The sequence below is a fragment of the Dermacentor silvarum genome, unplaced genomic scaffold (genome assembly GCF_013339745.2).
Source record: "Dermacentor silvarum isolate Dsil-2018 unplaced genomic scaffold, BIME_Dsil_1.4 Seq10343, whole genome shotgun sequence".
NCBI classification, from domain to species: Eukaryota; Metazoa; Arthropoda; class Arachnida; order Ixodida; family Ixodidae; genus Dermacentor; species Dermacentor silvarum.
Genome location: NW_023605479.1, coordinates 1 through 129,217, shown reverse-complemented (window position 1 = coordinate 129,217; position 129,217 = coordinate 1). Strand labels below are relative to the sequence as shown.

Below are 129,217 nucleotides of genomic sequence, written 5' to 3'. Positions count from 1 at the left end.
GTGCGCTCGGTTTGTATGGTTCTGTTCGGTTCTTTCAGCTCCACGGCTCGTTTATGTTCGCATTTACGCTGTGCAGCTGTGTCTGCTTGTGGTGACAATATTTTGACACGTTGCCATGCCGTAAGAAGCCATGTCAAGTCGCATGAAACGACAGACGCACTGTCTTGCGCCGGGGTGCACAACACCTGGCTATGTTTCTGCTAGAAAAGCAGAAAAAGAAACATCCCTTTTCTCGGTGCCTGATGACGATGAGGCACTTAAAGCGTGGCAGCGGCCCGTGCATACAAGGCCTTAGACAGGACTTCGAAGATCTGCGAGCTGCACTTCGAACCCCAGTTGAATCATCTACAGGGTGTCCCAACTATCATGCAACAAGATTTAAAAATATCCTAATGGCCTGTAGCTGGACAGAACCAAGGCAATGTTGTTTGCCGTCGCTTGTAGATACTCCAATTTTTTTTTTGCATTCAGCTTATTTACATAATTAATCTTAATTAATCAACTTCTCAATTATTATAATTAGATGAAAAGTGTCAATGTGAAAATTGTACAGCAACTTAATAAACTACCGATACAACTTCCTTTTCCTCAATACGTGCTACATAAAAGTGTTTTTCCGAGCGTGAAAGAATCCAGCGAATACACGCAAAGTGCCTCGAGCGGCCAGTCGCGTGGCAATGTTGCGTGTATTCACGGGCTTCTTTCACGCTCGGAAAAACACTTTTATGTAGCACGTATTGAGGAAAAGAAAGTTGTATCGGTAGTTTATTAAGTTGCTCTACAATTTTCACATTGACACTTTTCATCTAATTATAATATTTGAGAAGTTGATTAATTAATTAAGACTAATTATGTTAAAACAATCTGAGTATCTATAAGCGACGGTAAACAACATTGCCTTGGTTCTGTACAGCTACGGGGCATTTGCATATTTTAAAATCTTGTTGCATCATAGTTGGGACACCCTGTATATTGGATCATATAATCAAGTGCTGGATGTCGTCCTTTTGAGCATTCTTCATGGTCCCAACCGTTCTAGTTCATCGCATTAGCGACTGCAATAAGTTTGTTTACGTAACTCTATGTGGTATGATCCCCCCCCCCCTAAAGCATCATGTAATTAACCAATTTGACGAGCAGGATGCAGTGCGTCGCAGTAGTATGACCTAAGGAGCTCTTCACTGCCAGCCTAGAAATCGGTGCAGCTTTTTTTTCTAGCCCTCACCACTAGCATAATATTCTTCGCATTAGCTGAAATCATTTTTTTTTTTTCACTTCCGACGATTCGGGAATGCACGGAGAACGCGTGCGACCGAGATTATCGAAAAATGTTTGTGCCGGCCGTGACGTGCCCGAATCTAATGCATCTTTAACACTTGACCACTCATCATAGGATAGCTGCTAATCATTTATTGTCTCCTTTACTAACAAGGTACGATATGCATTAGCTTAACACTAGTTATGTCAATATGCGACCGGTAATTGCGAAGAAAAAACGCCCGCTTCGAAAACCCGCGGCACCAACCGCCGTGCCTCCGCGCCCGGGGAGCGATCTGCTGTCGACTGCAGCGCCCCGTCCGTGTCATGATTGCTTGCAACACTCCGCCGCCGCGAAGGGGAGGTGTGAATACCGGCGGCGCAAGCGTGAACCCCTCAGAAGCACCGATGCGCGGCGGCGCTGTTGACGAGGTACAAGTGGCATGGGAAGTACAAGTGGCATGGGAAGGCCGAAAAGGAAATGAAATGGTGGGAATTCACCAAGGATTGAAGCAAGGATGCCCTCTGTCACCATGTTGTTCACGCTTTACGTCAAGGGCATAGAAAGACGACTGGAAAACAGCGAATTAGGTTTTGATTATCCTACATGCGTAATGGACAAATGGTGCAACAGAAGATCCCTGGACTGATGTACGCAGACGACATTGTGCTACTAGCGGACAATAAAAAAGATTTACAGATACTTGCGAATATCTGTGGGAACGCAGCGACAAATCTAGGCCTTAAGTTTAGCACAGAGAAATCAGGGATTATGATCTTTAATGAGCACACGAGTAACTTCGTGGTGTCAATTCAACAGCAAGTAATACCCATAGTGAAGCAATATAAGTACCTCGGCGTACATATAAACGAAGGAAAGAATTACTCAAGCAACCACCAAGATAATCTGAAAATAAAGGGGAAGCGGAATGCAGCATTAATGAAACACAGAGCACTGTGGGGCCACAATAAGTATGAGGTGGTGCGTGGAATCTGGAAAGGAGTAATGGTGCCAGCGCTAACATTCGCAAATGCCATTATATGCTTAAAATCGGATATATTGGCGGGTTTGGAAGTTAACCAAAGATCAGTAGGCCGGTTGGCTTTGGGAGCACACGGTAATACGACAAATGAGGCAGTGCATGGAGACATGGGTTGGGCCTCTTTTGAAGTCAGAGAAGCACAAAGCAAAATTAGTTTTGAAGAAAGGCTCAGGAACATGGATGAAAATAAATGGGCGGCTAAAGTGCACAAGTATCTCTACATGAAAGCGTGGACACAGAATGGAGGAGGAGAGGTCAAGGAAGTTGGCAACCAAGTACAGGATAATCGAAACTGTAAATAGACAACCAGGGGTCATCAGAAAGAAAGTGAGAGAAATAGAGACCGTGAATTGGATGCAAAGAATGGAAACGAAAAGGACAATGGAGATTTACAAGAATGAGAAGAAAGAAATTAGAAGGGAAAATCTGTACGATAACACAAAGGGCAGTGCCTTGCTATTTGAGGCTCGAGCCGGTTGCCTAAGGACGAAAACATATCGGAACAAATATTCGGAATTAGATGAGACATGTGTATGCTGCAGTAAAGATCCAGAGACCACTCAGCACATCCTAATGGAATGCGACGGGATCCACCCAGCGAGAACCGTAGGTAACGTGCAACTCCCAGAAGCGCTTGGGTTTAAAGTGGAAGGAAACATAAACAGATCAGCCGTAGAGATCAGCAAGAGACGATTAGAGTACTGGTGGAAAAAAAGTAGGGAAAAGATGGATGCGACCTGATCTCTTAAAATCATAGGCAGCGGTACAAGGTAAATTTTTGAAAAAAGAAAAATAATGATAGGTATACAAAAATGCAAGATAAAGAACATGTATAGTATACCTGATTAAATCAAGCAGGCTAGGTGACTATTTGTCGCCGCCCCGTTTCAAAGGGGATGCCAATAAATCATCATCATCATCATCATCGGGAAGGCACGCAACCGAAATGCGCGCATCGCCAGCCTCGGGTATCGCGCGTTGTCTGCGAGCGTCATGGAATATACGTCTTTATCCATGAAATCAACGTTTTATCAGCCCACATCACTAATCACTACTCCTGTGAGATTTTACGGGCCCAGTTCGCATTGCGTCGATAGATTCAAACGCGTTTTTTTTTTCTTTTTTTTTTTTTTTTTTCTCCTCCGGATCAGGATCATAGGGGCTGGGGGCTCTGGATAATTTCGACCACTTCGGTTTCTTTAACGCGCACTCACACCTTACGGCACACAGGTGCCTTGCATTTCGACTCCCTCAAAATGCGACCGTCGTAGTCGAGGTCAGCAGTAATCACCCTATGCGTGCGTACGTACGACGTGTAAACTGCAGTCGACTACCCGATTACTTCTCGACGTACAAACCACTTTGTGTCAGCGCTTGAAGACGTGTAGCATGTCCTTTCGACGCTCAAATAAGCAATTTACTATGATTTCAGACAGCAATAGATCTGGTCATAAAATAGTTTATTTAAGTGAGGAAAACAACTATGGGAAAATTTGATCTACAACACGCAATATTTCAGTGCTTTTAGTTTATTCTCAGTGCCCTGCTGAATGACACCTTAAGCAAAAAATGAATCTTGTTACGCAATAAAAACGTACAACTGATGCTGTCAGGGCAACAGAATACTCTAGGCAACCAATTTTTGGCACATCACCAATTGATCAACTGCATAAACTTTGCCACAGCTTTGGCATGCAAACGAGTGAGTTTGTTTTCAATAAGGGCATTAATTGACCAGCTTGTAGAATGGTTTGATAGACTGATAGATATAAAAGGCCCCCAAGGTCCCTTCTGTTTGTTCTTTAGATTCCACAACGGTTTCGTTGTGAAGCTGCCAGCCAAGTAGATGCACAGCTGGCAAGCCCTTCTCCAATGAAGAACACTACCATTTTGGTTAACACAACAGGCGCGGCATTTCGTTCAATGCAAACTCTGCAGTCCAGTAACGAGCAATGTTTTGTTTAAACTTTGCAGTGACCACAGTTCCAAAGGTCGCTTAAGCTCGATAATGAACAATTCTTCTGCGACTGGACTGGGCATTCCATCCCGCTGTATATTTACAGCCTCCACGTCTGCCGGTGGGCATGTATTCCCCCGTCTTGTCATAGACAAGCGCCGCTTCTCTTGTAAGATAATAATAATAATAATAATAATACTTTATTCGTACTCAGAGAGTCGAATATGTAGTCCAGGCATACAGGGTCATAGTAGGCGGAACTGCCTATACCGGAGTGGTTTGCGTGCCGAACCTGGGACCCGTGGAGCGTGTGAGACATCTCTTCTTTTTCTTTCTTTCGTCAGAGTCCTTCTAATGTAGTTGGCAAGTTCGGAAGTACTGTGGGCACGGCATCTTCTGAGAGGGCAGGAATGTGACAAGACTGCAGTTCCATTAATAAAGTCACGAACGATAGACCTAAGGAAACAGAAAAAAAAAAAAAAGAAGAAGAAAAGGCGGTGGTGATCAGATTGAGCTAGCGTGAAAGGCCTCGTGAATAATACTAGGATGGCAATTGGCAATGCCACGACGACGCTGTGCAACACGCTATGTATCGCGAGAAACACCACAAAACAGGCGACGAGACCAAAACTGACGGCGAAGGCACGGAGGCGAGGCGAGGCCGGCAGGCCGGCGCGGCTATGCTTCCCGCGCCGCGAGCGGTAGCGCCGTATTTCCCCTGGTGGCATCGGTGCGCAAGGGGTCACGCGCGCCTGCAGGAAAGCGCCGCCGGTATTCACACCTCCCCTTCTAGCCACCCTACCGCCGCCGTTGCTCTCACCTCCCCCTTCTAGCCACCGTATCCATGCTCTCCTACGCTTTCCTTGGTCCATGCGCTGCACCCTCCTCGCCGCTTTTCTCCTCACGGCTCTTCCCCCTCGCCACTTTTTTCATCGTCCGCTGCGCGCCGCTCTCACCTTTCGCGGTGTTCGTCCGCTAGAAACGCTCACCGCAGGCTGCGCTCTAAATGATTCATAAATACTTGTTCGGTCGGCAGTGCGAAATAGTGACTCATGATCAGCCGCTGACGCAGTTCGGCGAGCTTGGCCGGTTATCAGTACGTCAAATACAAGAAAGGTCAACTAGTAGGCTACGCAGATGGTTTACCAAGGCTGCCGTTGGAAACAAAGAGGGGGATCTTGAAATTACGGCGTGAAGATGAGAGAGCCGACCGAAGGCGATCGTTACAACCCTGCATTGATAATTTTCTGTTTCACAGCGTAAGTTGTTATGGGCTCATTCCAATAGCCGTTTCGGTTTGCGTCGTTATCACCGCCGGGGTCGCCGCCGCCGCCGCCGCCGCGTAACCGCTATCGCCCGAAATGCGAAAAAAAAGTATACCCGCTTTCCGCCGGGATCGAACCAAGGCCCGCTGCTTGGGAGGCGGATACTCTACCACTGAGTCACGCAAGCGCTTGCTTTCGGGTAGCAGAAAGGTACCCTAAAACGCTCCCAAGCACGCAGGGGCAGACGACTCGAGCCTCCACCAGTATAGTGGCGCCATCTAGTCAATGTCCCTGCGAACGCAGCGCGCCCGACATGTAAGTTGCAGTTGTAAGGCTTGATAGGGCTCAGCAGACTGCTGTGCAGAAAGCATTACAAGCCGCAGCTTGCAGTCGACGCCGGGCGGGCAGTTCAGATCTTTCGCGTCAAAACGAGGCGAGCAGACTGCCGCGAAGACCCTGTTGTGCGTAGTGTCCAAATTGGAGCTACTCTTGAGCGGCTCCACCAAGCTTACGCTGTGACTGTGCTGCGTGTGCCGCGCAGGCCTGTGACTTTTTTTTTTCATACAGGACTGCACCTCTATCTTTCACAGAATCAGCGCCCTGCGAATTTTCTCAGACGGAAAATTCGAACCAGACTGTCCACGCTGAAACCAGACAGGAGGAAGCTGTGGAAGAACTGAAGTGAAAAAAAAAAATAAGCTCACGGTAGAAGTGAGAAGAGGGCGACAGCCGCGAGTTTATTCAAGGCGAAGAGGTATATGTCCACACCGTTCGCAACGAAAGGGTGAACTGGTGGCCAAGGAATATTGTCAAGAAGGTGTCAAAAGTGACGTTCCTGGTACACGTAGGCGGGGTTCTTAGATTTTGTCAGGCAAATCACAAAAGATGTACAGTGGAATCGTCAAGGGTTCCCCTGGTCGAAAATACCACTGTCTGAGAACGCAGACACCTAAAGCAAGTTCGTACCAGAAATTTCACCGAGTGAGGTTACGGTAGATGCAGGCGCCGCCGCTCAGCCGTCGGTGCCATCAGGAGAGAGTAGAGTAAACGAACCGACTTCCCCAAAACAGCGAGTAGGACCAGTGCCGCTGCGGCAATCCACTAGGACCCGGTGAGTGCCCGAAAGGTATGGGTACCAATTATCGCTTGCTAGCTATATATACATTAAGAGAAAATAAGCTGAGGTCAGCCTTAATGTTCTGACCTGCTACTCGGTGTTGGGGGCAGGGGAATAGGTGCTTAAAGAAAGAATAGAGAAGACGTTGATTAGGAGGATGAAGATGGTGGTGAAACACTTGAACGGCCCAAGACTCTTCAAAGTCTCTTGTCCAGTCCGCAAACATTGCTCCTTTTCGTGGTGGGTGGTATCCGTATTTTCATGTATGGGTCGAGTTCGTGAAGGTGGCCAATGACGAGCGCTTGCTAGCGATCCAAAATGAGGGGAGGCAAATGGGTTGCATGTTCTTACCAGCAGGGGCGGGCCACACTCGTCTGCAATTAAGCGCCCCCACAACGGTATAAATAGCCTTTTTTTTTCATGGGGTTATGCCAGAACCACGATCTGTTGAGGCACGCCGTAGTGGGGGACTGCGGAATAATTTTGACCATGCACTGGGGTTCTTTAACTTGCACACAAATAACACAGGTGTTTCCGCATCCCATCGAAATGCGGCCGCCGTGGCCGGGGTTCGATCCCGCGACCTCGTACTTAGCATCCCAACGCACCGCCACTAAGCAACCACGGTGGGTATAATAGTGGGGGACGTATTATGTGAGTGTACCAACAACCCGTCGCCAATAAACCTGTTCCTGCCTGTCGTCTCCTCTTTAAGACTACTTTGCCATTACATTTCTTTTATTGCGATAGAAATTATATGGACACTTCAACCGGATTTCTGCCGTCGCCGTCGCCGGGTTCTATAGATAAAACTTGCCCGAGCGGAAGCGTGCGGGGACGCGCGCTATCACGGAGAGCGAACCGCACTCAACCTCCCACGCGCAAGCAAGGAAGCGGGAAGCCAGCGCCGGAGGGAGCGAAAGGGGGGGGGGGGGGGGCGCACTTCCACTGTGCCAACAATCGCGCGCGTCGCTCGCTCGCACCGCATCTGACGTCTCTTTATGCGCCGCGCATTCGCCGCCGCGCAGTTTCGCCGAAATGCGGTACCTTCGCCGCTACGGCGTATCGCTTGCTGCCGGTCACATGCAGTCATTCAGTGTGATCCATTTTTTTTGTGCGCGCTCACACCACGCTCTGTTCATTCAGTTAGTAATAGTCGGGCCACATTTTCCAACGCACGCTACACATGCAATGCTGCCCGGATCGGCAGTGCAGCGCCATACGCGCTGCCACATCAACACCACCGTTTAAGCAGTCTCTCTTCACTATCACGCCGCAGCACACCTGCTTACTTAATCAGCTCACGTTTACTACAATTATATTGCTACCAAGCCGCTCACCTTACTTCGTATGACATTGCTGTGTTGCTATCGCATTCATTGCTTCGCCCTTATTTTTTTCTCCTTTGTATCGTCAATTGATACACTCCAGACACCCTGCCGCAAGAGTAGAGTGAGCTTTCCTCCGCTGAGAGATTCCCGTACCCCTAAACGCTCCTATGATTTTCGCTCGTTTGCTAAATTTTAGGAGCGTTTTTAAGCAGACGCGGCTTGTCCGGGGAATGCACGAGCGAGAACGTCGCGGGCACTGCTTTTCTTTGCGGCGTTCTGCGCGGCTTAGATGCGCGACAAGTCGTCACGGAGCCACAGGCGATCACACATGGCACAGGAGAATCCAAATTCCCCGTCGAGGAACTTGCGCTTGAATTTCGCCGTCGCTCCCTTGAACGTGGTGACCTTGCTGAAAAATTATCTCCTGTTATCGCGTTTAACAGGATCATGCGTACCGCGTACGGCACACCGCGCTGGCATATCTTGATTTCGCGAGCCGAGAGGGGAAGGGGGACAGTTATCATCTTTGCCTCCTCCCTGATGCTGTGTTTGTGCTTTCAATTGCTGAGAACAGGGACCTTATCATGTGTCATGTGATTTTGATGCTTGTTTTGTACTTTTTCTTTTTTCGGCGGAAGTTTTTTGCTGGGCACACGAAAGAACCGTTGGTTGGTATATAGCTTCGCTATAAAACCAATTGCTTTTTCCTCCGTTCAGCGTGTCATCCCGCATCGACCATCAGTTTAAGGTAGGGGTTCCGTTATGACACACCGACACTCGCCTGAATTCGTTTATTCCTCTCACTTGCAACGAATGGAACCACCTCCCTGGCTCTATCGCCGCCATAATCAACGCTGAAACTTCAAGAATTGTGCCTACGATTTTTTATGCCCCACAGAGAGTGATGCCCTCGGGCCTTGAGAGTATAGAAGTGAATAAATGAATAAATAAATGACTGTCCACAGTAATGCGATTAGCATTCAAGTAATATAGTGTCACGTTAATTGAAATTCTGTAGCGGTGACTCTCTTACTACCGTTGATTCGGCTATACGCAATATACAGGGCCTCTCAGTGAACGCTTTCAAAAAATTTTTAATGTTGCCCGAGGCAGATAGCACAATTCTAGTTCATGAGCTGTTCGTACTCGAAGAGGCGGACAGTACTTGCACAAAAAAATTGAAATGCATAATCGACTAATTTACGAAAATTCACTAATTAGGCTTTAGTTATCTTATGGCCCATATTGCAATTTACAAATTCTAGCTGTGGAGTTCGCAAGGCGGATTCACTTGGAACGAATTCTCAGGAAGACACCAGTTTCGAGATATTCCCTAACTTTGCGGAGAAATGCATTGGCGTTCCAGTTACTTTCTTAACAAAACGTTATTTTATGCATTGAAACACAAAAGTAACTCGAGTAACTTTGTGCTTTCAGCACAAAGGTAGTGTGCTGCAGTGCCTTCAGCAAGGTAGCCGTGTGCATGGCTGCACATGGCTACCTTTCTAAAGGCACTACTATGTTTTACGACACGTTCATGAGCAAATAGTAGTTTCCTTTTCTTTCACAAGATGCTTGCAGTCAACCCTCGCCATGTGCGTGCGCATCGAGACACTGATTCAATTATTTTTTACGAAACTCGTGACATGGTTGATGCACCTTTCTTGAGATGATTGCACTGCAAGTTCTTTCATTTATCTCAGGGCAATGTGGTTCATAGAAAACACATAACGAATTCGGCACTGCTAATCAGTTCGTGAACAGTTATAGATGCTCTGCAGTCACGAATTATGATGGACTGCCAGAAAGGTTCAACGCACCCAGATAAAAAAAAAATTCCCTATAACCTTTAAAGAAAATCGCTACGCGCGCTCATGGGAATACGCATTCGCTGCTGCCGTGTGAAGGTCCATGATTTATCCATCGCAATTTATTTCCGTGATTATGCGGGGTCACTGGAGTGTGTACAACGCATCATCCTAACACTTCTACCTGCATTTAATGCAGTCTGTAGAGCTTTCACATTAAATTGCATTACTCTTACGCCCTTTCTGGCAGCCCATCATAATTCGTGACTGCAGAGCATCTATAACTGTTCACGAACTGATTAGCAGTGCCGAATTCGTTATGTGTTTTCTATGAACCACATTGCCCTGAGATAAATGAAAGAACTTGCAGTGCAATCATCTCAAGAAAGGTTCAACGCACCCAGATAAAAAAAAATTCCCTATAACCTTTAAAGAAAATCGCTACGCGCGCTCATGGGAATACGCATTCGCTGCTGCCGTGTGAAGGTCCATGATTATTGCTTCAAATATGTAAAAAAAATAATAAAGAAAGCAGGCGCTGCTGGAATTCGACAAGTTGAAACAACAACAACCAATCAAAAACATCACCGCAAAGGTCTGGCTCACCGTGTGGCTTTGATATTTGAAAGTCACGCTGACCGCCAAGAAATTTCCGACGCACTTTCAACCACGTCATAAAACCGACAGCAGCAGCTCTGACGATACAATTCGCTACACCTGTGGTATAAACCGGGTAAACTGCGCAGCAGGAATGAAAAAAAAAAAAAAAAAAAAAAAGGAAACAAGTAAGCTTCCGTACGCACGACTTCGTTTGGTCCGCTACCGTTCGTCGTTAATGGCGATAACATAAGACCGGCGAGCCCTAGTACTAAAGTGGCTAGTCCTTCTGTGATTCGACGGCAGACTCGTTTTAAGATTGAAAAAAAAAAAAATAACCTCAGTGCTATTCCATTCTGTGAAGGTGTATGCCCACCCGCCGCGGTGGCTCAGTCAGCTAAGGCGCTGCTGAGCACGAGATCGCGGGATCGAATCCCGGCCTCGGCGGCCGCATTTCTATGGCGATGACATGCAAAAACGCCCATGTGCTTGCGGTGTAGTGCACGTTAAAAAACCCCAGATGGTCAAAATTAATCCGGAGCCCTCGATGATCGTAAATGACACGTTATCTCGCCGTGATGATGACGTAGACTGCGCGTATAGTGTAAAAAAATGGTCATCTTGGAGTCCCTGCTAATTAGTAAGTAAAATATAGAATACTGCCATTAGAGGACGCATTTAGGCAATAAATGGCTGGAAACAGAACTGAATCTGCAAATTATTTTGTGCCCTCCAAACAAGCATATTCCTTACCATTCAGTTCAGTTGATAAATACCTGAGTGAGCGAGGGTGCAGCGTTAAGTTGCCAGAATCCCCCTCATATTTTTTGGTAGAATTGATTAGGCTATTTGACTCCCTTGTGCTATTTGACTCCCTTGTAAGCTTTGCCGGTTATACACTATGGGTGTCCATCACTACAAGAAAGAGACAAAGAAATAAAAAAGATAAGTCCAAGTTATTGACCAGAAAAGCGTCTGGTTGGCTACCTTATTTGGGGGAAAGGAATAGAAAGATGACAAAGAGAAGAAGGCGGTGATTATGTGCAGGTGCGTGAGAAAGCACCCCGCAGTTAAAGGCGCTCACGCAAGCCAATCATTTTAAAAAGCATGAAAGTGCATTCACTGCCTTTTGGGCCAATGACAGCTGGTGACGAGGTTCAAGCATCGTCTGCACGAACAGCGGACGACGGTCTCTTTGCCGTAATGCAATGGACATTGACTGTCTTTGTATATCGAATCGAGGACAGTAGAACGATAAGTGTTCGATGTTCTCTTCGGAGCTGTATACATCACATGTAGCACCACCAGCCATTTCAATTAACGCTGAAGTAAGATCTCGTCAAGATACTCAAAAAATAGAAAGAAAACTTACTCTTGTGCAAGTTGGTGCTTAGGCTTACTAAACTATTAGTGTCTCTCCTTTTTTTTCTGTTATACTTCCATGTTCTACTTTTCCGCCAGGAACAATATGTTTAGTAAGCTCTCACAATGACAACTCCTAATTCCACTACCGACGTAGAAGCAATCCCCAGTTGCCCAAGCGCCAGTGGTGCGTCACAGAAGAGGACCCTTGAGGAAAGCAAGGACGGCGAACCAGGCAAAAACCAGGTGTTTCAAAGCGATCCACCCTTGAAGACCACCAATGTCCGTCGACCAACATCGAAGCAGCCGCCGAATGTACCAACCGACAGGAAACCGCCGGCGTCATCACCGACGTAAGTGTTCTGACGTTCTTTTTCTTTATTGCGATAGCAATTATATGGACACTTCAACCGGATTTCTGCCGTCGGCGTCGTCGTCGCCGTCGCCGTCGCCGTGAGGTTCCCTATAGATAAAATCTTCCCCGCGTGCCGAATGCCCCAGCGGAAGCGTGCGGGGACGCGCGCTATCACGGAGAGCGAACGCACTCAATCTCCCACGCGCAAGCAAGGAAGCGGGAAGCCAGCGCCGGAGGGAGCAGGGGGGGGGGGGGGGGGGCGCACTTCCACTCTGCCAACAACCGCGCTCGTCGCTCGCTCGCACCGTCTCTTATCTCCACACGGCTCTGACCTTTATGCGCCGTGCATTCGCCGCTCAGTTTCCGTTGAAGCGATAGACCGCACGTACCTTCGCCGCTGCGGCGTACGCGCTTGCTGCCAGAGTTTTGACGGTCGTTGTCTGCAGTCATTCAGTGTGATCTATTCATGTTTGTTTGTGCGCGCTCACACCACGCTTGTTCATTCAGTTAGTAATAGTCGGGCCACATTTTCCAACGCACGCTACACATGCAATGCTGCCCGGATCGGCAGTGCAGCGCTACAGGTGTGTCCCTTCGCACGCGCTGCCCACGGAAAGCGCTTCTCATCAACACCACCGTTTCACACTCGCCTTGTCGTGGTCATCGAGTCTCTCTTCATGTCGGTCTACTTACGCCGCAGCACACCTGCTTACTTAATCAGCTCATGTTTACTACAATTCATATTGCTACCAAAGCCGCTCACCTTACTTCGTATGACATTGCTGTGTTGCTATCGCATTCATTGCTTCGCCCTTAGGGCGAAACTGTGACATTTTTTTTCTGGAAGGGGGATGCGGTGGTGGGGTTTGCTTGGGGACGGTGGGGTAGCCGGCGACTGCAACAAGACGCAAGTTGCGCGATGGAAATCCAGAGATATGGCATCCAACGACGGCAGCCCGGAGGATGGTTTTCGCTTCGCTGTACCAGTAAACGTGAGTGTGCAGCTAGCTGTGTGGAAATAGTGGAAATGTTTGCCGGTCCTTTTCTTCTTCATAACACAACGATTTTCACAGATATCGCGTTACGAGTTGGTAGTAATAATGTGAGGTGCCTTGGGTCTAAACGAAAACAGTACCAGCTAAGCAGGCTGTCTATGGAAACTGATCTTGACATTATCGCAGTGCAAGAAACTAAAGTCGAAAGTGAAGAAGAAACGAACCGTATGGTAGAGGCTTTATGGCCACGGTACTATGTACATCACATTCTGTATAGGTAGGCCTGGTGGGTGCACTTTTTTTGTTCGGAGTGCTCTGTGCGTAGTTATTGAAAGTGTTGTTTGTGATATTAACTACCGTCAAATAGTGTGCGACTTTTTAAATGAAGTGTTTTCGCCTCTAAAAAGGAATGTGAGCGCAAGGTGTTCTTTGAAGGCCTTGAAAGTCAGCTGAATTGTGACACCGAAATTTTATTGATAGGGGATTTCAACTGTTTGTGCTACGCTGGGGACCGAGTGTTATAAGCCCGAAAGCAATTTGGGAGATGTGGCCTATGTCATGGGAAATGGTGCGAGTCTTAGGTTTACGCATTTTCTAAGGAGCCAGCCATGCAAGGTTAGATCGGGTGTACGTGACAGCTGATTTGATTGAAATGTGTAGAAACTATGAGGTCACATCTGCGTCGTTCTGTGGTCACTGCTTAGTTATGTTTGCGTTGGGACCTGGAAAACCAAAATTTAATTGGGCGTTGCGGAAGTTCTAAACTACTAGATGATGAAGGTTTTGTTAAGAAAATTAAACGTACTACATTCAGAACCTTTTAGAGAAGGACTATCAAAGTATTGCAGAAGCATGGGAGGGGTTCAAGCAGGAAACGAAGTTAATGGCAATGGAAAGATCATGCACTTTACGCTGGCAGGAAGACAGAAAAGAAAGAGTTGCTATGTCAACTCACCTTCTACTGTTCTACTGAACTATGGAAGGGTCTTGCCCAGGTATCTTTGCGTAGGGATTAAAAGAAGTAAAAGCTCAGTTAAAACGTGTTGATGAAGAGAAATGTCGAGGTGCGGTTATACGTGCGCGCAAGAACATTGTGGTGCGGTGAAAATCTGACAGAAAGAGCGCTTTCGAACGAAAAGTGCTACGTTTCACGAAATCAGATAAGAGCCATCACATATCAAAACGAAATTGTGCGAGAGAACCAATACATTCAGCGGGCGTTTTATGAGCATTACAGCGAGTTGTTCGGCAGTGAACGAGAGCATGCGGGAGGATTCGATAGTCAGTTTTTGAGGCTTCTTCCAAAGTTGGATGGTGATGTAAGGTTGAACCTTGAGCAGCCAATTACTGTAGCAGAAATAAAACACGCCATAAATGAGTTAGCCGTAGGTAAATCGCCCGGCCCTGGCGGATTAAGCAACGCTTTTTATAAGGCTTTTAAAAAGAAAATGGCAATAATTTTACATAATTTCATTAACGAGGCATATAAGAAGCAAGTTCCACCACCTTCCTTTCGTGAGAGTCATGTGGTATTAATACCGAAGAGTCACGACCCTCAAACGCTACCTTCGGTTCGGGCATATGGCCCCATTATAGCCTTACAAATACGGACTACAAGATATACGCCAAAGTTCTTGAGAGGCGACTCCAGTCGGTCATACAGACTTTTGTAGGACTACACCAGACGTGTTGAATAAAAGGACGGTCTATTATGACTAACATTCATGTGGCACGGACGGTCTTTGAGTGTTGTGAGGCTTTTCGGAGGAGGCCACAATATTACAGTTGGATCAGGAACAGGCCTTCGATAGGGTGGTGCATAAAAGCTTTTTATTACGCTGCACTTAGCGTAATTTGTACATGAACGTGTGAATGTTCGATCTCTGTTGACAGGTGTTGCTATGCGAGTCTATGATCAAATAGTTTCTCATATTATAATTAATAAGGCATTATGAGAAATTATACAACTCAAATATTTTTTCAGACACGGATGTTGTTTGTCGCCTTTGCTTTTCGCATTATACTTGGAGTCTTTTCCTTTAAATGTATTTTCGTGTAGTGAAATCATAGGTTATAGGGTAGGCTCGAGTGAAATAAAAAAGTGAAATAAAAAAGTGAAAAAACACTGCTACGCAGATGACGTAGCAGCGTTTTGCAGCGATAAAGAGAGCGTCACTAAAGCGGTTGTCGTGGCAAAAGAAATGTCTGTAAAATGTCAGGGCGTGTTATTGTACTCCCTGCCATTTTTTGGGAACACATTTCCACTGAAATGGAAAGTGTACAGTGGAAGTCTACGCCTATGAGGTACCTCGGTGTACCGCTACAGCATTTTCGGGACACGAAATACTACTGGAAAGAGCAATGCAAAGAAGTGAAAAAAGAAAACAAGTTTGGTGGGAGTGACCTTTCCATGTTCACGCTACAGGCCCTCTGTACACCAAGAACGAGCATACAAAAACTGCACCGGGAATTTGCCGAGTTTATCTCGGGATCTGTGCGGAAGCGTGCGAGTCGTACCAATTTGTTCATATCAGTTAAACAAGGTGGACTTGGCATAGCACACTCGTTCTTAAAGCAAGTGGTTTCTATATTTCTGTCTTTGCGGGATCAAAAAAAATGTATTTCTATTATTAACTGTGCTTCAAGAATGTCTGAGTGACGTTTTACGAAATTATATCGTGTCAACACAACCAGTGGGAACAACTATTATCACGGGCTTTCTGCGTGACATTGTATGGGCTTACCAATTTTTGTGCAGGCGTTTTTTTTTAGAGTATTTGAGAATTGTTGAGCGCAAAAATCAACATTGGTACAGGCTAATGCTGCATGTGCCAATTTAGAAGACCAAATTTTGTGTAGAAAGTGGAGCAAATGTGTTAAAGAGGGTAAAGCGGATGCCCGTACTCTCCGTCGGCCAACTCCCTTTTCTTTCAGCTTCACAGTGAAACGCTACCGGTTAAACCGTGGCTCGAAGAGAAGTTTTTTTTTTTTTTTTTTGTAGCATGGTCAGTCAACTGTTTAAAATGCAGAAAACCAGAAACAATGGAGCCCATTCTTCTGGACTGCTCCGACACAATGTTCTTGTGAAATGGTGCGAGACTGAATGACAGGCATTTTGCAACGTACCTTCAAAAAGAAGTTAACGGTTACGCCGCACAGAATCCGCTTTCTCCCTACATCAAATGATGATGGAGTTCATGATATGTTCATGTTATTGGGTTGTCATAGTGTTTGCAAAACACGAATACGTCATGAGCATATTAAGATCCCATCTTCTAGGGATTTAATGAGAGCATGGTTCTAATGCGAAGGTGTGCGAGGCACGAAACGAAGAAAATGACTGAATTTTAGTATTCGGTGAAGCGGCATCTATCAAGTGCTTATACGTTGCGTCAGCCTAAGAGTGGCAGGCGCTTTTAAATTTTCTTACATTATGTTTTGTTGATATTTGTAAATGGCAATAACTGGCAATAAAGGGGGGAAAAAGAAGACTCGGTGGTGCAATGGTAGTGAGTCTGACTCCAGATCAGAAGGTTGCGTGTTCGAATCACTTCCGGGCCAAAAACTTAGTTTTCCTTCTGGTAACGCTTTAGCTCTTCATCTGGTTGTCACTCGGCTACAATATTGCGATAGGCTAAGGGCATCATCTGTACTGCATTGAGAATGCGCTCCGATTGTTCACTATCATATAACCATATGCCGACTCAAAGGGATTCTGTCGTACTCTTGATTTCATGCACACAAAAAACGCCTATGCACGCCAGCTCATTTCCTTATTCAGGCTGTCTAGCAATCAGTAAAACCGTGAATTGCTAGAGAACTTTTAAGCGTCTGAAAAGTGGAATTATAGGAGAGAAAAAAATTTCGCCATTGCACTGTTGTGAAGGTGGATTACCAGCGAACCAGTTGAGCTCACGACATAGAAGTGACACATAATTCAGATCAAAGGTATGAGCAAATTTTATTTCTCTTGACAGCGGTGACGGCGGTCATCCCGAAGAAAGACGCGCACACACACACGCACGTTAGACAAGTACCACCACCTCAACTGACGTTAGACAAGCACCACCACCACAAGCGACGTTAGACAACCACAGACTGCTGATGTAATACTTTTGTTTGGACAGTGTTTCCCATAATGTCGATTACGTTCGCAATGCGCACACTGCAACGGACAGAGCGCCCACGCGTCAAGGACAGATACATTGTGTGCGCACATATACGTCCCGAGCGCGCACACGTGTGCAAAAGCTTTGCAGCACACATTCTTATTCTTCTAGGCCCTCCGCCAAGCGCAAGTGCCTTATTGAACTCATTGAATTTGTCAAAGTAAACGGCGTCAGTCAATTCGTAAAGTAGGACTTCCACACCAGCTACAGGATAGTTTCGGATTGTAAATCTAATATGCGACAAAACATAATTCTGCTACGCGGAAACTCAGACAAAGCCTTTTTCCAGTTGCCGCTTTAGGGCTGTCCGAGTGGCCATGGCCGCTAGGCGGCGGTACAGACTTTGGACGAGCACGAGCAGACGAAGAATCCCGACCAACTAGAGACTAACAGCTCGTCGCTGTAAAATTTTAAAATGACTAGTTTTAGGGGGTATGACTAAGAATACTGCCACGGTTGCCCAGCTAATCTTTGAGGCTGTTTGCAGCGCTCTCAAGTCTGCGTAATAATAATTGCTTGACCATCATACAGAAAGAATTGATTCTGCATGGCATGACGCTGGCGCACGTTTGGGGAGTGCAAGCACTTGTTACCCAGTGGCATGCACGTCAACCATCGTGCAGGTAACATACTAGCAATGTCTTGTTTCTTGCCGAGTTTCGGTATTGAGTACGAACTTTCTGGCTAAATGCTTTTGGGTAAACTGAATGACAGGCACCAAGTATCATTTGTTTGTTGATTTAGAGCAGGAACACAGGACAAGGAGGAAGAAGTTCAGGACGCGATTCTCTTTTACACCGATAGCGTTAGGGGTCCCGTGTCGCAGAAATTTCGGTGTCGGCGCCGTAGCCGGCATTGTCGTCCCGTGAGCGAAAATTGCCGCGCATATTCTAAACAGCACTAAAGTTCTATGACTAAAGTTGCTCATACCTTGTCGTCTTACATTGTTTACAAAGTTATTCCTCGGAATATTGAGAATGACAGCCCAGAAACAAATGTCATCAAACAAAACACCGACAGCGCATGCCGGCATGCCTTTGATGTTTAATCTTCTGTGAATGAAATATTAAAAGTGTGAAACAACAGCAAAAGATCGTCCAACGCAATAGACCGCGTTTCTATCAACACCACCGTGAAACGGTGGTGTTGATGAGAAGCGCTTCCCGTGGGCAGCGCGTGCGAAGGGACACACCTGTAGCGCTGCACTGCCGATCCGGGCAGCATTGCATGTGTAGCGTGCGTTGGAAAATGTGGCCCGACTATTACTAACTGAATGAACAAGCGTGGTGTGAGCGCGCACAAACAAACATGAATAGATCACACTGAATGACTGCAGACAACGACCGTCAAAACGCTGGCAGCAAGCGGATACGCCGTAGCGGCGAAGGTACGTCGCCGCTACGGAAACTGAGCGGCGAATGCACGGCGCATAAAGGTCAGAGCCGTGTGGAGATAAGAGACGGTGCGAGCGAGCGACGCGAAGCTTGCCTGTGATCTCTCCTTACCCCTGAGTCTTGATCGCGCAGGGGTAAGGAGAGATCACAGGGAGAGGCCTTCGTCCTGCAGTGGGCATAAATATAGAATGATGATCATGAGGATTATGATGATGATGGTGACATACTAATATAAAGCTCTATAACCTCTAGAACTATTTTTTTCTGAATAAGGGCATGGTCTGAAGGCATTTTCAGAAATGCGCTGGGATGATTAGAATTATGGCAAATAATTTCTAATAAAATGAGCTATGTCCATACTATCCAAATTAGTTAGGTGAGCCCCCTTGCACACGTATATGCCTGCCGGTGACAGGATATGCCTGTCACCGGCAGGCATTGGCCTCTTCATTAGCGCTGATTACTTGGCAGCAGGACGCTGAGTGAAAGCACCTCATACTTGTCTCTTGGCGCTGCGAAGCGAGCAATCCATGCGCTCCTTGAAATTTTCAGAACACGGGCTTACATTTGCGGCTGTGATCCGGACATCTGGACGCGAATACGTCCATACGTAATCCACTCCAAATGCGTGTCCTCGATTCCAGGCAGCAGCAACCGCATTTTGAGCAAACATTTGTATGCCTACTCTCCCGGGGTTCGACGCGTCTGCTTGGTCGGTCTCCCAACACAGAGTGAAGTCCAGTGTACTATTTCACTATCTCCAGGACGAGCCCAGTCTAGTCGGCCCTAGAGACAGTGTTATAGCAAAGGTGGCCGATCTCGGACACAGTGAAATGCGATGTCACGTGGATGGGTCACGTGGTGGGGGTCTCCGTGCCTTGCCGTCATCACTGACAGGCACGTAATCGCTATGGTGCAAAGTGCCGTGCAAGATATATCATCAGTTTTATAGCATTTCATTAATCGCTTCCCGAAAGCTTCGCTTCTTACACATTGCAATATATGGATTGGATCAGCTGAATTCTTCTTTCTTTCTTTCTTTCTTTCTTTCTTTCTTTCTTTCTTTCTTTCTTTCTTTCTTTCTTTCTCTGTTTTCCGCAACACTTCCTTCAAAACTTTGTGCCCTCAATAAAGCTTCTGCTTCCACCCATATGGTTTAAACCGAGTTTTGTTTCTTATATGCAGCAATTCCCGTGTGAATCAACTTGCAGTGCTTGTCCGAATCAAATACGTTCTGCGTTTCGCCTGTCTTTGGACAGAGAAAACTGAATTCACCCCTAAGTCCAGCTTCATAAAAAATACTCTCACAACGCCACAATCTGTCCTGACATTCACATCACAAACAGGAAAATTTATTTTTTTAAACAACGCTGAGATGTAGGCTTAACTTCCACTTAACAAACTAAAGCTTGCTTTGGAGAGCCTCTACTAATGTCAACCAGAGGCTATAACCTTGCCTCAGGAATGTGATGACGTCGTCTAGAGCGATTCCTTGCACGAATATGCCACAGATATAAACTACAATAAAAAATTTTGCAGCAGCACTCATTTACGCAGCAAATGTCGCGATGTCCGTCATAGCACCTGGTCCATGAACCGCAAAATTCAGGTGGACAGAGCATGAGCTGTTCCCAGCTTTAGCTTTTTTTTTCGGCGAGCCAGGCATGCGATATTCTTGTGGAATGCAGCGAGACTTCCCTCAGGCGAAAACAGTATTGATCTGAATTAAATTATTCTGGCCAAATGAACTAAACTACTAGTGTGAACAGAAAGTAATATTATTATATACTCCTACTTAGATTTTTAAAGACGATAGTCTTTCTTGGGGAACTTAAACGCTGAAAATTTGGTCTGTCTGTCTGTCTGTCTGTCTGTTTGTCTGTCTGTCACCCGATTCAGCCACCCGGCCAAAGTTGGACCACTTGCTTACCGCCCACACTACTTAAACTGGTACGGCTGTTCATACTTGTGAACGTTATCGATCACAAAGTAAATATTACGCATATCTGAGGCGCAACATCACTACGTAAGTATTAGGAGGTGTGTTCCTTTAATAGAAAATACATAGATACGTAACTCTAAAGACCCTAGTTTCTTAAGCTGCGCTGAAAATGCCATGCTATGCGCGCCGACGAACGACGTTCCCCGACTGCGCGCCGACGAGCGCCCTCTGCCATGGAGGAAGGAAACCCTCTGCACAAGCTCATGTTTCCCGATGTATTGCCAGATGGCGTCCATGTCTCACGCAGCGCCTCCTCAATTTTATCAATGCCAGCCAGATGCGGCCGATTCAACATAAAGGAAGCGCTGTCTGAGGCAGGGCAAAACATAAATGGCCGCTTGATGAAATAATGCGGTAAAATGAAATCTGTTCAAACAAACCTCCATTGCATTTATCATGCCAGTACGGAAATGGTACGAGAACAGCATCACGGGTGGCCGCGGATCAGACCAGCACTCATGTAGTACGGCCGGCAGAAGACTATCGTCTTTCGACGACATTTGCAGCGAAGCACGCAGATACGCGGCAATTTTTTTCCAAGTATTTCTTTTATTCGTGCGACGTAGAGTGTCCCGAAATCTTATATTTACAGCTTAGTAGTTTTGTAAGGTAAATGGCCATTAAGCTTCTGCTAGCATCATTTAGATTTCATGCCGCAGAAAAATGATAAAATGTCCCGAGCTTTGAAAAATAGTCATTTCGTTAGATTGGCAGGTGATACTCCTGTCAACTCGCTCTGTAAACGTATGATTATGGGCGCGAATTCTCTCATCTTCCATCACTGCAGGAGCCCTAATTTATGAAACTTCGATAACTATTCTTTCTACGAAGATCGTCATCATCATCATCATCATCTTATATTTATTTCCACTGCAGGACGACGGCCTCTCCCTGCGATCTTCAATTACCCCATGTCTTGCGCTAGCTAATTCGAACTTGTGCCTGCGAATTTCCTAACTTCATCACTCCACCTAGTTTTCTGCCATCCTCGACTGCGCTTCCCTTCTTTTGGTATGCATTCTGTAACTCTAATGGTCCACCGGTTATCCATCGTACGCATTACATGGCCTGCCCAGCTCCACTTTTTCCTACGAAGATATCGAGTTAATACTTCCCTGTATCAGATTCCTGCTTCCTGCAATAACTATAATTAGACTTTCGCTCTTAGTTGCACCAAATTTATTTCAGATCAATACGGTCGTTCTCTAATAGAATCATTTGTGCATTTTCAATGAATTTGAGACAGAAGAACTTGAGCTTTTGAGGGACGTTTCAAACCTAACCACTCTTATTGAAGCATTTATAAAACGCGGAAATGTCGTCAAGCAACCGCTGAAGCGATCTGAATGAGATATGCCACATTCAAAACAGACAGTGGAGTGCTCGCGAGTATTGAGCACAAATTTGTTATTAAATTCCTATTCCACAAGATCCGATGCAAAGCAAGTTTTAGAAAAAAAGTTAGCATGAAACTTTCAACTCTAAACGCCAAGAAAACTTTTTCGTAACTGGGTGCATCTCAGTAATATATACTTGTTCCTGGGCTAGTCGGTTCATACTGTAATACGGGTCATAAGAACTATGGCCACGTAGCGCAAATCGAGATTTTTTTGTGCGCGCAGGTACAACTGAATATATACCAAAAGCCTTCAAACGCGCATTACAACTTCCGCACCATTCTTTCAATAAGATGTCGCTCCGAGGGAAAGAAGGCAACTGACGTGTCGCTGATACACGATGCACCAAGTTTCCTAATATGAAATGCTTCTAACAATTCACCTGCAGCTACATCCTTACTTCTGCCTATAATCCTAATCTGGTCTAGCCGTGGCTCACACTGACGTGCTTGGTAGTAGGCAGGCAAATGCCTGCCTACTACCAAGCACGTCAGTTTGTAAAGACAGCTCGTGTTTCCGCGTACGCTCAATTATGCAGCACCCTGTCTGGCAGGCGTAGCTCTTGTCGCAAGATGGTGGCATTCTGTACACTACTCCGGTAGCACATTTTACGTATGGCCTGGCGTGTTCGCTTCTTGCTACTATCAGATAGTATGCGTGGGGATAACTCAGCGAGCTTGTGAGGCGCGGAGAACAAGATGGGCACCTCATGTCTGTTTGCAACCTTCTTTAGGTTGTAGGATACCCGGTGCAAATACGGCACAACTTCATGCCTTGGCGTTCTGTGCGCTAGCTCTGCCCGTTTCGTTTGCTTTCGGCTCTTGAATTTCTGGAGGAGCGACTCGGCGAAAGACGTAATGAGCGCGCGGGGAAAACTAGAAGAAAACAGGCGATCCAATCGTCGTGTAAGGCTTGCCTGCACAGCGTGAGGGCACGACCTTGCGAGACCAGTCGCTAGGCAGTGAGTGACAGGCTCCAGTGGCGCACCGATGGGGGGCGTGTGTTGTAACCCCCCCCCCCCCCCCACCTGAGGCCGAGTTAACCCCCCCCCCCCCCCAGAACAACGTGTAGTTTCAGTGCTCTGTTCACATTGCCATTACAATTCATGAGGTGGCTTGAGATCGAATTTTCCTCATTAACAAAAACGCTCTGTCACTGTCTTGTATTTATTCATGCACTCTTAAATTACTTTGAGTAAAACGCTGAATAAACATCGTCATCATCCTTGGTGTCATAATATTATTATAATTATTAGGCATTTTATTTGGTGTTGGATTCCTCTGGCTAAATCAAGGAAATTACATAATGTCACGAAGAGCGGTATTTAATTGAGACAATTAAGAACAAGTGCTCAGTTCAAGCTTCTTCTTCTCTAGCACCTCGCTTGCACGCTCGAGGTCGTCCGTCTTCGTCGTCAGCTTGGTTGGGCACAGATAGCGTCGCGGCATTTTATACAATGTGCTTGCTTCCCACCACCACCAGATAAATGCAACCCCCCACCCCCTGGCAGAGATCCTGGGTGCGCTTCTGACAGGCTCTCTTGACTGTCTTGGAATGTGCTGACTCGTGTGACATCAATTTCTTCCTTGCCCATGGCGAGTATCCCCAGCAGGCGTGACCCTTCTGCAAAGTGATGTTGACGTCTAAACACTGCAGAGAGTTTCCAGACGGCAGCTGATGAGTAAACACCAATCCGTTCCCATGGCAGCAAAAGACCGCAATAACATCACCACCAATGGGCTGGTAAGTATGTAGAGATGGTTGCTTTAAAACAATTAAAAATAAACTTATCAAAAACGCCGCAAGACAGCCTCCCCCTCTAAAATGCTAGTGCAAGGCACGGTCAATAGTAGACAAGAACAACTTACAAAGCACAGGTTCAACGCAAGAACCAATACAAATGTCTTGTCTTTGTACATGAAATTCATCTTTAAAGATCATGACGGTGACATGTAGATAAAACTGAAGTGACGAAGACGATAAACAAGCGTCAGTGGTCACTTCTCTTCTTTCTGGTGTTTACGTGCCAAAACCAGTTCTGATTATGAGGAACGCCGTAGTGGTGGACTGCGGATTAATTTTGACCACCTGAGGTTCTTTAACGTGCACTACAACGCAAGCACACGGGAGTTTTTGCATATCGCCTCCATCGAAAGTCAGCGGTCACACCTGCTGCATTTTGGGAAGCAAAAGCACCGTTCTCGTCACTGCAGTTCCCGACACTGGCAAACAGTTTATCGTGAGGAATGGAATAAAATAAATCCTCGACATCAACCGAAAGCAAGTATCCAATCGAAAGGTCTTTCTGCAGAAATTTGGTGGCATCCATTCAGTTTTCCGTTGCAAATGAGTCACTAATGCAAAGCGAATTAAGGTGTGTCGTTAAAATAGGCTAATCACGTTCTTCCAAGCACCGCGTTCACTCACAACAACATCTCTTTCAGCTCTAAGAGTAAGCTAACAGGCTGTTTACGGAAAAAATATTGCATCTGTTTCGTGAGCTCTGTAAAATTGTTATTCAGGAAGTGGGCAAATGCTTTATATCCACATTGTTCCTATCTTCATTAGCTTTCAGGCGCAGTTTACACAATAACCACACTTGCATTTTCTGCAGCATTATAGACTTGCAGCTCCTCGAACAAGTTTCTTCATTGTGATTTTCTTAATTTTTCTGACGTAGCCTCTTATAAAAACGCCCAATATATCTCCTTTTTTTTTTGCTTAGATCTGCGTATTTTTGATTATATCTGCGATTTTGCGTATGACTTCGTGCACATAGCGTATAGCGTATGACTTCTTGCATGCCAATTAAAACTGGGACATCCTCCGGTATTTGTGATGGGGTAGCCTACGCCTGTGGCCGTGCTTTTCTTTTTCTGATTTGTGTGTATATACTATACACCTACACCACAATGGTATTGTATGTGGTAGCCGCAATACTTGGCGTAATACCTTGCAGAAACCCCTTGAGAAAGACCAGTTAACTTCCCCAGTTTGAACATGGTGCGTTCATTGAGTACCATGAAACGGCTAAAGCGTGTCAGCAAAGCTATATTCCTTTGTGCGAAGATACGTAAGCTTCACAATTAACAACTCTTTCAATGTCATGGCAGATAGCAAAGCACACGGCAAAAACACGCACACACCGACACTTCTTGTGCCAGGCTTATTTGTCACTTTCCTATCGCCAAAAAAAAAAAAAAAACTACCTCAGACACGACACACGTGCTCTTATCCCCCTGTGGGCCCATTCCCTCCCACGCAACCTCACAATGGTGGAGGAAGTTTTCCGAAAGAGTATATGGGCAGGGGTAGCCATCACCCTTGCTGTCTTTTGCAAGTGGAAGAGCTGCGTCAAAGACGATGCCACCTGCCCCAACTGTACGACCCTAGCACAAGACTCCTATGTGTATACCCCCTGTTAAGGACTAGCCCAGGCACACGACATATCCGGGTGTCTTGCTCAAATGGTCTGGTTTCCGCAGTCACCGGCATGCTGACTTCAGCAAGTGGAGTCAAGATGACTGTAATTACAGAGCCTTGCCGCCTTTCCTGAACGATGTATAGAGTTGCATTCGTATTTATAAGTTTTTTTTTTTCTTCCATACCGTAAGGCAGCCGCCCTCGAACTAAGGAAAAAAGAAAAACGTGGTACGTACTGTGTCGGCAATCCACCAAATTTTCAATAACAGGAACCGAGAGAAACCAACTGCATAGCGCATGGAGTGGCTGAGAGTATAGTCAAGGCGGGTTTTGCATCCAGAAACGCTCGCTCTATCCAGAAACGCTCGCAATACAATGTCTAGTGCACAAATCTTGCTGAAGAAAGAAAATTTCCCAATGTGTCCGGGCTGCCTCACTTGACTGCGCCGTCTCGTCTACGGTATGTGAGAGCGGGGCCGTTGAGGCAGCCTTCAGAAAACTTCTGTCTTCAGGAGCGCCGCGCGTTACAGTGCTGTTGGACAGCAATTCCGTTTTGTAATTGTTACAGCAAGGGTTCCTAACGCCTATTCAAAGAACTACGCAACTTTGGAGCTACTATAACGTTTCAATGGCCTACCTCTCAGGTAGGCGTAACGGGCAATAAGGCCACTGATAGCCTTGCTCGCGATGTCTTAGAACTTAGGTCAACAAAAAAAAAAAAAAAAAAAAGGCTTTTGTCGACCTTCGACGTTTTCTAAAACAAGCCGTTGCCAGTCATTTTCAGCCTTTATGGTCGCCACCTCACCAGTCCTGTATGACAAAGAAACTGCGTATGCCAGAAGCCTCCCTGTGTATCGCCTCCGCATAGGGTCAGGCGCGCTTTTGCATAGATTTAATAGAATTAATAGCTGGGTGAGATCATATGGTCTAGAATCATCCAGGCATTCCATATCAGGACGATGGAAGAAGGGTGCGTTAGCCACACTTCAATTATTCTTTCACACAAGGAATGCGATTATTTATGCTTCACGTGCAACACTAAACTGTGAATCATGGTGTTGCTTACTTTAGCCTGTATCTTTGAAGCCGTGATAGTGACGGAACACTCTGGCTGTACGGTGTATGTATTATTTAAATAAACTCGCTTTAAGTGTGCGCTCGTCTGCCCCTTACCTTGTGTCCCGTCTTATCGAGCTGTTTGTAACAAAGGCATTCGACATGGCCATAAATATTTGGGCACGCCACGTCATCGTTGTTTGTGACCTATAAGACTTGCTGTGGTGTTCAGTACTATACGTCGGAGTGTCCTGAACGCACTACAGTGAGCAAATCCTTGGTTGAAGGCACTTAAGCGCCAAGGCGCTAAAGGGGCATAGTGTGGACGATATGTTATTTCCACGAGGAGATTGAGCACGCCGGAAGTAGGTACTCCGGCTGTTCGTGACAGAAGCGTTTACTCAGTATTTTATCGTCCACCAGGTGGGAATATGCCACGTTTCTTCTGTTTCCTCGAGAACTTCTTTATGTGTGTTTCTAGGTATATGTATGACGTCATCTGGGGTGGCGAATTCACCATTGATATGTTAACTGACACTCGCTTGACTCGGAAATTTCGTATCTTGCTTCAGTCCCATGGACCAAGTGTTATCTCCGTGCCAACACGAGTAACCTATGTCGCGTCCACTTGCCTGGATCTGTTTCTGACTAATGTTTCTACGGCCATCATAAAGGCCGGCGTTTTTTCGTGCAGTCTGAGCGACCACATGCATGCCCATTTTTTTTTTTCTGTCTTAAACGATACACCAATAAAAAAGCACAGCGTATTTCCCCCAGCCAACTGATTACACCAAATCGCCTAGAATCTCTTCGTACTTATATCCCATTACTCAACTGCAGCGATGTATATGCCACACAGTGTGCCGAATCAGCGTACAAGGAATTTCTGTGGATTTTCAGCCCGTGTTACCAGGAAAACTTTCCTCTGCGAACGAAACGCAAGCGATCTTCGCATATTTGCAAACCGTGAATCACGGATCATCTGTTTCGCGAAATAATGTTCACGAACATGCTCTTCAATAAGTTCGTTAGGTCGCGTAATATAACTGATCTGCATATATTTAAACGCTTCCGTAATAAGCTAACAAATGAGCTTCGGAAAGCTAAAACCTCCTGTGAATATGAATACGTCATGTCTTGCCAAAATGACAGTCGCAAAACTTGGAAAGAACATAAATATTATGCTAAATCGAACGTCGTCCTCACATACAAGTATTGAGGTTTTTAAAGACGGCATTAGTATTCCGAACGAAGTGCTACCCGATGGTCTTAATAATTATCTGGCGTTGCCCCTCGTTGCGAGGCACGGAACAAATCAATGAGGACAATAAATACGGAAAGTGCGGCCAAACGATAATGTGAGGGACGTCCACAGGACGTATTCGACACATCCGTGCGATATCCATATCCGGGCAGTGGATGGCCATAGGGTGTCATTGTTGTCACTGGTAAATCGGCAAAACAAGAATGTTAGCTCTGAAAATGAAAGAAAAAAATGTTTTGAAGTTTTTTAACTGACGTATTCAGGAAGAAGCAAATCGGGGCATACGAATCAGTTGAATTTTCTACCCTGAACCTTTTATTGCGACAGCAATTATGCGAAACGCTCGAGGTGCGTTTGCGCCGTGCGCGTTTCCGCTATCGATGCATTCGTGCGGAGGGTCTCCACAGACGCGGAGTGCGTGTGGTTTCAAAAAATTAGGACGCTTAAGCTTCGCCGATAAGAGTGGAACGCGATGGCGTTATCGGGCCCCGTTTCCATCGCTTTTCTTTAGGAGTACGCTTCACTGCAACATACAATGTGGGAAAGCCAGCTTACAGACTAAGCTTACACCGATCCCCTTAAAGTCGGCTTCACATTTAAACACAAAGGCATTGCTGGAAAGACATTTTAACGTAACAACGTTAAGGGCCCCGTCTCGCAGAAAATCCGGCGTCGGTATCAGCGTCGGCGTGGGCGCGCCGGTGTCGTTGGCGGAAATAATCATCCCGAATCCTTCTCCCGCCCCCCGACCGCGCAGGCCCTCCACGTAGCGCAAGGCGTTAGTGTACAAAATTGAATTTCTCAAAGTAAAATCCGTCAGAAAAATCATATAGTACGACTTAAACACAACCTACAGGCGTGATAGCATCGGATTGTAAGTTGAATATACGAGAAAACATAATTCAGTTGCCGGGAAGTCTGATATAAGCAGCCAGGGACCTTTGAATGCTCTCGCGTTCCACTTTAAAGGCGAAGCTTAAGCGCCCTCCAATTTTTCCCAGGGGCAATATAAGCTGTCTTATATCAAAATATGAAGGCCCTGTGACCTTGTTTTTATTATTTTATTAATTGTTTGTTCTGCCCCTAGGCGTGCGCGTGTCCAAAACGCATTAGGCAGGCTAATTCCCAGTTTGACCTTGGCTGAGCTTGAAGGTCAGATTTACGGACCCAGGCGTTTTCTGTGTTTGTACCTGGAGTATAGTAGAGCTATCGCTCTAAAAGGACGAAGCGAAATGGACTCACCGTCCACACTTAGGTCAATCGCCTTGTGGCGAAGCGAGGGCAGCGTACGTTGTGGCTTCCGCCGCTGGTGTGAACATGTGCTGTGCGCACACATTGCCTAGCTGTCCGGAAGTATCTGCGTCGAACTGGGCAGCTCGGTTCGTCGGTGGCGGGAACCCTACATGTACAGCCGCCCAAATCTTTAACTAGCGTGAGTGAGCGGCGATTTTCTGTGCGCCAGCACCTTAAATTAGGAACAAACTTACAAATGACTATGCTATCTTCACGAGCTTTGTCAGCATTAGTTAACCTGGACCATTTCGCAAGTTCGTTCCATCGTAACGCACTGGACAGCAGGGGAAAAGATGCATTTACATAAGCTAGCTAAAGATTTGGCCGGTGATATATACGTAAAGTTCGCCCCTCGACGTTAACACGACGCTTCACCGCAATACACAAGATGCTTCACAGCACGGCACACCTTGCGTGCTGTTCTGCAAAACATGAAGGCGACAGACGCGAGTGTAGATACGCGGCACCTTGCTTATAGTGCGTGTTTTTTTCACTCCCCCATCCCCCTCCTACGTGTAGGGTAGCAAACTGGATAAAGTCTATTTAACCCTTTATTGACGGCACACACAAATACCACAGAAAAATATTATTTTCCATCTAAACGCGCAAATACATCGAGAAAAATTCACAGCCTCTCTTATGTTATCCCTAAGACGACTTGAAGGCAAAAGCCCAAGTTCTGGTGCATTAAAGAATTTGCTTAGTCTACGTTGCTTACTCATCCTCTTAATTTGCTTAGTCATCCCTCTTAATTAGCTTAGTGTGCTTCGCTTAGTCGTCCCTCTTAATTCCGAAGGTCGAGGGTTTGACTCCCACCAAAGGTCGTGGGTTCGAGTGCCTGAATTAACTCTACCTTAATTATTTGTGCCTTAATTACAAAGGCGAAGGGTTCGACTCTTAACAGTATCTTAATTCATTGTGTCTGAATTAACTTCGCCGTCATTAACACCAAAGGTCATAGGTTCGACTCCCACAAATGGTCGTGGTTTGACTCCCACCAAAGGTCGAGGGTTCGTAGCCTTTTTGTACCTTTTGTGTCGCCGACGCGTTTTCGCCCAAGGTCGGCTGACTAATGAGGCATAAGACTTTCGCCTTAATAAGCGTAATCAATGAAAAGGAGAAATATCTTGCAGCATGTTTTTCAACAATGAGAAACACGTACCAGACAGAAAACTGGAAGTGGGCTTCACCCCAAGCCACCAATGTCTTTCTTTGGAATTTGTAGACAGCTCTCGTCATATGTGAACCATAGGCGTATATTTTATTGGCTTTACATCACGTGAGTGACATCACTACAGCCGGAGATCTTGCATTGGTATGTCTCTGCGCCCACTTTCAAAAAATTTTAGTACGCTTACGCTTCGCCTTTAATTAAGAGTGGAACGCGATATCATTCAAAGATCCCCGACTGCTTCTCACGCTTCCAGGCAACTGCCGCTTATGTAACCATAATGTTTACCGGGAAACGCTGGCGGCGAACGCTATACACGAAGGCGAGCTTTCTGGTAGAAACGCAGCCCCTTGCGTTGTGCAATCGTATGTTACTGTTTCGCACGTTTATGTCTATGAAGATCTAACTTAAAATACGTGCGCTGTTGGTGCTTTGTTTCATGACATCTGTTTGTGGGTTGTTTTTTTTTTTAATTCCGAGCAATAACTTTGTAAAGAATGGAAGACGACAACGTATGAGCAACTTTATAGTGATAGAACTTTCGTGCCGTATACAATATACACGGCAATTTTAGCTCACGGGACGCCAATGCCGGCTAGGGCGCCGATGCAGTAATTTTTGCGACACGGGGCCCTTAACGCTGTCGCATTAAAAGAGAGTCGCGTGCCAAACTTCTTCCTCCTTGTCCCGTGTTACTGCTCTAAACCACCAAAAAATTATGCTTGCTGCCTGTCATTCAGTTTGGCCAAAAGCAATCAGGCAGAAAGTTCATATACTCAATACAGAGACTCAGCAAGAAACAAAACATTTCTAGTATGTTACCTGTAGGCAAATCATTAATAAAGGGTTAATCTCTCTGCCTTTCTTCCCTTCCCTCTTTCTCTTGCGTGCAAACATGCACGATGGTTGACTGGGCAACAAATACATGCACTCACCAAACGTGCACCTGTGTCACACAAAATCAATTCCTTCTGTATGACGGTCGAGGAATTATTCTTGTGCAGACTCGAGGGTGCTGCAAACAGCCTCAAATATTAACGGGGCAACTGACCTGCCCGAATTTGCAAGCTTGGCAGTTTAGCCACCCCTCAAATCAGTCATTTTAAAATTTTATAGCGAAACTGTCTGAACCGGCCGCTAGGTGGCGGTACTAATTTTGGATGAGCACGAGCCGACGAAAAATCCCCACCTACTAGAGACGAGGCAACCTAAAGTTTGCCCGCGCGGCACCAGCGCCGAAAGGTCCCCTAGCGGATGGATGGAAGTGTCGAAGGTCGTCGCTGGGCCAGCGCGCGCCCGTGTTCTCTACGGCGCGAGCGCTCGTTGTTTTCGCGACGGCGAGCGCGACCTCATTAACCAGGAAAGGTGGCACGCAATACTGCTGTGTTGTAGATTGCCATAACAGCCTCGAAAACAAGAAAGGTGGAAAGCCGCCCGTGAAGTTCTACAGAATTCTGGGGAGGTGGTACGAGAAGGGGACAGACGACAAGCATGGATAACTGCAGTGCGCCGAGTCAATTAAGTCACGTACTTTCGCATTCGCGTGAAATATCACGGCCATATTTAGCGCACGGCCGTTTGTTCTAGTCGTGTCGCGTAGTTGAATCGTACAGTGACATCCACCGTGTCAGCTTAGCGGTAAATGCATACGTGTACGCCACTAAGCTCGACGAAGCGAGCTCAATTCCCGGCCACGGCGGCCGCATTTCGATGGGGGCGAACTGAAAGAACACACTTGTTACCGTGTGCTTTGATTTTTGTGCAAGTTAAAGAACCCCCGGTGGTCAAAATTGTTCTTGAGACCCTGCATTACAGCGTGCGTCTCATAATCGATATCGTGGTTTTGGCACGTATAACCTCCGAATTTAATTGATTGGATTATTCGTTCACTCGCGATCGGCAAGGACGAACTCAAGAGAATTATCTCTTTTTCAAACGCTGCAACTTAAATTGCTAGTTGTGCAGGCAACAAAAGGGGCCGCGCGCTTTTTTTTTTTTTTTTTTTTTTTTTTGTGGTGGCAATTCTTATTTATGCAAGCAGCGGTCGTCGCGTGCGTCGGTAAGCGGCAGATCGGAAAGCAGCTGCCCGAGACGTGCGTGTTATGTTTGTTGCTTGGCCATACTTTCTAGGTTCACAATACCCAAGCATGCTTTAAAGTAATTGCCACCTTGCACATTCTTCCTGCTTCACTCTTCCTGCCAAGAATCTTCGTTTCGTGTAGTCGCCGGCCATCGGTGTGAGCTTACTTTAGCTGCGGCGGGGCATTCGCCCGACGAAAAACTAGATTTGCTGTGATGAGGCATGTACCGCTAATTCTTGCGCTCGTGCTGCTGGTCCCAAGGTAATCGCTGGTTACCGTGATGTTGGTTCACTTCGCGGAGCAGTTTGTAAGAGCGATTTCTCATTAGCAGTGAAAAGATACCTTTCTCACTAATGTAATGAGTTGTCATGACTCTAACATCTGCATTGAATAAGGCATGATATACATTAAATATTTATACAGCATGATATAAGGCATTATGCGCATATGTAGTACTTACATCGTTAATTAATTTTGTTGGCTTATTGGTGCCTAATGCATGTGTTCTTTCTGTGCTGACAGTGCTGATGCCACTCCCTGGGAGCCAAAATGAGAGCAGCCGTGCGTGCGCGCCCAGCTGCCAACGAAACCAACGGCAATCGTAATCGTCTCTGCACATCTCTGCAAGCATGCATGACCGCTTTGTGACTGCACCATAGAGAAATAAAAGTGACTAAATCACTGAACTCGATCAGTGTATACCTCTAAGTCGATGTCGTATACAATCTTGTTGGACAACTCCGACACGCACTTGGCTTTCACTGTCACAACACCGCCCACAATTTGTTCAACGCCATACACGTGTGGAAGCAGACGCTTCCCTTTCTTGTGGTTGCCGCCACGAAAAAAGCTATCGGCGTCGGCAACCTTCTTGAAATCGCATCGCAGTCTTTGTATCGCTGTTCAGCAAGCAGGCGATCTGCCGCCGTCGAAAACGGAGCTCCGTGTGCGCGAGCAGCGAAGGAAAGCGCGGGCGAAACAATGTAAACGAAGCGAAGACTACCACGGCGCGACCACGCTGCTTGACATTTCCACATTGGGGGCGCTGTCAGGAGGCGCAGTAGCGCCTTCTGGCGATAGATTTCTCGTCTAGAGGTCGGGATTTTTCGTCGGCTCATGCTCATCCAAAATCAGTACCGCCACCTAGCGGTCGCTCAGACAGACCTCAAACGGCAACTGGTAAAGTGCTTTGTCTATACGAGTTTGCACGCAACAGAATTGTTTTCTCGTATATTCGATTTACAATCTGAAGCTTTCCTGCAGCTTGCGTGTAAGTCATACTTCATGAATTGACTGATGCAGTTTACTTTTGACAAATTCGATTAGTTCAATAAGGCACTTGCGCTTGGCGGAGGGCCTAGAAGAGTAAGGATGTATGCCGCAATTCCGCGCTCGTGCGTGCATGACGTACGTGTGCACACAATGCATCTGTCCTTGATGTGTGGGCGCTCTGCCCGTCGCAGTGCGTGCGCTGCGAACGTAATCGACATTATGGCAAACTCTGTCCAAATAAAAGTATTACATCAGCAGTTTGTGGTTGTCCAACGTCGCTTGTGGTGGTAGTACTTGTCTAACGCGTGTGTGTGTGGGTGTCTTTTTTCGGGATGACCGCCGTCACCGCTCAAGAGAAATAAAATTTGCTCATGCCTTTGATCTAAACTCTGGGACACCTCTATGTCATGTGCTAAACTGCTTCGCTGGTAATCCACCTTCACAGCAGTACAATGGCGCAATTTTTTTTCTCCTATAATGCCACAACTTTTCAGATGCTTAAAAGTTCTCTAGCAATTCAGTTTTACCGATTGCTAGACAGCCTGAATAAGGAAATGAGCTGGCGCGCATAGGCGTCTTGTTTTTGTGCATGAAATCATGAGTACGACGGAATCCCTTTGAGTCGGGACAGAACAGGGTGAAAGAAAAATGCCAACCACAAAACATTCAACAAGGTTAACATTTCGGCACCCACACGGGAGCCCAATACAATATGTTAACACAAAGAAACGTTCACCTGACTAAATCTTTTGTAGTCAATGTGTGTGTGGCTGTTTTGTTTGCACAAATGCACTCTCGTAATGAAATTATATCTCTATCTTGCAGTAGTTTAATGTGGACAAGAATAACACTTTCTAGACAGCTTTGTAGTCGTAGCCGAAATATTTTAGCATCACATTTCGTTTCTAAATGCAAGTTTCGAGAAGTTAGTCCGGCAACATATTTAAAGCTCCGGATGTTCGACAAGCTCTTTCCATGTAAAAGTAATGAAAAGATCAATGCAAAGCTTTAAGTAGTCTCACATCTAAGCACAATACGATTCTAATGTGTCGGACTTCAATATAACAAACACGGATGCTATAACTAATTTTCAGGACGAAGCAAACACATAATTCACACATTTTTTACCAACCATATCAATGTTATGTTTATAACAAATATCAAATATGACAAAGTTATTTTCATGTCCGATGCGACTTTGCTATAACGAGGTCCAACTGAACAGCATCTTCAAGAGACAAAGAGAAGCGCACAATATGCACGAAACATTTATTGTTTTATACACTTAAAAACATTAAAAACACATCAGAAATGAACGCATTTCTCATGGAAAAAGCCACGAGCAATACCATCTTAAATAAGTGTACAGACCTCCTAAATGCTCACTTTGAACTGTAGTGATAGAATACGAAGCAAAACACAACGTCTAATGTGTCTCAACATAAAAAAATAGCCAAGTGACCATCACCAGTATATGCCTCGTTTCTAAGAATTCTAGTGCTTCACGAAGTAACACATTGGCAGAATAAAGTAAAATGGCATGGTATGGTCAACAATGTGGAAAATGCTGCACAGGGGAGGGAACATGGAGGGTGGTACAGTGTGCTAGAAAGCTTCAGAGGGCAAATGGGAACATGATACAGCCATGCAGTGAGCAGCCGTTAGCTAAAAAACATCACACAGCACAAACCCTCTCACAAGAACACCACTTCGCCGTTTTCTCATATACTCCGACAGGGCAGAGCTCTATACACAAGGCTTAAACCAAAGCAATTCCAAAGTCCCAGCGTCCTTTGAAGCACAACGTGCATTCTTTGTGGATCGGAGTTTGTTGGTAAGGGGAGGAGCAATGTAACACTTACCTAAAACAATGAGTTATGTTTTGCATTAGATGCTATATTTACATTGTGATAGTATAGGATGCATCTCGGTCAAAGTTTGTTGTCAGCACCGCAATAAAGAAATGTGAAATAGCAAAAAAAAAGTCACTTTCGCCTACGTTATGGTCTACGACAATAGCCAATTTCACCACATATTTCAGTTCAAAACTGTCTTCAGTCAACAGAAACAATTGAGAACAATCGTTTGAAACACAGAGCCAAGAAACACGGAGGATGTAAATTGCAGATGAAATGTCCACAGTTCAGTGAGAAACAATCAAATATAATGAAGCTGGCTATCAATTTTACACGCCAGCATTACAAAATGCACCACGATGAGTACTCCCACGGAGCGCCCCCCCCTTAAAGCCTTTCTAGTACACCCTACCTACAGATGAATGCTAACAAGGTTAGCAGCACAAAATGAAGAAAGGACAAAAAACACAGAAAGTGGAGTCGTCCTGCTCCATCTGGCAAGGGGCAATAGGTGGAATGTAACAGGACAAATGACAACACAAGGAAACAAGAGATAGACTGTGCAACACACCTAAAAACCTAAAAGCAAAGGCTTAAAAATGCTTAGCATGTGAGACAGAACAAAGAAAGTGGAGGCGTAAGTCAGACATAATTTAAAAGTCCTCTTCACTGCTGTCAGTGCCAAAGTTGTATTTGACCGGCGCCTTGGCACGGCCAGTTGTCATACGCGGTGCCATCGACCCTGCAGCTTCTTTGTCCGACATTTTGTCATCGTCATCCGAAGATGTGGCCTTCTTTGATTTTTTTGCTGGCTTCGCCTTCTTCCGCGCTCCATCGGAATCGGAGTCCGTAGCCTTCTTCTTCCGGCTTTTGGGAGCTGCTGGCTTCCGTGCAGGGGCTGCCTTCTTGGGCTTAAAATCATCATCGTCCAGGTCAGATGCGTCAGAAGCACTCTGGGCTGGTTTCTTCTTTGATGCTGCAGGTTTGCGAGCTACGGGAGCCTTCTTCGGCTTAAATTCCTCCTCGTCAACATCGGATGCATCAGAGTCGCTCTGTGCCGGTGGCTTCCTCTTTGCTGGCGCCTTCTTGGGAGCGGGTGCCGGTTTCGATGCAGCACGTGGTGGCTCACTGTCTGACCCACTGCCCGCATTTTTATGCGAGGCAGAAGCCTTTGATCCGCTTGCCGAACCACTTCCACCAAAGAGAGAGTCAAATGCCGTCTCAGAGTTGTCCTTTCCACCTTGGCTAAGCCTCTTTGTCAGGGGTTCTAGGTTGCTATCACTGTCACTGTCAAATGTGCCGCGGACACGGCCATTCTCCTGGCCATCCTCTGTTGTCGACGCTGCTGGTTCCGATGGTCGAGACTCCTCCACATCTTCAAGCACACCTTCATTGACTTTTGCTTCACCCATGTCATCGTCATCATCCTCCTCGTCGCTGTCTTCAATCTTGTACTTTGGCCGTGCCAGTGCCGCTCGCCGCGAAGTCTGCCGCTCGGGAGGTATCTTTGGCCTCTCCTCGTCATCGGAGCCGAAGCTCATTGCCGACTGTTCGTCAGACGTGTCCGATCCTGACCAGCTGTTGCGCCGCTTCTTTGGTGTCTTTTTCTTTTCGCCCGTGCCTTTAGATGCACGCTTGCGCGCTGGCTTTGGTGCAGCACCGTCACCATCATCTCCTCCCCCTCCTCCACTTTCACTCTTCCCTTCTTCAAGCGACTTCTTCGGTTTGCGGCCAGGCCCCGCGCCCTTCTCAGACTTCTTTTTGGCCTCCCAGTCTACTTTCGGCTCGACGCGCTCTCCAAACGGTGACGGCTGCGTCTCGGCCTCCATTTTCTTGGAGCCACCCTTGGGCCGGCCACCCTTGCCGGATGCCATCTTGAGACCTGCTGCTTTGGTTCCCGTGGAATTCTCGTCATCTCGCTCAACCTGCTCCACTTCTTCCAACTTGGCTGTGAATGCATTCAGGTCTTCGTCCCATAGGTTCTCAGGAGTCTTACGGCGAAGCGTCTCCACCTCTTCTCGCTTCTGGTCTCGCTTGGCCAGCAGGTCTTCCTTGCGTTCCCGTGTCAGGCTCCACATTGGCATGCCCAGGAGGTAGTTGTAGCTTGCACTACCACCGTCCTTGTCCTCTTCTTTCTCTTCCTCCTCGTCATCCTGCGAATCCTGCTTGTCCTCCTGTTGGGCTTGTTGCTTCTTCCACTCAACTATTGGATCTGGGTCGTAGCCACGCTCGCGCAACGTCTGGATCATCTCCTTGCGGCGCCTGTTCTCTATCTTGATCTGGTTGTCGATCTTCTCAAGGATGAAGCGGGCCTGGTTCTCCAGCTTCTTGGCCTCGGCTGACAAGAGGCCCATCATGTACGCCTTGCGCTTCTTGTACCTGCAGCCAATAAAAGACAGAGAATGCAGTGAGAACAGACACAACACCTAAATGCAGATGTACTCAGCCCTACAAAAACATTCAGAGCACAGCACGCGCTGGAAATGTGCCAATTCTTGCCATGTCACCAAATCAATCCCCCTTTCAATCAATTCACAAAACTAGACCACTTCATGAGTACTATCACCAAATTTTAAACTATTTAAATAGAAGTCCTAGACCTCGAAACTTCAGAAAGAATACTGAAAGCCTCACAGCACCCTAAATAATGTACAATAGCTTTTCTATGAACCAGTTTCAGTTAGAGCACCCTAAATAATGAATTATAACAGCTTTTCTATGAACCAGTTTTGGTTTCTTTTGCCAGGAGATGTGTCACAACCATGACATGAAAGGTGGTCACATGAAAGTGCAACATTGTGGTGTTTTGGCACTCGCTAATTGCAACAAGAAATATAGTCTTATACGAATATCAATCTTTTTTTGCTGTTTGAAGTGAAGTCGATGCAAATAGTAATTAGTGGCAAATAATTCGAAAGCGAATAGTTCGAATAGTTGTGAGATTTGCATAAAAATCTTGACATTAGAGTCAGGTTTTGACAAATCTAAGAAAAGTTTGCTCTTTGCTTGCAAAAAGGAAACAAGTTCATCACTGGAGCCAGTTCCCAGTAGATTCTCGTTAAGGCAAATCCAGTAAAGTCGAATTTTCAGATATGAGGAACTGTGTCAACGGTTGGTTTCCAATGGGAAGAGTGCAGAGAAAATCTGCTTAACACGAACCACTGATTTGGTTAAGCTGAACTTTTGCACAAGTGGCCATAAGAACCAGCGGAGTTCTCACATGATGCAGCGTATAACGCCCTGAATTCTTTTTTGTATTTTTTTTTCGAACAACATGAAGGAACTTTTTTCTTTTCAAAATTTGAACGAGGTGCGACCCCTACACGACACCGAGCCTTTTGGTTCAGTCCCATGTAAGGGCCACTACAAATTGCTCTAGATACTAGATGCTGCTACAAGATAGCTCTAGATACTTGATGCCGCTACCAGATGGCGAGAGCCATCTAGTAGCAGCACACAGAAGTATGCAGTGTTCAAAAATTCGCCAATGCCTGTGCGTGACATTAGGGCACCGAATGCAATTGCTTCTCCATTAGAAATTTCTTTTTGTTTCTCCAAATTTTCGGCTGCCAAGTTGGGGGCGCAGCCCTTACACAAGTCTATACAGTAGTCAAGACGGCATGGCTTCGCAAACTCAACAAATAATTGTTCTCAAACCAACATAACCTTTATGGATTTTTCCAGGGTCTTCGACAAGGTTTCTATAAAATAAACTTATTTAAGTTGGAACAGGTTTTGAAAGACCCAAGGCTGTTGTCATCCTATTTTAATATTTGTCATCAGCACAAAATCTTCAAACATGCCTCCAATGAATTAGTCGCGGACTTGGGCGTCCCTCAGGGCTCAGTGCTTGACTCTCTTTTATTTCTTATATTTACAAATATCATAGAGCCCACACCAGTAAAAACTATGTTGTATGTGGATGACTGCGCTTTTTATTCAAAAGTCAACAAACCCATTGACCAAGAGCAGTTAATTAAATCAAGCATTCCAAAAAGTTGTTTCGTGGTGTAACACCTGGCAAATGTCCAACATTTTGAAAAAAAAAAAAAAAAAAGGTCTTTATGTCCATTGCATAAAAAAAAAATCCACTCAAGTTCCTGTATCACTGCACTGTATACCTGCACTGTATCACTTTCAGAGGTCACGCAATACAAATATCTAGGTCCTTGGATAAATAATCATAAACTTACACAGTAACTGCAAATGCTAATCATAAACTATTTTTTCTTCTAAAAGCACTTAACTTTCTACTCCCCCGGGAAGACTTCTTGCCTATAAATCTGTAATTATTCCTATGGTAGACTATGCTTGTATAATATGGGACCTGTACACTAAAACAAACAGATAAATATGAACGAGTGCAAAAGAAGGCTGTTCACTTTAATTATAATAATTTCGCACCTGCCTCAATAACACAGTCATTAGAAGGATCCAAACTTGAACCCTCAGCGCAAAGAAATAAAGTAAATCCAGACTAAAATTCCTATACCAATTAATTAAGGGACACTATAAAACTGATGCCACAAAATTATCTCGTTTTCTTCCGAATGTGCCACAAGGCAATGACACGAGCCGATTATAACCCATTTTTGAAACGAAAGCAACTCTTTACAATATTCTTTTTTTTTTTCCCGCTAAATGTAAATGATTGCTTCTCCATTGACATGGTCTAACAAGCATTGAGGCCCTACAACCTACAATAGCATTATTATTTGTGTCGAATTTAATGTAATGAATGACTCTTTCCCTTATTGTAAGTGTGACACTGAAGCGTTTTTTGTTTGTACCTATTTACTTCCTTCCTACCTTATTTTACTCTTGCTATAATCTGTATTTGCATTGTAATGTGCTAGTAACCTATGTATGTATTTGCCACCCTGCTAAAGTTCTCAATAGGGAATTGCAGTACAAATAAATAAAAAAATAAAATCCGCTAACCTTAGCCAAAATCAAAAGTTAAAGAATATTTAAGCACTCCGTGAAACTTTTGAAAATGGCAGTTTCACATTTCAAGGGTTTCAAGGACCACTACAACCTCTTTTTCTGTCCGATCTGCCAGCTCATTGCCAGAGCCAAAACTTGGGCTGTGGAAACAAGTAGCAGACATGTGCGCATAAAAATGATTCATAGCCGATTCAGGTCTATTCATTTCGAGCTGACAAGCGCAGTGCATACAATGCGTGCTAATGATCGTGTCTGCTAAGTATTACATTGCTACGCGCTGCAAGAAGAGCTGAAATTTCAAACCAAATGCCGATTGCTCTTCTCCTCACGGGCACGTGCTCCCAGCCAGAGAGCGACGTATATATCGCAAGTGCACTACATCCATCGCCATGCTGTGACGTCACTATCAGCGAACCGTATTTTCGGGAATTATCCAAGGCAACATCAGTTATTTGTTTAATCTGTTGCTTCAATAGACAAATTAACGTTTAGAGAAATAGTATAACATCCAAATCGAATGTCTGCGTGTTTTTCGTTTCACTTCGTACCATAGCAGGAGAGATGTACTTCCGTTTCGTCTGCTTGTTCAGACGTCGTGCAGTCGCCATACACAGGCACGCAAACTACGTCATTTTCTACCGTGTTCCAGCCGTCGAACCGGAGCTCTTGCACGGAGGTCAGCTGGCAGCCATAGCCATCGCTGCGGCAACACTAGGCCTAGCTACTTCGACGTTTGCTACCAAGCTTCTTGCTGTTTGGTGCCATGTTTTTCATTAAAACAATTTGCCACTGTTAGTAATGGTGCCAACTCCGCCGTTGTAATCCTCGCCAATGGCGTCGAAGCTCGGAAAGCACGACTCGTTGCATAATGCCGGTTTCTGAAAGTCAGCTTCGCCTCAAAAATTGGAGGACGCTTAAGCTTCGCCTTTAAGAGTGGAACGCAATAGCGTTATCAGGCCCCGTTTGCATGGCATTTTTCCTTGAGTAGGCTTTACTGCAACACAGGATGTGGGAAAGCCAGCTTACAGAGACCAAGCTTACACGGATTCCCCTTAAAGTCAGCTTCACTTTTAAACAGAAATGCATTGCTGGGAAGATGTTTTTGAAGGGGCAATCTAAGTCGTCTTATATTAAAATGTGAAGGCCCTAGCACCTTTTTTATTATTTTATTAATTGTTTGCTATTGCCCCAACTCACGCACCTGTCCGAAACTCATTAGGCAGGCCAAATCCCAATTTGACCTGCTAAGGATGCGAGCACTATCTGGATAGCATTTTCGCAACTGCCAGAGCGCGCCGCTGTTGCTATGGTAGAAATGCTGGAAAAGGGGTTTTTATTTAGTTTCCTCGTACATTCAAATTACAATCAGACGCCACCACATCTGTAGGTTGTGGTTAAGTCATACTTTACCATTTTTCTAACAGATTTCACTGTGAGAAATTCCATTTTTGTTCACCAACACCTTGCACCACGCGGAGGGCCTGCGCGGTCGGGGTGGTTCGGGATGATTTTCGCCTTCACTGACAACTTGCGCCACTAAAAGGCCTGCGTGGTCGGGGTGGTTGAGCTAATTTTCTCCACCATGGACGCCAACATCCACGCCGACGCCGGATTTTCTGTGACGCGGGGCCCTTAACGATACAGCTTTGTTACGCGGTGAAGCATACGCGAAGTATCGCAGTGAAGCATAACAAGAGCAAGAAATAGTAATCGTCACAGGACACGGTATGTTTCCCTTAATTATACACACAATCATCCACCATCTCCTATCACAGTACGAGCACCGATATGCCTAATAAGTGTACTGGCAGGCCTATAGATCTATTTTGGACGTGCCTGTGGCGATTCAAGCCCTTGGGGGCAGTAATTTTTTTCGGACTGCCCAATTTTTCGGACGTTTTTGCGGCCGGCCCCTGCAGAATCCGAAAAATCAGATGACTGTATATCGAACTTTTTTGCGACCCCCTTCAGATTCAATATATCCGAGTTCGACTGTATACCTAAACATATTTAACTACAAAAGATGTTGAGTTTGTTGAAGATTTCAAGCTGGTCATTGTTTGTTAAAAGCTTACAGGGTTTGCTCTGTAGAGATGCTTTTAACAGGCATTCTCATCTATACAGTCGCACTTAGAATTATTCGTGCCACAAATGAACAAAATATATTCACGAAACATTGAAGTAACGGCAGCCACAAATTTGATTGCCGTTTTACGCTGGTTCTATAAATTGGTGTCGCTGCTGCATGGGTAGGTCTGTATTGTGACGGGTCTGAAAAATCTTGCTACCAAAAGCCAGTCAGCAGCTGTCCTCATATTATTTTGAAATAAGTGTTGCCCAAAACTCGACACAAATAAAAAAAAAAAGAAGATCTCAAAATTATTGTTGTGACTAAATGACAGCTGTAAACAAGCTCTAAAAATTGGGCACTTTTTGACAGAACCACAAAAGTTGGCAGGCACGCAAAGAGCCTGTTCCGCCAGACCTTCCTGTGCAGCCACCTCTGCAAGCGCTCCGCTCCCACTCACCCTTCAATACGTGTCTCGAAGAAGTCCTTGAGTATCTCCTCAGGTGTACGGAATGTGGTCAGAACACCCTTGGAGTCGAACAGCACCATAGACGAAGTGGTGAGCGAGGTTTGCAGCTTGAACACCTTGTGCAGACCCTCGTCACGTGCCTTGGACAGCTTCTCCTCGGTCATGGTGACAACGAAACGCACTGTGGTGTCCGTGTGGTACTCCTTGTAGTCGGTGATCATGGGCGGCACCTTCTCGCTGCCGTGCAGCATGGCCTCGAGCACCGACTCCTTGTACGCTTGCGTCCACGTGCGGACGGGCAGCTCAGTGATCTCAATTGTGGTCGAGCTCAGGATGGCCACCTCGCCACTGATCAGGAAACGTTGGGGCTCAACCTGCATGTGTGTGTGGCAGCACATGCATTAGCACAAGGCCGTGGACAGCTCATAGCCACAGACAAAACTGCACCTACAGTAACACTCGCAGCCTTCACAGCATGTCGGACGAACCAGTGCTGTTTATGCATGGCCTACTGAACCGCAACCACAGTTCCCTACAAAAATTACTAGAGGGAACTTAAGTCATTCAAGGTACCGTATTTACTCGATTGTAACGCGAGTTTTTTCCCAGATTTTTGCTACCTGAAGTCGATCCTCATGTTACAATCGAATACCAAAATTCAAGTCGTCTAAAAAGTGGAATGGTGCACCCAATTCTAATCAACAAGCGAAATGTGCGAGCGAAAGCATGAGAGGGACGCGCATTTTCACGGAGAGAGAACGTACGGCGGAGAGCAAACACGACGTCTCCATCGCGCGAAAGGCCGTGGGGGAATGGAGGGGAGGCAACGTTTAGCTGCGGCACCAAATGCGTATCGCGCGACCGAGCGCCAGGGGAACTGGCGACTCAATTTCCCACGCGAAAGGAGGAAAGCAGGAAGGCAGCACGGGAGAGAGGGGGTGCAGGTTCTACTCTGCGTACTTGTACTTTGCGTGGCTGCAGGGTGTCGAGCACACCGTATCTTGAAAGCAATCTCCACGCAGCTTTGACCTTTGTATGCGCTGTGCTTTCGCCGCTCAGCTTCTGTTGAAGTGATAGACCGCACGAACCTTCGCTCGCTGCTGTCGCCGCGCTTGCCAGCGTTTTGACAGTGGTTGTCTGTGGTCATCGAGTGTGTTCTATTCATGTTTGCTTGTGCACGCTGACACCATGCTTGTTAATTCAGTTAGTAAGCAAATGTCTCCTAGCTTATGCAGCTGATAAAACTACTATCCTTACTCCACATAGCTCTCTACTAATTTGCTATCGCAATTGATGCTTTGCCCTTCGGGCGAAACTGCAACTTTTTCATGCATCCGGCGGTCTTGCGTTACTTTAGTGGTTTTCGTTTTTTTTTTTTTTTGCTGGACGCAACAAAAGGTCACCCCCTTGCGTTACAATTGAGTAAATACGGTACTAACTATAACAATGCATCATAGGAACATCTGCCTCAATACACCTAAACTTATGTGTGCAATAATCTAGTTCTGCCCGAGTGTGTTCTTGTTCACCTCAACATTCTTCCTTGCTGAGTTGAATGTCATAGCTTGTGACGATGATAGCACTTTTTTTTTTTCATTAGAGCATAGTTCGAGTTGTTTTTTTTCACAAGCCTGATCGCAGTGTTTGTGTAAATTTGGGTGTTCTTAACTTTGTGTACTGGAAATATGCCCCTCCCATACCTGCCAAGTTCGAAGAAACTAAATCCAGGAGATCTTCCAACTGGGGGGGGGGGCAGTCGGTTACACCCCAGTCAGTTACACACTAAATAATCCAAATTCGGGAGTCCCCGGGTAATCCGGGAGACTTGGCAGGTATGCCCTCCTGTGCTCAGGCAAAATGGTCTGCAGTTCCTTGAAATAACGGGTCTCACCTGGTCCACAGATCCTCGGAAATTTTTGAACCAGGGCTTCATGGGCTTGGGTTCCTCGCCAGCGATCATCCTGCGCAAGTTGGCCACTATCTCACGTGGGTTGTAGTTGGGAATTTTGGTGCTCCAGCCGGTGCCGATACCCTCGGCGCCGTTCACCAGGACCATGGGTAGCACGGGGATGTAGTACTCTGGCTCTATGCGTTGGTTGTCGTCATACAGGTGCTCTAAAACGGGGTCGTCGGATGCCGGCATGATGAGGCGTGCCAGTGGCGACAGCATTGTGAAGATGTATCGAGGGCTGGCAGCGTCCTTGCCACCCTACAAGGCACACAGACAAGGAATCGTCACGCAAACTGCAAATCCAAATGCAGCTGTGTTGCCACTCTAAAAGAAATCCTGTCACTTGGTATATGCAGCATCTATGACTGCGGTAACCGTAACCAATACTCTCGAGCTGAAATATTTAGCTACAATTATCAGAGCAATGTCCCCCTCTTTGCACTTAAGCTAGCACTGTGTGAACTACATGACTTTCGTTTAGATTTTTCTCAAAGCAATTAAATTTGACCTTGTACTATGTTTCATACATAGGCGACGCCGCAGATGCTACGCAAGCCCGGCCACAGAAGTCTTCCCGTGGATTTCACAGTTTAGCTACTTTTTATGTGCAACACTTTCTGCAGAACAGCTAATTGACATACAACTGCAACTTGCAAACATGAAGGTTATGTCAAAGCATGTGTTATATGTGCCCCTCTGTGCTTTCTGTACATGACGTACCATGTTGTCTCAAGCAAGAGCAGATGTGGTGAATACTTTCAGATCTGCAACGCCTTCCACATAGTAATTGTCTTGTTTTGTAACAAAGGAGAATCAACCTAATGTTACATTAAATTACATGACGCATAGCTATAATCTTTCCTTCATATGTGACATACCTATTTTTTTTTTGTCACAAATACGAGCAACGAAAGGAATCTCTCTAGCCTACATAACGCCACCCACTATGCATGAAATGTAGTATAGTCATTTACATTAATAATTTGACTGCTGGGTACATTCATTCAAGTTGCAGAAAGGGAACTAATTTACCTGGAGGCGCGTGCCAAACTGGCCGATGGGCTGCAGCAGGTTGATGTTGTTGCTGCCCACGAAGTTCTGCGCCAGGTTGATGATGGTGGACATGAGGGACACCTCACCGTGATGGTAGGCAGAGTGCTCGGCCACCGAACCCGCCAACTGCGCCACCTTGATTTCCCGCTTGTCGTTGCGCTTGAAGCACGTGTAGAGGACCTTGCGCTGGCCCGGTTTGAGCCCGTCGACGAGCGACGGGATGGAACGCTCGTTGTCCATGTTGCTGAACAGGATAAGCTCCTTGTTGACGAAGTCCTCGTACGTGATGTTACGTGTGTCCTTGCCGTACAGGTAGACCTCGGGCAGGCCCAGTTCGCGCCGCTGCTTGCGTTCTTCCATGCCGTTGCGCAACCACTCTTTGCGTTGATCGATCATCTTTTTGCTGAAGGCTAGCTCAATGGCGCGATCGTCCTCGCCACCCTGGTACTTGAATTTTATTCGGTGCCGAGCCATGTCAATGAAGTACTCTTTCGCCTCCTTGGCCGTGCTGGTGCCAAGACCCTGTCATTTCGCATAGGAGAGAAAAAAAAAAAAAATGCTTTACAAGCAGAACATGAGACCTCTGACTATTCAACTTGAAGTTCTGCCACAACATGCAGTCATCATTTAGCGCTACGAAAAATTATGCCAGCCTGCGTGCTCCCGCATGACTTTCATGTCAGTCACTTCTCTGGACAGCACATAAGTTCCATTGCCTTTCTGTGACCTCACACATTAAAACACAAAATGCTTCATAAAACGCTTGAAGCTTCAAAATAGGATTCATAAGAGCCAGGTCAGCATAACATCTCTTGTGGTATTCGTTTGCAACAAGGACAACGGCACAGTGTGACCACACCGAGACAATGCATGTTTGTTTCGTTGTCACAGAGGCATTCCATATCCGATTGGTGTTTTCCTGTTCTGATTGACCACTGATGCATTCAGGAATGTATCAGCAAGCGTATTGAGTAGATTGCATCTAGCATGGTTTCCATGCCAGGATAACACATGACACAGCATTACGTTCCATCCTCTACTCAACAATCAGTTTTTTCGGCTGCTTGCCAGCAATGCTTGCAGATGAAAGGACTTGCAAAAATGATGACGTCTGAGTTGGGCAATGTGTTTTCTTTTCTTTTGCTTGCCGCAAAGCTTCAAGTATACGCATGTAATGCATGTGCACTTATCTAAACTGTGAAAGAAAATTAATAATATTTGTAACAGTGCAAATTTCATCAAACTGAAGTTTATTAAATCAAGGTTCAACGAACTTGCCAATCACAGGACTTCTGCAATAGCGAACAGCCAGGGCACGTTTACCTATACCCTCTTTTCCTCCAGCATTATGATGGAAATATGCTTTGATTATTACTGCTCCAGTGAGTCCTACTTAAAGCTTGACAAAGTGAACCGTGCCAAAGAAGCGCACCTTATAGTACTTGACTTTCCAGCGTTGCCAGTCATCGGTATTCGTCTTCCACTCCTCAAACTCGGGCAAGGAGTAGAATGAGAGCTCAGTCTTGCCCTTGGTGGCCTTAACGATGGGAGTAATGAACTCCTCGAGGAATGGCAGTTTCAGTAGGGACGGCCAGTTGTGATGGATAAAGTTGATCAGCAGGCCCTTGATGTGAGAGCCGTCCTGATCCTGATCAGTCATGATCATCAGGCGGCCGTAACGCAGGGTCTTCAGGTCCTCCACGGACTCGTACTTCTTCTTGTACTGCACACCAGACAAGAAAAAGGGGTAAGCGGGTCTGTGCTCTAGAACAGAAAGAATGTTGCTCAATACAGTAGACTTCCAGTAATTCAACACCGGTTAATCTGATTTTTTTTGTCTTCCGGAAACAGGGCCAAAAATTGCCTGCATGGTGCAATCGGATCTGAAAACAAAACAGTTTACCACATCATGCCAATGTACAGCGGCGAAGCAGACTTTAAAAACCATGTGGCGTAGCCAACTTCAGGCAACCGACCGCCATTGTGCAACACATACCTTTTTTTCATTAAGAAATTAGAAGCACATTAGATTTCTACTTTGGACACAGAAAGTGGGCCCGCGTTTGATTCAGGGGCGTGTTATGGTCTGGCAAGTACTGCATCTTGTTTAATTCAACCCACTGGATAATGCGAACCATTTTGCCAGTCCCGTCAAGGTCTAACGGAAGTTGACTGTATGGTAAGAGGTCATCAATTCAAATTTCGCAGAAGCGGAAGAAATGTAAGAGTTAACCAAATGTCGAATTATTGAATGTATCAAGAAAATGGCAAGCAAATACTTGCTATACCATCATGCCTTTGTTTAATGAAAATATCCACAGCTGTCTCCCTAATGCTAAGTCAGCCCAGAAGCTGCAACTCTAGTCTTGTGACAGATAAGTGCTCACTGCAACACGAGACACTCTTCTTCATCCAAGTAGGCGTGCTTTTCACTACCGTGGGCACATCCTCATTATTTTGTCGCCAGTGAGCAGGTCGGCAACTGAATTTATTGCGAAGTACCCGGCGGATCTCATCATTCCACTTTTCATTCTCAGCGGCTTTCGTTGCATTTGTGACATTGCAATTCAAAACAAGAACACTGCTCACTGCAACCGCTGCAGATGAATACGTGGTCGCTATCAACATGATCATTGATGGCGACCAAACAGTTCTGAGAACACGTGGCCAATGGATGATCATGCGCGGAAATGAACGCAAGATAAAAAGGCGGGAGCAATTTTTATGCTGTTCCTGTACGGTTCCTGCTGAAGACTACAGCGATGCAAACTCTGCGTTTCATTTCAGCTGAATGGTATTGCCTCTTTTGCATCACACTTTTGTGGTTCTCGATGCACTCCAAGGATCATCTCAACCGCTGTGCGGCAAGATATGTCTCAGTTAAGCCATTAAATAATGCGTGCGTTTGCTGTGACTAGTGGGCGAGTTGAAATTACCCGATTTTCCAAATCAACGGCGAATAAATAAACTGAATCAATGAGATTTCATGGTAAAAGATAATCCTAGCGTAAGTGACCAAATCAGGATCACGCAAGTGTACCTGCAGGCCCATTATCTTGATGACATTGTTGATCTCGGCATTCTCGAGGATCTGCTTGTGGGTGGCCTCACGGACGTTGAGGATCTTGCCCTTGAGCGGAAACACGCCGAACTTGTCCCGGCCGACCACTGCCAGTCCCGACACGGCCAAGCTTTTGGCCGAGTCTCCCTCAGTGAGGATGAGGGTGCAGTCGACCGAGTTGCGGGTGCCGGCGTCGTTGGCGTCCTCTAGTTTGGGGATTCCCTTGAGTTTGGAGTGCTTCTTGGCCGAGCACTTTTGTCCAAGCTGCTTCTGGGCCTTGAATTGGACCCAGGACATGACGGCCTCCACCACACCGCACTTGAGTACCTGTAAGCCACACATAGTGTCAAAAAAATTTCAAAAATTAAATTATGGGGTTTTACGTGCCAAAACCATCAGCTGATTATGAGTCACGCTGTAGTGGGGGACTCCGGATTAATTTGGACCATCTAGGGTTCTTTAACGTGTACCTAAATCTAAGTACACGGGTGTTTTCTCTACTGTAAAGACCACCAGGTGTACACAATGAGCAATGATGTCTTGTTTACGTCCTCCTCTCTTACTAAGAGCTAAATAATAACACCAGTAAGACCCTGGACTGAGGGCTTCGTAATTATTTTTATTTGATAAATAAAGTATCTTCTCTCTCTCCTTAAGACGTAGTACACCTTTCTGGAAACACACTTTCACAATGCACACATTTTGCTGTACATGCATCTAACAGAATGTGATGACTACTGCTATATAATTTATCTTATCTTTGTTTTGCCACAAGCAAGCACTTATCTGTTTATTTTACTTGCTTTATCTTTTACTTGGTTGCAGTTACATTAACGTCCAGATTTTTCAGACTCCCTAGGGGCCGCGAGAACATCCGGAAAATGGGGCAGTCCGAAAAAAATGAATGCATGCCTTTTACTGCTCTCAAGGGTTGAGTGCCACAGGCACGTCCGAAATGGCTCTGAAAGCTCGCCAGCCCACTTAAAGCGTATCAATGCTCATACTGTAACAGGAGATGGTGGGTGCACGCATCTATAATTAAGGAATACATGTTGTGTCCCGTGACGATTGCTCCTTCCCGCTCTTGGTACGCTTCACTGCATAACGCTGCTGCATTTAGACGAAACTGACTTTCGGGAACTGGCATTATGCAATGCACCGTTCTTTCCGAGCTTCCAAGACAATGGTGAGGATTACAAAGGCGGAGTCGGCGCCATTGCTATCAATGGCGAATTGTTTCAATGAAAAACACGGCACAGAAAAGCAAGAAGCTTGGTAGCAAACATCGAAGTAGCTAGGCCTAGCATTGCCGAGGAGGTAGCTACGGCGGCCAGCGGATCTGCATGCGAGGCTGCCGGTTTGAGGAGGCGAGATAATCAAAATGGCGATGGTGATGGCTACTATTAATGCCATTTCGGACTTGCGATCATGGCAAAAAGTCTGGAAAATCCAGCGGCGAAGGTTGTTTGCGTCAGAAATTTCACACGTTCTTACACATTGACTCTATGGGGGTACGTGGCGGTCCGCCAAAGGCGTCCAAATTATCAGGCATGTCCGGAAAATCGGTAGCTGACTGTATAAATGTACCCTTGACTGCAGGCTTAATATTTCATATTTTGTTCTTGTAAGCTTCAAATCTGTGCTTTGTCGGCTTTATTAGAAGTGATGCATTATAAGTTATGTGCTTTATTCTATTACTTTGTAGCTGGTACTGCACCAACTATTTTGTACCTGACTGCTCGCTGTGACACCAAAGTAGTGCTGCATGTACCTAAATAAATGAAAAATGAAAAATATATAGTGGCACCTAGATTTTTTTTATTATTATTATTATTAAGCATAGCGTTAAATGAAAGCACCTGGCAAGCCTTGCCATAACTGGTAGTTCTTCCCAGTGTCTACCCTCATGGTTGCCCAAAGGCAGCGAAAGTGACAAGGAATGAGCACGCAACAGAACGCTGCGTGCTCATTCCATGTAAATAAAGTTAAAGTAAAGGCCATGCTCTCGCTGTGCATGTTGCACCATTTTCACGTGCATCTCTTGTGCAATGAATTGCTGTTCATTCACCCTACTGAGCTGCCACGACTCCACCAAGGTGCAACAAAAGTGAGAGAAATGAGCACCATTCTCGTTGACTGCGGGGTGCTTTCATCCCATGACTCACCTGGTTGTTGAACTTGTCACTGAGCTCACATTTGGAGCCAAACTTCTTCATCTGGAGGGTCATGTTCTCCTTGGTCTGGGAGTCAAACGTGGGATTCTCGATCAGGCAGTTGACAAACACCCACAGGTGGTCCTTGATCTGCTTGTTCTGGATCTTGACACCCGCCTTGTTCTTCTTCTTGACACTCTCGAGGACCTGCACAGACAGACGAGGCACTCTGTCACCCCTGTGATGCACCAGCAACACAACTGTCACGCAGCTAAGTCCAAGAAAAGATTAAAGGGACACTAAAGAGAACATTAATTTGAGCTGTATTTAGTAAATTACCCTTCCACAATACTGAAAAGACCACTCTTACTGGACGAAATGGCTTGGCAAGCCATAAAAGGCGAGGACAAAAGCAAGGTGTAAACACCGCCTTGAAGTTCCGGCACCTGCTTGCCGTGAAGTCATAAATTTTGACAGTCTGCTCAAGCCTAGCTAAATTTTGATCGGCAAAGATGGACAGGGTATATTAAAAAAAAAGCTAGCAAGTTTCAAGAGATCTTACTAAGCCCCAAATGCCCCCCATTATACAAGAAAAAATGCTTTGACATCTGTAGCACCACACTGACGAGACAGTTTCAGAGCAAAATTTTAAAAAGCACACTTAGACATTCACTTTCTCTTCTAACAATCAACCTATTACCCCAAAGTATGTTGTGTAACTTAATGTTACATTGAATTACACGGGGCATGCCTATGCGACACACTAATTTTTGGTCGCATATGCAAGTGGCAAGTCTCGAGGCCATTCATAGCACAGCCTGCGATGTGGGAAAGGGAGTATGTGGTACTTGTACATCATGCAAGCCATACGGCCTTGATTCCATCTAAGCGATCCGAGTGGCAAAGGCTAACCTTCTTGACAATCTGATCGGCCACGTAGTCGACATGACTGCCACCTTTGGTTGTGGCAATGCTGTTGACAAAGCTCATCTGGCGGAACTCTCCAGCCTCGCTGAGCGTGACGGCCACCTCCCAGCGGTCGTTGGCGCTCTCGTAGACCACGGTCAGCGGGTTGCCCGCCTCGTCCTCCTTGTCCTTCACGAAGAGCTGCACGTAGTCCTTGAAGCCCTTCACGGGCAGCCGCTTGCCGTTGAGGTAGACCTGCACATGACCACGTCACACAGCTTATTCACTCGGGGTCACGGCTCCAGAGCAATGTGCCGAAAAACTTTACCAGAAAATTCTGTAATGTGTACAAGCATGACAAAACTGCACACTTGAAAACGAGGAAAGACCATGTAGAGCGCCCAAGAAAAATGGCATGATACACATAGAACCACGAGGCTCCGCACTTTTCAGACAATAACCCAGACGTCTCACGAGCCATGCCAAAATTGCAGTTGCTGTTAGTGAGAAGGGCTTAAAGGCAGCGATTTCAAGTCGATGTTTCAGGTTATAATGTATGCCGAGAGGCCCAGTTTTTTTTACCACATCGGCCACTCTACTCTCGATGAGAATGATAAAATGGGAATGGTTGGACAACCATGTCATGGCCCCTTTTAACTGACCAACTTAAGACAATTATTGTTAACCATTTGAAACCCTATATCAATATTCTGCCTCCTAGAGTCAGTAGAATTCAACTTTCTCACAACAAACTGCATTCAGATCAGTTCAGCGCTTGTGTAAGGAGATCGTTTCTGCATTTCACATGCAATTTAATAGGAAACTTGGGAGCTGGCCCGCGGTTGAGCTCCTCCTTAATCTGGGAAACTGCGGAGCTCATAAATGAGAAACTAACTGGCGATTGTATCTGGCATAGCACGACACTTGAGAGAAAGGAAACAATGCAACAGGTCACCAGAGGCTTAAAGAGCAAGGCGTAATAAATCGTTTAGAGGGATGCAAACACAGCATTGCTTTGGCTAAATTAAAAAAACAAATAATTAGACTGTCAAAAGGCCTTATCGAATGGCTGGAAATTATTGAGCAGAAGTTAGTTACTTTATAAGTTCGCTCAGTAAATGGTGCCTTTCCGAAGCAACGGCGGCTCCCCGACAGCAGAATCATTCGAAACAGTCACTACCTGCATCTGGATTTCTCCCTGAAGACTCCATAAAATGTTATCACTTATATTTGAACCAACACGAATATGAATCGAACCGCATAGGCTATTCGATTCACATTCGAATTTTCACACGACCATTCACTTGTGCTTACAAAGCAATAAAGAGAGAGTAACTACCTTGACCCCACGCGTGCAACCAGCCACATCATAAGCACGGCGGGAGAGAAGTGCAACTGTGTCAGCATCCAGTTTGTCCATCTTGAACTTGGCTAAATCTGGCTGGAAAGTGATCTTGGTGAAGTCTTCGCCCTTTGGCTCCGTCCGGATCTTGGGATCTGTGGTCTTTTTCATGTTGTCCTCCCATACCTGTACAGAAAGGGGGCACGTATTGCAGCAAGACCAGTTGCAAATGAGTAATACAAAATCAACCTGATTAGCTTTTTCAAAACATTTCAGATAATCATATACAGGGTGCCCAACTAAAAGTGGTCAAAATCAGGAAATCTACCACCTATACAAGGTAGAGAATACTAGAACATCAGCATTAACTGTCCACATCCTCTGACAAATCCAGCATGTGGCCCTGGGAACAAATGGTTTGAAATAAACCTTGATCTAGACCCAGTTTCAGCAAGTGAAACTTTCTTTTACATTGCTAGAAAGCAAAAATCAAGTGTTACTAATGGTGCTACGTTTGTGCAGTTACGCTCTTTTCATCCACAAAAAATAAGCAAAATTTTAGTCTTATGCAGCTTTCTTTTTCAAAGCCTGTAAAAAGGCACTAGCGAAAGAACTTTTGCACAGCCTACTACTTCGCACATGTTATTTCAATGACAACTATGCTAGTGTTTATCCTAATCAATTATAGCCGATTAGGATAAACAAGCAATAACAGATTTGGCTACCTTCATGTGGAGTCTGGCTTCAAGAGCACGACACTAAAAAGCAACACTAAATATGGTTAGACTGCTATGAATTCAAAAGTATACTATAATTCCCGAGATGGTTTCACTAAAACGCTGCCCCCCCCCCCCCCCCTATCCATGAGAATAGTATTTCTCAACTGACACAACATCAACCATACATTTGCAAAACACAGCTCATCAAACCAAACTGCTTTTAGAAACCGACACCATGGCTGCATCACCTTTACATGTATGGTATCAATGCCAGGAAGAACAAACTGATGAACGAGCAAGCTGTGTACTTAAGAGTCACGTCACAAAGTTTACAGGCCGGATTGTTTTCTTTTATATCCAAACCGATACAGGTCCTGATGCAGTCTTTGACTATGGGACTTCCTTATGCATAATACACAAATGTAATATTTCTGTATTTGTACCAATAAATTGTGATTCTAAAATGCTCCTGCATTTTATGAGTCAATGGTCACTAGCATGATCACTCGTTTTTGTGCATATACTTTTAACAACACAGCAACAGTGATGACTATGCATGCTAGAAACACCATGCATCACCACAAGGAGCAAGAAAACAAACATGCCACACACCATTACCTTACAATTAATTACACACCACCGTCTTACTGTTGACTGAATTACACACTTTGTGCTTCCAATAACCTCATCTCATTATGGGCCCCCGATGAGACGCATCATTCCAATTTGACTAGGCTAGAAAATGCCAAATGATAACACATATTTAATGTCAGTGACAATGCAGACGACAGCATCTCTCATTCAAGTACAATGGCAAGAGTGAAGCACTTCAGAAACAGCGTTTATCTCGTGGATGTTTTTGACATTTTGCAAAGCTGCAGGTACTTTAGAGATTACAAAGTACACAGCAACTTTCCACCTGTGGGGCTGCTGTCAAGTGCTGCTTACACAAAATTTTCATGGTCACATTATATAGCCTATAAACCACTAAACCGAAAAGTCAAAGCACATTCTCAAGTTAGCAAAGCAGCTCACGTGCCAAACGAGACGCACTTGGCCATGCACCGCTTTGGTTGTTTACTGTTTAAAACGATAACATTTCTCTGATGACACTTCCTGTTAAGTGTCCATTGCACCTGCAGTCCTTTCTTCGTTATTGGTTTTGTTGCTATACTGACACTCACTTGGCGTTCTAAAAAGCTTCGGTCCCACTTTCGGCTTGGCGGCCTAGTTTAATCTCGGCGCTATTGGCACGTCTTATACCTAGCCCTCACCTGCTTGAAGATCTTCTTCTCGCTTCGCGAGTATGTCTCCACAGTGAACTTGGTGCTGAATATGTTGCAAAGTTTGGCGCCGTAGCCGTTGCGGCCACCGGTGACTTTTTTCTCCTCGTCGTTGTAGTTGGACGAGGTGAGCAAGTGGCCGAAGATGAGCGTCGGCACAAACATCTTCTCCACCTTGTGCTCGACCACGGGGATGCCCTTGCCGTTGTTCCACACGGAGATGCGGTTCTGGTCGGCGTCGATCTCGATCTTGATACAGTCCATGGTCTTGTCCCGCTGCTTGTTGTCCGCGGCGTTCACCAGTATCTCGTCGAATATCTTGTACAGGCCGGGCACGAACGTGATGCTGCGGTTCTTCATGCCGCCGTTTTCTTCGCCGTCGTAGACCCACATGTTCTGCGTCACCGGCTCGACCGAGCCGATGTAAGTGTCCGGCCGGAGTAGAATGTGCTCCAGCTGACTCTTCTTTTGGTAGATGCGCTCCACCGAGAGCCTCCCCTTGGCTCCTTTGTTCGCGCCGCCGGCTTCGCCATTCTGCTGGATGTCTCCCGCCACCGGCAAACTGTCCAAGTCGTCGAGCCCGTCCGAGGACATGGCGCCGTTTCCCGCCGCCGTTGACGACGTACGAAGGTGCGCTGAAGACCGCGAGACAAGCGGCGCGAGCCTGGTCGGAATTACAGCGTTTACCGCGCTAGCTAGCCGCTGAATGATGAAGCCCGCGCAGAGAGGCCTAACGCAACAGACATTTTTCAAGCGACGGCAACGGCGGCACGGCGGTCGGTTGCGCGCCCGCCAACGAACAGGACCAACAGTTTTACCAAAGTTGTGAAAGCGGCGGCGCGGCGGCAGCCTCTGCGTCTCCGAAGCTCGGAGGCTATGCTCCGCGAGAGTTGCCTGCTCTGAGCAGACGCGGCAGTGAGATTTTGAAACGCTGACGCAAAGTCAACTAAAAATATGGTCTGTTCGTTTTTCAAAGAAATACGTGTTATATATGCTTGTTGCTAACTTTAAATAAAATTTGAGACAAAATAATTTAGCCGCTTTAAGCGCCTCTAGCAGAGAAATAGTAAATCATTACGGCCTCCGAGATTTGAAAACTGTATTAGACGGCGCAACGGCGCGTTTGTGCATGCACGTGCTTGCACAAACGTGATGATGTTTGTATGGGTGTTCTGTGATGATGTGACGCTGTGACCGCTACCCCACCGCTGCAAAGATGACAGACCCTACCTCTGCCAGCGACGTGCAGAACGTCTACCTGACGTCGAAAGACATTAAATACGACCCGCCATTACCGGCGCAAGCTGTGAATTACGTCCGCGATTTCATCAAGAAACATGCCGGCCCATATCCCGGCGAGCCGGCGGATCTTGCGCGTTACACGGCGGTGCTCGAGCCGGACGTAGCACGCAAGAAGCGCGGCAGCGACCAAAAGAGGAGGAGGGGCAAGTTGCTCACTTGCCGAGAGAAACGCAAGTTGGGCATCTTCAACGTGCACAAGGACAAACTGTCGTACGCGTCGTTCGTGCCCATCCATCTGATGTGGAGGGATTATTTCCGGGGTCTCGTACGCGACCAAGTGACCGAACACTCGCGGCTGCTCAAGGCCGAGTACACGGGCTGCTTCCTAACGGTCGCCGAGTCCCGCTGCCCGTCGTACGTGGGCGCCAGGGGCATCGTCGTCCAGGAAACCAAGAACGTGTTTCGTCTGATCACCGAGCAAAACGTGGTGCGTACGGTTCCCAAGGCGCACACTGCGTTTGCCTTCGAGCTCGACGGGAGGATCTACAAGATCTACGGCAGCCACTTCCGTGTTCATAGCTTCGAAAGAATGAAGGCGAAGTTCAAGACGCGCGGTGTTGTCGGCCTGTGATTACAGCAGAAATTAGATAAAGGCATATAGTTTTCTACTAAAATCACTAGAGGGAAATGTGGCGCTCCAATCGGTCGGCAGCTACCGTAGGAATGATGGTTAGTACTATAATACATGGATATGCTCCGATCCTAATGCTTGCCGCTTCATACGTCCTTGTGGTTTTATCTTATTACGCCTTGTTCGAGCTTGCTGGTCGAAATTTTGAATCAATACTGTTTATCTGAACGTATAAGACAAGTTGTACTTATAGCAATATTTTGCGAAAACTGATCACTTTGCAATCGTGCAACACCATCTGAAGCCAGCAGGACAAAGTGTAAGCAAATCCATGTACTAAACATCATTCCCTTGCTGGTTGAACCGCCATGTCTGACCAGAGTACCCTCTAACAATTTTCGTACGAAGCTATGCACGATGGGTCTCTGGGCATCGCAGGTATTTGCACGTATGACCATGGTAGTGTTACCACAGGACAGAACATTTGAGCAGTCACCAAATGGCGACGGAACATTCTTTATTTTATTGTAAAGAGCACACCCTTCGATCTCGACGAGTGGATCTACAAGATCTGCAGCAGCCACTTGCAAGTACACAGCTTTGAAAGAACAGCCAAGTTCAAGGTGTTGTGTTGCAGGCCTGCGATGGGTCCCTGGGCGTCGCAGTTGTTCACACATTTGATTGTGGTTCTGTTACCGCATGATTAGACAGCACGTTTGAGCAGTCACCATATGGCGACAGAATGTTCTTTATTGTATTGCAAGAAGCATAGACAATGGACAGTTAAAGCCACTTGAAACCAAATCGAGAAAAAATTGCCTTTGTCTCATTCACCCTCCTAAAAAAAAAAAAAAAAGCAAAATAATGTTTGCACAGTGGGCCATACACGTTAGGCAAAGCACCAATGGTAAAGGACAAATATTGGACAAAGCCTGGCCACAATTAAAAAAATGTTTAACGGTATGCAATAACATAGAACAGACGCATAAAAAAACCATCTCATTGTGTATTAGTTAACATGTGTATCCTTTAACTTGTTTCGTACAAGGCTCAAAAGCCACATGTGCCATAGTTGAAGCTTCTGACATGGTGTTACATGCAGTGCGCTTCCCTGTGTGACACTAGTTCTCCTTCACTTAGTATGCCAGAAACAAAGGCTTATGGCAAATGGCTGTGCTGCATTCATAATCAAATGAAAAATCAACCTGGAAGATTTTGCAGGAATTAACTGCACACACACACAAAGAGAGAAATGGCAATAATCTATGTCACTTTAGTGTCGGCGCCATGGTTCATGCATGAAATGCAAAAAAAAAAGTTTTATTTCTTTCAGATAATGATGCCTTATTTCTTACCCAGACAAGTGAAGATAGTATAGTAATATGCCAGTTGTAGCGAGCTTCAATTGTTGGTCATTAGCTCTGGCGACAACTACAGTGTGACTCATTCACCAGTAGTTGCCTCCATTGTTCCACAAAAAATATACCAATGCAAAAGCTCATTTGATCTGGCTTGAGCAGTGCTGGCAACGTTTCTTTTCACACACTCAAGTGCATGTCAGACAGCTTAGGCACACACTGCTTGGAAATCGTGGAGGTGCAGTGGTTCGCCCACAAATGAACAGTGTGCTCTGCCTAGAGCCCCTTGAGAACTTTTGTGCTGGGGGCCAGGGGTGAAATCAATCCGCAGCTCTTTTCATAGTCCGTTCCTAAGTTTGTCCATAGGTGTCCATGCCATGGCGGCAGAATTTCCAGCGGCAGCGGTGCCATTTTGGACACTGTCGAATTCCGCCATATCATCAAATTCTGTAATGGTGGCATTTTGGACCAATCAGAGCTGACAAGATGGCAAATTTGACAATGTCCAGTACAGTAGCCCAAATGTGGAACATCTGCTCCCATGGTTGTGAGCAGCACTGGCTAACACCCCCTGGGCCAATCTTTTCACATACACAAATACCCCCCCTTTTTCTTTCAAAGAAAAAAAAAAAAAAAAAAAAAGAGGGTGACCGTCATAGTAACTTAAGTGGTAAGGCACCACAGTCAGCATGTGTAAGATACAGGATCGGCTCCCACTTGTGGCAAATTGCCTTTCGTTTACTTTCATTTCCTTTCTTTTTTCTTAGTATTTTCACATTTTAATTAAGCATAGTTAAGTTTCCCTATGCTTTCTTTGGCCTCATAGTCTCTTTTAATCACATGGCTGTAACAAACAAATAAACACTTAGCCACTCAGATTCGTTTATCTTTCTCACTCATGTCATACTTTTGTGGCATCAGCCTTCAAAAGTTTCTCAAAAGGTTATGACAGCTGCATTTATTCCACAAGAGGCTGTGCTGTAGGAATATAGGCTTAAACAATTAAAGGCTAACCAAAGGGTTTCAAATGTGAGAACAAAGGCATGTCATATCACCAGCGTTAAGTGGATAAAATGCAAATTAGCTTTCATTCCAAATGTAGAATTGGCACAGCATTTTACAGATATTGTGTGGCAAGACGTGTTGCTGAACTGAAAGGTGCTAATAAATTACGTGTAATTACAGTTGAGCAAGCAATGCTGCGATAAAGTTGCAAGCCAAAGAAGTCAATGGACGACACTACACAACCTCATGGTGTGCAGAAAAAAGAAATGAAAACCTTGTAGCAAAATGTATGTGTGCAAGCTCAAGCCATTGTGTTTAGTAAGGTTGCTGACATAAGTGCTGGCATGAACATCAGTAACAAATAGAAATGGTCGACAAACAAGAAACAGTGATCATTTATCACTTGAGTTAGAAGTGTTCAGTGCTGTGGAACTTTTCCACAAGAAAATTTTCAGGAAAAGTAGCTTCCTTCCCCCGCAATTTTTTCAGAGAACAGAAAAGTTGGAAAGTAAACTTAACACTGATGAAAGAGCACTGTACAAAGACTGTGAATATGCTTTTGCAATGCAACACATTCAGCCACAAAAACAAGGGCTGCAGCAATCTGCTCAACGATTTTTCCACACATTTGGAGTATTTTGCATGGCTATCTGCAGGATTCAAGTTCATCCTGTAGGAAGCTTCAATACAAGAGCTTAGTAGTTCTTTACGCAAGGTGGAACTTTTACGTAGACATCCACTTTTGTAAATCCATCTTGAGAGGACCTACACAGCTTTCACTACTAAGAATGAACCATGATGACTACTGGAAGGAGCCTAGAGGATAGTTCCGACCGCTCTTCAATCATCAGTTGTCAAGCTGTCTGTTCGATCGTGAATGTGCATACTTTGCTTCATACTTACCAGGCAACACTGCAGAAGCTATTCAGGTAGTGCAGCCACAGAATTATGACTACATGTGTTTCACAGTGCAGTTGCTTTGATCTGCAAGGCATCTACGTAACTACTTTAACTAAAACTTGTAGACATAACATGACGTCAAATGATCTACTATTATTGGTGCTCCTTTGCGCTTCCAGTATGCGACATGTATATACTATGTGTTCATCACAAGCGCAAGCACTGCGCTGTGGCCACTCTCCACAGAAACCTTATCTGCGACGCCTTACATGTATAAATAAATGTCCTATTCACATCAAATCAGTTATGTTGAATTACGTTACATATACGCATAGTATATTTCTGTCATATGTGATGCACTATTCTTTGGTCGCGAATGCATGCAGTCAGAAAAATCTCTCTAGCCTTTGCAGTGTTGCCTGCTATGTACGAAATCAACTATGGTTGCTGACAAAGAGATATCTGCGTACATAAGTTTGCTCTTATTGTAGCAGAAGGTAAATGTAGAAAGATGAGGTTTTCTAGAGCTGATGCGTACAACTGACATCTGCTATTGTTCTTGGCACTAGAAGCAACTGTCAGGACATAGGTGCGGTTTACTTTCACCTTCGATGTAGATGATATTTCTACATTGCAGCTAACACCCATCAACTCGAACTTGCATATCTAAAAATATTGGCTATGACAAAATATTTTCCTGGGGCACAATAAGCTCTATAGATGCCACATATGCTTCAAAACCTCAAGTTTTTCTTGGCAGCCTCCGAATATCTCAAAATCGAGAAAGGTGGCTGCTGTGTTCAAAGGACAACAAAGCGTTGCGGCTCACAGCAATCCTTTAACACCATTGATTTATGTATTTTCTTCTTTCGCATGAGACGAACAAATGGAAACCAACAGATGAGCACATCTAAATGGCACAGATACCATCTTCTGAAGAAGCTGACCCCCTTCTTGCCAAGCTTTACTTTTATCAGCAATGATGGCAATAGGCGGCATGCTGCAAGGAGACTCAATGCCTGAATGCAGCAGTCCAGCAGCACTTTTTAGCAGTAAAAGAAAAAAAAAAGTTCCACAGCCAATTTTAGAACACTTACGGTGGCCAAAACCTTGTCAGTAAGCACTGATCAATGAAAGACCATAAAATACCCACTTGACAATTTATCAATCAAGCACACTAGTCATAATTTTTAATGTGAGCACAGGCATATGTATAAGATGCCTCATGAGCTGTGTCTAGCAGAGACGGGCTTCGTCTTGGCATGTGTCTTTTGCTTGTCGCAAAGCCCTGGCGTGCGCGTGATGCACAAGGAGTTTATTAGACAGAAACTCCAGCGCAGAATTACTTGCTTACGATCACAGTCATCAATAATGTTAAAATTAGGAACGATTTTATTTTTAATTTTGTTAGATCAGTGGTTCCATTGGCTGTACACTATTGTTCTCATGATATCCCCCACTGCTGTCATGATCACTAGCTGAATCTGGCAAATACATTAAAGAAATGAAATGAAACCACACAGAGAACTTTTGGCTCTGCACCAACATCAAGCGTTATCAAAAGTGCCGTATAATTACAGATTTCAGGAGTTGCTTAGACAGTCGAGTAAGGATGGTTTGCAATCGTGGCTTTTGTATAGCTGCTACAAGGTTTGCTGTACAACGCTGACCTAGGTGTTTTTGGAAGTCTCTCACAAGTTGCCTCAAGAACACATGTGGGCCAGTCTCTAAAACTGACAATTACACGGCCAACAACCTACCAACAGATGTCGGCGCAAACTTGCATGCAGAGTTCAGCGTCTACCTTATTTAGTAAAGAGGAAGAGAGAGAGTGAATTGACATCATTACTCTGTGAGCTGCACGGGAGACATTCTTTTCAAGACCACCATATGCACCTGCCACAAACACTCGCTCAATGCAAAAACGAAGATCAATCACGACGTACAGCTGCCAACAATTCATCACTGTTACGATGATATGTACAACTTTTCAAGAACAAACACATCCCAGCACACATGTGCTGTCCTCGCCACAAGTTCCAAGCTTGCTGCCGATACGTGCTCAGCCCAGCACCACAGGCCAAGTGCCCTGTCACTTGGACAGCACAAGCTTCTCCTTGAAGATCTTTTTCAGTGACTTTCGCTTCTCCTCGTCCCCCATCTCGTCGCGCTTCTTATCCGACTTGGACTTCTTATGCTTGTCCTTTTTCTTGTGCTTCTTCTCGGGCGTGGGCTCGGGTGTGACCATTTTTTCTTTGATCTCGCCTGGGAAAACAAAGTGCAATGTGGTTGTTTACCTTTCATGCCATGACTGTGACTAAAATTTTGCCTCACTCCTCATTATTAAGGGTTTGTTGCAATCCTAGAAAGTATGTTACATATTACTCTCTCCTGGTCAGCACATTAAAGAAGCTGCTTTTACTACATCACAACTGCCAGAGTGAGAGATGAATAATTCAAGTCAGCAATCATTAAAAGCAATACTGGGGCAAGACTATACATTGCCTTTAAGCGATTTTACGCTTAAAGGCGTAAGTTCCGTCATACGGAACACAAGTTCCGTATGACGCAGATGCAAAGGCTGTGGTTGGCAGCCCCACACTCACTCTGCTTCTGTGCCATCTGTTCCTGTATGCTCCAGTCCTCCTGCATCACCCTGCAACAAGAAGGTGCATTTGTTTACATGTCTCTGCACTAATTAATTCCTCAAATGACCAGTACAACAAACAATTAAGAACAAACCCCACTGAGATTAGCACCACTGAGATGCATTTTTCAAGCAGATGAACAGCTTGGGAGTCTTCATTTAGTTTCCTTAAAGCTCAGTGCAGTTCTGTTAAGAACTGCTGAAACGGTCAACAAGTTTCGGTCTACTCAATCAGCAGTGAACCAGCTACAGTTATGGGGTTGAAAGGGTCTCGGCACACAAAGAAAATGACACGCGTATGAATGCAACTGAATGGAACCAACACACAATGGAGTCAAGAAAAAGGAAATTAAGGATTTTTTAACTGTAATGTAGAAATAACAATGAAGACAAGAAATGAAAGTAGAATACAAGACAACTTGGCCAAAAGATAACTAGATAGCTTACAACCGAAGGGAAAGGTGTTTGTTCCACGTTCATTTCCTGTCCACTCTGGCAGATCACTATTTGCTGTTGCCAGACAACAATTAATGGAATGCCGCATTGCACACAGGGGAAGTTAATTGAGTTTAACTGACTTGGTTTCTTGTTAGTTACAACTATATGGAGAAAACAGACAATGTAGTCGGAGCAAGCACAGCAGAAATTAATTGTTATGCTTAATAATTGAGGAGCACATTTTTGCATGGGAGAAACTAGGCCAGCTGCGATAGAAGTTTCTGGAGAATGAACTCGGCAACTCCCAGCCGATACGCGTGAGCTGGACATGAAATGCAAGAAGGCATTCAACCTCCACAAAAGCTGGACACAGGCTCACACAGGCAATCCAGTGGAACAACTGAGGTATGAACATTGGCGTTACACCAATTTACCATGACAGGCGAGAAAGAGGTAAACGCAGCCAAAAAAAAAAAAAAATGCCCACCTCCGCCGATCCATTTCTTGGCTGTCAACAATCTCATTGCGTGCCTCGACAACCTCAAGCAGCCGCTGGAGCAGTTCCTCCTCCCGCTTGGTGTCATCGTCACATTTTTGATTCACTGCAATGTAAAGGAAGGAAGAATAAGTGATCACAATCCTCCCGCTGGCTTTCTAGCACGAAATTCATTCCCACGTTGCGCCACCCATGACCACCGCCTCCGACTATAATCGTCACTCTCGTGCCGCCGATTAACACCTGCATTCATGAAAGGCAAGTAGCCAAGCGCATTCGTTGGGAACAGCTCAACCAAAGTAATGCACTGTGTCTAGTTTTAAAGAGGCCTTCAGAGCAGGTCTCCACAAGCAAAGCACAACCACAACGGTAGGTTTGCCACTTTTACAATGAAAAAAAAATGAACACCTGTGGTAGATCACACACTTTATGATGCAGTCAATTTATACTTCGGCAAAACAGAAAATTGGGCGAGTTGGTGCAGGCTGACCATATTTAACTGTGGTGCAAAAAGGCAGAGCAAGACTCCTTCTTACTTGTGCTCAGTCTTCTTGTACTACAGTTCAACGTGGACAGCTCAACATGGTCGGTGCTACTAAGTAAACATAAAGAATGGTATGTGCCAAATTACAGTGCCATTAACTTTGTTGGGTCATCAATGCGACAAAGAAAACCAGTGCAATACTTACAGGGCTTGGTCATTATGCAGCGTATCTGGTACTCAAGCTCAACTTGTTCTTCTTCAAGTCTCTGGGAACGCTTTCTGCAAAAGTATAGAACATGAATCAAGAAAGCAAAACATTTTACAGTCAAGTGCAACACTAGCCACCTAAATATGTGTCTTCAATCCCGAAACATCAGGATTTGACCATGACTGAAACAGCATCCATTTCTTGAACGTGAACACTGCAGTTGCAGGCAGTCTACCACAAAACAAAAAGCTTCTAGAAAAACTCTTGAAATGACTGGAAAGGTGCACAGATATCTTAGTATATTATCAAACACTGAATAAACGTCTCTGGCAAGGGATTTTTTAAAACATCCTTAAAACATTCATGTTGAGGGCATATTTACATATTACTATTCTTGCCTGAGTTATCAGCATTTGCCCGTAATCCGGTTTCTTGTTAAGGCCTTTCAATCTATTGCTGTTGTCTACCTGCATTTCCGGTCACCTTTCATCAACGTGTCTGGTTTTCTTCCATTGGCATCACATTGTGACACTTTTTTGCCACCTTCACGTCAGCTAAATGAGCCTCACATTGCTCAGATGTGTCTGCATCCAAATGACGACATTTTGCAGCACGCATACCATCCAGAAGGCCTCACATTGCTCCAGGGTTGCATCAGTCCAGTGTTACCGCTCAGACTCCCGTCGCATACTTCTCTATGTAACATCACTCTGCTCTTTCTCCTTCCCCACTCTGTCCCCCTTACCTATCTCACCTCGTCAGCTGCTCCACCGAGGACATACCTCCAAACATTGCCAAAGGCCAGGTATTGGTCTGTATAATGCTATCACATTAACAAACTATGAGACTCTTCATTTTTGAGTGGGGACAATGGCTACAGGCAATAGCCAAAGGGGAGCCGGGTTTCTTACGGAAGATACCTTCACACAAGCACTTGAAAACGCATTTATGTAACTCACAATCTGGCAACACTATTAGGATGTGCAGAGACTGCTCATTCACTGACATTCCTTCTGACAATTGTTCAATGTTTATTATTCACCAAGAAAAATATCTTGCTGTACAGGCAAAGAAATCACCCTTTTCTCCTGTCATGCACAATATTCTAATGCTTGCAACACCGTGTTTTAGTCATCTGCAAAGCAAGCACAATGTGGCGTGTCTCACTGCTCACTGCATGTACGTCAAACTGCATAGACGCTCCTCCTGTTCCGTTACTTCAATGGAACTCCCACCCGAAAAATGCCTCACTGCACTACCAATGCCTAATTGCTACTGTCCTCCAAACATTATGGTGATAAGAACACTGACTCAGAATCAGCATAGGCTTGTGGCAAAGGCAATCTCACAGTTAATAAACTATCGCACAACATTCTAGCTGACGCAGGATGCCGTGCAAAACATTCTACATGGCATTTGATTCATACCATAATGTTTTCTACAAAAATTAGAAGAGAGAACTCTGGTGATAATGTCTATGGGAGCTCCAAGTTGGGCGGTCCAACTAGCACAGGAATAATAAGCAGTACGTGGATCTGCTTGAACTTCATCCTTCTAGCTTCAAATATTTGGCCTTGTGACTTCCCAAAATGATAATTTTCAACTAAAGATTATGTTATATGTTTAGCAATTCACAATGGTTATGCATGTGTGCACAAGCTTTCTGCCTTAATGCATTTAAAAAATATTTTAACGAAATTTAAAGAGGCAGCGTAATAAGTAATGCCACAAGCACAAGCTGTTGTTTGGTAATAATGCTAGAAAAAAAAAAAGTTGTCAAAACTTCAGAACTTACATGTACATGAGTTCTGCCTGCCGCCTGAACAGGTTGTTCTTTTCATTGACGAGCTCAAAAAGATGCATAATCATCTCCTCCTCTTCAACTGTTGGCTCGGTATCTGCATTAGGCAGAAAACAGAAGGATATTCCTTATGCTGTTGCGCCATAATACATCATGGAGCAGCGCACACAATAGTACGAGTGAAAAGATGTGTGAACTCTTGCACATCACTGCCACTGTGCTTTGCACAAGCAAGGTGTGTGCAAGGCTCCAGCGAGCAGCTATCCTAACCTATTCCCATCTCCGCACACAAAGTTCAACCGTCCCCACTGTTTATATGTTTACCAGCAAATTCACGACACCGTACCCTGTCTCCATCAATAAACAAATTGCAACCATTTTAGGTATGAATATGATCATTTACAAGGACCTTTGTGGAGCCTCCATTCATTTTACTTCAACAAGAGGCTGACTAGCTTTCCATAGCTCACCCCAAAATTTCTTCCGTGAAAAAATCGTGGAGCACATCTGTATGGTCCTCACGTGTTGCAGGTTCTCAAATCAACGCAGGCACTGCTGCAATTTCTGAAATCGATTGGCCTCAGTGCCAGATTGTAGACGTGATGGACCACCCGAACTGTAGACACTGTTAGTGTCTCCCTCCCTCTTTCCCTCTCCCTTATTTTTTCCTTCCTTCTGTGTAGGGTAGCAAATCAATCCCACATCTGGTTACCCTCCCTATGTTTCCTTTCTCTTTTTAAGCACAGCTTGATATAAAGCCCAGTATAGCTCACCATGATATAAATCTCTCCAGTATAGGGTTGAAGAAAACTTTCTAGCTATGGCCATAACTTGTAGCAATATAGTTTCAAGTGTTTTCCAGAAAAGATGCTACGCTATAAGGTTGCAGGGCATTTTCAATTTACCTTAACCTACTTTAGCTCAAATGTTTATTGGTACTGAGGTCCTACAGGACCATCTTAAACAGAAAGAGCACTGGGAGGAAATTTCTCTTTGCAGGACGAAAGTCCGCAAATCTTTCATCTGCAAAGGAAAAAAGTCGTGGATCACTTGTCAGCCCCAAATGTGCTCAGCGGCTTGTGTGTCAAGGTGAACCAGTGTGAAGACAAAAGGACCACCTGCAAAAACAAGCACGCCACGTAGTACACAGCACGCACAAAAAATTGTTGCATTGGGCATTTCGCTTTTGCATGGTTGTAGTTGCATGCGACAAACTGGCAAGTCTTTCAATAAGTGATTGTAGAAGCACGCCTGCAGAACAAAGCCTACCACAGCTGCAAGTGTGGCTATACACCATAGCACAAACAGTGCCGTATCGTGAACCACTTTACAAGCGGCAGGTAACTTGCAAATTTTACACGACACTTCCAATGATTGAAAGAGCACACATCCTAATTAGACAAAAAAAAAAAGTGTCTTTTTCGCATGGTGAGCAATGATCTTTGTCAGCTGGCAGGAAATAAAAATCTCACATGAACAATAAAATGTTAAATAAATTCTAGCTAGGCTAGTTAGCAACTCATCTTCGTAAAAGCTAGGAGCACAAAAACACACAACCACCCAAGAAAGGCTCCTCCACAGATAAGTACTCTGTGCACTTGTGTGTGGAGAGGCCTTTCTTGGGTGTCTGTGACTGTGTGTGTGCATATGAGTGTTTCTTTAGTAAAAACAAAACTACGACTGTTAGTAAATGATGCTGCGCCCTATAGGCTGCTTGGAAATATTTACTATTTATCTCTGATCACATACAAATGAGGGCAAAATAATGTGCACTTTAAAAAATACCTGCAAGTAACAATGTTCCAAGCTATGCCCGCACCAAAAGCCAGTGCTAGAAATGCCCTTTTTGAGTGAATGCAGAGAGAAAAACCTCAGAGAAAATGGAAGGCAGTGCAGTTACTGCCCTGCCATTTAGATCTGCAGCAGAGTGTTATTGCACAGAGCAAAATGAGGACTGGCAACTGCTGGTTCCAACACCAACGTGCTGAGAGATGTTAGTGGCACTGATCTCTGCAGGCAGCACAAGAGCCCCAACTTATATTGACATCTTTGCAATTCTTCTTCATCTGCCCATTCAAGAGATCGACAATGTGGGCTTTAACAGCACAGCTCACCTTCGATTTTTTCTCTTAAGCTAAGAAGCAAACACAGTGGCACTGTGCTGCTACAGGCCAGCTAATTATTCCATAAACGAAGACTGATTATTAACAGAAGCACTAACTTCCAACTAATGTTTACTTCATATGCATGAAATAGACACAGATCTGTGACAGTACTGACACATCATAGATGTATATGTAATGAAAAAGTAGAAAACAGAAACTAAATTTTGTATAAAAAATGCCCCCTTTCTTCTTTGAAGACAAATGGTGACACAGAGCATAAATTTCAGCCCACGTCGTGACACCGGATTTTCAATTGTTCTTATGTGTAATTTAGTCTTTGTTCTTTCTATTACCACAACAGTTCAACCGTAATATAAAGATCACAGATATATTCAATTAAGGGTTATAACGAAGTAAATCTGAAATGTTTCTGGCTGATATCAACAAGTAACAAACATATGCTTATAATGAATATCGGATATAGTGAACGTAGTTTTATGTCGGATGCAACTTCATTATAACGAGTTTCAACTGTAATTTTACATCTACTATATTGTAACCGAAGCCAGCACCGTCCACCCTTTCTTCACGTGGACTCTCCCGTGGTCTCCCCTCTACTGCAAGGACTCTCATGTAAGTACTCCCACCATGGTTTTGCATCTCCGGCAAGCCGCCTGGCCAACGCCGTGTAACCAAAGCCATGCCGACCGAGTGCCGGCTACCCCTTCTTCATGTGCACAAACACATTCTGGCATCTCCAGCAGGATGCCTGACAGGAGCCGTGCATTGCGCGCTCTCCTATTGCTCAGAAAGTAAAGTGGTTTTTCAGAGAGCAGTAGTGCGTTTGTTTTGCTCTCCCGAGTCTGCGAGGCACCTTAGCGCAGGCACTGCTCAGGATGAGCAAATGTGCTTATAAACTTTCTATGCGTTGCGTGTGCTTTATTGTGTTATAACCGTGGCCACTGTTGCCAGGCCGTCTCAAGTTTTTCCCCATTAACAGCCATCCTGGTTAAGTTATTTTATAATTTTTTTTAAAATATGGTGTCAGTACTGCGATGGACATACTTGTTATTATTTAGTTTGAAAACATATATACAACTGTGAGATAGATAGATAGTAGATGTGCGTATGTTTCACGAACGTGAAATAAACATCAGATGGGAAGTCAGCTATTCTGCGAATTGTTCTGTTCCTCTCATTTCTGGCAACATCTGAAAACTAAGCCAGCAATTTTAGTAAAACTCACCAGTTGCCAAGAACAGCTTGTTATCACCAGTGCCAGTGAGAGAAAGAAAAAGCGTGGAGAAGGTGGAGCCCGCAAACCTGAAGCAGCAGCAGCAGTGGTGGGAACATGTCCATCTCTCAGGTACTTGCCGTTGCGGTCTCGAATTTGCATCTCAATCTCACGACCTTGCCTCTCCAGTTCCTCCTGCTTGGCTGCAATTTCCTCCATTTCCGCTTGAATCTCCTTCAGCGGGATCCGCTTGATCTGTGACCAGACATGCCCAAGAAGAGGAGGAGGAGGAGGAGATTTTAATGAAGAGAAAGGGGGAGGGGTGGGCCTGGAGAGCCTGTCTCTATAACCTGCTACTCCTCACAAGGGTAAGGGGATATACAGGGAAAGAGAAAGGCACAGACGGCAGGTGACTATGCTAAAGTACACACAATGTCAAATAGCCAGCATTCTGGTACACAGAAATTCCGGAGGGTGGGGGGGGTGTGCCTACCCCTTGACTTCTCCTGTGTTCCACACCAAGCGTTCTCGTGCACACATATTTCGCGCAGTCTTCACACCCCACATGTTCTAAAGATGAGCATCTAAGCCCATCTCACATAGAAAGTTAAGCATGAATTTTATGGCGCGTTGGGCATGGCCAACCAGTATCTATGCACCCAAAATCTCCAACAAAAAGACGCGAGTCCAAATGGTCAACAGTGAGGTGCACGCAAAGCATGGCCGTTGTTGTAATACAATGACACGTCGAGCAGGTCATTTCACGTCAACTGTAACGGTGTGCTCGACCATCTTCAGCTTTATTTTTTTTAACCCGGTAATGCCCACACACAGTTTTGGATGAGAAAAAAAAATTGGAACAAGTGGAACAAGTTTTTCACAACTTTTGGCCATGGAGAGCGCAAAAATAACACTTAAATGTTATTTGAGATATATCTTAATTCATGTAGCAATTATTTAATTAGTAATTCATTTCTTCAGCTACCCATGGATGGAACTTTATTATGGCATATCAAAAGTGTAGCTATGGGCTTCCCATTCAGTTTACCATGCTTAAATGGTTTAACATGCTTTGAGGCACTAAATGCAGCAGATCATATGATACATTGGGAATTACAGGGTTAAATACAAGATAATTGGTATGACAGGAAAATCTTTTCCCCAAAATATTTTAAGCGAAGAAAAATATTCTTTGTACATTTGACGGCCATTAGAATTTTCTCAAATAGTGCCAAACCAGGAGGGACAAAAAATTTGTCAAATATTCAGCATTTTCTAGATTGTCACAAGACTTACATCAAAATACTTGGTAGCCATTGTTCTCTTATCAGCGAACAATTAAGGCACTATATTATTGTCCTGCTATCTGCAATTTTCTCTTAAGGACAACAAGATATGGAGCGTTTTCTGGAAGTCAGTAACAAAAAATGATCAGGTATGAAAGCGAAAGCCTGAAAATAATTTCATACAAATGTCCACATAACTTATCTGCTGCAATTTTATGTGTGTGCCTCAGTGTATGAAACACCCCCAAAAGCTATGTTGAAATTGAAAAAAAAAAAAACAGCATTAAGGCTATATGCTTAAGTGTCAATAGAACACTGAAACAGTCTGTGTAAAAACCCGGCAAATAGGGGACATCAGAGAGAAGGACATCAAATATTTGTAGAGAGTTTTGGACAGGTATTTTTTTTTCTTTGTACGTTAGATCGCATGCTCTGGCAGTGCCCCTCATTACAGGGTCCTCAATGCACAACCGAAGAGGAATGGAGCTCCATGTTCAGGAGCTCAGACCTTCCACATCAACTCAGGGCTGTCCAGAGGGCCCGCGACGCGGCAGTGAGGCTCCGCCTGTCCGTCCCGACGTGGGAGCAGCCCGCTGCTCTACCGCCTTGAGCAGTAGCACTCCTCAGGACCTAAATAAAAGTTCTCTGTCTGTCTGTTCTGACGAAGAAGAAAGTTGCAGTTTCGCCCGCGATAGCATAGCAAAGAATTGGACAACTACACGAAGTAAGGTTCATAGATTTACTGGCCATATAAATTGCAGCAAGCATTCGCTTACTAATTAAATTAAGAAGTATGGTGTTATGTGCACATAGGCAAACATGAACACATCTTACTCGATGAATGCACAAACACTCGCTTTCACAATGTTGGTGTGATGAAAAGAGCAAACAGTGGGGATCGCTTAGTAACATCTGCTGCGTTAAAACTATTTCTAAACAGTGGGGAGTGAACGCTTCCACTGCCTCTCGCTTCAACACGTCTCCCTAACTCGACCTCTAGTACTAGGCGCGCAGGAAGTCGGTACACATGTAGCCACCAACCCTCTCAACTCGACTCGCTCTATCTTTGCCCCCGCCGGAGATTACTTCCACGAGAGAGCGCGGTCATTGTACGCGCTCAGCGGTGGGGAAAGCCATGCGCAGCCAAGGCGGCGCAGCGGGGCGCCAGCGGTCAAACGCTGTACCTACTAGCAAAAGTAGTGTTGCGGCCGGGGCTACAAAAGAAGGAGGAGGAGATGCGCTCGCATATCCCCCCCCCCCCCCCCCTAGCGCGTTTAATCCCAGTACCGCACGCTTTTACACGCGGCCACCTTTCGCGTCGTGCTAGAAAAAAAAAAATCTGAAAAAAAGTTAGGCGTGCAGACACGGACACAAGAACAGGGTCCGTGTTTCCCTCTTCTCGTGTGCGCGTCTGCATGCCTAAAATTGTATTGCGATAGCAATTATATGAACACTCCAGGAGCATTTTTGCCGTGGCCGTTGTCGCGGGGTTCCTATAAAGTCCAAGGGCGATAAAATCGGCGCCGCGCTCCGTATGCTGCATGCGCGAGCGAAAGCGCTCGTGGGTGAGCCGCCGGCGACCCCGGCCCAATCTCGAAGCGGGAAGGAAGCGCGCCGTCTTCCAGTCTCGCGCAACGCTCCGGAGGAAAGGGCTGGGTAATCGCCTCGACCTTCTCTCTCTTCTTTCTTCTTTGCATCCCCAGCCCCCTTCCCCAAGGCGCTGAGTGGTGCTCTCGAAAGGGCTGCAGAAGATAGCGCTGCTTCCTCTTCACAACCACAATCTCTCAGGGAAGGGGGAGGGGCGCATCTACTTCGAGGGGGGGGGGGGGGCACGTTTTACGCTGCGCGCGTGCGCCCGGCCGCTGTATTTTGAAAGCCATCTGTGTGACAGTGGCAGAATCCGCCGTGAGCTGTGTCAACGCCTCCTATAAAGACTGTGTTTTCGCGGTTTAGTTCGCGTTGGTGCGAGCGGCGGCACGAAGGCAAATTCGCTTGCTGCTGCCGCCGCGCTTAGTCACTCCAGCGTTCTGACAGCGAAATAACTCCAAAATAACTTCTCCTTGGGCGAGTTGGTGTTTAGTGAACATGATACTTAGTAGCGCTGAACTCGAAATAAAAGACAACAGTGAAAGGCGAGAGGAAAGGAAAGACGAGCGAGTTTTCGCGGTAATCGAGTGATATGCGTTCATGTTTGCTTGTGCGCGCGTGACACCATGCTTGTTCATTTAGTTAGTATGCCTATGTTTACAAGTGTATACGTCCGATAAAACTACTATCGTTACTTCGTACAGCTGTCCACTAATTTGCTATCGCAATTGATGCTTCGCCTTTCGGGCAAAACTGCGACTTTTTTCTAACATGAATCCTTACCAACTGGGTCAACTTTAGGGCGTTCCAAGTTTCGCGTCACGACGTCACGACACATGTACTTACAGGAAATCGAAACTGGTTCGGAGAAAAGGTATTAGGTAAATTATTCAGGGCGCTCTGATGTTTTCCCGTATTTTTTTTTCCTAGAGTTTAGAGGTCCGGGACCTATATTTACCTCAAAAATGAAAAAGTCGAAAATGTCTTGCGAGTACTCCTATAACAGATGTATACCATGAATTAGGCGATCGCTGCCTCTCTGCCTGACGCCTATGATTGCGTCAGTGACGCATAACTTGGAAAATTGCGAAAACAGGTTGATTAAACAGCAGGGGCGTAGCCACGGGGGAAGGCATACTGAACACAGTGGCCACCCCCCCACCAAAAAAAAAAAAATTCTGGGAACCAGGTATAACCGGCATAAAACGACGTGCGACAACACCCGCCTATCCCTCCCCGATCAAGCGCGACCCCCCCTCTCGAAAAAAATTCCTGGCTACACCACTAAAAGGGCTTCTATGATAAGGTCATTAGTTTTAATAATCAACCGGGTCAGCTTTATTTTCTTTTTTTTTTTTTTTGTTTAAACCCTGCTAGACCTTTAGTGGGGTTTGTTCTCCAGGCATGTACAGACCATGAACTGTTTTTACTTCCTCCCGAAATTTGCAGGAGTTCGGGCACATAATGGCCCCGGCCTCTTAATTGTTTGGTTCTCCGTGGATGCTGTTCATGGTCACTGTCAAACTCTGCCACATTGTCGATTTCTCCATTTTTGCCAATTCTGATTGCTCATAGGGGTGCTCCGCGGCCTTTCTAAATGGTTCAAAATGTTTAAAGAAAAAGAAAATAAAAGAAGGGCGGAAATTGATAGTGTCCATAACAGCACCAAAGTATCGCTAGAGAACGCACTTCACCAACCTCTCTGCGAACGGGAACAGGCACAGACGGCGCAGGCCGCTTCTTTCGCTTCCAGTACGCGAACGTGCTCTTGGAGGGCGTGTCCTGTATCGACTTGTTCACTTGGTCCTTTTCTTGCTTGTCCTTAGCGCCATCCTTAGCGTTGTCCTTGGCGTTGACCACGTCACTCTTCATGATTGGAGGAGGCGGGGCAGCCTGCTTCTTCCTCGCTCTCGGGGAGGGCCTCCGAGGTGACGCCGTGCTCGAGAGGGACGCGTCGTCCCCTTCGGAGAACGGGTTCAAGGAATCGTCGTACGGGCTCAGGCTCGCCTTCGGCGCACTGTCGTCGTCTTCGTCCCCGAACGGGTTTAGGGACTCCGGGTACTCCTCCTCTTCCTCCACCTCCTCGTCGTCCTCACCGAACGGGTTGAGGTCTGTGGGATACGCCGATTCCGGGAGCTCCACGGTAGGCAGCTGCGGTGCTACTGCGCTCTCGTTTACCGCCACGTCTAGTAGTTTGTCGTTTCCGCTGGGTGTCTCTGTTGGCTCGGGCACGCTGTTTTCCTCGGACTTGTGACCGAGACTCTCTTCGCCGCTTGGAGCGAGACCTTCGTCGCAGGGCGCGCGCTTCGTTTCTAAACTCGGAGCGTCTTGAGGTAATTTTGATTCGTGCAACGTTTCTTCCGGGGACTCATCGTCGCAAGTCAGAGATGGCGGTGGTTGAGATGGGAGAGGTGGTGGAGTTTCCGACGGTGCGTCGGGTTGATCGTCCGATCCACAACTCGAACTCACGGAAGCTGACGGCAAGCTTACCACACCATGCTCCAATTTTAACGTTCTAGTTCGCGGGGCTGGTCTCGGAATCACGTCGACTGCCACGGGGACGTCGTACTTGATGACTGGCAAGTCCAACGTGGTAGTTTTGCGCGGCGAAGCACTCTGGCCTCGAGACAGGCGCGTCGACAAACTATCGGGAGGCGTGGAATCCGTGAGGCGTCTGTCCGGACTGGACCGCTCCTCGGCCGGAACGCTCCTCGGACCGCTCCTCGGACTGACCCAAGCGGCGGGCTTGTTCTCGTCGGCCTGCGAGAACCGCTTGATGTTCTCGCGCACCGTCGACGTTTTCGGTGGCTCGTCGCGACGCCTGAGAAACTCCGGCAGCTCCGGCTTCTGCATCGACTTCCACTTGGCCACGGGGCTCTCGGAGCCCTCGCCATTTCTGTCCAACGAATTGGCTGCCGCCGTCTTCGAGTCCGGCGACGCGTCGGCGGCGACCATGGCGTTCTGGAAGAGCTTGCGAGCCACGCGAACACTCTCGGTCAGCTCGAGCTTCTTTTCCGGTATCTCCGGCTTGGTCGCCACCGTTGCCGGCGACCCTTTCGAAGGGGACTTTGGTGGTGCCGTCTCGTCGCTCTGTGCAAGCGTGAATTCGGGCCCTTCATCCTGCAATGTTCAGAAGGGAGGTTTTAAGTTATCGCACTATGGTGTGGGTGTTGCCAGCAAAGCCACGCTGGTTGATATTTCAGCTCAAATTTCGCATATATAAGCGCATTTCGCAGTGAAGTTCTTTTTGATACCACGTATTCAGGCTTTACTTACCAGTTATTCTGTCCCCAATAAATGCAAAGCAGGTGTCGTCTGCATGTGGCGACGCCATGCATTCAAAACGTGTCGATTTCGCTACAACGGAACAGAGGCTCCATCTGTCGCGGCTAAGGTGAACATCGTGTTCTTGACATAGCAGTGACCGATGGTGCCACGGCCGGAACGGTTGCAGCAGAATAAAAAAAAAATGTGTGGCGGTGCCGCAGATGACACTCACTCCGGATTTATTTCGGACAAGACTGGTAAGCCAATGCTTAAAAACACTGTATTAAACTAAACTTCCTGCATAATAATACGTACACCCGGCCACAAATGTTTGCGGGCCACGGGATCTCAGAAAACGTTCAATTCCCGAGCAGCCCGCAGCAGCACATACAGTAAAACTGTATACGACAATGTAGTTAGCATATTCTAGTCTAGGCCCGAAATGCAAATACCAGGCTGCGTTGTGAGACTGCGGAGATATTCAGCTTTTTCTCAGGTATCATGGTCCGTAATATTTTGTGGCCGGGTGTACCTCCATGCGAAATTTGAGCACGAGCGAGCGGGCGGTTTAGCAGCAAGTGGCGTGTATGTACTCGGCGCTTCTACTTATACATGTAACGGTCAGTATACAGCCATGAACGCTTGTATATACCTTTGGACAGACAGTGCACTCGTACGTGCCGGGCGCGTTGTCGCACTCGTTGTAGGCGCCCGGGCTGAGCACGGCGTCGCAGCGACTGCAGCGGAAGCACGACCTGTGGTACAGCCGGCCGTCCACCATGAGTCGCTCCAGCAGGAACACCCGGTTGCGGCACGTATGGCACGAGTCGCCGGTGGTGACCTGCGAGCAACGCACGCTGTAGCACTGGACGTCCCTCATTCAGGTTTCTAATTGGCAGCCATTTTCGTGTGTTTGTAAACAAAAGGACCCGCGACTTTACTCTGAGAGCTGCGTCACGATCGGCAGCTAATTAAACAAAGTGCAGAGAGAGGCTGTCAACGCGGTCGCATACGAATCTGCGCAAAAAAAAAAAAAAAAAAAAAATCGATCAGCGAGGAGAAAACTGAGTAAGAAGTCGAATTTGAAGAGCGTCAGGGAAACACACATCAAGTGTGACAAAATGGAGGTCAGAAATAGCGCTTGTGCTCGCAAAAGTTGGCACACACTACGCATATTTTGCGGGGGCCACAATTCGTCCACGCTTTCAGCAACATGTGCTTGCATTTGTGCTTTCGCACAATTATCACACCGTGATAGCGTAAATTTCACCCATCTAAATATTCTAGCAGGAATTTAGCTTGAATTCCTATGGAAGACCTTAGTTACAATGTGCTGGAAAGAACACCGGTAAAACGACCGAGATAAAAAAGCTCACACACTGTTACAAGTCTACGAGCTTCGCCCGCTTTCATCCCACAAATTTAGTAATGAAGGGACACTTGCACATCGCGGCTACAAATGCAGTCGAAAGTTGTACGCTACGCCGGCTGAAAGCCTCTTTCTTGAAGCTCCGGCTAGCAACAAGAGTTGGAAATGGATATAATTCATTCATCTCTAGCGTCTGGCAGCTTTAAGTGGATCCAGCATTGTGACAGCCCCAAACGGGCACCGTTGCACATTTGCCTCCAGAAGTATACCCGCCCAGAACACTCAAAGCATGCACTGGGGATAACGCAAAGGCTGCAACCAAAAGCGAGCACTTTTCGACAGTTTGATCGTCGGTGAGACGCACAGCGAAGGCCGACTTTAGTCACCGACTCAATGCTGGGCGACTACAGTCTGTCCGTTAGGCACATTTTGTCGGAATCATGTTCCGAAGATCATTCGACCATTAGCAAGACGAACAGCATGACGTCATTGCAGAGGATAGAAAAGCGTCTTGCTACTCGTCCTGTCAAACACATCACTTAAAGACACGTTTTCTGGTAATACTCTAACGATATGCTTTGACCATACATTTTCGCCAGCTTCACCTTCATATTCCGCCCGTAAATTTCTTTAAAGCTACTTCTGGAACTGTTGTCTGCTTACATATCCCCCCCCCCTCCCCCCTTGATGCATGGTACTTGATTCACATGCTCTGCAATCTGGCCTACATAGGATCGCATAATTTAGTAATGTGCCGTACGAATATATCCACATCCATGTTCTGTTGATTCGCTTGTCTAACGCCTTTTTTCCCCCATGCCTACTGTTCATTTGATAACTGTATACCAGCAAGATGCTCAATTGCCGCGTAGCACTTTGGGGCCTTCTTCCTGCACGACTATCTCGAACTGATAAGAGCACTCTGCGACCGTGAACAACAAAAACGGAAACTAAATCGTGACAAACAGCGCGTGGGCTTCCGCGCAGAAGCCCCCGCGAACGTGACTGATGTAGGTCGCGACACGAGAAGGAAACGCGATCTTCCAGCCATGGCACCGCTCAGCACGCGCAGCACGCGTGTTTAACACCGACGAGCCGCTGTCGAGTGGGCAATTTCCGAAAAAAAAATTAACAAAAATTGCAACGGGAAGGCACGCTATAAACCAAAGTGATCCAGAATGCTTGCCATGGCGATTCGATAAAATGAAAAACAAGGGGGGGGATCGAATTCTGAGGGAGTGCGCTGAACAGTGCTGATTGGTGTGTCTTGAAGGGAATCAAACCGAGCGTGCGTACTCGCTTAAGGGCTCAGTGGCCAGTCATTAGGCAGAACATTGTAAAAAAATGTGGTTGCGAGTCAAATCTTAGAAATCATGAAAACTGCACGTTTTTACAGGACGCTACAGCGAAACTTTTACTACAGCGAAACTTTTTACATATAGCAAAGCGGTGGTACTTGTGTTGGCGTGCCATTCTACACTGAAGTCAAACACACATCTACACTGAAGTGAAACACGCTACTAATCTAATGCTGACAGCCTACCAATAACAATAGCCGGCGACGAATTGGAGCACTTATGGTCTCTGCGAAGATTCTCTTTCCTGTCTATTGCAGTTGATTATATATATATATATATATATATATATATATATATATATATATATATACGTGTGTGCGCGCGTGCGTGCGTGCGCGCGCGTTTTTACGCGCAAGAAGCAAGCTATGATCCTGGGCCACGCCGTAGTAGGAGACTCCGGATTAACTTTGACCACGTGGGTTCATTAACGCGCACCTATATCTAAGTACACGAGTGTTTCTGCATCTCGCCCTCATCGAAACGCGGCCGCCACGGCCACAATCAAACCCGCAACCTCAGCAGCGCAACGCCATAGCGACTATACCGCGGCGGTACAACGCAAATGCAAAACACGCAGGACTCGGAACGCCGACAACGAGGACAAGCGTTGCCTGCCGACTGATGTAGTGTATTTAGAACGGTTACGTGCAAGATCAAACAAGAAAAAAAAAAAGGTAAAAAAAAGCAAGTCGCATGATCCCCATCATACCGCACGCATGCTCGCGCTTTCCGAAAGAATCAACTCTTTGTCAGAAAGAGCGATGATTGATGGTTTTCTGACGCATGAGCTATCCTCTCGTGTTATGCGTGCAGCTTCAGTTGCACAGTCATCAGCGCGCTTGCCTGTCACAGACGTGTGCTCAGATTGAGAAAAAGCTCCATGCAATCAACTAGACCAATCCACGCTTTCTAAGTTGCACGATCCAGGTAACCCACGAGTGCAGGCCAACCGTAACGCGCCAAAGTGGGAAACTAACGCAATGAGCAGCTCTTACCAGCCACGGACTGCGTAACTTAGGTTAGCTCTGGGAAAATCGCAAATACTTGAGTACTTTTTTATCTTTTCTTTCAACTTTCAACTCAACACTGAGTGACAGGCGAGCACGTGGACTACAGAAACACCGTGAAAACAGTTTTCATTTTGAGCGATCACTGAGATTTGGTGCATGTCGGTGAGTATAGTGCATGGTTGGTTCAATTTTGACTCGTTGACCGGGATTTCAGGTCGGTGCCCTTAGGTCTTTCAATATGAGAGAGCTGACTCTGCTGGCAGTCAGTATCGCCAACATTCCCAGCAACATTGACCATACAAGCTAGATCATCGCCGCTATGTTGTTTTGACCCCTTCGAAGATTTGCAGTTGGATTGTGTATTTTTGCGTGGTTAATTTTGCCTAAGGCATTACCCGTCTTGGGATTGCTCTAGGCAAAATAAACCCTGCAAAAATACAAATTTCAACAGCGAATCATCGAAGGGGCCGAACATCGATATGTGGCATCACGTGTATATCAATAATCTAGGGCAATCGCAAAAGTGAGCTTGCGCTAGATGAAAGGGATCCTTCGATGAAAGAAGGATTCCCCAAATGGAATTACCTTAGATGAACGGGGCTTGCTGGGAGACCGAGTAGCTCTCACATTTGTCGAGTGTTTCCATGAAATGTTGCGTCGAGTAGGTTTGTGTCCGTTTTTATATGGCAACAACGCTTCTGAGAGTTCTCTAGGGTAACGTTTTGTTCACGCTTCTCAATGGGCTTTCTGTAGTCTATTCTGTTTATTTCGCTGTCACGCTTCCACTTGAGCTCAGGGGGCAGGCACCATGGCACGGGAAACACTCTCCCATGTGGCTTGGAACCCCTTGTGGTTGGAACCCCTTGGAACCCCTTGTGTCCCATGTGCTTTGGACTGCACACTGCAGCCCCAGGGCAGCCCCCTGCAGACCCATCTTCGCAGAAAGTGGAAGTCTCGCCGTTTGGCGAGAAATAATTTCGCGTAGCCGGTAGAACGCAAGAATCATCTCAATGGAATAAGTGCTGGTCGAACAGCTGGATCACGGCGACCCCGCCGTCGCTTGCGAAACATTTGCTGAGGCGCGTTTGTATTTTGTACGTGCCCAATAATTGCTCCCTTTCGTCTCGAGCAAGGAGGAGCTCGAACCATGGTGAAGCAAAGGAAAGCAACTGCGTTACCCTTCACTGACGAATTGCAATGCGCTGTCAATAAATTTACCATATCCATAATTTTACTCCAAGGAATTGTTGACTGTTGAAAAGAAGCAAAGATGCTGGGAAGATTCTTTCTGCCTTCTCTAGTTAAAGTACAGTCCATCATGTCGCATTTTTTTCTTTCATAATAAAAGAATGGAATCACCAGCCCTAACCACACGTACAAGTTAATTATATTGGCTGCAGTCATATATCGAGGAAGGAAAAACTACTTAGAAATACTTGGAAATAAATACTACTCACTGTGGCTCCATTTCACCTCAGATGAACTGAACTTACATGAACCCATTTCCGAAGGCGCTATACCATGTTTCATGGAATGGTCAACGTGCTGCGTTTCGTTAGCAATGGCGGAGGAATAGTTTTTTTTTTTTTTCCTTACTCGTAATACGTGGAGCTAATGATTAACTTGTGCGTGTGGTTCGAGCCATTAATCCGTCACTTTTTATTAAAAAGCGCCGCATAGGACTGACTACAACCAATGAATGACTTTCTTTCAATAGTCTACAACGCCTTGGAATACAATAATGTTTCTGACGCATTCATCGACAGTCCGCTATCAACCGCGAATGAAGGGGGACATGGAAAATGAAAGCGATGGATGACTGCCGGTGGGAGCTGAACCCACAACCTCCGCATGACGGATGCGGTTCCCTGCTAATTCATCTACGGCGGTGGCTATTGCTTGCTCCTATAAGTTCACGTACTATTCATCAACGCCAACAGCTGAAAGAACGTTCGAAATTCGCTGCCACCATCGCGAGTGCCAGTGGCTAACACTCGCATAGCTAGGTTTACTGCACAAACACACGAGTGGACAGACTCTGCAGCTCAACTGGTAGAGCATCGCACGCACTAAACACGACACCCTTAGGGAATGTATAAAGGTTTTTACTCTGTCCCACGGCTAACACCTTCAACCTTGAGTGGTGAGATCGTATCGGCGATGGGGAAAATCGAGTTTCGCTTTCTGGCGATATTTTGAGGCAAGTAAACATGGTACCTACGACAGAAACACTAAAATTGTATGCAATAAGCTTTAACAGCTATATATCAGTGAAAACTCTCGTGTCCTATTTCATTGCTCACCATAAGGTTGTCAGAACTTGTTCAGAACAGAACAAAGTTCAGGACTTGTTCAGTCCGAATTCGTTCATAACAAACTTTTACAATATGGCTTTTCTCATCGCAGGCGCAGTTTGAGCTCACTATCGTGTGCAATAAAAAGATTTTATCGCATTAAAGGCAAGGGTGTCAGAAACGAGAGACGCCAGTACCTTTAAGGATGTAAAAATGGCTTAGAGTGCATGCATCGTGCAGAGGTTGTGGGTTCGGCTTTCCATCGGCGACAACTTTTTTCCAATTAACGCTACATTTTAATGAAAAACGAATTCTCTTTTTATACTCTCGTTGGTTTCATACGGTTGTCTCCGTTTTGTTTCTCCTCATAGACGGACGGCATGCCTGCGTCATCTTTCCGCGGAGGAGGGGAGGATCCTTACTTTTCGCGGGTTCGCGCTGTCCTGGCCGACTGGAACTGGCATCAGTTGTCCCTGCCCTTTGCAGTTTGCTCTTGGGATTCCACGCGCTCACCAGTATTCTTGGACTGGTAGGACACAGGTCGTTCGTCCGTATCGTGCAGCTCGTATCATTTGCGTATCATCAATACGCGATTTGAACTTCTTTATTGCGTGTTTTTGTTATTTGCATTTAAGGCGCCAAAAAGTCTACCACGCATTTTCTTCGTGTGGTGTACTCACGACGAATTTGTATCTTGGGTGCTCTTTGTAAGCGCATCTTTAGCTGTTGTGTTCTCTGCAGCATCCATATGTGCCGGTTTTTCAATCTTCTTGAGGTTCGAGGATTTTAATTGTTTGCCTTCTGTGTGAGTTCACTAATTGCGTAGGCCGTATCTTGCTTCTTCCCTTTTTTATATTCAAGGTGCCATGCTTTGGTGTGGGCGAAAAGTGGCCAAGAATACGGCACTTGGAGCCACCCTTACGTTGAAATATCCAGGGACCTTTAAGAAGCCAAGAGCAGTGAGTCATGTTCTGACTGACACCTTTGCAGGTGTCATAGATGAAGTGTTCTCTTTGGCGCAAGCTGTACACCCAACAGCCTTCTTTGCAACTGACTGTCCTTTTCTATGTATCGCACAAGACAGACAGCCGTTTTGAGTTGAAGGATAGACGTCATCACGATTGAGACCTTGAGCTGCCGTAGCACTCGGGCCACGCATTTGGACCCCGAGAGCCAAGCCCAATCCCGCCGCCATTAGAGAAAAAAAAAATCACCAACCGCACGGTTGGGAGCCCTGGTGCCTTCTTCGCTTGTGATAGAACCACAAAGACGAGGTATTTCTCCCCGTCGCCACATCGTGATGCAGACGCTAAACTGACTAGCGTCAAGACGTGGAATGATGTACGCGGCTATGCCCGGGAGTGGAAAGCAAATGAACCATGAGCCCTGGAGACCGCAGACATCGAATTACCGGGCCACTGTCCTGTTGTGCAGGAAGTTACTTCCAGCCTTCGTGAAGGGATTGCCGCACCAGGCAATCCGATTTACTTTTTTTCCGCAATAACTCCTAGGTCCACAACTTTTTGAGAAGTTGGCCAGACAAAACTTTGCCTCACTGACACGACTACGTGATCGTCAAGATCTAGACGTTGGAAAATGCTCTCGCTCATTTTCTTGCTATAACGCAGTCTCAATCGAGAGAATTGTCGGTGAAAAGCAGTGTCGAAGGCCGCCGCTTGTGCTCTCTGGTCGCAAATTCCAACGTATTTTCGAACAAGGAATATATAATGCGTCTATCTGCCGGAATGTCCCTTGAAGCCCCTCACCGATATGTCGCTGGTTGCACCGTCACTTCGGCCTCTGAGCTACTAAAGATCGCGCTTCTCAGATCACGTCCACAAACAGTGCTGGACAGATTGCAACTTATAAATCCCGTACAGTCCGCGTTTCCAAACCTTTCACTTCAATTTCTGCTACCGGAACGTTAGAGTCGGACTCGTAACTCCAAAGGCCTTCGGTGCCAAGAATGCAGATTCACACGGACGACTGCAGTTACCTAAACTCGGTTCACCACAACGCGCATCGCAACTACGCTGTCCGCGTGCTTGATTTCAACGAATCTTTTTTTTTTTTTTTTTTTTTTTTGCGAAATTGGTTGGCGCTGTAGCAGTAAACATCACTGTACATATAAATATCCCTAGCAATTTTTGCGTACGCTTGTAAAAAGCTACGATATACTTCATAGCCACGTGTTTTGTATCTTTAAATTAACTGTTTACGCTCGTGGATTTGTGTACGCAAGTGTCATGCAGGGACTCAGGTTCAGCCTTGAGGCTTTCCGGCACGGGCATTGAATTTCCTACGGATACGGTTCGCGCGGTTGGTATAATGACGCAAGCGCACTAGCTGCGCTTGCTGTCGGGTTCTGCGAGCGAGAGCCGGCCCTGGAAGTGTGCACGAAGGGCAGAGAAGGCGCTGCACTGCAGAATGGAGACCTCGCGCTAGTGTTGTGGGATTTCATGAGCTCGGAAGGCCAACTGACGAAATAGACACGTCATGGAATTGGCACGCCACCCCCTTGACGTTTGTGCATGGCGAGGAACGTGAAGAGGGTGCACCGTCATCCACACCTAGCTGCACGCAGCTGAAAATATGACGTCGCAACAGGTGTTCTACATCGCGTCTTAAAGGCCAACGGCAAAGAAATTTCGCTTTGGGTAAAGTGCACGGTTATGATAATTATATACTAGTGAAGAAAACTTGGCAAAGCTGCAAGGCTGATAAAGGTCTAATGTTTTTGTTAGGAGCCTTTAGCACCTAAGCAGACCACGCGGGCACCCGGTTGTTCACAAACGCAAATCAGAACATGGCCCCAGAGCATTTTCCCGCGCCATAGGTGCCGCCCGATCTCGGAGGTTCCGGGTTCAACGTTCCGGGTTATGCGACATTTGCGGCGAGCGATATAACAGCGGCGCGTTTTCTTGCTAGAGCTTCCGTATCAAAGGCTTTTACTTTTGCGAGCTATTCGTGACACATTAACTCATATTTCAAACAAAATTTAGCAGGAATCGGAAACTATAGGCTTTCTTACCCAGTCCAAAATTTCGTTGTAACTGGCTTTCAGCACTAATGAACGCCTGCGGCGGACAGCACAAAAGAAGTTTAGGGCGATAATTTTTAAGTCATCGCTTAGTACTATTCCAACAAACGTGTCTTCTTAAAAACAAAGTGCACATATCAACTGGTCAGCATGTTGGCCACTCCAAAAGAGCTGGCAGACGCGACTTGAGTGCTAATATCCTTGACTCCTCACACGTGCAAGTGCCACAGCACATGCGTTGTGTACTTGCATGTGTGAGCCATGTCCTTCTAATATCCCCCATACACGGTAAAATAGCAATAGCCTCGACACGTCAGTTAACGGAGGCATATCTTATCAGCGGTATATCGTGAGCACTGGGCAGTGGTGCATGAGCACGGCTCTTATCTCTGCTGAGGTATAAGCATGTATTTTGTACAATGTGGGTTTCCCTGTTATCGTGTCTGATTTCGGTGTGTCATGCGTTGTGTGTATGCGCGGCGCTCCTTCCCCGTCATGTCCATTTGTTTTGTTCCAGCCTTGGTGCACGAAAATAAAGTATACGAACAAAGCCTACCAGCAACAAGCACTAACACAGACGGTAGGATGGCAGCGCCCATCTGCAAGAGACTCGCTTACCGCCATTTCCGGTGTTCTCCGTTTCCTTTGCAACCCCCTTGCACAACAACGGAACGAAGAAACACATAAGCGGGATCGATGAACAGCCGTTTTTTTTTTTATTATTGCCTTTGCACTGTACACAAAGAACACTTGAGCAACAAACAGTCTTGTTCGTGAAACGGCATGACAAGAAGGGCACACGACACGTGTGTACAAGGACGACATTGACTCGAAAGCTTTGGTATACCATTTGCGGAAGACGGCGCAGGTGGCGGGGCCCCTCGCGGAAAAAGAGCAGCCCTGTGCTCCGGGTGGGAGGAGGAAAAGGAGATCACGATGGTCGACGGGCTATAAAGCTAATGAGGGACCGGCGTCCAGGAGGCGTCATACCTTGGTCGGGGGCCCGATGCTCAGCGGCGGAGGTGGAGACGACGATGAGGACGCGGGCCTCTTGAGCGCTGACGCCGCCGTCGCCGCTCTCCGGCGGGAACCGATGCCTGCGCGGGAAAAGTGAACGAAACGAACCCTACTTACGCTTCGGCCGCCATATCGTTCATTTCCAGTCTCAAAAATGAATATATTACGCCGTGCGACGACAGCCTCTCGAGGCTCGTCAACCATTCACAAAATTGTCCCGGACTGCCCTAGAGACGGTGCGAGCCAACGTCCCATTGGCTGAAAGCTGCACCTCGGGCAGTCCGGGACGACGTCCCAGAACTGCCCGAAGCGCTGCTGCTCCTGGGAAGTCCGCGGGGATGACAATTCGAAGGGACTATTGACAGTGAATATTGACGTGTCTGTTGCATATAGACTCACTGCCTTCGAAGTACTGGTAGAACTGGGACACGTAGGTGGCCACGCTCAGCCGGTCCGGTTCGCGGTGGGCCAGCATGTCCTCGGCGTCCAGCAACGCCGGGATGCCCAGCTGGGACTCGGCGACGCTAAAGGCGAGCCGGTTGTTGGCCAGAACGTCGCCCTTGCGCAGCGCGTCGAACTCGATCAGGTCGGGCCGGAAGTGGTGGATGAGCGCGCAGAAGGCCAGCCCGTCGCGCCACGACGAGCTCATGTCCACCACGTTGACGTCGCGGTAGCCCTCGGTCACCCGCCGGCACCATAGCTCGAGCGCCTTCAGGCCGCGACGCTCGCCCATGCTGCAGGACGAGAAACACCACCACCACCACCGCTGTAGCTGGCAGCATTTCGGCAAGCAATGTATATTACAAAATGCAAGATAACCGAGCCTACCTGGTGACAATTTTCTGTGGCAGCACGGCCAATGCTACGGAGCCGAATCACGTAGCCTTGGCTGTGCTGCCACAGAAAGTTGTCGCCAGGACCCCTCCCTGTTGGCGCTGAGCCGTGCTCCCTCAAGGGTTGCAGAAGATAGCGTCAACCTTTCCCTTTCTACACGAACCACTTACTACTACTATAGAGGTTTTTCAATGCGACAGCATTTCTTTGGCTACCTCTGTCAAGGCAGTACATTCGTCGTCTCGCAACAATAAACGGAGTCAGAGGGAAAATGTGGACAGTATAAAGCTTGACGTCTCAATAACGCCGAGGTAAAGTCAACCAGACGCAGGGGGGGAAGGAGAAGATGGAAAAGAGGAGGGGGAGGAGCTTCCAGGGAGAAAGGAAACGCGCAGTGCGTTTGGCTGCAAAAACGCAAAGCGGACGCAACGTCACGCCCTGCTCAATAGGCTAGAGGCAGCGGAGCCATGCAGGGCAGCGTTCCACTATAGTGCCTATCCACCTTCGGTCGCTGACTATAGAGCGTTGCGCGCACAAACCTTACACCGTTCGTATACTGTACAGCTAACTGTACAACTGTGCGTATGCAGTGGTTGGAGAGGAATAATCTTCCATCCGAGGAACTATATTTTTATTTTACACGAAGCTGAGAGAGGGACGCTCAACAACTGGCAGATTAGGTGTTAGCTTTTTTTTGCGAAGTTCCCATCCTTAATTTGATGGACAGTTGCTTGGTCTCAAAGCGAACGCTAAGAGACGGGGTGCATACATAACAAGTCGGCTTATATATATCCGTCTGTACTATACAATTGTGCCGATGATAGGCATTGCGACATTTCGCAATGAAACAGCAAATGGTATCTCAGTATCCTCACTGCAACAGACATACGCCTTTAAGCCCGGAATCTCTTCATTAAAGCGCAGAGAGAAGAGAGAGAGAGAAAGCTCTTTTTTTGAAAAACCAGTGTGTTTAGCCAGCCTATTTTCGCCTACATGTGAATGGGATGAAGGAGAAGGCCCTAGAAAAAGGTGGGCAGAGAAAAATAGGAAAAAACAAAAACAATTAAATGCAGGTCTTGTGATCTTATCGGCAGTAGAATAAGTGTCCGATGCGATGAAGGTGGATAATCTAGGTTAAACTCGACGGTTAATTCAAAATAAAATAAGTCTTGATGAGACTGTTTTCTTTGCCTGCACGCCTCAACGGACTCTGGCGTGTCTGCTCTTTCGCTTTCTCGCCCAGCCAAGTGGGCCGATCACGGAGACCGTGTAATAAGTAAACTGGGCCGACCCCAGGAGATGGTGTAATGAAAACTGGGCCAATCTCGGAGACCGTGAAATCTACAGTAGCGTGCGGTCACACAGAGGAGGCACTGCGCGCGCGTCTCGTGCCTCTCTCTTCAAGCGGAATTAAAAGAAGCTGACGCAGTCTCTGAAAATCATTATCGATCGTTTCTAGATTATTTTTTTATCCCGTGCAAGCTACGCTCGCATTTGGCCGAACATTAGCAGACGCAAAAATTTCCTCGTTGAATTTCGCTCCAACGACTTGTGAAGCAGCGTGAAACCATGGAATTTCGCTGCTATCGCGTATTCGAACCGTTTTTGCCGAATTTCGATAGGTCGAGTCTGATTACTTATGACGTAACGTTCCTTTGTTTCTAAACGATCAACTCGCTGTCAAACCCAATCAAATTTCATTTACTCCCAATTTTTCCAAAACTGAAAATTTCCTGAAAACTCAGTTTCGCCTGACGATAGACAACCACGTACAGCCATGCAGTCAACATTGTCTTAGATTTGCTGTAACTCACACTACGCCGATGTAACACTAGCGTGGCATGTTATACGCCGTATATAGAAGCGCCGCCTAGATCATTCACATGTGTCAAAAGAGGAGTAGCCCTGCAACGGCCTATACAGTCTGAAGCCTATACCAACTCGACCTACCAACAAACGAGGACGCTTTTTTTTTTTTTTCTAAGGCATCAGACACATAAAGAACATCGCGATGCCTCCCCGTTCGACAGGTTTCGAGTGCGATGACTCGAATGGCATAGGAGCAGCAGCTGCTGCTGCACATGGTCCTCGGCCACGAAAACGGGTCTGGAGTGCTCCCGGAGTATATACTTGACAGGTGAAATAAAGGTGATTCGGGCTAGATAGAAAAAGAGAGCGCCCCCTCCAGAGGCGCAATAGCTTGTCCGCTACAGTCAGCGCGCAGAGATATATATATATATATATATATATATATATATATATCCCTACGGAGTCCAAACACTATTCCACACCCTAACAAAAAAAAAAAAAAGAAAAAAAAAGAAAAAGAAACTTGTTTACGTTTACTTCTGGCCATGCAGAGTACGTTCTTAAAGAAACGCTACTTGAGTAACAAATAAGAGTTCTAGCTTGTCCATAAACTTCTTGCCGTTTACGGATTGCCGCGGGTCACCGGAGCCGTCGAAGGCGGTATCGACGCGACAACCTGGGACGCTTTTTTCCAATAACAAAGGGTTTGAAAAATTTCATGTCACGTGAGTGTTCTCGTCGAAGGAAAATCGTAAAAGAGTCGCACGTTAAAAAAATATTTCGCTGCTAACACTTTACACCCGCAGTTAAGCAGAATGCGGCAGGCGCAGTATTAACTTGTGTGTCATCACCGATTAAGCTTTGCGTCATCACCGATTAACCTTCAAAGCCCCGTAATTAACAAGGCGCCAATAAACGTCGGTAAAGCGGGTGGTGCTTCACGGAAGAGTTTCCGCAATGTTTCAACGTTTTTATCCGTGACGACTCCAGCAGCATCGGCCAAGGAATACTTGGCAGGCAACGTTCGCGGGGAAGGCAGAAACGCCGAGCGCTTCGCTGACGGAAGCATCACAATCACATACACGATCAGAAATTACGCAAGAACTCTCATCGCGAGCTTTTTAGGGGAACGTCTCCTTCGAGCAGAAGACCGCCGCGCCAGCGCCAAATTACGGGGACGAAGAAGGAAGCGCTTGTCGCACGTCTAAACCATGGCCAGCAACCCTGGAAATTTGCGATTCGCGCATCGGGAGGTTCCCGCTGTAGAAATTTTAAATTTGCAGCTGTCCTGGGCTCACCCACCGGGTCCCTCTGAAGAAACGTTTCTGGCGGTCAATCAAATTTTAGCCTCGTGGCTGTAAGACACAACATTTCTGCCTGACATTTTGCCCGTGTATACACGGGAGACGCTTATAATCAACCGTTGAAAGTATCCACAGGTTAACTTGAGCGTAGGCGGTAGCCCGTTCATAGCGTTCGTCGCACAAGCTGTGAGAGGGGTTCGTACGAGTGCTTCGAAAGAGTTCCACAAGAACTGCACACAACTCTAACTTGGCTCATTATTTGGCTTCGTTGTGTATCCTTCTTGCCCTCTGCGTCTCCGACCGTCTTCGCGCTGTTTCTCTTTTTCCACAATAACCCACCTACAAATCAGACCAAGAGAACACAATCCTGTAATTTGGCTCGCAAGGTCACACAGATCTGCCGTCATTTCTCGCCCAGATGCACAAAACAGTCGATACTCGAATAAACGAATTCGGACCAGAAAGGGGTAAAACACGTTTGCGCACGGTAGCTCCCTTCGCTTAACAGTTGCTCTATAATTCGCGGCACAAAAGTTGACCCAAAATTTTTTCGCTCGCTGGCCACAAAAGCGTAGGCGTCCACGGCCCGCGCACATCCGTGCCTCGTCTGCCCCCAGATAGAGACATAATAGACGACGCTCGCCACGCTCACGTGATCACCCACGAATGGGAGTCCGAACACGGCACGGGCTCTCTCAAAGTGCAATTTCAGCTGTCACAGTCGTTGAAAAGGCGAGATGCCTTTTCATGGAAACTAACCCGATCTTTTCTTTTTTGTTTGTTTTTCCCCTCTAGTAAATACAAAACTGACTGTCTATACAGGATAGATCAAAATCGGTTAACTGCACAACTTTCCACCGAGCCATTACATATAAAGCAGGCTCTTTGCACGTTTCACATTAACATACTTTTCCAGGGCAACACGCAAACACTTGTAACACTTTTACTTCACGTTGTACTTCGTTTTACTGAAATCTGCTAACTCTGAAAACGGCCTCAAGCGACGACATTCTTTTTTTTTTCCTCGAAAATATTTTGGGAATAACGGCACTACACAACAAAGGCACGACTTATTAAAAGGAAAACCTGCGAACGCACGCAGCCTAGGCAGCCACAACGAAGACGCCCACCGCCGTCGCTGACTGACGTCGGGAAAAAACGGCTGCTCCCAGAAAAAGAGGTCCAGCGGCGGGTCGTTAGCCGCCAACCAGGTCCGCTGACACCAATGCTCTCTCTCTCTGTGCCACCAGTTGCCGTTAATCACGCGCGAAGATGACGGCAGCTTGCTCCGAAGAAGGCGTGGACATACGATGCCGCGCAGCTCGAAGAGAGGCGTCCAAACTAACACACGCTGCTTCCGCAAGGCCGCGATTAACGTTCCTCTTCCGTTTGCGCCGCGGAGTTTTAAAAGTTAAGGCCTTCGCACTTTGCCCAATGGAACGCTTCTTCGGGCGGAAGAACGATCATGCTAAACTCGTTATCAGATAGCAGCTACGCTAAATCGCGCTATCGTAAGAGCGGCAGTCAGTTTGCACGAGACGCGAGCGCACACGTCGCAGCAGCAGCAGCAGCAGCGCACGCCCAAAACATGGCCTCTTTGAAGGGGCGCAGACTTCATTCGCGCGAAACGTCAACAGAGAGCGCGCTGCGCGCATGCAGCGCCGCCATCGGCGAGCGACGAAACGAGGGTTCACGCAACACTACTCACCTGCTGCCCGCTAGACGACGACCGAGAGGAACCCGCACGGCGTCAGCGACGCGAGCCGAATGGGCCGTAGTAGTCACGGCAAAAGGAAAACCGGCGCGAAACCAGGTCACGGCGGCCGCAGCCGTGCACCCGCCGCCGCGTCACGTAGTGGGTGAAAACTGCTGCCGCCAGGTGGCGGCAGCGTGAGAACAGCTGACAGTGGCCTAACTGGAGACCGAAATGCAAAGCAAAATATAGAGAAGCGCCGTTCGACGAGCCGCGACGTAACCTAGCTATACGTGCGTTGTCGACAGCGAGTTGGTATGTACGTACGTGCTTGAAAAGATGTAAACGAGCACAAACTTTACTACTACGAGGACGAGGAAAAGACGTCGATTCTTGAACAGAAGTTCGCGCCGTTTGAGGCTTATCTCGTGCCCAGGCAATAATCGTCATCTATCTTATCTTGCGTGCCTTTTACTTTTCTTTAACGCTGCTTCCAGGTCCCGACCGACACGCGCGATATCAGCCGACTCCTGACAGTGAAATAGCGAGCGCAGCTTTCGAGAAAGGAAACGCAAACGAGGCAGATGGCGATTATTGTGTCTGGGGGGCAAGGTACACCCCAAAAGGTTCCCAAACTTACGAACAAGATGCAATCAGTCACTTGTTTATTAAGCATCTCGTAATTTCTCTAAGAAAAACTCAGGCGTCACTGGAATGGAGGAATGATGGCACGTAACACATCAACTTTGCTTGGAAAAACTGAAGCTCGATCAGTGAAAAATCGGTGGAGTCCGATATGTAAGCTTCAGTGATTGAATGTGGTTCATCTTCACATGTGCGTATGTCTAACAACCTGAGGGAACGTATAACAACATATTGGCATCAATAAACATCAGTTGTGAGCGATTGTCCTGTCAAACGAAGATGCGGAATGCATTACGCCCAAAGCGTGGCTTCTTTTATTATTATTATTATTATTATTATTATTATTATTATTATTATTATTCCGCCTGTAATTATAGGGCTCGTTTAGAAGCAAACATGCGCTTTTTGTAGAACTTTTTTGCGGATATCGAATGATTCTAAGCCGATATATAGATGCGTTCAGCCAAACGCAAACGCCCCTGGAGGATCTTTAGCAGACTAAAAACTGCCTGCCTGGATTAAACGAATCGCGAACTTGTGAAGATGACACGCTTTAATGAAGAACTTTCACAACATCACTAAAGAACAGCGCACAATGCAAGAAAAATATTGGCTGCTTATGAACAGGGTTAGCTTCATCCGCATTCATAACTGCAGTTGAGCGCCATCGAGCATGTTCCCTGCCCTCCAGCCACTGACAGAGCAGGTGTGTTGACGCGCGCAAATTTCCCTGACGGTCGACGCTGGCCGCCGCTGTCCGTCATAAATCACGATTCCTAACCTCTCACTGCAATTTTCTTTTTCGAGCAGAAAAATTACGCAAACCTTCGCTTGGGCCAGATATACCCAAACAAACCTACAATTTTCAGAAATACGTGGATCGGATTTTATGAGCGATAGTTATCGCGTACCACTGATACACGGATATACGATACGCCGTGCAGTTACGGGTATATATTTTGCGACCACACAGAAATGCATTTGAATTGTAGAAAACCTGCAACGATATCGGAGCCATTAAAAGTAACTTGGAACTTTTCCTTGAAAAAAAAAATGTATTTCTTGCAACTCCAGCTAGTACAATTTTTTTTTTAATTTGGTCATGTCATTCTTCATTGAAAAATTGATAGCCTCAATTGAGACCAGAATAGAGCGATCCTCTTTATGCAAATTTTTGCTTAGCGGAGTCTTTAGGAGCTTGACGCAAGAAACAAGAATGTGTTTTTTCTCTACCTCCGAATGTTCGTTGAGGTTGCTGTTGCAGCTAACTCTTGAAACACGGCAGGCCACAAACAATATAAACACATCTGGCACTTTCATATCTTAACATATTCATGACAATGATGATGCTAAGAAACAGTATAGCCTGAAAAACATTATATGCCACTTCTCAGAAATGTTCTAGAAATTATTTTTTTTCTAACATCCAAACTATTCAATAAATGGATGTCATACAGTTGCTTAACAAGTGTTTAAAGTAGACATAACCTTGAAAGAGTTTCCATGTAAAGTCACTAGGCAACATATAGCTGTGTTTAGCAACCAATTGTTCGGCTTGTTGCCGCGTTTAGTTTAACATACAGTACTTTGAGCTATAACAGAGCATACTGATACATTTCGGCCCTGGCGGTGTCAATTGACATTACAGAAGAAGTCCCGCACAATTCATGAAACAAAATAAATAGCAAAAGTTAAGCTTTCAACGTGAAGCCAGCATAGTCACGAGTGACGTGATGGGCACAAATTATGACAACAGTGAACACAGTTAATAACTTCTGCGTTAGGCTATGGAAAGCACTTAGTGGAACACGATTCCTCAAGTATCTGCCGACAAAGCATTATCGAGAAGCCATGCCTTCGAATGGCGCCAAAGCTTTCGGGAGGGCCGTATTTGGTGCAAGACGATCCCACAGTCAGCCGTCCGTGAACTTCGAGTAACGCTGCAAATATGGAACGTGCGAAACCGTTACCGTGCGCATGACGCAACAATTTATGGAAACAAAAACTGGATGAAGAAATCGTCCCCCACAGACTTACGGAGAGAAACCAGACGAACTTTTGCTTGTGAACATTTGGAAGTAATCCCACATTTGTGTTGCGCATCATCGCTGGAGATGAAAGCTGGTGACACAAATCAGACCCACAAACGAAGCGACAAAGCGTCATTTGCACACCGAGAGACCAATACAAAGAAACCAAAAATTTGATGCGGAACTTTTGGAAAGGCCAAGAAGTAATCCCACATTTGTATTAATGCATCGCTACCGGAGATGAAAGCTGGTGCTACCAATTAGACCCTCAAACGAAGCGACAAAGTGTCATTATTAGTACAATGACAAACCAACAAAGAAACTAGACGAAAATTTGCTACTGAACTTTTGGAAAGGATCCAAAGCGATCTAAAATTTGTGTTATGCATCACTGTCGGAGAGCGAGAGACGATAAGGAAAGGAGGGCACCTCCAGCTAGTACAAGTCTCTTTAAAAGGACATCATTCCTCATTGACTAATTGATAGCTTCACTTGAATGGAATAGAGCGTTCCCTTTGATGCAAACTATTGTTTTGCGTAATCTTTAGAAGCTTGACGCTACCTATAATTTCTTTTTCTACCTCCGAATGATATTTGCGACTGCTTTTGCTGTTAGTTCTTGGAACACGCCAGGAGATGAAAGTAAAGACCTTCAAACGAAGCTGCAAGTGCCGCTCGCTCACTGACAGACTAATACAAAGAAACACGACAAACATTTGCTGCTGAATTTTCGGAAAGGGTCAGAATTGATCGCACATTTGTGTTATGCATCACTGCCAGAGATAAAACTTGTGCTACCAGTAAGACGTTCTAACGAAGCTACAAGTGCCTCTCGCGCACTGATACCAACACAAAGACGCCAGACAAGCATCTGCTGCTGAACTTTTGGAAAGGGCCAGAATCATCCCACATTGGTGTTGTGCACCACTGCTGGAGATGAAAGCAGGTGCTACCAGTAAGATCCTCAAACGATGCTACACACAAAAAAAACACACATACATTTACTACTGAACTTTTTTGTAACGGACCAGAAGTGATATAAAATTTGTGTTACGCATCACTACCGGAGATGAAAGCTTGTGCTACAAGTAAGATCCTCCAAGAAAGATACAAGTGCTATTCGCCACACTGATAGACTAACCCAAAGAAACCAGACAAACATTTGCTGAACTTTTAGAATAGGGCCAGAGTTATCCAGCATTTATGTTATGAATCAGTGCTGGAGATAAAAGACCTTAAAACGAAGCTACAAACGTCATTCGCCAATTGACAGCCTAACAAGCCCACAAAAAATATTACTGCTGAACTTTTGGAAAGTGCCAGAAGTTGCCGGTGATGAAAGTTGGTGTTCCCGTGTGACCATCAAACAAAGTGACAAAGCGCCGAAGGCAAGGTCGCGGTTCTAAAAGACTGAAGTGACGACCGTCGGAAACGAAGAATGTTGATCGCATTACTTATGCTAGAAGCGCTTGGTGCGCCCATGTAGGACAAATAATCAACCAAAACTTCTACACTGATATGCTAAAACATTAGCACCACGCCATACGGCAGCGCCGTCCTAATTTGTTATCTGGGCAGTGGTTCTTGTTGTAACGACAACGCGAGACTCCACCCTACTGTATCACTCCAAGAATGCCAGGCCAAACACCACATTTCTGTTCTACCACATCCCCCATATTAAGCCGACCTGTCGTCATGTCCTTTTTTTCCTGGCGAAATTTATTTATTTACACATAATGCCAATCCATCATGGTATTACAGCAGGAAGGGCAAGTACACTTGTAGGATTTGTGAACAAAGCGAACATAAACACTGTATATACTCACAAGAATGTGAATGCAAAGTTTTGCAAAGCTATAGAACGACAGTATCAAGTACACCATGGTCGGTATAACGTAGAACTATTCCAAATTGGCCATTAGCCTCCGTGATAAGTCAAAACGGCGGCAGCTCTGCGCCTATGGGCGAGCGTGACGCCCATAGCACGCCCATATGGGCAGACCTGGAACCGTTTTGACCAATCACGGGGGGGGGGGGGGGGGGGGGGGGGGCTAATGGCCAATTTGGAATAAAAACAGACTGGAATAGTTTTACGTTACACTGGCCCATCACAGATTCAAGATATGGCTACAACATAAGGTTAGCATGTCAAAACCTTATGTCGAAAAATGTATTAAACCAATTAAAGGAAGACATATGGCAAACATGTGATAAACAAGATACACGAAAAGCAGCAATATGTAGCTGCTGAAAGGATCGAAGCTTTGCGAAGCTACGGCAGCGCAATACAAAATGACCTGAATAATGCGCCGAAGAGCATTCCCGATTAACCTTCTTCTGTTTGCTCTTGTGATCTCTAGAAACGGTGGCAGCCGTACGTAGATAACCGAGGGTACTACTTAGGCAAGACGTACAGTCATTTGTAAGTTGAATAAATCTTTTCTTACGATCCCAGTTCTGCAACTTTTATAACAAAGGTTGTTTTTTGCCACCGAGTTCGCGTGGACACACGTCACTGCTCTTCTGCACAAAACAACCCATAACTGCATGCTGCATCATATATGGTGCAGCAATTAATGCTTGTTTCATACAAACACACGAATGTATTTAAAGCGAAGCTTCCTTTGCGAACCCCCCTGGACTTTCCCGACCGTGGCTGCTGGCTGGGTGCTACAAGACAGCAATACAATCTCTACTACATTATACGTGTCCAGGCCGCTGACCTTGCTTTCTGCAGAATTATTCAGTGATAAAACAAATTAAACCTAAATACCCTAACTGCAACAAATATGCGTCATCAAGAGCACGATTTCCTTAACAATGCAAGCCTTCGTAACCTATTTATGCCTACTTTTCTAATCATTAGTCCTCAATCGCACGCCAACTACCTTTTTGAATGATCCCCGCGTGTTGATGGTGATTTCCCTGCCATTATGGCGCATACTTACAACGGGGGTTTGGCCGAGAAGTGGGCGGTACATTTAAAATAAATAAAAAAAGAAATGAACAAATACAACGCAATATTGAGTTGTCACATTGCGCATAGCACGTGTGCGCGAGAGAACATGCTCGCGCGCCAGTTTCCATTACACCAAATTAAGACGCAGAAATGAAATGGGTTAATTTAAAGCATTTCATTAACCGCTTCGCGAATTAGAGCTTCGCTTAACATACAATTCCAAGCTGTGCGTTGGAGCTGCATATTTTTTTTTTTTTTTCGTTGAAAATAACCCAGTATGCTGGCTGATATAGCCAGATAGCCGAGTGTGGCGCCACGTATTTCAATGTTTTTTTTTTTTTTGTTGTTTCTTTCTTTCCTGCTTGGGCTGTGTAAAAGTTCATGGAACTTACTAAGTTAAGTCTTTGGATTATTTAGATTACAATGATGTCCGTATTTACCGATAAACTACGGCATTTACCAATAATTAATGACCCGATTGCTGCCTGGTATTTAGTCGATATTGACCCTAGTATTTCCTGTGTGCTGATTTCAGCTCTAAAAAAATGAACTTTCGCGTGTACTGTGACGAGCTGCCGCCGTACATTTTTCAAGAGAAAGAAATTATTCGCAGAGTTACACTCACTATGTATTTATTGATAGACCCGACGTAGATGGCGAGTAAATATGTTATACTTTTTTTACGATTCTATTTAGGTTCGAAAAGGTTGTTTATGTGTATCATATGATACACCATGCAGTAAGTGCCTAAAACAGCGCGAATTTATTAAGGGAATGTTTAAATATTCATATGCGCTTATTTATTGCATTATGTGAGAGCGCGTTGCAATGTGGCCTAGAAAGCACTGCAATTTTTTTTTTTTTTTTTTTTTTCTGTGCGTCAACTCAGGGTAGCAGACTTCTGCGTCCGGTGGTCCCATTGCTCGGCTCGTGGCTTTGCGAGCAAATCTTGTTACAAAGGTTGCAAGGATTCAAGTCTTCCAGTGGACCAGCAGTCCCTCGTTAACGCTTTAGCCGTAGTCAAGAGTTCTGACTCCTAACCCGTGGTTGAGAAGCGACCACGGCGAAAGTTCAAACCAAAAGGGACAGTCGGCGTTGTCTTTCCGATTTGAAGGTTTACTGTCGCCACAGCCAAACTGCAGGGGGCAAAACCACTAATGGAAGAATACAGCAAAAATTACACTAAAGAGAAATAGTACAACAATCTACACTGATAAAGTATTCTTTAATAACTCTATTTTTGTTAATTTCGCCGTAATATGTTCATCATTAGGAGATAAAATGAAAGTCAAAGTTTCATGTTTTCAGTCTCGCGCAGAAATCCTAGGGCCGGTACGTCAGTGTTACGTCCCGGATTAGGTCATTTTTCAGCAAAAGTTGTTGAAGCTCGACTTGAAGTTCAGTTTTTGGGCTCTTCCGGAATACCACGCAGTCCCTATTTACCGACAATAACTTAACTAGGCACGAGCAGATGCCGTCAAAAATCTATGACGTCAAGGCGAGTTAGTGTGCGCATAGAAGGTGCGGGAACTCAGAGGCCGCGTCTCCACCATTCTCGTTTTTGTGTCTTTTCTTGCTTACAAGGGCTCCTGTCACGGTAGGAGTGGCTTATTTGGTATTGTAAAAGAGTAATTCACTAATACAGTTTAAATAAATTTACCTTTAATGCCCCTCTGCTCCACGCGGCTGCTTCACGCACTCTCGCTCTTATACCAATCGCAAGCGTTTCAGTCACAATGCATTCTCTCCAGTTATAACAAAATGCAAATGAGAGGTCCTCCCCGGAACGAGGTTTTACCACTGTTTTAGCTATAGCGCTTTCCATCATGCCAATACAGCGCTTGTGAAACTTGTGATTGCGACGAAATCCCAGTACTTACATATATACCCTATCTACTGGTCAAAACGCATTGTTGAGACAGTTCGTTCATTGTATTCATTTCATGAGAATTGGTTGAAACAGTTAGAGCATTCTGAGTAGTAGAGGATGCCGAAGAACCAAACAAATGACTGGTAAAAAAATTAGGCGTTCATTATATTTTTTTAATAACGGTACTTTACTAACCTACAGGAACTACAACATGCTAAAATTTATATGGTCATCAAAGCTGTAATAAAAAATAAATGTTAGTTTTTTTTTTTTTTCCAGCTGGATGATAAGTTCTATGGGCGGGTGAGGATTCGAAGTTTAGAATGCGAATCGAAAAATACACACTATTTGTATTTCTATTCGAAAAGAATGATTAATTATTCGGTATTTTAGAATATTCGAAACTAACCACATATTCCGTAACAACCGAATGGTAAAATCTCGTTACTGCTCTCCGTCAGCTAAATAATTTCTATCGCAAATCGTAAGTGAAACTACAAAAGTCTTCCAAACAATGCAGAAACAAAATGGATAATACAAGCTGTGCTTTCGGTAACGCGGCGGAAGCTTACATGACAGCCTGTGATTTTTAACTGATAATTTGTCCATGAAGCTCTCTTTTTTGCACGTCATTACTGGCGTGGTACCTAACTATACCGAAAATACTCCTGCTGCAAATATGAGCGTCACCGAATGAATATATCCGATACTTAATTCGTATTCTAAAAAAAAAATGCGGCAGATCCAACGAGTTAGAATCTATATACAGCGAAGCTTTGTGTGAGTCCATTAAGAGTCGAAAACGAGTTTGTATTTATTGAATGTCCGCTTAAAGTGACACGCAAGGCCTTATTTAGGCATTGCAGAGACGCTAATGCAATGCCGCCGCCGCTGCCACAGATTCGCGAAGGCGAGCTTTTTTTTTTTTTTTTAAATACGTAAGCATTCTATGGCCAGTACCCCAGCCCCATCACGCGAAACGTGTAATGCCTTGCGTCTGCACAAAAATGCGTAATTTGCAAAGCTAATACATTTAATCATTATAATAGCATAAATGTAGATGATTGGGAGCTTTATAAGCAATAAGGCACAATTTAAACCAATAAAAAATAAAAAGAGAATACTCATGGGGGATACATAGGGCTCCTTCGAAAATGCATGTGGAAGCTTATAGTAGGGGTGGACCAACTTAAATTTGGGGGTAGGCCAACAGAAATTTGCGGGTGAGTTAACGAAAATTTGTGGGTGGGCCTATTTGAAATTTGGGATGGGCTCAACTTGAATGGGGGTGGTAACTTGAATTTGGGGTGAGTGAACTTGAATTTGGGGGTGAGTGAACTTGATTTGGGGGTGATGAACTTGAATTTGGGGTGAGTGAACTTGAATTTGGGGGGATGAACTTGAATTTGGGGTGAGTGAACTTGAATTTGGGGTGTGAGTGAAATTGAATTTGGGGGGGTGAGTGAACTGCATTGGGGGGTGAGAGTGAACTTGAATTTGGGGGTGAGTGAACTTGAATTTGGGGGTGAGTGAACTTGAATTTGGGGGTGAGTGAACCTGATTTTGGGGGTGAGTTAACTTGATTTGGGGGTGAGTGAACTTGATTTGGGGTGAGTTAACTCAAATTTGGGGGTGGGCCAACTTGAAATTTGGGGGTGGCCAACTTAAATTTGGGGGTGGCCAACTTAAATTTGGGGGTGGCCAACTTGAAATGGGGGAGGAGGTAAAGTTAAATTTGGGGGGTATGCTTACACATACTTAGGCAACTCCAGTGGAGTTTCTGCAATCTTTCTTCTTTTCCCGCACGACCGGCGCCGCCGCTGCTGCAGGATGGATGGATGCTATGATCGTCCCCTTTGAAATGGGGAAATGGGTTGCGCCACCAAGCTCTTATTCTTATTTTGCCTAATGTCCTACCTATATTTTTGAGAAAACACACATACAAAATTCCAAGCATGAATTTTTTATAAAACCATTGCTAGCAAACAGGCCCGTAGCCAGGATTTTTTTTCCGGAGGGGGGAGGGGACTTGCTGAAGGCCTTGACTATTTGAAGAAAGCAGCTATTTTTGAGTAATTATTTTCGGTAAAAATCGAAGCATGTAAATTATGCGACTTTTTAAAACTTACGCACGGGCCATGCGCAGAGTTGTGGCTGAAGAAAGGGAGGGGGGGGGGGGCGGAAGGGTCGCAGTGGCGGCAAAGTCGGGAGCACAGCCGCCCTCTGGGCCGGTATTTTGTAGCGATGCGTTATGCTTTATTCTATACTAGTCTCATACACCGCTCACGGCCGGCTGATCCCGTTGATAACGTGAGCGGACCGTCGCTCTGACCACTGACCAAGCACGAAAAGGCATTAGCATCGGAAAGGCATCGCTACAAAATACCGGCCCTGTTTATTGGGCGCCAAAAGTCGAATGCGGCGTCCTCTGCCTTTTGTGGCGCTCCGGGTGTTCGGTCGATGTACTCAGCGCCGTAGGACAATGAGCACGGAAAGATAAAAATTTCGGGGGGGGGGGGGGGGGGGGGGGGGGGGGCAACTATGTTTTTGTACGCCTGCGTTGTTTGCGGTCTCTCTACGTTTCTGCCACCAAACCTCCAATCGCCTCTCACTAATCTCTACTGCGGACATGTTTACTTTCCCCCAGATATCTCTGAACCCAAAGGCTTTAAGGAGGCCAGAAGAGCCTAAACTGGCAGCTAGGTAGATATCGCATTCTAATAAAAAATGTTCCATTTTTTCCTCGAGGTGTGTTGAGCGTATACGCAAGCGCGTCACAGTTTGCACGATCTCGCAGATTTGTAAGAGATCACGAAATATAGGCACGTCCCTTTGATAAATGAGTGTGCAAGGTCACCCGTGGCGTACACGCGTCCAGCTGTCAAGACATCACAAGCACTAAATTATGAGGTTTTACGTGCCAAAACCGCGGTCTTATTATGAGGCAAGCCGTAGTGGGGGACTCCGGATTATTTCCGACCACCTGGGGTTCTCCAACGTGCACCCAATGTATGGTACACGGGTGTTCTTGCGGTTCGCCCCCTCTAAATGCGGCCACGTCACGGCCGGTATTGAACCCGCGACCTTTTAAAAGGCTCCTTCACCGAGCCATATAGCAAATTTTGGTTATGCGCTGAAAGTTGTTACGTGCCCTCTAAAGGTGTGCTCTACCGCAAGATATTTTTCAAATTCGTTCATTAATAACAGAGATAGAAATAACTAAATGCTGCGAACCCACGATTTCAGAGGCGAGCGCCACCGCCAACATAGACACCCTCCACTTTCCCCGCCTAGTCTCCGCAAGCGAAATTCCTTCACTGCCATCTCCCATACCGGAGCCGGAGGATCAGTGACGAATATATACGTCCGGGGCCCCCGCCTTCTATTTTTAACAGCGGAACTGTTCTCAGTAGAGCGTGCGCCGTCACGCAGGAGCAGAACCGAAGAGGTCTCGTGACCCGCTCGCCGGGAAGAGAGGAGCCGACCAATCCGAGCGCGCGCTGGGGAGGAGGAGGAGAGATGCCGGGGTATAGTAGCAGGTGTTTGCTCCGCGCGCTCTTCGGAAACATGCGCGACATTCGCAGAAACGGAACGACCACAACTCCGCTGTTTTGACAGATTTCACTTTGTGGAAGTGGCTGCATTTCTCTCTCGCGTTTTTGCTGAGTGGCGCACTTCCAATGGCGGTATAGGCTCCCTTCAATGGTCAGGCGGCGCAGCAATCGGCTCAGCCGTCAGCGCCGCCGTGTCAGTTCCGCAAAACACCGAGGCGGCCACTTCTACGAAGGCATGCTTCTGCGGCGCTCGTTTGAAACTAGTCGTGCGTTCTAAATTGGGGTTTTTAAGGCAATTGAAAACATTGAGGCCCATTTTCGACCACCGACACTCGAGAAAGGACGTCAACTTTAGGACAACAACCATGTATTTTGTGTCAAAAGAGTAAACAGGACGGACATCGCAGCAAAGTTCTTGTCACGACAAATAAAGCACATTTACGACGTCGAACTCAAAGTAAGTGAACAAATAAATAATTTATTCCGCTTAAGGGGGCAAATACGGCCGTAGACGTTTTTCAACTTTCATTTGTATCTTCAGTATACTTCGAGCGTGCCTTGCTTATCACATTTGTCGAGGTTTTGGCGAGTTGGAAGGTAACTTGAATTATTCTTTATGGCGGTTTTTTGTCCGTTGACAAAGTGCCTCGAGCATATTCTGGTGTTGTCATTCGGGCTCCAGTGTGAGAGGTCATCATCGCTGAAACGTAACAGAGAGCAATCAGCTGACACTAAGCAACACCTGAACAAATGTGTGCTAGCGTGCGCGAGAGAAGTGCTATTTTGCGAATACTCGATGTGTGCTGCGGTGCACTCCAGCCTTAGTTCTGTTGTTCTAAACGCCAGAAAACGTCGGCATGAATGAGCCCGTTTCAGCAGTCGCGTCTTGATCCAGGCGCAGAAAGGAGCTGCACGTTGGCTTATTAATGCACAACAAGAACTACAGTGCGTACAAAGGTCCAACGCGGAGCGCTTACGAAGCTAGATTTGACACATATACCACTGCGCATTTGTTTTGGAGCGCGAATAGCTCAACAATTATCCAAACCAATTTACAACAGCGGGAATCAGATCACGCGTGTTTATGCAGTTGTCGCTTTATTGTGCGTTTTCATGGATGCTGCCTTGTGTTTTTTTTTTAATTTTTTAATTTTGCGTTTGCGTCATAGTTCAACAGAAATTCGCAAGAGCGACTCTTACTTGACGGCCCGAACCACGACGATCCACCTTCAGCCACCGGGTTTCTCCCCACAGCCTTGAAGGGAAGCGGCACAATTTGATGCCGACATCCCCTTCGCGGTTGTGAAATACCTAAGCAGCACAGTATATGCGCATGTTCTTTTTGTTCACACTTCTCACGGAGGAGCTGCCGAGTGGTTGCGGTGAATCCATTGAAAACTCTGAAAAGGAAGCTTTCAGGCGCGCCTGAGCGCCATACGGACCAAGGTGAAATGGCAGTGAGGGCCTACTCGCGAGTGCTCACCGCCGCTGCTAGGTGGGGCAACATGTACAGCCAAACTGCATTGCAGGGTGCCTATTGCGCGCGAGCTGTTGCGTTCGTCTCGTTTAGCACAGCGGACGATTTTGCGCGCTCTGCACTGGAACACATGATTCGCGGTATAAGTTAGTGCCACAATCACGAGCACTGAGGCAGGCGCAAGAGGATGAAAGAACATGATCGCGGCGCTGGAACACGGTAAAAAATAACATTGTGAAACCAGCTGTCTGATTTGCGAAGCTACTGCTCCCGCATAGGATGAGCTATGGCTAGTATTGACGCCAAATAATCTGCATATTTTTTTTTGCGTGATCTCACAGAAATTGGGAACTATGAGCCAGGTGCATATTTTGTATATTTCAGATTTTTTAAAACTCTCAGTAGTTATACTAAAAATAACAAATTATTACTTTCATTCATGTTCCTTGAGGTGCTTCGTCGAATTTTCCCATACGAATTCTGACTGTCTGAGCAATTATTACTGCTTTACATACATTCAAAACGCCAGTGATCAGGCTACAATTTTATGTATCGCGGTATACATTACGACTCCTACGTCTTGAAATAGAACGTTAAAACATAAAATCACTGAAAATGGGCAAATTTCTAGCGGTATATAGGGTGTTCCAGCTAACGTTAGCCAAGCTGTTTAAAGGGGAAAGAAAACGATTTAAAAAACACGGTGCAAGATACGATTTTAAGACCTACGGCGTTCAGTCGTCAGACCTCTCACCGTATAGGTCTTATAGTCGTATTTTGCACCATGATTTTTGTATCTTTTTTTAATTTTCTTTGAACAGCTAGGCTAACGTTAGCTGGGACACACGATATATATATATATATATATATATATATATATATATTATAATACAGGGTGTTTCAGCGAACACTTTCATAATTTATTTAAAGTTGCCTGTGGCAGATAGCCCAATTCTAGTTAATGAGCTGGTCTAGTCGAAGAGGCGGACATTGCTTGCGCAAGAAATTGAAATACATAATGAATTAATTAACAAAAATGACTAATTAAGTTTTTATCTAATTACCTAATGGCCCATATTGCAATTTACAAATTGTAGCCGTGGAGTTTGCAAGGCGGATCCACTTGGAACGAATTCTTAGGATGACCTCAGTTTCGAGATATTAATTCCCGAAATTTGCGGAGAAAGGCATTGGCGTTCCAGTTAATTTTGTGCTTCAATGCATAAAGCGACGTTTTCTTAAGAAACTAACTGGAACGCCAGTGCATTTCTCCGCAAAGTTCGGGAATGAATATCTCGAAACCGATGTCATCCCGAGAATTCGTTTCAAGTGGATCCACCTTGCGAACTCCACGGCTACAATTTGTAAATTGCAATATGGGCCATTAGGTAATTAGTTAAAAACTTAATTTGTGCGTTTTTGTTAATTAGTCGATTATGCATTTCAATTTCTTGCGCAAGTAATGTCCGCCTCTTCGAGTAGAACAGCTCATTAACTAGAATTGGGCTATCTGCCATGGGCAGCCTTTCAGAATTTTTCAAAGTGTTCACTGAAACACCCTGTATATATATATATATATATATATATATATATACCTTCTCCTTCAAAAAACCTTCTACCGCTATCTGTAACTGTAACCGATCCGGTCGTATCAATTCTTCGCTGCTTTTTTTTTTCACCAATACTCTAAACGTCCTAGCTTATCTCGACTGCTGACTGGCTAATGCCTCCGTGTACATTTTAAATCCAAGTGCTCCTGGAAGCTGTCCGTTACCTATGGTTCTCACTGGGTGAATTCCTTCACATTCCATTAGGATCAGCTGAGTGGCGTCCGGATTTTTGCTGCAGCATACACATGCCTCATCTAGTTTTGAATATGTTTTTGTCATATAATAGTATGTCATACAATATATATATATATATATATATAATATATATTATATAATGAATATAGAATGTTTTTTTTGTCAAATAGCAAGGCACTGCCCTTTGTGTTATCGTACATATCCCCCCCCCCCCTTCTAATGTCTTTCTTCTAATTCTTGTAAATCACCATGGTCCTCTCTGTTTCCATTCTTTACATCCCCCAATTCCATTCTCTGTTTCTCTCACTTTCTTTCTGATGACTTCTGGTTGTCTATTTACAGTTTCAATTACCCTGTACTTGGTTGCCAACTTTTTTGACCTCTTCGTCCATTCTGTGTACACGCTTTTCAGGTACAGAACCGTTCTGCATGCGCAGCGAAGAATATTGTTTTGAGCTAAATAACGCTCTTGCAATGTCTTTTTACGGTGGAAACTCTATATGTCTACCCTCCCATAGATTTTTCTATGTCCGCGCCTCAAAAATCCTGCGACCTCTGTGAGGAGGCAAGGCAAACCAGTAAGGCATGTGCTGACACCTGGCGTAGCAAGAGCAAAGCTAAGAAACCACCCAATACATAGAGTTTCATACAATAATTACTAGAGTGAAACCTGGCGCTAGTGTCTACGGGAGCTGAAATCGGGTCCGTTCAGCCAGCATGGGAAATACGGGAAGTACATGGATTTGCCCAAACTTCCTCCTTCTGGCTTGAAGCATCTCTCTTCGACTTGGTAAATTCGGCATTTTCAACAAAGTACTAGGTAATAATTAAACAAACATTATTAAAATCATCCGCCGGCAGGACTCAACCACAGGACCTCTAGCACCGAATTCCTAAGCCCGAGATTGAAATCATTACGCCAAGGAGGCATGCATCCATAAGCGGCATAGAGCGCCCTTACGAATTTGTTGCGGGCAAGGCAGCGTCTCGAGACGCTTCGCGCGTTTCAATTTGGACACCTCGACAGGTCGAGCCGCTATTAGCAGTGATTGTACTCGTACGTGTTCGCAGAGTTGTGCGTTGCCAATAAACGTCCATTTTCGCAATTACCCAGCGCAGTGATATTTGTGTAGTTCTTTTACAGCTCCGCTGGTAGCCCACATTCGCAGAGTGTAATGGCTGCGATTTTTCTTGTGCGGTTTCAGTGCCGCAGCTATACAGAACACATGTTTTAGATGCGAAGCAGCTTATGGTCGGGGCTATGTCACTCCCTCCCTTCATCCATCCGCCGTGCGGCGTCCACACCCGCACTGCGTAGCACTGCGCATCCTCCCCCCTCTCCTCTCCTTGTCTCATCTCCTCTCCTCTCCGACGTTCCTCTCCTCTCCGGATTGCACAACGAGTGGCAACACCCGCGGCTCCGCGCGCGATAATGCGAAGTAGCTTAGGTTAGAGGCGCGACGGTAGGCGCTGCATACTCCGCTGGGGGGCGCCACTGTAGCTCGCGGTATAATGACGTGCGCGCGCGCTCCGCTCCTCTGATGCTCCTCCCGCAACGCCGCGGTACAGTAGGCACTGTAGCCGCGGTGAGTGCCACGGACAGCGCCAGCGTCAACGCCAGTGTCAGCGCCGTGGACAGCGCCGCGGAGAAGAGGGCTCGAGCCGCTGCCACGAAACGGCAGCGGCGACAGGCCGATCCCGAACTTCGGGCTCGCGAAGCCGGTAGCTACGTACCTCAACCTAACGGAAACGACGAACTGAAAACTAATGGGAACTTGAGTCGACCCCATGGCTGCTTCGCATACTACTCAGGGTTCCACTAGGGGAAGATGGTGTAATTTTTTTTTGTCCGATGGATCCTATTGCTATCGATTCTGCAGGTATTCAAAGTTTAAGCCAGAAACTTGAGTTGTCCTCTAGCTGCGGCATTGACGAAATCATCGTGAAATTTCTCAAAAATACTACAATGCATTCTTCAATAATATTATCTGAAATCTTCACGCAGTCCCTCCAGTGTTCCACCCTTCCTAACGACTGGAATTTGGGGAAGGTGATCCCTATATTTAAATCCGGTAACACGCATTCCCCCATAAATTAGAGCGATATCTACAACATGTGTCCCCCGTAATTGCTCGAGTATGTAATTTTGACTAATCTAATAAAAATTTTTGGAATCTAACTCACTTTTAGCGACTTTCAGCATGGCTTCCGCAAGAACTACTCGTGTGAAACGCATCCTCTATCTTCCACCCATAAAGCAATTTCATCTTTAGATCATGGTTTGGAGGTTGATTGCATATTTCTAGATTTCTCCAAAGCGTTTGACAAAGTGTCTCATAAGTTACTACTCATTAATATGAGCGCACTAAATATTGACCCTAACATCTTAAAATGGATTGAGTGTTTTCTGACTAATTCCATTAATGTGTCGGCTAATAATAGTTCCTTTTCCCCCTGCGCTGTTAAATCTGGTGTTCCTCGGGGTTATATGCTCGGTCCTCTGCAGTTTTTAATTTATATTAACTACCTACCTAACAGCCTTAACTTCTCTATAAAATTATTCACTGATGACTGCGTCATATCTCACCCGATAACCAATAAAAACGATTTTTCTGTTCTTCAATCTGATCTTGACACCGTATCTGAGTGGTGTAACAATGACTAATGAAACTGAACACAACCAAATGTAAGATCATGACTATTTGTCACCTCTCCGCCCCTTGCAGTTCTTTCGACTACCTTATTAACCGAGCTAAATTAGATCGTGTGTCATCTTACAAGTACCTCGGAGTACAAATAGCCAGTAATATTTCGTGGTTTCATCACATAACATACATTACCAACAATGTTAATCGTTCGCTGGGATACCTTCGTAGAAATTTTAAACCAAGCCCCTGCAAAATCTTAAACTACTGTTATATGAAACAATAATTCGACCTAGGCAAGCATATGCAGCAGCGATATGGGATCCTCATCTAAACACTCTCTAGTTGACTCATTAGAATCGATCCAAAACTGAGCGGCAAGATTTATCTTATTAGATTGTAACCGAACTTCAAGCGTCACCTCAATGAAATGTTCCCTTGGCCTTCCTAACCTGATAACGTGAGACGTTTTTCGCCTTTCCCTCATTCATAAGATTTATATTTTCACAATCCCATCCTTCGGGCTGAGTTTGTCTCAGCACCATCCTATACTTACCATCACGCGTGGACCATCCCAACAAAGCAGCCCTTCCTCTTTGTCACACTAACTTTTTCTTACATTCATTCTTACAAAAGACCATCTAATACTGGAATCATCTTCCCGCCTCTGTTGCTGATACAGAAGATAGCAAGTCTTTCAAGCATGAATCACGCTTCTATTTTCTAATTAGACGTACTTAATTTTTTGGATGTAATCAGGTGTTTTTGACTTCCTTTGTTTCGTTTTATTTATTCTATATCACCATTTGTTCTACTACTTCGTGTATATTACAACGTATATTAGGATGTATATTAGAATGTATTACGATGCATTAGGATGTAATTTTTTTGTTTTGTTTTGTTTGTTATACTATTTCACTACAATGTAACCACCCCCTCTGTAACGCCCTATGGCCTTGACTGTATTCCAATAAATAAATAACTAAACTTCCAATCCCGACAAGATATCCGATTTTAAGCTTAAAATGGCATTTGCGAACGTTAGCGCTGGCACCATTATTCCACGCACCACCTGATACTTATTATGGCTACTAGATAACGATGATGATGGTGATGATTTAATGGCGTCCCCTTTGAAACGGGGCGGTGACAAATAGTCACCTAGACTGCTTGATTTAGTCATGTATACTATACATGTTGTTTGTCTAGCATTTTTGTACACCTCTCGTTAATCTTTTTCTAATTTTTTTTCCAAATCTACCTAGTACCGCTACCAGTTAGTTTCTTAACAAAACATCGCTTTATGCATTGAAGCAGAAAATTAACTGGAACGCCAATGCATTTCTCCGCAAAGTTCGGGAATGAATATCTCGAAACTGGTGTCATCCCGAGAATTCGTTCCAAGTGGATCCGCCTTGCGAACTCCACGGCTACAATTTGTAAATTGCAATATGGGCCATCAGGTAATTAGTTAAAACTGAATTAGTAAACTTTTGTTAATTATTCCATTATGCATTTCAATTTCTTGTGCAAGTAATGTCCGCCTCTTCGAGTAGACCAGCTCATTAACTAGAATTGGGCTATCTGCCACAGGCAACCTTAAATAAATTTTGAAAGTGTTCGCTGAAACACCCTGTATAAGAATCTCAACTCTCCAGAAAGAGACGTAGCACTCAACTCGCAAGGATATATATCCTCCTGAGACCCCTTGTACAATACATGGCACATTGCCTTCCACTTTTCTTTTTCTTTTTAATTCACTCGGAAGTGATTACGCTAATTATTCACTCTGGGTGTGAAGTACGGTGCATGTGTATTGACCCTTTTCGCGGCGATCCCGTGGGCGCTGCCATGTTTGATCACGTGGTAATGCGTCCATTGCTTGCCTCAACTGCCTCCGTTGTCTCCTTGTTTACAATGGAAGTGCATGACGCCGGCGCGGCTTAGAAAACTCTGTTTCGGGAGATATCGTAGACGGTGAATGGGTGGACGACACGAAGCTTTGGCCACAGCTTCAGAGAACATGTGAAAGTGCTTTCGGAGCTGATTAAGCTACATCCAAACGGCGCGAGCAGCGTACGTGGTGCTTCCTCTAAGAGCGGGGCAAAATATGTATTTCAAGCTATCCAAACTTTCCGCTCATGAATTGAATCAGGATTAGCGTGTTTTGCTCTTCGTTCTTTATTTGGCAAATATTTTGAAGCAGCGGCTCGAGGCGCAAGCTCGGCACGCGCAGTGTCGTTCTAGAAGCTAGCCACGCTGGTCGCCGCAGCCGCCGCTCGGCTCACCGCCTTCGCCCTTTTGAGTAGGGACGACGGCACGGCTCGTACGGCCGCTGTCACGTCATCCTACAGTGGTGCTACACTATTCAAATTTTAAAAATTGTTTTTTAAGTTCATGACATAACAGTAGGCAATAAAAACTACCTTGAAGAGCGATTATGTCCCGTTGTTGTGTCCAGGTCTCAGGAGGCTATAGCGGCGAGCACAGTCGTCGAACTCACGATTCAAGTCAGTTTAAAGAGCCCCAGGTGGCCGAAATTTTCCGGAGTCCCCCACTACGGCGTGCCTCATAATCAGATCGTGGTTTTGGCACGTAAAACCCCATAATTTATTTTTCTTTTGAGGTCAGTCCGCTAATTATGTGTCCCGATCACCGTACATTCCCTGGTAATCTCTGGTGCTACATAGGTTCGAAAAATGTGCAACACCGCTCGCGTCAACAAGCGCAATATGAATAGACGAGTATATCTTTCGGCAAAGAATTGGCGACAAGAAATTTCGGAAGGCAGGCGTTGTAGCACCGAATGATAACACGATAACGATAAGCCGGCGAAAAATGCGGTCATCGTACGCGCGGCAATATTTAGACATATGCTTATGTCTTGTCTACGGAATTATCTCCGCTTTTGTTCCGCGGCCCTTCGCAGGCGATTACAGCTGCGAAAGCGAAGATGGACAGGCGTCATTTTTTTTTCGCATGTCTGGAAACGGTAATGAACTTATAGCATAACGCGCGCTTCAAATCTTGCATTAGAACTAATCGTATGGCTCTTTCGGTTAACAAAGTTACTCTAATTTGCATGAACACTTGTCTAATTAGTACCTCGTGTCACATTAAAATGTGTGCATCCGTGATAAACAAAACCCCGAGACAATTGCTTGTCAAATCTTCCCTATAATCTCGAACGCTTGACGTCAAGCGTTCGAGATTGTCAGCGACGCAAGCACCACCAACAAGGCCAGCGGGATTGCTACAATCAATCGAGCCTGCTTGTCGGCCGTTACACCAAATCGGGACGGACTTATTGGGCCCTTTCCGTCGTCAACATCCATGAATAAGTGGATCGTCGTGGCTACCGACTACCTTACCCGCTACGCCAAAACGAAAGCACTGCCTCAAGGTAGCGCGGTCGAAGTGGCGAAATTCTTCGTCGAGAATATCCTGCTATACGACATGGTGCCCCGGAAGTGCTCATCACCGCCAGAGGAACAGAGCTAACCCAAGCGACTCTGCAACGCAGCCGGACAAGCCACATCAGGACAACTGTCTACCATCCGCAGAAGAATGATCTTACGGAGAGGCTGAACAAGGCCCTCGCCGACACGTTGGCAATTTGGTACGTCAACGTCGAACGCAAGACGTGGGATGCGGTCCTTCCATACGGAACCTTCGCTTACAACACGGCGGTGAAGGAAACAACGCACATGACGCCGTTCAAGCTGGTTTACGGCAGGAACCCTACGACGACTCTCGACGCCATGCTACCGCATGTCACCGACGAAAAAAACCTCGATGTGGGGGCCTATCTCCCAGCTCACCCGCTTGCGCATCAAGAACCTGCAGAGGACTGACAGCCGACATTGCAATCTTCGACGACGCTACGTCGAGTACCAGCCCAGCGACCGTGTTTGGGTTTGGACCCCAATACGCCGACAAGGACTTAGCGGGAAACTTTTGCGACGTTATTTCGGACCCTACAAGACCATCCTACGCATTGGCGCACTGGACTATGAGGTCGTGCCAGACGGCATTAAGAGCAATCACAGCGGCGCCGCGAACGACCTGAGGTATAGCCCATGTTCCCAGAACCAACGAACTCTAGGACTTCATTTCTTTTCTTTACTACTCTCGCGTTTGTAGTATCGGGACGATGCTAAGAGAGGTGCATTGACACCGTCTTCTTATTTATCCTTTTTCTGGGGACTGCATTTCACCCGCTAACAACTTAGAGCTATCGCTCAGCGCAAGACACGCCTGCAGGATTTGGAACATACTAGAATGTTGTCGTTGTTTCTACCTGTTGTGTACGTTCTCGCTGAAGCTTGTTTAATCAGATGTAAGCGCGAGGCGAATAGTGTTGTAATTTCTGGAAGGTATGCAAGCACCAGCGATTACGCTGGATCCTTCGACGAGTCATGTGTAAAAGCCGACGCGCTTGTCTCGCTGATCAGATGTTCGACGATCGCCGACTGCGCCGAACGCTATCCTTGTGCTTCGTATACGTCACTTGCTCTTATTATATATATATATATATATATATATATATATATATATATATATAATATAATATAACCCGGTATATCGAATCTGCAGGGGATCACAAAAAAGTTCGATATATAAAATAAAAATAGCATAAAATTTTTTCAAACAAATTTTAATGCTGTGCATTCTACACAATAATCCGTTATATGTGGGTCCGACGTATCCGGATTCGACTGTGTATAAACTTCTTTGCGTAAACCGAGAAAAATTCGTAGGCGATCTAAACACGAGCCAAAATATCGAGTGGAAATTACCTGCTGTAAATTATACCTATGGCGCAATAACTACATGTTGCGAAAACCTCGCTCTAAACTATCAATTCTATGGGGTCAAAAACAAAGGCAGCCAAAGCTAACTATTTTTCTCATACATTGCCTAACTTTTCGGAAAATAAACTCCAGAAGCTTTAGAACTATTTAAATTCTAGAAGTCAGAAGGACAATACAGCTAGTGCCTCCTGAAGAAAGTAGAGGAAGAGAAAATTTGCTTAATAATTACTTTAAAACAATTTTCGCAAATGACGTAATCCCTCGGCATGTCGAAGTACATAATATAAACTGCATAGATTCTGTCTCGATAAACTAGGCTGAAATCTTTATTCTAATGTTCAAATTAGTGCAAGAAAGACACCCGGACCTGAAAACACACCAAACGAATTCCTGCCTTGGTGTGCTGAATGGGTAGCAAAATATTTATTCCCAATACCCAGCAAATCACTAGAGAGTTTTAAAATAGGGGCCCCAAACATTTTGGGGCCCCAACGAAATAGCGTCGAAGCCACTGCGCATGCGCGAGACGCAAACTGCGTTTGGGTTTTGCGTCGGACACGCTATCTCACTGATTTAGCGGGAGCCCCAAAAGCTTAGCGTCAAAAAACTTGGCATCGAAGCGACGGCTCGAACTGAGCACCAAACTGGGCTCGATTCGTAGTAACGCGTGAAGTTCGTAAGCTAGAAGAATTGACTGCGGTTATATATCTACCTCTCAACTAACGCGTGTAATGAAGTTTGATTCATTAGACGCCGCTGATTCCGAATTCGATTGTCGATTTCATGGCTCGTAGGCCTAACGTGGATTAGCTTGGCTGGTGAAGGAACGTAAAGTTGATTACTAAGCGCAACAAATCGCTTGCTGCTAATAGAATAACCTCTAAATTGTAATTAAACGCAAAAATACGAAAGTCAAAATTACTCTTCCCACAAAATGGTGTAGTTTATTTTATTATTTATAATAGTTTTTCTCTGCCACCGTAGTGGCACTGCAAGCGCAAGACGCTATTCGCAAATTCGAAGCCCTATTTTAAAACTCATCACTCCTGCATGACCCAACGCTAACACCCGCAAAGCTCTTTGGGGTCCCAAACTTTTGGGTCCCCCCCTATTCTAAAACTCTCTACTAACATGTTCCCTTCCGCACTAATGGAAAATGGCTAAGGTAACCCCTAGTTCCCAAAAAATAAAACTGGCGTGTGAAACTTTAGTCCTATTTCACTAACAAGCACTATATGTAAATCCCTTGAGCAGATTCTTAAGAAGAAATTGTGTGCGAGAATTCAGTTAGCTATGAAGAAAGACCTAGTCTAAGCCTATGCTGACAATTGCTAAAGAAGTTATTGGATTTCGAGCGTTGGCTTTCATACAGTTATTCCTAGTACGTGTTGCGCATGATAATTACCTAAATGTTGATCTTATAGATAGCTTATGAATGTCCCCTGAACAAGCCCCACAAACAGAAAGATGAGTGATTCAACGGCACCGAAGACAGCAGGATTCACGTGAGATTTAGGAAGTTCCGCATTCTACGTGGGAAAATGAGGCATCTAGCAGTGATGCCAGCATCTTCACTTCATTGACTTGCTCTTCGGAAAAGACCACCACAAGACACGAAGAAATAATTACGCACTCCTTCATACAGGGATGTGCGTTTTTTCTCTTAAAAGTTCGAAAGGAACGGGGAACACGCGGCCCAAAACGTTTGCGCGTCATATATGAAAGAAATACATAGGTATGCTTCATGCAATTCGACGTAACGCTAAGTCTGATACTTTTACGTTGTAAAATATGACGTAACTTTAAATGGAAGGCCTCACAGGTCTGAAACAAATTAATACCGAACGAGCGCAGTGACACGTTTTTGCGACCAGCAGCCACAGCGCACCGTTTGCTTTCGCGACCAAAACATAGTACGTCGCATACAGGCAGGATAAAGGTGCACAAATATTGTGTTATTTGGTGCATATTTGTGCTAATCCACAAGTTGTAATACATGAAATATTAACTTCGTATAACTTTATTAATATATTAATATAGAATTGAGGATAAGATCTTATAAAGCCAAGGAAATAAGGGAAATTCCTGCTCCCACTATATAAGTTGTATTTATTATTTATATTACATAAATTATTGACCCTTTTCGCGGAGCAGTTTGTTTTAGAGAAACGAGATGGCATGTAAAATGAATGCTCACGGCGGCGCGCCATCCTCTCCACAGCGACAGCGCACGAATACGAAACAATTACCGCTTCTACCTTGCTTCTGTGCATGCGCAAGAAGATACCGGCACGCCTACCCTACTTGGTCCTCGAGTCTGCAGTATGTCATCATCATCATCAGCCTATCTCCCGTTGCCCCTGTCTTGCACTAGCTGATTCCAATTTCTACTCGCAAATTTCCTAATTTCATCCCCCACCTAGTTTTCTGCCGTCCTCGACTGCACTTCCCTACTCTTGACACCCATTCTGTAACAATAGTTCATCGGTTATCTACCTTACGCATTACTTGGCTTGCCCAGCTCCATTTCTTTCTCTTAATGTGAATTAGAATATCGGTTATCCCCGTTTGCTCTCTGATCCACACCGGCCCGCTCCAGGTGCAGTATGTATTAAATTATAAAAAATTAAAAAAATATCGGCAGCAGAACATATGGTGGTGGTTACATCTGTTCAAGCAGTTATTGAAAAGCGTTTCCCCCAAGCGTTGACTTCAGAGTGCCGGGCAGTAAGGCGCCGCCTCCTCATTCCTCCCAAAGCTCCTACCGGACTTTCAAGGCTCTTCACGTCGTTACAAGGCCCTTTAATCAAACATCGAGGCCTAGTTGCTTTTCCTTGGTGCACATAGTGCCCGAGTACGACACTGCATCGAATTCCAGTATGGCAGCGTCATCACGGCTAGGCTATGGTACCATAGCTAGGCCCAGGCAAGCAGGTGCACCAAGCCACTCGTCCGAATGGCTATAAAAGGGCACGGGCTTCGGCTAGTGCTACAGTATCGCCGTCAATTAAGTCACCAGTTTGTGTCCTCCAAGTGATACCACGTGCTGATGTCAGTGAGCTTTTCGTTTCGGCGTTTCTTACCCATCTCGCACTTCCACGCCACTCGTTCACATGAATTCAATCGTTCGTAGAAATCATGTAATCGTCGTTACAGCCGTCATCTTGCCGCTGTCGTCGCACACACGCAGTCTTGTGTTAATTCTAGTTCACTGTACTCGCGTCGCAAATACTTGATTTACACAGACACAGTGGTCCAACCTGGTAACGCTTTGCCGAACCCCAAACAATGCTGCATTGCCAGCGGCCTGCAAAATGCTTCGCGTAACGTCGATTTCCACAGTGTATGCGATCTCCACAATTTTATTTAGCTATTCGGCAAGACAGCAGCGGCAACCCAGCAGTGAAGCAGTTAATTAACTGTACTGCACCGCGTTTTGCAGCGTAGGCTGAATAGCGATTAGTGTCTGTCCGGCAATGCGCTGAGACCATGTCACCGCAGAATTCAATGTCTCCAGGGCCGGCTCAGTTTTCGTTACGCCATCTCCGGGATCCGGTCACTTTCGGCGATATCATTTTCAGTGCGCGCTTATTGGCTGGTTGAGCACTACGTCACGCGAAAGTGATCGTCCCCAGGCCAGCGTACTACTGCACTGTCTCTGGGGTCGGCCCACTTAGGGAGAAACTCAGTTGACCGAGCAAACGCACCAAAACCCGGGAATGAAGGCGCAGAAATATTCGCATTAATAAAGGAATTATGCGCCTGATGGCGTATACCTGTCGCAGTGAGGATATCTGGGTACCGTTTGTTTCACTGCGTAATTCCGAAGAGAACACAGCCGGTCACCGGCGCGAACGGGTAGTACATACGGCTATAATAAGCCGACTCGTTATATGTGCGCTGTCATGTGTGAAAGCTGCTGGCAAGAAGGCAGCAGCAGCCACGGTCGACACAAAGAAAGGTTCGCCTTAAAAAGCTCGCTGAATTTCAACGGCGCGCTTATCAAAATCACCGAAGCATATCGCTGAATAAGTGAGAAGAGACACGCCCGCGCCGACCTAAATGAGTTTCAGATAGTCAGGACATGTCGACAGCTGCCCCTGATTTTTCACTGAGATAATTAGGCAAATTAACATCTCCTTATCGAAGGATTTGCCGCAAGGTATGCTAAAAAAAAAAAAAAAATGACGTACGCGCCCTGCATGTCACCTATCCCAAGGGCACGTGACCGCTGCAGGGACACCCGAAGAGTTTACGTCCTTCATTCATGGTTTACACACTCGGCTGCAGAGACGAGTATCACATACGCCCTTTCGTGCCGCTGGCTCACTCACCGTCCATTTAAATGGACGCGCGCATGGTCTTGCCTGACAAGCTGTCGCAACGAATGGGTTCACAACGTAGTCATCGGCAATAGAAACACCGCCCCGCCATGCATACTAGCCTTTAGCACAACGCCGAAAGGCGTCAGGTAAACAAATCTGTGCGTACAGTGGACTTCATGCACGATGTCAAACGCTGCGGACGGCTGATAGTTGGCGTAGGCGCACAGCAAGGCTCCGCCGACCGCTGATGAGAAAACCGGAACGCGCCGTCCACGGGAATGCGTGTTGCCCCGTTCCGGTTAAAAGCCGCAGGCTCTGACACTCGGCGCGCAAGAGACGCCCTACAAGGCTTCTCATGTGGCGTTAGCGGCCTGCTCACCGCTCAAGCGACAAGCCAAACAAGCGCGATTACGGTCTAGCTCGGCCGCAGGCCGCTTAGAATGGAAACATCGCCGAAGCGAACTCCTTTTTTCATTGGCAGCGCCGCTAACACAAACAAAACTCGCTTACATTGCTGCCGTCCGCCGGAGCACCGTTCCACGACTCACACGCACAGCGCACAACACCGGCGTTGTCGACACTCGGTGGTCATGTCTGTTGGCAGCCGCAAACTGCAGCACGGGCTCGATGGTCACACATCAACACTGTCACACTGAAACACAAGGCGAGCACGTAAAACCGTAAAACAAGGAACACACACGCCGACTTTCAATACACGCACCAAACCAGCGTAATGCGCTACTACAGTGGTGCCACTCCACGACCGCGCCGTGCACCATTAACAAAAATGGCCGCCACAGCGATGTTAGCGCCACTAGCGCCACTTTTGCAAAGTCCTCGTAGCTACGCGTAGCAGATAGAAAGACGACGTAAAAAATCTATCAACCTGCAGATGCGTAAGAAATTTTGGAATAATCAGAGGAAAATCAAAAACCAAATTTTTGAATAATTATTTTATTATTTATATTTTGTGCTTTGATGACGTACAAAGTAGTGAATATGAATCTCGGAGGTAATTTTTTTGCGTACTGCAGTGCAGTTGTTTACCTTCGTCTACTACGCATTCTAATAATCTCTGAGCCAAGACAATCCGCCTTGCGATCCGTACTTCCACGACTTCTATGGAAGCTCTCATGCGTTTTCCAAGGCTACATGCTTCGCAGAGTTTGCGGCGTATGATACATTCAAGCGCCGCGCAGTTGAAACTTCAGCCACAGAACTTGAAAGGCAAGAGCAAAGCTTCGCAGGATTGGCTGACGAGGCACCTTAACGACCCCTACGTGAAACAATCGCGGTACGACAACTACCGAGCGAGGAGCGCTTATAAGCTTGTGGAGATTGACGACAAATACCGTATCCTGAAACCTGGCTGCACCGTAGTGGAATGCGGAGCAGCGCCTGGAGCCTGGACACAAGTTATCGTGGAAAGGATCAACGCCAACGGAGCAGGTGAGACGTTTATCGAAGCGATTGCAACGACAGTGTTTAAACGACGGTTTCAAGCAAGCTTCGGCCGTAGTACACGTACAAACAGCCTAGGGAGTTGCGGCACATAAAAGTCATATCCGAGCGAAAAGTTGTGCAGCCTCTGTGTTTTGACAGAGGTTGTTATTTGGACTTCTTGGTGTGTCATCAAAACAATAAACGTAGCTTGTTTGGGACCGGGCAAATCAAACGGTACGCCCATATCGCCATGCATTTAATTTTATCTTGTCTTCAACTTACTAATTTTTCTGTTGTGTGTTTCGATTTAGTGTCTCGTGAAGCTAGCAGCTTCCTATGTCCGACGTACTACTACACATATAATGCCAGATTAAACTGAAAGCTCCCCATCTGCCTGTTTGATTCGAGCGTTGGAAATCGCAAGAAAATTTAGCTATCCCAAGTTGCCTAACGAATGGTGAACGTGAATTCCTTATTGCAGTCAGATCTTTGAACACATATTTCTTTCAGACCACACCACCACAAGAGGAACGGTCATTGGCCTAGACCTTCTGCCTATTGATCCTGTCCCTGGTGCCACCTTCCTCCCTAACACCGACATACTGAAGCCAGAGTCCACAACAAAGGTCTTGCAATGCCTCAGTGGCAAATCTGCGGACGTTGTACTCAGCGATTTGGCACCAAACGCCAGTGGTGTGAAATCTCTTGACCACGAGGGAATTGTCGCACTTACATACGCAGCTCTCATACTCTCCTTCAAAGTTCTCAGCGTTCGTGGTTCTTTCCTATGCAAAATCTGGAACGGCAGTGAGGCAGCCAAGCTATCAGACGACATCAGAAGGTTTTTCCAGTTTGTACACTACGTGAAGCCACCGGCAAGCCGAAAGGAGTCTGCCGAGATTTACATCTTGGGCCGTGAATTCAAGGGAGTCGAGAAATAACCAAGCAGTGTAACCAAGGAGATCGAGTGCAGCCCAAGTGTTGCTCCTATTGCGCACTCTAGCTGTAGATGTTTGTGCTGTGCTGACAGCAAGCAACCAGTGCCAATGCAGGAGTGTGCACCAAGACCTTGCAAGTTTTGCGAGTCTGCACTCGCCAGGTACACCTGCCCAAGGTGCAATTGTGGGTACTGCTCTATCAAATGCTACAAGGATGCCAGACACCAAGGCTGCAGCGAGGACTTCTACAAGGACTGGGTCCAGACTTACTTGCGCATGGAACAGGCCAACCCTGAAACCCAGCGAAAGATGGTGGGCATACTAAAGGCCGTCCAGAAAGAAGAAGAAGGAGAAGATGATGACCAGGAAACGGACGAAGTGGCTGCTCTCGTCCAACGTCTGGAACAGACTGACATCGACGCTGAAACTGCCTGGAGCTATCTCACCCCAGACGAGAGGCAAGAGTTTGAACGCATGGTTCAGACAGGTGATGTTGCAAAGCTTGTTCCACTATGGAAGCCATGGTGGGAAGAAACGGCCCTTGTCAGCGAAGTGACGGCGGAGGAGAGCTCCAAGCAGACTGTCCAGCCTCTCGGCACGTTGACAAGCAAGCCGCCTGCAGCATGTGTCGTGAACAGTGTGGTGAACGTTTTGTGTAGCTACGTCCATGTTATACGACTGTACAATGGGGAGATGGTTCCTCAGAGTGCGGAAGAGTTCCTTAGCATCAGCTCAGTTTTGACAGATGATGCTGTGTATGGCACCTCCGCTGAAGCTGTTCAGGCTGTGCTGCAAAAAGTCGTCATGAGTCAAAGTGTGACGGCTACTGAAGAGCTCCCATCTTTGCTCAGAGCCTTTCGGAAGTTTCTGGGAAGTCCGCGATTGAAGGACAATGCACTGAGAGCTTTGGATGAAACTCGTAGTGTATTCGAAGCAGCAACAAGAGAACCTGAATGCCAGAGGGAGCTGAAAGTAAAGCTTCGACGGGCTATAAAAAAGGTTGAGTACATGATGTCGTGGACAGTGGAGCATGGAGATAAACTGCTGTCATGCCTAAATGACATTGACGTTGAAGCTCTTGCAGTTGCCGAGAATGTGTCAACATTTGAGGAGGCACGCAAGGTAGTTGAGGAACAGAGGAATACGACCTCGAAGCCAAGAGTGCTGATTGAAGAGCTCAACTAAGTTCCATGTGACACTAATGACACCATCGTCATATAGGCATCTCCTGTCAATAAAGTTTGTGAATTAAGTCACACAACTTGCTGTGTGGGATTTATTACAGTACTCTCCCCCCCCCCCTCCCTTTTTTTTAGTTAATACTGCAGATTACAAAAGGGCCCAAGCAGGAGAAGCTTGTCATGATCATGTAGACATAACTTTTAAACTACTGAAGAAAGACATTGCTAGTGAGAATGTAATAAATGTGGCTTGTTAAGATGCTTTCATTCATCTACAGTGCCTGGCAGGAAAGGGCTTATACGTGTTCGTTTTTTAGGGTAAGGCCCGTACGAATAACACAAGGGTGTTAGACGTACAGATGAGTCCAGCGCTAAATCCCCAGTGAAGGATTAGGCACAAAAATTTAACACTAGATTTCCTTCTGTGGAGCACAAGTGATTCAACATTGTTATCCATCATAACTAACCTGTGCTGGGAAATAAATCATTTCATATTTCAAATAAATCTAAATGACATTTGCAGTGTAATAGCAACAGCCCACTGTCGGAGCCAGTGTCATTGCCATTATTATCAAGATGGTGCTGGAAGAAGTTTTTGCACAGGGTGGTGAAAAAAACATGCCACCTTCAGACATTAATTACCAAAGCTCACCAAGTCATTTCACATGCTACGCTTTGCAATTGTAGCGGTCTGGGTCAAGAAATACAGAATATCAAATGCAATCGACTGCAGGGAAGGTGACATGGTGTACAGACTGGGATGAAAAGCTACGACTGATGTTGATGGACATTAAGTCTAAATAAATTTATATTCTGTGAAGGTAAACTCTTCTGAAATCTGCAACATTCATTGTTTTAAAATCGGGTGCATGTTATATTTGGAGGAACACAGTTTTCGACTATGAACCCATAAAAAAAACTGGGTGTTAAGATCTAGGAGCATTTTTAGAACAGTGTAAATAGTAGGGGGGGGGGGAATTCCTCTTAATTCAGCTTGTAGGATAACTGAATCAATTCCGTTGATCCCGTCGAGGTTGCTACTGCCCCTTTAAAGTAGCAGATGCACAAATTGAAGCGTAAAAGAAATGGCACCAAATTGTGAACAAAACAACTTCTTTATATGATGAGTTAACATTACAGTGAAACAACAAAATCATTGCAGTACACAGAATACGTCGCAAAGATTGAGATCTTGATGATGTAAGGAGCTTGTGATAGCACACACATATGCAACATTACTGCATACTCACCATGAAGCACTCGTTAACCCCTTAACCGCCGTGACAAATCCCGAAAAAATTTTTACAAGTCCCGAATTTTTTCATGACCTGCATATTTTGCATAATTTTTTCACAATTTCTTTTGCAAATATTTTCGCAATAGTTGTATTTTCACGCACCATGAAGCACTCGTTAACCCCTTAACCGCCGTGACAAATCCCGAAAAAATTTTTACAAGTCCCGAATTTTTTCATGACCTGCATATTTTGCATCATTTTTTTCACAAATTTCTTTTGCAAATATTTTCGCAATAGTTGTGCAAAAATTGGCAAAAATTCACGATGAGTGAAGTCGTCATCGGCACTACAGGACGCTTGTAATGACAAGTTATCGCGTCATCAGCAGTTAAGAGGTTAAACCTAATGATGCATTTTTTTTACTAAACCGTAGAACACAAATGAAAGCTCTCTATTCAATTTCCTTTTTTTTTGTGTGTGTGCACTAAGCAAAGGCTCAAGAGCCATGAAAAATACGAATCAGAGGTGTACATATTAGACATTGCACTATGTCTCTGGCTGCATTTGCACACTGAGATTTGTACATTCTAAGCTTCACCGTAAGATAGCACTTGAATAAGTGCCTGCCTCCCATTAATAGTTTTCTACGTCCTTTGTTCGCATAGCTAGTGTCTGCCCTGCATTTCGAGATGGCTTTAAAACCACGAAAATACTCCCCCGTTAAAGCTAATAACATCCTGATGCAAGATTATTTTATTTTGTTAATGACTAGCTAAGAGGAGGACTGCAGAGTTAGGGGACCATTTTTGTATTTCTTTTTCAGCACCCCAGCTGTGAAAGCACATCTACCATTCCGGCCAATGCTGTTCTTGCATGTGTTGCCAATGTCACATTCAATATGAGCTGCATTGCGCTGTGACGCAAGTGGCGAGGTCCTCGCCATTCTGGCAATGAACATACCGCTGTGCTTTCGATTGTCTGCTTTCTTCATGGAATGATAATACACTGGCCAGCGCTGATGTCCTTTAGCCCTTAGCACAACGTGCTTCGTCATGGCATGCCACTTCTGCAGCTTCGTAACTATTCTCTTTTTTCTCTCTCTCTTTTTATTTCATGATGGAGTGACAGCTGCTTGATAGGCAAGTGTATTATCGCTCCACAAAGAAAGCAGACATCAGAAAGCGTGTGCATTGCTGGAATGGGGAAACCCTCTCCACCATTTTCTCGAGAGCGTTGCTCCTATCACGGCTAGTACGTGGCAGCTCATATTGAATGTGATAGTCCAAGCATACCAGCTCCTTGGACAATGCTCTGCTGATATTGGCTTGGTTTCCTCATTGCAGTCCTCATAATCTGCAAGCTAAAGTCCACACATGAGATATTATGCGCTAAATTGATGAGCAATTTTCGTGTCACTTGGCTCTTGGATAAATTACATAACAATAAAGACTGTCATTAAGCCTTTCTTTCACTTATGTTGTCAACACGATTTTGTGCAAGGTGCAGCGACTTATGTACAGAACAAAGCACATGCAAGAGGTACTACTTGGTAAATTCAACAAATGGTTTGTATACTTTTTTTTACATTATTCCAAGTGCTGTCCACCTTAAAAATACAGAAGGAACAAACAACATTTTACACCCAGAATGGCTATATAATATAATAAAAGATGCAGTGGGTTTAATGAAGACAAGTTGCTTGAACAGACCAACACTGCTATGTCACAGAAAAAGTTCAAACAGAGACTTTCACTGAACAGAAATGCGTCGGACTTCTTCAGTTCATCCACAATGTCTGAAACAGATAAGTTCAAAAGTACAAAATGACAGTTTTGGATGAACACTATGACACATGATGAATGTTTCCCAAGCAACAGAAAAAGCTGCCTAGCATGCCTTCTATAAGAAATATTTATATGCAATAACTAAAACAGCCAGCTCTACTAGCTTCAAAAAAGAAACACAAAATCATCAACTTCCGTCACATTCCCTGTACACACTTTCTAGTCAGCTTCCCGCTCAGCAACAAGCACAGTCAAAACAACCTTTAACAGTTGGCAAACAGCTTCCACACTTTGACTAGGCACATCCGTGACAGGTACTTCATGACACTCCTGGCTGCTTTCACAAGAACTCCCAATTTGCATTCTTTTTCTCCCCAAGCACTTCTAGCTAGCAACACCATTCCATGGCTATCTGTCAGACTGCCACTGCAGAAAGGGCCACATTGACCAAACGTTCAGCGACAGATAAGTTGAGTCAGTCAGACTCACGGTGCCGAAGTGGCAAGTCTTCATGACAATCTCCTGCAAGCACTAGTTTACAAGCAGAATGGATCCGAACCACAGGTGATGAGATGGCACTAGCCACGTGGCTAACTACAACGCTAGCCTCACAAACAGTGTGCCCCAGGAAAAAAGATTGCTGCGGCAGCTACAAGCAATAAACTCAGTGAGAGGCACAGAACTGATCAACAGCGGGGATACAGGGCATCATTTCCGATTCCCCGATCAGAGAGAGCAGTTGGCGCTGGTGAACAGGCTTCAAGCACTACCAATGCAACTGCTCATCCCCTTTTGACATTTACAAAGAATGGCACAGTAGACTCGAGAGCGCCTGCCGATGTGCACTGAGTGCAGTCATCGCATCTCCCTTTCCACGTCCTTTAAGGCACGGTCTGCTTGGCTCCATCAGTGCTTGCGGTCGGTTGTGTAGACTCCGATGATGGAGTCCGTGCTTCCCGACGCCAGGCACATCTGCGGGTCGGAGAGAACAGTGAGTCAAGGGGTCTCTGGCTGGTCGAGCCAGGGGCATTCACCTTGTACGGGTGGAAGGCCAGGCAGGAGACTGGACCGACGCGCTGGTTGATGAACCAGTCGTGGTGACGAATGGAGCCCATGTTGTCCCCCTCCTTGTTGAAAACACTGATCTGCTGGCTGGCCGACCCACTGCACATCATCACACTGTCATCACTTGATGCTTGATTGATATTATAGACAGGGCCCTCTAAACAATAATACAGTCACACCTTGCTTTGACGAAGTCACATTCGATATGAAAATACCTTCATTATATCCAATATTCTTCATTAGGATACATGTTCACTACCTATTGAGAAAACTTAAATTTACTTATTTATAGCTGATAATTCCTTATATTATCCTTGTTTTTCTTTGTAACGAGGTTTGACGGAATATTATAATTTTCACAGCATGGCAATTGTGTTATACAGCCTCCTAACCACAGAATCTAGAATAATTTGTGTGGGTTATTTGTTGCAAGTCTGCTATTGCAGGTGTAAAAAAATTTTACATGCTATACATCTTCCCGGAGGCTTTCCCACGGAGTGTCGCCATTCACACAACAAAGCCAAAAGCAGCATCACCTAGTAGCCATTATGCTCCAACTGTTCTTTCGAGTGGGCAGCACGAAAAAAAAATAATGGCCATTCAATGTCCACAACACGAAAACTGTTGCTGGCATTGCTCCCTTAGACTGACATTCATGGCTGCTGAGTAGCACTGACGCAGGTTATTGCTGTACAGGCAGAGCATGTTCTTCTCGTGTGCCAATGTGCACCCGGCGTTCCTCTTCCTCAACGGTGCTATAGCCGACTGTCATGCCATTACAAGAATAATATGACTTCTGCATGAAAACGAAATAAAAAAGCCGGATTGGAATGAAACTACATAGATACTGTGGACATTGCAAAGTACTTTGAGGGGAAATTTCAATTGTTTCGGCCAATTAGGGGAGGCCAAAGACGTTAACAAGATACTGCAGAGCTCGCTGAATTTTTGTACAAGAGCTCAAAATGATATTAGAAAAACATATCGTCATAAGTAGGGAAATAAAAATTTTGAACTGAAACTTTGCAAAGGTATAGCAGAATCCCACTACATTCTGATGCTGGCATTCGAAATTGATTTATGAAACTGAAAACATTTAAGTGTGTTAACAGAGAGGGGTACAATGAGCATTGGTGGAGGAGACATAATATGAGCAGCAAGTGTCCAGAGGCACAATAGCTTTAGCTTGTCCGTAAAAATATTACCATTTACGAAATAAGGAGTTACTGGAGCTGTGGACGGTAGAAGCAATGCTGGTAGTGACACCCTGTGTCGCTTTGTCAACAACATATTAGAATGTTTTTGTCACATGGGTTCTTTTGCGTAAAGGAAAATAACTAAAATAAAAAGGACTGCATATAAAGGATTATGGTGTTGTCGACTTTTTACACAGGAAGCTACATAAAATATCATTGGACACTGCAATAATAGTTCTGTTTCCTCTATGCTTAATTATGTGCCACAAGATGGCACTGCCAACATGGCTGCTCACGCAAACATCTCTAGTAACCTAGTATTCTGTAAACTGCGATACGTTTACAGACTTGTTAAAGCTGTCTACTGTGCTGCATTGGTATGATCCTGTTTGGAGATAATGTGTGAGAGCTTCGTTTGTTTTTGATTACGAAGTTGCATAGGCCTGTCAAGAGTGGTTTTCTCACATGTGGTTCACTTCTATCTTAGAGACACAAATGAGAAACAGACCATGCAAACACGTCAAAGACTGGGTGGACGGCCATGGCAGTCATGTCGACATGTGTGGAGACCGTGTGCGTTGAGCAGCTCTGACCCAGCTCCCAGAAGCGCACATCGCCGGTCACGCAGCCACTGGTGATGCGGCGCTCTCTGACATTTAGATGCACATTCACAATCCAGCTGTTGTGCTCCCGAAGTGTCATGATGCGGCTGCAAAGTCAGTAAAGGAGAAAACAGTTGTACTGCAAAGCATTTTAACCTTTATTACTAAAAGAGCGTGCAGAAATATGAAAGTTTTGAGCTTTCAAGCAAATGCTGACAGGCCCTGTAATAGATGAGTTGCTTCACAGGGATTATCACGGGGACTGGCAGAAAAACCATCTGCTGATGTTTCATGTTCAAGATATCTTAAGTCCTACTCAATGCCATATTTACCCCATTCACTGCTCATATATCATGGTTTTGGAGATTCACATGGTGCATTTTCTGGGCCCAAAATGAAGGCACAAATCCATCGCTGTCACAGTCCACATAGCTGTGCAGATCCATCATTCATTTAAATGCATGTTCAACATTCATTCCTGGTACATAGGTGTGCCTCAGAGTAGGTCATGCACCTCTTTTTCTTGGCCCTAAACATTGTGAAGGTGAGTCACAATACAGTCAATGACCGATTTTTCAGACATGCCCAATAATTTTTACGCCTCAACGGCACTGCCATGTACCCCTTAGAGCCAATGTATAGAATGTCTATAAGACGTCGCAGCCCCTAGGGCATCTGAAAAATCAAAATTTGATGTTGTAGTGACTACAATACCTGGGTGGAAGTTGCTTGCAGTGCTAAGAGCAGCACTGAAGCAGTAACTTCCATCTTCCACCATGGCTACAAGTGGCGCTGGCTAACACCCCCAGGACCAGATCTAGTATGCATACACAAACACCCAAGAAAGTGGACGAGAGGATAGCCACTGCCGTAGCTCAACTGGTATAGCAACGCACACGTAATGTGGAAGACACGGGTTTGCCTGCCATCGGGTGCAAGTCATCTTTTCGTCCACCTTTATTTATTTTTTTTTTAATATTAGGTATTTCGATATTTCAATTAAAACAACAGTTAATTCCCTTCATGCTTTCCTTGGCTTCATATGGTCGTGACAAAGAAAAACTTGAACTTCTCTGTTCCCCTTTTTCTCATTCCGTTTTCTGCTAGCTTGGCAAAAGCTCGAGGACAGTCATATGCATACAGAATAAGAAAAGCAGGAGCAAAACGTAAAGCTAATTGTCTATTTTTTCTCAATTCGCGTGCTTTCCCTGACACATCAGCCAGGTGGAGGGCCATTCAGGAGGACAGTTAAGGAAGTGCAATACATTTACACCATTGGCAAGCTAGAACATGGCACAAAAGCTGCATTGCAAGAAACCTGCTCAGCCTAGACTACGTTGAGAGATAGCCTGGGCTCACAAATCGTGGCACTGACCAGTCTGCAGGTGGTAGCCGACGGTCATAGACCCGGATGGTTCCATCACCACATCCAGCAACTAGCAGGGAGCCCTCGTGGTCAATGGAGAGACTTGTGATGGGATAGTCTGCGCCAGTTGGCATGTCCTGCGACACAGTATGCAGATAATGTCAGGGGCAGTTGCCAGTACAAGCGAGTTATCTCTACAACAACAGGTTGTGATGCCTGAGGACATTTGTTATAGTGAGGCATAAATTAATAAAATAAGAGCCTCTGCCCGCACCATAAGAATATAGCAGGCGTGCCTGAGGACAGTCGGAGCAGACAGTCTGGCTCTGACATTACTTGCAACCAGTCCCTTACTATAAAAGGTGCATGTTATTTCTGAAGCAACTGGTAGCAATCATGAAAATTCCAGAATGATGGGCCCACCAGGCTAGGAGTAACAATACAGTT

At 45.7% G+C, this 129,217-nt stretch overlaps 6 protein-coding genes across 11 annotated transcripts; 3 read left to right on the top strand and 3 right to left on the bottom strand.

The window, feature by feature from the left end:
- Positions 1-34,861: 34,861 nt before the first annotated feature.
- Positions 34,862-56,250, bottom strand: LOC119434388 (DNA topoisomerase 2-alpha). The gene is made up of 10 exons (XM_037701544.2): positions 55,409-56,250; positions 53,413-53,601; positions 52,080-52,328; positions 51,180-51,374; positions 48,994-49,341; positions 47,386-47,676; positions 45,933-46,475; positions 44,841-45,158; positions 42,941-43,323; positions 34,862-37,844 (listed from the first exon to the last, which is right to left on the bottom strand). The coding sequence occupies exons 1-10, from the start codon at positions 56,009-56,011 to the stop codon at positions 36,119-36,121; spliced, it is 4,845 nt and encodes a 1,614-aa protein (XP_037557472.1). The 5' UTR covers positions 56,012-56,250; the 3' UTR covers positions 34,862-36,118.
- Positions 56,251-56,514: 264 nt separating this feature from the next.
- Positions 56,515-58,094, top strand: LOC119434391 (ribonuclease P protein subunit p29). Its single transcript, XM_037701546.2, has one exon. It carries the CDS (start codon positions 56,634-56,636, stop codon positions 57,288-57,290), a length of 657 nt encoding a protein of 218 aa, XP_037557474.1. The 5' UTR covers positions 56,515-56,633; the 3' UTR covers positions 57,291-58,094.
- On the bottom strand, positions 57,774-118,746 carry LOC119434393 (MICAL-like protein 1). 6 transcript variants are annotated; one of them, XM_049659464.1, is made up of 11 exons: positions 118,469-118,746; positions 86,594-86,928; positions 86,168-86,274; positions 76,759-76,947; positions 74,538-75,959; positions 70,056-70,221; positions 66,622-66,724; positions 64,824-64,897; positions 64,126-64,240; positions 63,160-63,209; positions 57,774-62,818 (listed from the first exon to the last, which is right to left on the bottom strand). In XM_049659464.1, exons 2-11 carry the CDS (start codon positions 86,925-86,927, stop codon positions 62,646-62,648), a joined length of 2,733 nt encoding a protein of 910 aa, XP_049515421.1. In that variant the 5' UTR covers position 86,928; positions 118,469-118,746; the 3' UTR covers positions 57,774-62,645. The 6 variants fall into 6 exon arrangements, with proteins under 6 accessions (XP_049515421.1, XP_049515424.1, XP_049515422.1 ...); XM_049659467.1 differs by having other exon boundaries at positions 70,107-70,221; XM_049659465.1 differs by lacking the exon at positions 118,469-118,746 and adding an exon at positions 91,850-92,159.
- A 305-nt stretch (positions 118,747-119,051) lies between these two features.
- On the top strand, positions 119,052-121,598 carry LOC119434389 (rRNA methyltransferase 2, mitochondrial). Its single transcript, XM_037701545.2, has 2 exons — positions 119,052-119,407; positions 119,912-121,598. The coding sequence occupies exons 1-2, from the start codon at positions 119,080-119,082 to the stop codon at positions 120,340-120,342; spliced, it is 759 nt and encodes a 252-aa protein (XP_037557473.1). The 5' UTR covers positions 119,052-119,079; the 3' UTR covers positions 120,343-121,598.
- Positions 120,448-121,524, top strand: LOC119434394 (zinc finger HIT domain-containing protein 2). Its single transcript, XM_037701550.1, has one exon. It carries the CDS (start codon positions 120,448-120,450, stop codon positions 121,522-121,524), a length of 1,077 nt encoding a protein of 358 aa, XP_037557478.1.
- A 1,018-nt stretch (positions 121,599-122,616) lies between the features above and the next one.
- Positions 122,617-128,910, bottom strand: LOC119434392 (regulatory-associated protein of mTOR). Its single transcript, XM_037701547.2, has 5 exons — positions 128,780-128,910; positions 127,311-127,511; positions 125,576-125,705; positions 122,998-125,513; positions 122,617-122,848 (listed from the first exon to the last, which is right to left on the bottom strand). Exons 1-4 carry the CDS (start codon positions 128,902-128,904, stop codon positions 125,448-125,450), a joined length of 522 nt encoding a protein of 173 aa, XP_037557475.1. The 5' UTR covers positions 128,905-128,910; the 3' UTR covers positions 122,617-122,848; positions 122,998-125,447.
- Between the last annotated feature and the right edge of the window lie 307 nt (positions 128,911-129,217).

Coding starts and splice junctions, on each gene's coding strand:
- LOC119434394 (XM_037701550.1), top strand. CDS start 120,448: ATGCAGGAGTGTGCACCAAGACCTTGCAAGTTTTGCGAGTCTGCACTC.
- LOC119434388 (XM_037701544.2), bottom strand. CDS start 56,011: ATGTCCTCGGACGGGCTCGACGACTTGGACAGTTTGCCGGTGGCGGGA. Junction 52,329..53,412: donor GTTGCACGCGTGGGGTCAAG/GTAGTTACTCTC, acceptor GGTCATGTGCAG/GTCTACCTCAACGGCAAGCG. Junction 46,476..47,385: donor GGAAAGTCAAGTACTATAAG/GTGCGCTTCTTT, acceptor GCGAAATGACAG/GGTCTTGGCACCAGCACGGC.
- LOC119434393 (XM_049659464.1), bottom strand. CDS start 86,927: ATGGGCGAGCGTCGCGGCCTGAAGGCGCTCGAGCTATGGTGCCGGCGG. Junction 86,275..86,593: donor CTACCAGTACTTCGAAGGCA/GTGAGTCTATAT, acceptor TTTCCCGCGCAG/GCATCGGTTCCCGCCGGAGA. Junction 64,241..64,823: donor CTGCATAATGACCAAGCCCT/GTAAGTATTGCA, acceptor TTTACATTGCAG/TGAATCAAAAATGTGACGAT.
- LOC119434389 (XM_037701545.2), top strand. CDS start 119,080: ATGGAAGCTCTCATGCGTTTTCCAAGGCTACATGCTTCGCAGAGTTTG. Junction 119,408..119,911: donor GATCAACGCCAACGGAGCAG/GTGAGACGTTTA, acceptor TATTTCTTTCAG/ACCACACCACCACAAGAGGA.
- LOC119434391 (XM_037701546.2), top strand. CDS start 56,634: ATGACAGACCCTACCTCTGCCAGCGACGTGCAGAACGTCTACCTGACG.
- LOC119434392 (XM_037701547.2), bottom strand. CDS start 128,904: ATGCCAACTGGCGCAGACTATCCCATCACAAGTCTCTCCATTGACCAC. Junction 127,512..128,779: donor CGGCTACCACCTGCAGACTG/GTCAGTGCCACG, acceptor CTGACTTTGCAG/CCGCATCATGACACTTCGGG. Junction 125,514..125,575: donor TGGCCTTCCACCCGTACAAG/GTGAATGCCCCT, acceptor TCCGACCCGCAG/ATGTGCCTGGCGTCGGGAAG.